The following is a 144,179-nucleotide window of genomic DNA, read 5'->3' as shown; positions in this document are numbered from 1 at the left end:
TGAAAGTGTCAAATGCAAAACTTCTTGAAGAAAATATTTGCATAAGGAAAGGAAAAGAGAAGCTCAATGAGGTTATTTCCATCAGCAAACCATTCGGTGATCGTCATGGGCTTGGATACAAACACGGTACTGGAAGCAATTAAACTATTTTTGCGACAGGTGGCTTATTGGAAGATTCAACCAATACATAATAGCAACAGATTCCCAACAGGCAAAGACAAAGAAATGGAATGCATGAGGTAGTTGGGAAGACGTACAGACAGCCTGTGAACTGCATGTATTGTGGAATCGATGGACACAAGGCTGATCAGTGTGGACGAGTCATTCATGACTTATTTAGAGGAACAAAGATTTTTTGGCTTTCAAATGAGATGAAAAATAGGATAAACATTAGATTCGAATGGAAGCCAAAAATTGTTTACAAATGCATGCAACGTTGCATTATCCTCCACTCGCATCGATGGATGAAAGACTTGGTATTTGAACAGTGGATGCTCGAGGCACATAACAAATCAAATAGATTTTTCTTTGATTTCCAGAAAGCTGACCGTGAACATGTGATTTATGGAGATGGAGTCAAGGGAAAGATTACTGGATATGGTGCTTTACAAGTTGATGGATTGCCCAACTTGTCAAAAGTTTTCTTGGTGGAAAATCTCAACACCAATCTTATTAGTATCAACCAGCTCTGTGATGAAGGTCTTAAGGTGAACTTTACAAAAAATTCTTGCAAAGTTTATGATGGAAATCGACAGATTATGGTTGGATCTCGGTCAAACGACAACTGCTACATCTTGAAAAGAAGGTGGCGAAGTTGCATTAATGACCATGAAGGAAGAGTTATATATTTGGCATTCGAGACTTGGGCATGTCAATGTGCAAAATCTTATTTGATTGAGCAAGAAGGGAGCTGCTTGAGGACTGCCTAAATTATTCAAAGAAGAAAAGCTATCTTGTGTAGACTGTTGCGTAGGAAAGAAAAATAGGGGATTTTATAGATTGACTGAACGACGTGCTACAGACAGATGCTTGGAACTCCTGCACATGGACTTGATAGGGCCAACAAAAGTAGAAAGCATTTATGGAAAGAAGTACATTCTTGTTGTTGTTGATGATTTATCTAGATTCACTTAGGTAAACTTTCTTAGAGAAAATAGTGACACCTTCGAAGCATTCGTTGGAGCTGTGCAACCAGATTTCAAATGAAATACAATTTGTGGTAGAAATGATAAGGAGCGATCATGGCAGGGAATTTGAGAATCAATTTTTTATGCTTATTGTAGAAAGTATGGGGTCTTTCACGAGTTATCAGCTCCAAAGACACCACGACAAAATGGTGTGGTGGAAAGGAAGAATAGAACACTCCAAGAGATGGCTAGAACTATGATGCATGCCAAATCTATCTTAAGAAACTTGTGGACCGAAGCTATGAATACAACCTGTTATATCATCAACTGAATCTACTTAAGGCCACACACTCATTCCACCCCCTTATGAGATATGTGAAGGAAGAAAGCCTACCATTCACTACTTTCACACTTTCGGATGCAAGTGCCACATCTTGAAGGACAGACAACCAGTTAGAAAATTTGCAGCAAAGGCAAAAGAATGCATCTTTATGGGCTATTCCATGAATAGAAAGGCTTATCGTGTTTCCAATTTAAAAATAAAAAAGGTGATGGAGTCCTCAAACGTTCAATTTGATGATGATCTGGAGGATTAAGAAGACAATGATTCTGATATTGAAGTACATGTTGAAAAGAAAGATCAAAAATCAAAAGAAACAACAGTTGAAACTGAGTGTGATCCAGGGGTTGATCAAACTTGCTAGAAATAACCATCCGACGATGAGGGTGAACCAACATTTGAAGTAAGAAGGAGACCATGAATTAGCAAGTATCATTCCACTGATGCTATTATTGAAGATTCTTAAAGAGACAGGATGACACGAGGAAGGACAATAAACTTTCGAGATGTTGTTGGAATGAATTGCTTCATTTAAAAAATAGAGCCCAGAAACATTGATGAGGCACTTGAAGATGTATACTGGATCTCAGCCATGCAGGAGAAAGTACTTCAGTTTGAAGAAAAAATGTAGGAGTTGGTTCGACCACCATCAAATGTTATTGTCATTGGTACCAAGTGGATCTTGCAAAATAAAACTAATGAGGTGGGTAATATCATGAGAAACAAGGTGAGGATGGTCGCTTAGGGGTACTCTCAGCTTGAAGGACTCGATTATGATGAGACTTTTGCCTCCGTTGCTCGAATTAAGGCGATGATCATGCAGCAAGCTGATTTCCTCACCAAGGCTTTTTATTTGGACCGGTTTGAAGCGTTGAAAAGAACTTTGGGTATATGTACTAATCACTAAAAGGTCCATAATCTTTCCACTCTCCATATCATGCATTGAATTAATTTGATGAATAGTATATGCATAAGATTTACTTGTTGATTTTTGGGGAAAAATATGGAGAGAAAAATCAAAGAAGAATGAAAAATATGAAAAGGAGAAAAATGATCATTTTTCTTTGGATAAATCTCTGTGCTACCGAAATACTTTGTGGATATCCAAATTGTTGATGAATATGCTGCCATGGAGACTAAGTAATCCGATGCCATTGCCTTTGTTGGAGAATGAGAAATTATTGTCTCTATTACTTATTCATAATCATCCCCTGTTGTTGTTGATCTTGATACTATTGTAACTGAAAGTACCCACAAGAATTATAAAAAGATTAATCCACATGGAGAAAATACGGATGATGATGGAAGAAACACCATTACTGATGATGGTATTAATGATGCTGATATTTTTCTTCCCAAATCCAAAGTGGAGAACCAAGATGAGCTAGTAGAAGAAAATTTATTTGATGGCCTAGAGAATTCATATGAGAACCCTGTCCTGCAGTGCAGTCTAGTGATGAACCGGATGACGATGTTATATTATTTGTCTTGAAGGATTGAAAACAAAAATGAGGCACTGATCCAATCCCTAAAATTGCATCGTTTAAACCTGGTGTGGATGACATTGAGGGTTGTGAAATTGATGTCGAGGCTGTTTAAGCCTCCAGAACTGATCGTGCATGAACTCAAACTTTTTGGCAGATGTCTCCCAAGGGGGAGAATGAGGAAGGAGCTGAAGGAGCCATGACGTGCTGTCTAGGAAGAGAAGCTTCATGACGTGTTGTCTTGGGGGAGAAACAGATGTCGAGGGAGACAATGAAAAATGAGCCATGATGTAGCAAACCTTTTCGGGTTTGTCTGTTGTTGGTCCATGCGGATCAACTTACATTTTCTTCATCTCGATGTGGGATACATCAACCCAAAAGGGGAAGATTGTTGGTTTTTGTTTGATGTATCGGGGATTCAAAAAATGTTCAGACAACCAATTAGTGCATATGTGACTGTTAAGCTGTCCACGCTGGCTGCTGATGTGAAATATTTTGCCACATATTTTCTGAGCTAAAAAAAGTCTTTTGGGGAGATAAAAAGACAATTCAGATTCTCCATTTTTTAAAGGCAAAAAGTACAAGAGAAATTGTGCTAGCATTGATTTGGAAAGTAAAAAAGAGATGAAGAAAAGAGAAGTGACACTCAGTCTCTTTTAGGATCCGCAGACCGATCAAACGATCAATCAGTTGTCTGCAAGATTCCAACCTTGCTCGAGTTCATGGTTCGAGGCCTGATGTTTTGGACATTAAAAGAGCTTCAAAATAAGACAAAATGTGTATATCATTGTCCTACTTTAACGAAAGACAAAATAAAAATTTCTCACGAGGTTGTATGCAATTAGGAAGTCAAATATGGATGAAGAAAAGTCTCTCACTCCCATTCCAAAAGAGGTATCTATTTGACTATCATCCCTTCCTAGGACATTTAGAAGGACAGAGACATGTCAAATTTCATCCTTTATCGTTAGATATATATCTTTGAATATTTACAAATTTATTTGACCTATTAGAAGCTTGTTGTGTTGATTTTTTATTGGCCAAAGGAAGGGCTGTATATTCTATATATACATATGTCCTAGGTTTGTTGTTTTTCAAGCTTTTCATCATTCATTGAGAGAGAAACTTAGAAGTGTGTTTTGTGAGCTTAGAACTAGAAACTTAGAGAATTTCTTCTCATTAGTATTTTCTTATGAAAGGCTAAAATCCCATGGTGTAATAGATAGAGTCATACTTCTTATTGAGGGGGTATATACTCCTTTATTTTGAGGGATTTTCATTGTGAGGTTAGGCTATGTTTTGAGTAAAAAACTTATGGGAAGATTTTATCTATCACTTGGGACTAAACCTAGTCGAAGTTGTTGGAGATTCGAAACAAAAAATCATATCGTGAAGGGATCACTGTTGTCTGTTGTGTCGACAAACTGCCGAGTGTTTGTTTGGTGCAAAGGAGATTCCAAGGAGAGTTGAATAAGGAAAGGATGAAGCTGCCTACACTCTCGTCCCATCTCGGAGCATAAGCCAACGGAGGTTGCGGTCTTGCACACTTACCTTTGAGAGGGAAGGTGCACTTGCATGCAGTACGGAAACCATTGCATTTTAGTTGAGTGTTTGTGGCTAGAGATTTTTGGAGTTTGTGTAAGGAGTTTCGTATCTTGTTCCTGCCTTAGTCATAGTGGAATCGCCCTAGGTTGGTACCCCCCAGATGTAGGCCGATTAAGGGCCGAACTAGGTCAATAAACGTTAGTGTGTTGTTTGTTTCGATTCACTAAGCACTGCACTTCTTGTCGCTTATTTTTTGTTCGAATCTCAAGCAGAGAATATCACTTTGAACACAACAAACATTTTCTGTTTGCATTCCATTCCGCTACATCGTTCAAGAATGATCAAGATTAGAGTTTAAGGTATAGAAAAACATCTTTTGGGACCCTTAGTTGATGTAATTAGAAAGAATATGTAAATTATAAGTACCATTTATTATGATATGTACAATAAGATAATTACATCTCGTATGGATAATGCAGAGATATGCAATGCACAACAAGAAACGATGAACGTCCATTTTCAACAAAGCCGGTTATGCCCCCCTATAAAAAGATTTTGAGCAGCATATAACGTTTGTTGTGGAGGCCATGTTACTTTTCCGAAAAATTATTACACAATCGCAACTCCAATATTGGGAGAATTTTCAATTCCATGTACCCATTGGAGGATAATAAATAACAATATAGTCAAGTCATAGAATAGTTGGATGAACTTAACAAGGTCAGTGTCTTTTTTCGAGATGCTTGATTTCATCTAAAAACAAATGATGTCTATGATAAACGAGCATCGTTATGGTTGTCTAGGACACAACCGACGAAGTTGCAATTAGGCTTTATTGTAGGTATTCTTGGGGTGTGTTTGTTTGGGGGTTTGGATTTTGAGTTAAGATTTGAATAGTAAAACTTTGAATTGTAATAGTTGTATAATGTGATATAAATAGTTCGTAGTGTGATGTTTTGAATGTAAAATTAATTTTTTGTATAGTATAAAAAATAAAAAATAAATGTTTGATTTGATTTTTTGGGAGGAAAAAAAAATTGATGAATAGTAAATTTGGATAAAATCTCCCAAACGAACACACCCTTGGTGTGTTTCTCGTGGCTGTAATTTCCTTGTTCTTTTGAAAGATTGCACATTGAATTTAGATCTGTGTACGAGATCATTATTGAATTATTTGAAGATTTGATGATATTCTCCCCTATATTATAGGGCATACACAACTATTATGTTGGGGTACGTATCAGTTTAAAATAATTATTCTAAAATAAAATGTAAGGGTATGTGAATTCATAAGAAAGTATGTTGCAAGTTATTGTAGTTACATAAAATATAATTAAGAGTAATAGTTATTAACAACAACAGTACATTATACAAGATATTTGCTTATTAAATTATACGTAATACTTGAGGTCCTTTATATCCCCTAAGTACTCATTGCGGTATAACATGACTCAAACAAAAAAATAAGATGTTAGAAGGTTTATGAAGTAAATGTTACGTATAAGCCATATTCGATTTTCCTACAATGTAAGAAACATGTTAATTATTGATGCGTACGTGTGAACTATAGTCATTGACTACATGACCTATAGAGTATTGCATTCCTTTACCTAAATTTATATTTAAAAAAATTACATTGATTAATACGAGTATTTAAACTTTTATATGGAGTTCTTACAATTATTTTAAGACTATGAAGTTATGTGCCTGAGGTATATTGAGTATAACAAAAGGTATACTTATTTTATAAACAGGCTTTATTTGCATATAGAAGTATTTATATTGCTATATGGATATCAATGTTATTAACATGGTATTTAAGTAATTAGGGAAAATATTTTATTGATTATGGCTAGATGAGACGGTTATGGTTTGAATAGATCATTGCTATTTTATCGAATATTGATGTTTATTAATCAAAACTACTGAAACAATCATTGAGATCATTTGTTCATTTATTTAATGATGGATAAGTATGTGATATAAGATAGATTTTGACATAACATATCATATTGTGAATCATGGTAAGAGATATTGATACGTTAGTGGATAACTTATGAGATATGTCTTGGTTCCCATATTCTTTATTGGTTTTGTCTATGTCAGTATTTTGTAAACTATGAAAAATATCCACAACAAACAAATGTATTAGAAACAAACAAATGTGTTACAAGATATGAGTAGTAAATATTATATACGAGACATATTAGGACTACCCACACTATAAGTAAGTATTTTTCATTGAGGTGTACATTGAACGTGTTTATCGGTGCTTTTGACAGGCGTTCGTCACACGATGCAAAATTTATATAAAATAAACTTATTTTTACAATAAAAGTAACATAGTATAGATGAAGTAGGGTCGTCTCCTCAGGGAATTAAAATTTTTTATTTTCGATTGTTTAATTTATGAATATAATAAAAGGGGGGATTTTTGAAATAGGAAATAAAAATAATAACAAACTAAAAAATCTACGACTAAAAGATAAATTTAATAAAAATAAGTTTCCAGTCTATGAATGAAATTGACAACTTGGGTAGTAGATTTGATCATCGATAAATAATTAATTTTATTGGTTTCTAAATAAATTAGTTATAGTTACCGACATGCACCTAATAACCAACTCTTTCTTAATTTCTCGACAGTCTAGGTACGCCCGTCAACTGCTTCCCTAGTTAGACTAGAACCCTAGTGACGCCACAAAGAATTTACTAGCCTAACCGCCTTGTGAAGTAGAAGAGCCTAATTCAATTTAACAATTACCTATGCGAAATTATTTAAAATTGATTCTGTGATTTCCTAATGGTGCCTACCACTAGTTGCTACTTGAACCAAATTAATACGCAATTACAGACGCTTAATTTAGTTTAGCAATTAATCTTTAATCCAATTTAAATACCTGGCCACAATACCCAACCAAATAAAAGATTATAACTCAAAGAAATCAGAAACCACAGAAATACTTAGGAACCAAAGAAATATCATAAATCAAAACAAGTCTAATATCCAAAATTCATACCAAGTTGTTTTTCATACCTAGACTAGAAAAACAAACTACTCGCTAATCATAGGAGGAAGAACAAATGAAGCAAAGAGAAACATCTCCTGAGAATGATGTTGGTAATGGTAGAACTCGAAATCTTCTTGGAAGAATTTTTTTCCTTCTTGCCCTTGCACGGTTTCTCCCTGGGACTCTTCTGCACGGTGTTCTCCTCGACAAGTGGCATAAGTCGCGCCCCCTTCTTTCTTTCCTTTATATTTGCCATAATTGTAACAATTGGGATTTGGGCCTTTTTTTTTTTTTTCTCTTTTCCATCTAATTCTATCATTTTTATTATTTTTCTCCTGCAAATCATAAATAAATAATATATACCTAAATCAGGTAGAATATAATCAAAATCAACCAAATATCGCAAATATTATTAATATTTAACGCATGCGATTTATGGCCATCAAATCTCCCCACACCTAGATCATGCTTGCCTTCGAGAATAAATTCGAAACAAGCTAAAAGAAATCGCATGCGATTCAATATGACAAGAAAATCTAACTCAACCAAATCAATCGGAAATTCAACATATCAAGCAAAGTCAACCTCACAGGATAAAGTGTATGCGCACATACTCTCTGAAAGAAAATAAGTGGTATAATCAGCTAACACTCAAGTAGTGCGACAAGAGATTATCCTATAGGCTTGAATGAAAATCAAATCTCCCTTGCTTAAGATACTCAAATCTAACATCAAGAATCAAAGGGACTTTTTTATAAAGGTTGTAACAGGGTTGATGGTTACGGTAGAAAAAAGATATGCGAAGGCTAGAATATGTCAGAAAAGAATACAATAAGAACACGATGCTAGCACGTGAAAAACAGTTCGGCATAAACAATGAAACCCTTACTTTATTCACTACCCAAAACTTCAATAACATAATCATATCAATAATACTTCATCAAGATGATTTTTTTTAAAAATTTTTTTAATTTTTTAATTTCTTTTTGGGGCCTTTTTCTGTTTTCTTTTCTTTTTTTTTTTTTTTTTGCCTTTTTTTTAAATATATATATATATACACGCCTTTCACTAACTGTTCTCATTAAAGAAAATACTTCTTAATGCATTATTTATTTATACTCAAACTTCGTTTCTGACTGGTGCCGACCAAATAAGGTGCATCACAACGTGAACTTAAGGTAATTCTTTCTAACATAGGGTTCAAATCGGAGAAGGCTTACGGTTTAATATAGAAGAAAAATAGGCTAAAAAGTCTCAAAGGGGCTAACTAGGGGAAATATATTGTGTTGGGTGATAAAGAAAGGCTTAATGCGCTACCTAATTCCCTTATCATTTTCAAAATGCAAGACTCAATAGTTGCAAGTTCAACATGCATAATCACTCAAGTTCTAGGTCTTCTAATTGAGCACTACAAATCACACAAGAAAGAATTTCCAAAATCTTGAGAATATGTAGTTTATTTTCTAATATAAGCTTTTCAAAATATATACTTGAATTTTCACAAGGTTCAAATGTCAACTTGGCTCAACATATTTCAAATCCAATGTCATCAATCATGTCAGACTAACCTATCACTCAAACCACCTTTGACTCACTTCAGACAAATCTCAAAAACATGTGAAATGACAACAAATCAAACATTGTCCTCAATGTAGAAAAAAGTAAAATAAGATAGGAACTTCCCTGGAGTCCATAGGATTGGTGTGAGTGCATATTTTTGCTTTGGATTACAATCTTCCTCAAGTTGATTGTGTGTCTCTTTTAGCCAATACCAAAATTGATGGCTCAGGGAGGAAGAAGAAGAAACGCGGAGGTTTTTTTTTTTTTCAAAATTCTCCAATAAGTTTCCTAAAAAAAATAAAGACTCCAACTCAAATAGGCAATGTTTAAAAATTTAAAAATAAAACAAAAACTAAAGAAAATAAAAGAAAATAAAAGAAATAAAGGTAGAAAACTTGGGTTGCCTCCCAAGAAGCGCCATTCTTTAACGTCTTTGGCTAGACGCAGTTACCATGTTAGCCATTAGGTAGTACTACTTCAGACCATCTTACCCACTTCTATTTTTGTCTTTTACTTCCATGTTTAAGACAATGATTACTCACAAAAAAATTGTTTGCAAGATTCACATTATCATTTAGGTTCAGGATAGATTTTTCATGCAATCTCAAGACTCCCTGCATACTTTTGTCAATAACATTCACACTGCACAACGCATTAGATTTTTCAAGTTATTTTTGGAATCAGAAATATTAAATTGCAGTTTCTGACCATCAAATTCCATAGAAAGTATACCTTATTTCACATCAATTTTAGTTTGTGCGGTGCACATAAATAGTCTACCTAGTAAAATCGGTGCAGCATTTGGAGAATTATTATCATGCATATCAAGCACATAAAAATCAACCGGAAAAATTAATTCATTAACTTGCACTAGGACATCTTCAATCATTCTTTCAAAGTAAGCATTTGTCCTATCGGCTAATTGCATAATAATTCCAGTTTCTTTTAAAGGCCCAATGTTCAAACACTTATAAATCGGCTTAGGCATCACATTAATTGCAGCTCTTAAATCTAACATTGTTCGTTTAATCTCCAACTTAGCTATCTTATAAGGAGCCGAGAACATACCTGGATCTCCACATTTAGGAGGAAGCTTACGTTGTAAAATGGCATATACGCTCTCGCCAGCAATAATGCATTCATCTCCACATAGTCTTTTCTTGTTCGCACAAAGATCCTTCAGAAATTTTGCATACTTCGGCACTTGCTTGATTGCATCTAGTATGGGTATGTTCAATTCCACCTTTCAAAACATCTCCATCATCTCCTTATTATTTTCGTCCTTCTTTGGTTTCGCCAACCTGCAAGAAAACAGTGCAAAATTAGTTTTATTATTAGTAGGTGTATCGAAAGTTACCTTGTTTGATGTTTCAGTGGTGGCTTGCTCTATTTCTTTCTTGTCTATTGGAACTCCAATCTTTGATACTTCTGAATCTTTTCCATTTTTTATAACAATCGAGCTCACATTCCTCGGATTGGCATCGGGTTGTGAGGGCAATCTGCATTTTTCTCTTGACTTCATCTCGCACATTTCATTTGCTATTTGATTTACTTGTTCTTCCAAGTTCGTTATGCTATTCCGAGTTTCCTCTTGAAATTGCAACATGTTAGATGCCATAGTTTTCATCATATTCTCTAAGGAATTACTCGGAACCGTTTGAGCGGATTGTGGTGGGTGGTTATGTGCTGGGAATCCTCTCGAATGATCTCCAAAGTTAGCTTGTAGATTCCCATACTTTAAGTTCGGCAGATCTTTCGATCCTGGATTGTAGGTATTCGACTAGTGGTTGTATGCTCTTGGGATGAATCCTGCAGCACTGACATCTACTTCTTGACTCAAGGTAGGACAAATATCCGTAGGATGTTCCAAACTTGTGCAGATTCCGCAAGCCTTAACTTGTGTCTTTCCTACAACAAATTGTTGAACAAATGAAGTCAGTTCAGTCAATTGTTGTTGAATAGAACTCACCTCACTTGCTTCTTTAACTGCTACTGCTTCTCTTGGTCCGAACTATTGTGACTTCATCGCCATATTGTTCAGTAAGTCCCATGCCTCTCTAAGAGTTTTATTCATCAAGGCCCCTCCACTTGTTGCGTCTATGATTCTCCTATCGATGGAAGTCAAACCTTCATAGAAATATTAAATCAGTAATTGCACGGGGATTTGATGATGGGAACATTGAATAATTAAAGCATTAAAGCGGTCCCAATATTAAAATAAAGACTCCCCTGTATGTTGTGTCATTCCGCATATCTCTTTCCTCATGATCGCAGCTCGTGAAGCGAGAAAATACTTTTCGAGAAACTTTCTCTTTATGTCAGTCCATGTAGTGACGCTTCCGGCAGGTAGATTGAATAGCCAATCTTTTGCAGCATCTTTCAGTGAGAAGGGAAAAGCACGAAGCTTGATTTGATCTTCTGTTACTCTTTGTGGCTTCATACTTGTGCAGAAGACATCAAATTCTTGATGATGCTTATGTGGCTTTTCCCCTGACAACCCATGAAAAGAAGGCAACAAGTGTATTAATCCTGATTTTAATTCAAAAGTACTGTTACCTTCTACCGTAGGGTATGCTATGCAGAGATGCTGCTGAGTTAAGTTAGGAGCTGCCAGCTCCCTTAGTGTCATTTGATCCATCTATTTTTCTAGCTCTACCTCGTCAAAACTCAAATTGCTAGATGATTCTAAAGCTAAATCTTTTTGGCAACGCACCCTAGTTTCTTTCATCAATCGACGCGCAGTCTTCTCAATTTCAGGATCAAAACTCAAGATTCCTATACAAAATTGTTTAAAATTGATTGCATGATTTCCTAATGGTGTCTGCCACTAGTTGCTACTTGAACCAAATTAAAACGCAATTACGGACGTCTAATTTAGTTTAGCAATTAATCCTTAATCCAATTGAAATACCTGGCCACAATACCCAACCAAATAAAAGATTATAACTTAAAGAAATCAGAAACCACAGAAATACTTAGGAACCAAAGAAATATCATAAATCAAAATAAGTCTAATATCCCAAATCCATACCAAGTTGTTTTTCATACCTAGACTAGAAAAGTAAACTACTCACTAATCATAGGAGGAAGAACAAAGGAAGCAAATAGAAACATCGCCTGAGAATAATGTTGATAGGGATAGAACTCGAAATGTTCTTGGAAGAATCTTTCTTCTTCTTGCCCTTGCACGGTTTCTCCCTGGGACTCTTTTGCACGGTGTTCTCTTCGGCAAGTGGCATAAGTCGCGCCTCCCTTTCTTTCTTTCCTTTATATTTGCCCTAATTGTAACAATTGGGCTTTGGGCTTTTTTTTCTCTTTTCCCTCTAATTTTATCAGTTTTATTACTTTTCCCCTGCAAATCATAAATAAATAATATATACCCAAATCAGGTAAAATCTAATCAAAATCAACTAAATATCGCAAATATTATGAAATTTAACGCATGCAATTTATGGCTATCAGCTTTCAAAATGGTATGATGAGTACACATCTTTTCACTACATGTCGAATACATATATAGTTACTTATAAAGCTTATTACTGAATACGATAGTATATACAACCATGTAAAAACTATGTAAATTAGTTAAATGAAGAACATGTGTCTTCATTGGAGGTATATTGTTTAAACTTAATGATTTCTCCACACCCAACCATGAAGTTTTGTGAATCGAAGTATTTTCTTAATTTTGTGTGTATGTATCTCTAATACCAAGGTTCAACTTATAGAGAACCGCATATCATATGTTAAATTAAAAAGTATAATGTTCCTTAAAATTTTTGGCAAAATATAGCATCAATGACTAACTATCCCGATTTGATAACCATCTGCTTTACCTTAATTTTTCTCAATTCATGCATAAAAATTAACATATAAATCCGATAAATGATAATCGGAAGCCCCTCTGGGGCCTCCTGATAAATCTTCATGATAATTTTTGCTCGATATATTTTGACATTGTCTAATTCGCTAATCCATCTGCTGGGCGGGTAAGTTTTATGTTACATAAAATGTAACTCTCAAGAAACATGCATACTAATGGCCTACAATCATGGCTTTCCCCATGGGCTTGACAATATTTGAAACAAAGACATAAGTCTACAAGAGTATATACAACACTGATTCACGTTTATGACATAACTATGTAAGCATGTAAGTTTCTTGTAAAGGAACATCAATTAAAAACGAGGGCACACATTATATACTATTTTTTGTAACAAAAAATATTTAGAGGCATTAATGCACAATCGTAAAAACAAATATATTTTTCAAAAATCGAAAAAATAAACACATGAACAACCAACAATGTGATAGAGATATCAACAAACATCTTAGTACATAAAAAAGTCACTCCACATGAGAAATCACATCGTACAATAGCATTCTCAGATACATACATGCCTTTGTAGTGTAATCCAAGAACTATGGAGAATTCTTCATCAGAAAAACTTATTTCAATTTCATCGCCAATTCTAAATGACTGAGACTCGATGTCAAACATATTCACAATCACCCACAATCGATGCCAATGTACTTTTTTTTAGGCAATCTATAAAATTTCCAAATGGCGTAAGTTGTAGAGTTTTCAGCTGTTTGTCGTCCATCTCAATTTTAAGTTTAGTCATGTTTGTTTAGAAAAAGGTATAGAGAATCTGAAGGTAAGTCATTTGTATTATTTATTGGGTATGTCATCATTTCAAAATAAAGACATGTCTTCATCAGTATATCTAACACAAACACAAATTTATGGCATAACTATGAAGGAAAGTAATCTTCTAATTGAGACATATAAATTAACAATTAAGGAACACCAAATACAATGTGAGACACTCGCAAACAATATAAAGAACAAACAAAATTTTTACTAATCGACAAAATAGATACATCTATAATCAACCCCATGACAGAGACATCGTCCAACACATTAGTACTTAAAAAATCACTTGACAAGAAACAAATTGCCTACGGTATTCGAAGAAAACAAAAAGCACTGCCCGCCTCACATCTCAATTATGTTACTATGAATGTAAACCTATAAAAATGTAAATGAAGGTACTTATATAGACAACAAGATTATTAATAATTTCAAACACATTAAAATAACTCACATTCGATCCGACTGTGCGATACGATTTCAAAGTAAAATGACCTACCATCGAGGCTTCTACAAACTCAATGAGGTACAAATATATTAGATCCAAGCTCAGAATGAACTTATAATTTCAATCCTCCAAAAAATATAAACTTTAACTTATTTTTCGAACTCCGCCTCAGAGATGAGGTCTTTTTCGACATCGTGAGCAGGAATGGAGCTCTGGGCAGTGAATGAAGACTTTTGACGGCGGCGAAAGTTCCAGCAGGGAGGCTCGACGATAATTACTTCGGTGGGGGGCTTCAACAGCGAGGGGCAGTGTGCGAGGAGAATGGTTTGGAAGAAATAAACCATCAACAAATTCTTACGGTAGGTTCTATAAGGATTTTGTTTTGTTTTTAAGTTTAAATTTCTATAATTGATTTTAGTACATAAATAAAAATTTTAGGCACATGACTCTGACACTTTCTTGGTACAGCAAAATAATTTTAGAGTAATAATATAGATTTATATAAAAAATAACAAAAGTACATACAATATTCGTTATATTCTATAATTACCATGAGTAAACTGAGTATTAGGGAGTCAAGTATAATTGAAAATGAAAAATAGAGAGTGCAGAGCAAGTACAAAATGAGGATCGGAGAAATTTAAATAAAGTTTCCCTTTATTTTTTAGTTTTTTTAAATTTATCATACAATAAATTTTTAATATTAAATCCTCGTTAAAAATATGTAACACTCCATGCTCACTTCTACATTTTCTTTGCAATGAGCTCTTTAATAACAATTTGATATTCAACAAATTATTTTTAAAAAAAAAATTATAAAGTACTATAATTTTTCTTTGTTCTAAAATAATTATTGGGATAAGAATAGAAATATTAATTGTCTTTAATGTTAACTATTAATTGAACTGTTTTATTATGACACTATATTTAAAATAATGATGTGTAATTAATTAATAATAATGATTTATGATATTATTTATTATTTTTATATAATTAATAATATTGATAGTTCTAAAATAAATGTATTATATATGGTTAAAAAAATTAGAATATGTATTTAGATATTTTAAAAATTATATGGCAACAAAAATATATACAATATATATTATTTTGTGGAGAATAATTTTTTTTATAATACAAATAAATAAAAAATATTTATTTATTTATAATTAATATAAACTAATTTTATAAAAGATGTAAGTTTCAAATGTAAATAAAAATATTTACTTTTTTAGAAGAGGAAAAGAAATAAAACGGTTATCAGTGGACCTATATTATGTATGATGTTATATAGGGAAAATTGCAATAAATATCCCACACATATACCTCATTATCACTTTTGTCCTCAATCTATCACCTTGGCAAAATATATCCCGAACTTTTACAAAACTCGCCATTTACATCCTCCCGCCGCACATGACAGTCACGTGACATGCATTTTCACGCGCACCTGGGATCCAGTAACACGTGGCACATTGTAAGTGGCTTGTGCTCAAAATTTTAAAAAATATTTAATTATTTAAATTTTATAAAATACAAATGGTTGGTTGATCCTTGAATATTTGCAATTTAACCCCGAAGAATTAAATTACAAATCTTATATATTCAATTTGAATCTCATTCATCGTCTTCAATCTAATCAAATTTCTTTCGATTTTTTTTTGTTCCACCTCAATTCCTCGAAGCCGACCAACATCGTCGTCTTCCTCAATTTCCGTCGCAGGGATACCAAGGGAAAATACGGCGATGTCTCAAACCACCACCGATATGTCCGATGTTACTGGATCTGTCGAATGCCACTAAGGGGTGAAGGCAAAACTGAGGTGTTTTTGGACCAATGATAACCCAGGTCATCGATTCCACTTATGTAGATATTATAAGATAATTCAAAATTTGTGTTTGTAAAAACAAAATTAAGCATATATGAACATTCGTAGATGATAATTAAAATCTCTATTTTTTAAAAAAAATTCAGAATGGTGGGGATGTGGTTACTTCCAGTGGGAAGACCCTCTAATTTGTCGACTGAGTAAGATTGTTCTTCCTGGTCTATTGAAAAAAATTAGATGCAAAAGAGAAGGAGATTGTGCTTCTCAGAAAGAAAAAAAAACAGGGGCCTCTGTGTTGCATATGCAGTTAGTATTGTTCTTGTTGGAATGGTATTAATCGTCTACCTACTGTGTAACAATAGTGCAAAAGGTTGTCCAGGCGTTTTGATGATCGAGTAATATGATTTGTGGATTGATTGATTAAAATTCTAGTTGATGGAAGGTAGAACGAAGAAGATGTATGTGTATTGAATCCCGAGAGTCGTTAATGTTCGAAGCATGTGGAAGTCTATTTTATTTTGTTGTATGTTGTGAACATATCTTTACGGAAGTGTATTTTTACAATATTTTGTGTTATGTGGAAGTCTATATAATTAAACGTCAATCATATTAATACAACTTGTGCATTGCTAAAATACAACATGTGCATTCCTACACACATTTGCATCACTAAAATACAACATGTGCTTTTCTACACACCCGTGCATTCCTTCACTAAAAAATAAATCATAATGTATGCATAACCTGTGCATTACAACGTATAATCGAAAATAGGTAGCACAATGTCATTCCACAAGCTGAAATTGTCCACCAATTCACAAAAGAAGGTGTGCTATCCTTAATATAATTCAAAACATGTAGCACAATGCAATGCAACAAAACGAGTTATGTCATCCAAAACATAGTTCAAAGACAAGCATTACAATGTAGAATTGTTGTCATTACTACAACTTCTATAGAAACGTTTGGACACAAGATGCTTCACATTTCTGTCTCTGTAGAAAATGACTGTACTGAGCTCCTCCACGCTCACAAACCGCTGCCCTTGAACCATAGTTTGCCCACATTACGATCGAGTTAATGGCTGTCTTGTGAACATTGGTTGTTTACCACGTTTTGGGACCCTATTGATACGTCGTCATCGTGGTGGTTCTGGTGCTAAGACAGTTGGAAGGATGCGGGTTGCTCCTGTGTTGTGCAGTTGCTCCCACATAGATGGTCCCTACACAATCATCAGATAATTAGCAATGTTAGAGTGTAAAAAATTCATTAATAAATGTATATACCTGCTAGCTTTGAGTCCCTGTTGCAGGCTCCAAGGATTTTTCCTTTCGTGGCCTGCCTTGACGTTTTGGTTGGGTCGTAATCATGGATTCTTGTGTGGGAATTACCTCAGGTTGACTAACTAGAACAATGGTGCTTAATATGGCGGCATTCCTTGCTGGAGCTTTTTGAATTCCCATCTACGAATAATGCAATATAGATTCCAACTTACTTCGTAAGAGAAATGATATATATTATGTATTGTGTTAAGTTGTACTTACAGACATCCATCGTGGCATATGTTCTACAGATGTTGTTGTGGGGTCTTGTCCAACCACTTATATGTACAAAGAAGAGTCAATGTATGATTGTATATCACAAATATAATACAACAACTACACACTGCTATAGGTCATGCCAGTGGTGATGATTCCTTAAGCCGATGGTTTTCAAGTGACTGTGAACACTTTCTATCATTGTGTCCAGAGTTTCCATATCCTCTGCAACGAACAGTCATTTGATTTTTCTTTAACATTAAAGTTCCTACCTTCTTTCTTGTTTTTCTTACAGGTTCATCCATTCTTTTCGCCTCGATGAGGTAGGTCTCCCAACCGATCTCATTTCCATTGGGGGTTTAGGTGGATTAAAATCCGTTACCTCCCAAAACATGTCACTGGTGACAACCATTATGGCTGGAGCATATACCTTATTATATGTCTCCACGGAGTAGTACTCATCGATGTAGTCTTGAATCTCTTCTCGTTGGTTAGAGATGGCATGTTTGCAAGAAATTCCACTTAGCTGCCATTGTCTGCATGTGCAAGTTCTTTCCCGAAGATTAATAGCATGTTGGCTCCCATCGAAGCAAGAAATCTCATAATGTATGTTATCAAACTTGACAGAAATGCATTCAGATACCCTCCGAACATTTCTCTCCAGCAGCTTCAATGCATTTGGACAGAACTGCAAATTTTTCCATTTACACGTAGTCATATCTCTGTTTGCTTGCTGCCTTTTCATAAGATATTGTCTTATTGACTCTAACATTGACAAAATCGGTTGCTCTCGTGCATCTAGATTGCACCATTAAAGCTTTCACACATATTGTTTAGCAACATGTCACACTTCGGATAAACTTTGAAATGACTCCGACTCCACTGCACTACAGGTTTATCATCGATCCATTTGTGTGCCTCACTGTCAAGATCTTTCAACTCATCCATTCGACGATGAAATTCCCCCGGCGTAAAAGCCAAAGCAGTACGCCAAACTACATTTTTCAATGCAGTTCCTCTAAACCCGGCATTAATAAAGTTTTTATGCATGTGTCTAAGACAAAATCTGTGATCACATTCTGGGAATACAACATCGAAGGCCTGTATCAGCCCTTTTTGCTTATCAGACATGAATGTAACCTATTTGTCACCCCCGGTCTTCATCAAAGTCAAGAACCATCTCCATGTTTCACCATTCTCTCTACTAACCATTGAAAAGGGAATTGGAAACAGGTTATTATTCAGATCAATTCCAACGGAGGTAAGTAAGAAACCCGCATAAATACCCTTCAAGTGGCATCTATCCGCACCAATTATAGGTCTGCAACCAGCACTAAATCCTTCTTTTAAAGCTCCAAAGTACACATAAATATGGTCAAAAATAGATTCTCCATCATCAGTCTCAACACCTAACACAACCGTAGTCCCTGGATTAGTCTTTCTTAACTCATGTGCGTAATCCCAAAGCCAACTATATTGGTAAATAGGATCTCCACTTATCTGTTCCAAAGCACGCCTTTTTGCTCTATAGGCCTGATCTTTTGACACAATCACGTCTAGCTCTCTCATTATCTTCTTCCTAAAACCTCGTACCTCGAGTTTCGGATCACATTTAAATTTATGAGCAAACTTTTCACTTAACCAAGAAGTCTTAACATTCGCAACATTAAAAGAAGGAAGACATGACTGAGAATGCTTAGGGTGCAATAGACTTACTTGGAAAGCACTGTCATCCTTCAGCTTCACTGCTTTGATTTTCCACTCACACTTTGGTTCATTGCACATCGTATACAACAGGCGCTTGTCAATCTTTGTAAAAGCTTCTCCTTTCTGCAATTGCATGAGACTGTATTGGTCTTTTCACCTCATCTCTCGTTGCAAATATCATCCCTATATCAAACCTCAGTGCGTACACATCGAGTGGATTGAACTTTGGAAAAGTCGTGCTCACTCCCCGCCTGCGCATAGTCCCCTCATCATCTGAGTCAACTAACTCCTCCCGCTCCTTATCACTTCCAACTACCAGATTTTCCTCCGTTGTATCATCTTCATCAATCTCAGCCCTTAATCCTTCATTCCTAACGTCAAATTCACAAGTGTTTTGCTTCCCGCTCCCTCCTACACTAACACCACTATCCGCTGCCTCTCCAACAACTACTTTATTAGCCATATCATGGCCTATATCGTAATCATCTAAACCTGGAAATTCATCTCCTTCACCCTCATCATCACAATACATATCTACAAACTCCTCAAATAAGTCATCATCATTACCGTGACTTCCACTGCCCATTGTAAAGTCACTATCATCACCATCATCATCTAAACCGGGGAATTCATCTCCTTCACCCTCAATAGTCATCCATCCCAAATTGCCAAGCTTGCCCTCTCCCAACACTGTCTCCCCAACTCAGGAACAGATTCATCCCCAAGATCATCACAATCCATATCCACAAACTCCTCAAATATGTCATCATTACTACCGTGACTTCCACTGCCCATTGTAAAGTCACTATTCTCACCATCTTCATTATCATCCAGACCAATCCTATTACCTACAAGATCTACGTAAATATTTAATTTTCTACTAATTAAAGATTCATAAGCTGCAACTTGGAACTCCTCATCACTCTCTAATAGCTTAAAATTGTTACCAATTAAAGTGTAATACTTACTATACTCTGAAACGTTAATCCCCGTATTTCTCCCAAACAACTCCGTCTAGTCCTTAGTAAGTGTTCCCGCTAGCACAAAATCAAAATTCTTGATGGATCCCCCAACGTACTTTACTATTGGAGTGTGGTACAAGACTCCATCGAAATGTAAACACACTGTCAAATGTGTGCTTTCGGGTTCTGCATAACAAAAAATCAGCATGAAAACTTTCATATGACAATGGAGAGGGGGACCAAGTTTGTATCAAATTAACGGAATCAAGGAATGGGGGACCAAAATAGGACCATAAAATATTGCAAATGTAGGACCATGGTTCAAATCGAAACATTTGGAGTTTTCCAACAACGGTACCCCACAAGAAGAATATTACATGAAATTAAAGCGAAAAATACTTACCATATAAAGGATGTGCCCCAAAGTCGATTCTTTTTCCTTCAATCTTACCTTTGCCCTTATCCTCGGCGTCACTCATATCATCAAGAACAAAAAAAAGCACAAGAATGAAGCTACGTTTGTTCCTTAGACAACAAAAGTCTCAAATTCAGACCTTTTTGGAAGATTGACGAGCAAGATAAACTCCCCAGTTGAATGCGATCGATTTTGGATGAACTTTCTCCACCTAAATGCGATCGATTTTCTGAAGTCCACCGTCAATGAGTTAGGGCTTTTGTAGTGATTTTTCGATTTGATTTAAATATATACTTTAATATCTTAATTTAATCACCCAATCAAACGATGCCGCGTGATTTCGTACACGAGAGCGCGTGGTTCAACTGCCACGTGACAATGACGCACGGCGGGAGGACGTAAATGGCGAGTTTTGTAAAGATGTGGGATATATTTTTCCAAGGTGATAGATTTAGGACAAAAGTGATAATGTGGTATAGGTCTGGGATATTTATTGCAATTTACCCGATGTTATATGTTCTATAGTTAATTAAATTGATTTATATTTGTTAAGTATGTTTTGATTTAGTAAGTTTTATCCAAAATAAAAAAATTTCAATTGTTATGGGACGGACAAAAATGAAAAACATATCAATTAAAATGGAACGGGTGGAGTATATATGTATAAATATTAGGGATGTAAAATTAGACCTGACCCGAAAATCAAACCCATTCAACCTAAAAATTTTCAGGTTCGGATTTGGGTGTTTCAGGTTTGCAAAAAAATAGGTCGACCCAAATCCAAAATGAAAAAAAAAAATCTTGTCATGCTCGAATTGGGTTTCGGATTGTTCTGATAACCCAAAATATAAAAATCAAGTCAGGTTTCGGGTTTCGGGTTGACCTGAAATTATTTATTATTATTATTATTTTAATTTATAATATTTATATTATATTAAATATAAAATAATAAATAATTAAATTAAAAATAGAATTTTTTAGGTAAATTTTAATTTTTGTAAGTTTTCGAGTCTGTTTCGTATTAGATTCGTGTGGGGTTTGTTCATTTTCGGGTGACCTAAACCGGACCCGAAAAAATCTTGTCGTGTTCGGGTCTAAGATTTTTGGGTCAAATTTCGGGTTCGGATTGACAATTTTTTGTTACACCTATAATTCAACCCGATATGAATATTACCCGAAAATACGAATTGACACCCCTAAAAAATATACGGACAATTGGAATAAAATACATATCCCTATTTTGATATTTATATTAAGTCCCTACCCAACTTTAGTGCAGTATGCACTCCCCCCTTTTAAAAAATACTTATCATTAACTCCCCACTATTTTTTCATTTCCAATTTTGCCCCTATCTCAACCCAAAATCCATTTTATCAATTTCAGTTTGTTCTTTCTTTTTGTTAGGTTTTTTTCACGCAAGATGGTGCCCCGCCTTTGGTTTCATTCTTGTGAAGGAAAAAGATTGTCTACAACGTTTGATTTCGTTCGCACGGAGGAGTCTATTATCGATGATGAATTTGTGATGGATTCCGAATCCGAATCTCAAGTTTTAGGTTTTTTTCGCACAAGAGAGAAACGGGTAAGACAAAGATTCAATTCCTCAGCGTGCGATATTCTTTTGGTGTGATAATTTTGTTGATTAATTACGATGGTGTTGTTAGGGCCTGCAACCGGTTTTGTTGATTAATACCCAGGTTTTGTTGGTATATACTATGATTACTCATCTATAAACCTTGGTATTTATTTTATATTCTTGTATTTGATAATGTTAAAATCTTGTAGCTATGCAGCGGTATCAGCCGAAAATGATGAAAATTTAAAATGATTTTGCTGGAGGTTAAGGTATGTTATTCACGTTGATGGTCGATAATTAGAAAGAACACATTTTTTCGAATAGACACTCGGAACCTCTAAAGTTTATTCCTGCCGTATTTCCTGAAGTCCACCACGCATATTGTTTTCGGCACCTAATGGGTAATTTCTGCACTCGGATATGTGTAAAATATATGTGTCATTTATTATGATATATACAACAAGGTAATACATTTTATATATGTAATGCGGAGATATCTGATGCACAAAAAGAAACGATGAACGTCCATTTTCAAAAAAACCGGCTATGCCCCCCTACAGAAGGATTTTGAGCAGCATATAACATATATTGTGGAGGTCATGACACTTGTGTGAACCTTTAGCATAATGATAGTGCTAGTATTGGACGAATTATCTATTCTAAGATACTCATTGGGGGATAATAAATAACAATATACCCGAGTCGTTCAATATTTGAGTGCCGCAGCAAGGTTATTACTTTTTGTCGGGATGTTTGATTCCATCATTAAACATGTGATATATATATTCGATGATATTCCTTGTATATTACTGGGAGTACACAACTATTATGATGAGGTACATTCAATCAAAAATAATTCTTCCAAAGTAGAAAACAAGGGTACGTGAATTCATAACGACAACAACAAGAATTATATAACAAGAATTCATAACAACAAGGGTATGTTACAGGTTATTGTAATTATATAATATATGATCAGAAGTAATAGTTTTTAACAACAACAATACATTACACAACAATTTTCTTATTAAATTCTATGTAATACTTGAGGTCTTTTATGTCCCTTAAGTACTCGGTATGGTATAACATGGCTCATAGTGTTACGCATGAGACATATTGAACCCTCTCATCCTATAAGGAACGTATTAGTCATTAATGTGTACATAAAATATGCTCATTATTGCTTTCAGAATATTTGGTGAATACATATTTTCTAAAAATATGTCAAACATAAATAAAAGTACTTATAAGGCATATTTATTAATACAAGTATATTCAATCAATTCAAAAGTATATAACTTAGTGAAATAAAGGAACAAATATCATCATTGGGGGTATGCAGCTTCCACTTAGGGGTCTCTCAACAACCAACGATGATTGTGACTAGTTTTGATGGCTATGGGTTGAATAAGATCATTGCAATTTCGTTGAATGTTGGTGTCTATCAACCAATACTATTAAAACGATCATTGAGCCAATTATTCATGTTTTTAATAGTGTATGAGAATGTCATAAGATAGGTTTGACGTAACATATGATATTGTGAATCATGGTAAGACATATAAATGAGTTAGTGGATAACTGATGAGATATGTCTCAGTCTTTATACTCTTTATTGGTTTGTCAATGTTAGCATTTTTTAGACTAGAAAAAATATCCCAACGAACAAATTTGTTAAAAGGTATGCAAATTAAATATTATGCATGAGACATATTAGAACTATCCACACTATAGGTAAGTATTTGTCATTGAAATGTACATTGAATATGTCCATCGGTGCTTTCAGGCAGTATGGTGAGTACAAATTTTTTTACTACATGTCAAATATGTATATAGTTACTTATAAAACTTATTCTTCAATAAAAGCACATACAATTGTGTCAGAAGTATGTAAGTAAATTAAATGAGGAAAACATGTCTTTGTTGGGCGTATATTGTTCAAATTTAGAGATTTCTCTACATTCAACCATGAAATTTTGTGTTTTTTAATTCATTTTATACGTACCTCTAATTAAAGGTTCATACTTAGAGAGAACCACACATGTTATATGTTAAATTAGAAACTATAATGATTCTTAAAGTTTTGACAAAATATAATATCAATGACTAACGACTCCAATTTGACAATCATATGCTTCAAACCTCAATTGTTCTCAATTTTACATATCAATTAACATACAAACCCGATAAATGATACTAGATAATCCCTTCAGGGTCTATTGATAAAATTTTCACAATACATTTTGCTCAACATGTTTTGAATCATCAAATTTGATAGCTTGTCTGCTCGGGGGATAAGTTTTTTTGTTGCATAAACATAACTCTCAGGGAACATACATACTAGTGGCCTACAATTATGGCTCTCACCTTCGGTTTGACAACATTTAAAACACATATATAAGCCTGCAAGAGTATATACAACACATATTCAAGGCACACATTATATATCATTTGTTGTAACTAAAATTATTTGGATGCATTAACGCACAATATAAAATTAATTATTTGTTTTATAAATCGGCAAAATAAATACATGAACAACCAACAATGTGATAGAGAAATCAATAAATATATTCAATAGTTAAAAAAGTCATTCCACATGAGGAATCGGTCACAATCGATGCCAAGGTAGATTCTTTTTCGGACAATTTAGAAAATATCCAAACGGTACGAGTTGTAGAGCTTTCAGTTGTTTATCGTTCATCACAATTTTAAGTTTAGCCATTTTTGTATAGAAGAAATGTATAAAGAATTTGAAGTTAAGCCATTTGTATTGTTTTTTGGGCCTGCCATCATTTCAAAACAAAGACATGTCTTCATGAGTATACCCAAAAAAATACAAGTTTATGGCATAACTACGAAGGTAAGTAATATTTTATTTGAGGCATATAAATTAACAACCAAGGCACAACAAAGGCACTGGATTACAATCTCAAACAATATAAAGAACAAACAAAATTTTTCACTAATCGGCAAAATAGATACATCTATAACCGACACCATAACAGAGACATTGTCCAACACCTTAATACTTAAAAAAACACCCGACAAAGGCACAAGACAAAGAGATCGAAACATATCACGAATAAAAAAAATGCAAAACTAAAATATCGATTTTAGCAAAAACAAAAAACTTAACTTACTCTGTGAAACTCCGTTTCAGAAAGGAAACTTTTTCGACATTCTCGAGTAGGCAGTGTATTTTTGTTTTATCTTCTCTTTTTATCTTTGATGCGAACAAATTCACAGGCGGTATTGATGGGGTATTTGAGGTAACGTTCAATGGCAATGGGCTGAAAGTAGCAAGGGAATGGATTTTGAAGGAACAACGTTATTGGGATCGTGAGATCGTTGGTGTTTTTCGATTTATTTTTTTTATGTTATTTCTGTAACCGATAGAAGTACATAAATAAAAAAATAAAAAAAAAACTCAAGTAAATTACTTCGAAACTTTATTTTTACAACGAGATAATTTTAGAGTATGTAAATAGAAAACGTAAGTTTATATAAAATCAACCGAGTATATAAAAATTTTGTTACACTAACTCATTATTTTAAGGGCAAATTGGATAGTAGAGAGTGGAATGCAAGTATTATGCAAAAGTAGGGATTGCAGTGTCCTCTATTAATCTGTACGGACTGAACTTAAATTTTTATTACTTGACATAGATTTAAGTCAAAGTCATCCATAAATATAATGTATGAAAATATAATATATAGATATAGGCGGCGGTTACATTGCTGATGCATTTTTTGTCAGTACTATACTGATTTAATATAAATCATTATATTTAAAAGTTATCAAATCTGACCGGTGAACTTTCAATATGGATAAAATTGTAATTTTATTATATTTAAATAATTGAATATGTTGCTCTAATGCATATCAAAGTGTTTGTGTACTTTTATATTTGATAAAATAGGAAGCTTGTGTGCTGCTTTTATGATATATGTGATTTAATTTTTTTTATTTGTAATATATGCTATTTATCTATTTATATTAAATATAATATTATTATTTTAATAAAATTATTGAATAATTATAAAAATATATTGATTTTCTTTTACTAAAAGTAGTTTGTCATCATATTAATTTTAGGTATTATATATTTTTATTATATATATATATATTAAATATATGTTCAATTCTTTTATTTTCGTGATTTTTTACTTATTATGAGTTGTTTAGTTTAGATAAGTGTATTTAAAAATTTAAGTGAAAGTTTGTGTATGTGCTTTTATTTTATTATATATGTGTTTTTTTTTTTAATTTATAAAATGTGCTATTTATTCATTTTTATTAAATACTCCTATGATAATTATTTTAATAAAATTATTAAATAATTATAAAAAATATACTAATAACTTTCTTTCACTTACACACATTAAAAAGGCCGTGCAACCATCAAATTACTTTAAGAGTTTATATTCTTTTATAATATATATTTATTATATTTGTTGTACTTTTTTGTTTTCACGAGTATGTTTTTTTATCCATGTTGTTGTTTTGTTTATAATAGTGTATTTTTATATTTAAATTAGGAGTTTGTGTGTGCTATTATTTCGTTATATATGTAATTTTTTTTATTTGTAATATATGCTATTTATATTACATATGATATTATTACTTTAATAAATTTATTAAATAATTAAAAAAATAATAGTCCTATGGTTTATTTTTATTAACACACGTTAAAGGGGTAATACAACCACAAATTATTTTTATGGTTTATAGAGTTTATATTTTATTGTTATATACTTCATTCGTCCCACGAAATTGGTCAAATTACCTAATATAGTAATAATTAGTAAATATTAATTATAATTACAAATTTAATTATATTTTATTAAATTACTAATATCTCTAACTTTTATTGTTTGTTTGATTGTAATTTCAAAAGTATGGCTAAAAGTTTGAATAATAAAAATTGAAATAAATATTTAATATGATATAAATAAGTGTTTACGTGATATTTATAATTTTAAATTAATTTTTATATAATATTAAAAAAAAAATTGATTGGATATTTTACAATGGAAAATTAGTTAATAATTAGATTTGATTTTGAATTTTATATATGTTTATTTCACAAAAATAAAAAAATTTAATAAAATTCATTTATCTCTATCAACAAGTAAGAGTGAAAAATATCAATTTGCTCAAGTAATGTATGTATCGTATGAAAAATTATTAAAAATATCAAAATTATTGTATATTATAAATTTTTATATGGTAACCTTACCGAATTTTTCTAATATGGTAATTGCATATGCTTTAGCATTGTTGGTATTATATATCGAAAATATTGTATACAATTTGATATTTTAATATTCGATATATCGGTATATATCAATAATTTATTATATTGATGTTGAAATAATTATTTTTTTAATATAAAAGAAAATTATAAATTTATTTTTAATTTCGATATTTCAGTGTAAAAATGATTTGATACGGTATACCAATAATATCGGACCATATTGTATACCGTACCAAATTTTTTGGTATATTAAAAAAATATATCGGTGTCATACCAAAAAAGTTCGGTATACCAAAATTTGGCATTTTCGGTATTTTTTTGGTATAGTATATGCTATTTCAGTAATTCAGTATTTTCGATATACCAAATTATGATTAGTACAATATCTTTATACACAATAAGATATGTATTATAAATTTTGGTACGTAATATCGAACTATCCTTACCAATCATCAAATTTGATAAATATGATATATTGTTTATATTAAAAATTTTGTTATTACGCGGTTAATGGGTATTTAAATTATTAAAATTATTTTTATTTATTTTTTAAAATCTAACATTCAAATTCCATCACATTGAAAAAAATATAACAATTTTTAAACATAAAATACTTTAATAATTTAAATATTAAATATTAAAAAAATTAAAATAAAAAAATATTTTAATTTTTATTTCAATATTACATCAAATAAAAAATAGTTAAAATAACATTTTATTACAAATATTACATTTAATCAAACTAATTAACTATATAAATCAAATTTTTTTAAACTGATAATATTATTAACATATTTGTTGTGCTTTTTTAATTTTATGTACGTGATTTTCTACCGATCTAAGTATTTTTGTTTTATTTTAGATTAGTTTATTTTATATTTAAATAGGAAGTTTGTGTGCTATTACTACGTTATATAAGTGATGTTTGATTACGTGATATTTGCTATTTAAAATACGACTACACTATTAGTTTAATAAAATAATTAAATATTACTAATATATTATTTTAAATATAATCATTACTTTTTTACTTAGTATGCGTTGCTATTTTATTTAGATAAGTGTATGAATATATGCTTTTATTTTATTATAGGATAAACTGTTTTTTTAGTCTTGTAATTGGACCAATTTATCATTTTAATCCCGTAAGTGAAGCCTGTCGCGAACTAGTCTCATAAGTGAAAAAATTTTGCTGTTTTAGTCCTCCGGCGCCGGAGACGCCCGCGTGGCTCGCCGGAAGTAACGTGTCCGTCAGGTGTCCCGCCTGATCAGCAAAACCTGGCGGACACGTGGATTTTTTTTTCATTTTTTTAATTGGACCAAATAAAAAAATTTAAAATAAATTAAAAAAAATTAAAAATAAGTTTTAAAAAATGAAAAAAAAATGAAAAAAAAATAAAAAAATCCACGCGACACCTGGCGGACACGTCACCTCCGCCGAGCAACGCGGGCGTCTCCGGCGCCGAAGGACTAAAACAGCGAAAATTTTTCACTTATGGGACTAGTTTGCGACAGGCTCCACTTACGGGACTAAAATGATAAGGGGGTCCAATTACGGAAGTAAAAAAACAGTTTACCCTTTATTATATATGTGTCTTTATATTTATAATATGTGCTATTTATCCATTTTTATTAAATATAATATTTATTTTAATAAAATTATTAAATAATTATAAAAGATATATTAATAATTTTCTTTTACTTACACACGTTAAAAGCGCGACCATCATATTACTTTCAGAGTTTATATTTTTATAATATATATTTATTATATTTGTTGTGTCTTTTTGTTTTCGTAAGTGTATTTTTTTATCCATTAAACGTTGGTTTGTTTATAATAGTATATTTTTACATTTAAATTAGGAGCTTATGTGTGTTATTATTAAAAAGGTGATACGATCACAAATTATTTTTTATAGTTTATAGAGTTTATATTTTATTGTTATATATATTTTCTACATATTTATTGTGTTTTTTATTTTTATGTATGTGGTTTTCTAAGGATCAAGTATTCCTATTTTATTTTACATTAGTTTATTTTATATTTAAATAGGAAGTTTGTGTGTTATTCTTATGTTTTATATATGTGATGTTTGGTTATGTAATATTTGCTATTTAAAATACTATTATATTAATAGTTTAATAAAATTATTAAATAATACTAATATATTATTTTAGAATATAATCATTATATTTTATTGATACACCCAACAAAAGCAATACTTGTATGGTTATGTTTAAGTATATAATTATTATTTTTTATTATATACATATTATTATATTTGTTGTACTTTTTAATTTTCAGGTGTATGTTATTTTACCAATTAAGTGTTGTTGTTTTGTTTAGATGAGCGTATTTGAAGGTTTAAATAGAAGCTTGTTTATGTGCTTTTATTTCATTATATATGTTATTTTTTTATTTGTAATATGTGCTATTTATATTAAATGTGATATTATTGTTTTAATAACAATATTAAATAATTATAAAACTGTAATGATTTTCTTTTATTGACACACTTTTAAAAAAATACAGTGTGGTCATCCAATTTCTTTTAGAGTTTATAGAGTTTATAAATTTTTTATTATATATATATTACATTTGTTGTATTTTTTTTGTTTTTATGTGTGTTCTTTTACCTATTAAACGTTGTTGTTTTTGTTTAAATTATTGTATTTTTATATATATTATCTGTGTGTTATTATTATATTATATATATATGATTTTTTATTTGTAATGTATGTTATTTATCTATTATATTAATTATAATATTATTACTTTAACAAATATATTAAATAATTTTTAAAACAATATGATTTGTTTTTAGTAACACGCATTAATAAAGTACAACTACAAATTATTTTTATGATTTTTATTTTTCTTTTATTATTTTTATGATTTTTATTTTTCTTTTTTTGTTATGTGTATATATAATAAGATATTTGTTGTGCTTTTTATTTTTATGTGTGTGCTTTTTTACCGGTTAAGCGTTCTTACTTTTTTTAGATTAGAATATTTTATGTTTAAATAGAAAGTCTAATGTGTGCTTTATTATATTATATAGGGTAAATTATATATCATTTTCATGTATTTTAGTAAAAATGCACAAAATACCGTCTTATTTATTGCGTGAAACCCTCTTGTGTTAATGTAAAGTTTGCACGAAACACCCTCTTTGTCCAAAACTGATGTTTAGTTCTAAATAAAGACCTAAATTACGCAAATTTTATACAATAAAAAAATAAAATATCTTTGTTGAGTGGGAAAAACCCATGTGTAGGGTTTTTGAGAATGAGCCTATAAATTAGACTGATGTATAGTTCAATGGGCCTGACAATGGTAGTAGGGTCTTAAATGGGTTCGGATCGAGAGAAATTGTGAATTAGGTGAGCGGTGGATACAGAGGTCGGACAAGGAGAAGACAGATGAAGAAGACAGTAGACGTTTAGGTCGGTTGGCATGGAGGTCGGACAAGATGAAGTCAGGCGAAGAAAGATGAGACGGCCGATACGGAGGTCGGACAAGTGGAAGGCAGGTAAGAGGACATGTAGCAGTAGATGTGCAGGTCGGACGAAAAGCAGTTCTAAGACGGTTGAGAGAAGTTACAACCGGCGAACGGATATGAAGGCACGACCTGGTTGTGGGGGTTGACATAGGTTTTAAATAGGTCTTTTCACGACCTAAAAAAACCATCTTCAATCGACATCAAAATCAGTGAATTTCTTTTGGGGATCATCCTTTTACTTCTACAGTCTGTAGTATTTCTTTTTCTATTTTTCTAATGCATTGTACGGTGTCTAGGGATTCTTAATCTCAGGCATTTATTTTGTCAAATTCGAAGTATTTTCGGATTTTACTTTTATTGTTGAGAAATCGACATCAACAATTTGGCGACCACGGTGGGAGAAAGGCAAGATTGCTGATCCTACGTCGAGAAAAAATTTCATACGACTAAGATCCGGCCGAATTATCGGAAGGATCCATATGGCAGGTTCACAGCCCCAAGTTTCTTCAACAACGGCGGGAGAAACCATTTCACCACCAGCCATTCCAAATTCAGGGGAAGTGCCCCAAGCACCCGCCGATTGGGTGTCTTATGTTCAACATTTGAACAATCAGCAAACTTTGGCTATGCAGAACATGTTGCGTGAGCAACAAAATCTCATGCAGAATATGTTAGATCAGGCTCTAGCAAGGGTTACTCTTCAACCCACCCAGTCACCTTCAGGGATGTCACCATCCAGGTTACAAGCAAATTTTGCGGGGCCTTCTTATTTAGACAACACCCTTCCAAGTGTCGCTACTAGGATTGATAGAGGAAAGACTCCTCTAACATACCCAAATAATGTCCCACTGGGTGCCAGAGCCGAGCCAACCATCCCCAGAGAAGAGAGAATGGGGGGACATGCGCATAATCCCATTCCTATTTTCGATCCTATTCCACACAGGGTGGATCCAGAGGACATCGCTCAAGTTCTACGGGTGCATTTCGGAATGAATCCTCAACCAGTGAACAGACCGGCATATCAGAGGCCATTTCCAGAAAGAATCATCAATGAGCATCCTCTCCCGAGGAATTATAGGACACCTGATTTCCACTCCTTCTCGGGAGAAGATGGATCTTCGACTATTGAGCATGTAGGACATTTCACGGCTCAATTGGGGGAAGTGGGCAATAATCCTTTTCACAAATTACAGTTGTTCGGGTTGTCTCTCACAAGAACAGTTTTTTCCCGGTTTGCCAATCTTCCGCCAGGACAGTTGCAGACCTGGGAAGGTTTGGAAACGGTTTTTCATGCAAGGTTTTTTAATCCTCTTCCAACAGTCTCACTTACCGACCTTCTGGAGATTAGGCAGATGCCGGAGGAGACCGCCTACCAGTTCATAGAGTGGATACGACTAATGAAAGGGTGTTGTCCAACAGTCATTGAGGAGAGCGAAATGACTAATTTGGTGGTCAGGAATATGCATACGCGGCTGCGAGAGGCTTTGACAGCCCATGATGTCGGAGATTTGGCTAGTTTAGCATCCAAAGCAGGGAGACTGGAGTCCCTCTTTAGAGAGAAAGACCTCAACTTCCGGCGGAACAAGGTCCAGCAGATGACTAGTGTTGATATAGAGATGTATACACCTGATGATGAACAAGGGAAAGGTGTTGAAGAAATGGCGACAGAGATTGTGAATGGCAAGCCGTATGTATGTTCCAAACGAAATCCCTCCCAGGGGCGGAAGAGCGGGAGCAACCAACGTTTGACGCATCCAAAGAAGACGAGATCTTCTACATTCTGCTGGCGGATGGTCAAATTCGCATTCCTAAAGGACAACGGTTGGCGACAAAGGAAAAAACAAAAGGAAGGCCGTACTGCAAATGGCATAACTCCTTTACGCATTACACTAACCAGTGTATGCACTTCCGAAAGGAAATTCAGAGGGCTATCAAAGCTTGAAGGTTCAAATACGTGACGATGGGAGTAGAACAACAACCCTTCCCGAAAGTAACTACTGCAGTAATCTCTGTGCATTCTTCACAAGACACACAAAGAGATGATGAAAGAGACACCAAGAGAAATGAGCGTAAGCCAAAGGAGTGGGAGCTTGATCAGGAGGACAAGTTCAAGATCTGCGAAACCAGGGTGGCAGAGAAATGGGACAAAAAGGATGGTTCCTTCAAGGTGGAATTGAAGGACAAAGTGGTGGTGCGAGATCGACCAACGCGCAAGCCACAACCAGTCCATGACAAATGGAGTCGGAACAGAAAGCCTTTGCCCGTAGATATAGATCCCCGATTTCCAGGTATGAATCGTACGTAAATCCGTAATGCTAAACGCAGGTATGCAGCTTGACACGGGAGGCGAGCAGACAAAGGGAAGGAGAAGAGGAAGGTGTCACCCAAAAGGAAAAACTCGAGCGACCGATTACATGAGCATGGGGAGATCGAAAGGTCTATCAAGAAGGCATGTTTCCGGTGTCAATGCTGTAGACAGATCAACATCGATCCCGAAATAGAAACTGCCGAAGAAGAGGCTCCTGAGATAATCTTTGGGACGTTTGCTCCAGAGGAAACGAGGGCTTTGCGCAGCAAGATAGTGAAGACCGATAAAGCCGGGTTCGAAGACAGGATGACTAGTATGCGGTGGTTCGAGGAAGAAGATGAGCCCATCTGGGCAAGACTGGAGGAAGAGGAACCAGAATGGGCGGCAATGGCTGGCAATCCCGGACATACATACGGCAGTCCCCCACCTATGGTTTTTCCACCTATACCAGAAGGAGCAATCCCACACTTGAAACCATTATACGTTAACGCTCACATATGTGGTATGCCGATTAACAAGGTTTTCATAGATAACGGAGCTATCTTCAACATTATGCCTCTCAAAACTCTGAAGAAGTTGGGAAAAGGACTTGGTGATTTATCTCCAGTTGATATCGAGATGACAAGCTTCACGGGGCAACCGACGAAACCAAAAAGGATGATGGTAGCCCCTATTGAGGTCGGACCTAAGGTGATTTCAACTGTTTTGTTTGTGGTAGATGCCAACACCACTTACTTGGTTTTTTTGGGGCGAGATTGGATTCACGCCTCCAAGTGCGTGCCCTCTTCTCTCCATCAGTAGATTATGTTCTGGGAAGGGGATCAGGTGTTCAGAATGGATGCCAGCACTAATCCATTCGGCTCCATGGAGATTGTGGAAGAATCTGTACTTTATTCTGAATACGTACCTCCTAACTCGCAAACAACAGTGATAGATGATTATCCCTGGAAAAGCTGTAAGCTCACTGCGCAGGGGTATGTGTTTCATTAGAAACATTTTCTTTTCTCTATTATAGCTCTGTTGTCAGCCAAAAAACTTTAAATTTATTAAGGTTTAACCATGGAAGAAATAGGTGAGTGTGATGAGCTGATTAGGCAGTTTTATTTAAACCAATTAATAGTTATACTACATGGTAAGGAAGGTTCCAACAATAATGTTGATGAGGGAGAAGATTTCCGCTGGCCTGACCTCCTGGAAAAGACAGAACCTCAGGATCCGCTCATTGAGTACAATGTAGGAACCGAACCGATACCCAAGATGGTCAGGGTTAGTGGTTTGTTGTCTAAAAACCAGCAAGAACAGATGGTGACGGTAATTCGGGATCATATGGGATGTTTGGCATGGGATTACTCAGAAATGCCTGGATTGGCACGCGATTTAATAGAGAATATGTTGCCTATTAAGAAGGGGTTCAAGCCATATAAGCAACCACCAAGAAGGGTTAGCCCAGAACTGCTTCCACAGATCAAAGAAGAGATTGAGAAATTATTGAAAGTAAGGTTCATTCGACCCTGTCGATATGCAGAATGGTTAGCCAACATCGTCCCGGTTACCAAGAAGAATGGAAAGATTCGGATCTGCATTGACTTCAGAGATCTCAATCTAGCTACTCCTAAAGATGAGTATGTGATGCCCATAGCCGATTTGTTGATCGATTCGGCGGCAAGACACCGAATATTAAGCCTGATGGACGGTTATGCGGGATATAATCAGATTTCACTAGCAAAGGAAGATATACCAAAAACCGCGTTCAGGTGCCGAGGAGCCTTGGGGATCTATGAATGGACGGTTATGCCGTTCGGTTTAAAGAATGCTAGAGCAACCTATAACGGGCAATGAATACTATCTTTCATGATTTGATTGGGCAGTCCATGGAGGCATATATTGATGATGTAATCATTAAGTCTACTGACTTTTATACACATCTGGTCGACTTGAAAAATGCTTTTCTACGGATGAAGCAGTACAACCTGAAGATGAACCCAACTAAATGTGTCTTTGGAGTTTCGGTAGGAAATTTCCTAGGTTTTCTGGTGCATGAAAAGGGAATAGAGGTTGATACGAACAAAACTAAAGCTGTTCTGACGACGCAACCCCCTCAGACGATAAAAGAGGTTCAAAGCTTGTTGGGTAAAGTAAATTACCTGAGGAGGTTCATATCAAATGCCGCAGGAAAATTAAAACCCATCACAAAGTTGCTAAAGAATAAAGCGACCGATTTTTCTTGGGGTCCGGAGCAGCAAGAGGCATTAGAAGAAATTAAGCAGGCATTAACAAAACCACCCGTGTTGGTTCCCCCAAAAGGGGATCGCCCTCTTAGACTGTATGTGGCAAACAGTTTCGATGTGGTAAGCAGTCTGCTAGCGCAAGAATGGAAAGACGGTAAGGAAAGGGCTATTTATTACTTAAGCAAAACTCTGACGGGGCCGGAGCTAAATTATTTCATGCCCGAAAAAATGTGTTATTCTTTAGTCTTCGCATGTACTCGATTAGAGCATTACGTTCTGCCAAGAGAAACTGAAGTGGTTTCCAAAGTGGATCTGATCAGATTAATTATGCACAGACCAACCATGTATGGAAGGTTAATGAATTGGGCAATCAGATTGGCTCTCTTTGCGTTACGACATCGACCTATCAAGGCAATGAAAGGGCAGGTAGTGGCCGATTTACTGGCTGAATTCACGAACAACGAACCGACAAAAAATAAAATGGTATCATATATAGGTACTAGTCCCTAGAAAATATTTTTTGACGGTTCTCGCTCAAAAGGGAGGTCAAGAGCAGGAGTTATATTAGAAGGACCCGGAGCCCGGAAAATCAATCTGCAACTTAAAATGGAAGAAGTGACTCATAACTCTGTAGAATACGAAGCGCTAATTTTGGGTCTGGAGGTACTCGTAGCTAAAGGAACGCAGGCGGTTATGATTTGTGGAGATTCTCAATTGGTCATCAATCAGGTGTTAAAACGGTATGCTTGTAATTATCATCATCTGCGTCAATATCGAGATTTGGTATATCGCCTATTATACGGAATTATGGAGGTAGTTATTGAACATGTACCGAGAATTGAGAATCGACAAGCAGATCATTTGGCTCAGAATGCATATCAACAAATAATTTTTGGTAACATTAATACGAATACCGATTGGAGAACATAAATTATGGTCTATTTAGAAGCACCAAACTTTTTGACTCCTGTGGACGTTCGATTGAAAGCATTATGCTTTCAACTTATTCGAAGGAGTATTATTAAGGTGTTTGGGACCAGAAGAATCCATCAAAGTAATGGAATAAGTTCATGGTGGAATTTGTGGAGCACACAGAGTAGGATTGAACATGCGATGGGCTATTCATCGTATGGGGTTCTATTGGCCAAAAATATTCGACGATTGTATCAAATTTGCTAAAGGATGTCAGGAGTGCCAGAGGCATGGCCCGTTAAACCATTTGCCAACAGTGGAACTCCAGATGATGATTAAGTTGTGGCCATTCAAGGCCTGGGCGTTGGATGTAATAGGGAAAATTCATCCGGCTTCTTCAAAGCAACACTCATTCATCCTGGTGGCAACTGATTACTTCACCAAATGGGTAGAGGCAGTCCCTTTGAAGAATACGACGCAGAAAGAAGTGATTGAGTTCGTACTTAATCACATTATTTATAGATTTAGGATTCCCCACACCCTTACAACTGATCAGGGTTTGATGTTTACCGGGGAAAAATTTATTGAATTTTTGGCCGAATTCAACATCAAATTGCATCATTCTTCGCCTTATTACCCACAAGCTAATGGGTTGGCCGAAGCGGCAATTAAAATCGTCATCGGCATCATCCGAAAAATGGTGGAGGAAAATCCAAGGAAATGGCACACAGTGCTGCCTCAGGCATTATGGGCCCACCGAAATAGTAGGAATACTTCTACTGGATTCTCCCCTTACCAATTAACGTTCGGGCAAGATGTTGTACTTCCTGACGAGTTTGTTGTGTCTTCACCCAGAGTGACTAATACAACAGTGAATAATGACGAGGCATATATACAAGGAATGTGGCAACGATTTGAGGAAGTAGACACTGATCGATTGAATGCTCTGGATCGAGTGGTTAGACAAAATGAGATTATAGCAAAATATTATGGAAAAAGAGTGTCCCCAAAAATCTTTGCAGAAGGAGATTTGGTGTGGAAAACAATTCTGCCTACGTATAAGAAGGTGGATCAGTTAGGGAAATGGTCCCCCAATTGGGAAGATCCTTTCATCATTCACAAAGTAATTGGTAACGGAGATTTTATTATTGTGAATCAGGAAGGTAAGTTGGTACATGAGAATATTAATGCTAAGTATTTGAAAAGGTATTTTCCTGTCTTTTCAAAACATCATCATTAATTCTTATTACAAGAGATCTAGGAACCTTTCAAGGGTTCGAACCCATAGGAAGGGGTTTTTATTCATCATCCGAAAGGGTGACACAAACGTGGTTGTCTTTTGGTTAAGAGGTTTTATCCAAACTCTCATAAACCATTTCAGGTTCCTCGTCCAAGAGATCGTCCAGATTGAGACGATAACGATCCCATTGGTCTTGCATTTTTTTAAGGTCTTGTTCAGTGCGACTTTTCATATCCTGTAAAGATTGGCTTTCCCGTTTGACAAGTACGCGCAGCCTGGAAAGTGTTGATCTTTGCTGGTGAAAAATATTGTTCCAACTGAGGTCAGGAAGAATGGCCAGAACATGATGGTTTATCATATCGAGATTATGATCAAGATCAAATATGCGAGTGTGAATATCAGTAAAGGGTTCATAACTGGTGGATACACGTTCCATTAGATAGATCGTACGATGTATGGTTTTTCTACCTCCACCAGAGAATTTGAATTTAAAGTCTAGTTTTTTTAGCACCTGTATCATGTCCTCAACATGATGACCTATGGGGTGTTTACCCACAAGGAAAGGTTTCAGAGAACCTTTCCAGTTGGAAGAAACCATTTTGAGTGTAATGTGGTGCATGCTGATGATATTTGCAGTGAGAGATATAGAGTATATATATGTGTTGTGGTGTTTAATTCCTGACTTAGTAAGAGTGCAAAAAACATGGTTCTGTGTTCTGAAAAGTAGGATGCATATATAGACTAAGTCCAGAAGTTATAAACATATTACATCAAGTTAAAGAGAAAGCAGGGCCTTAAGGGCGGTTCGGAGGTCGGTCCATTTCAGCTCCGACCGAGTGGCCTGCCGACGCTGGTAGGCCTCTTGGTGCCCCCTAACGAGTCTCATTCATATGCTTGTTTGGAGTTAATCGCAGAGACTCATTTGGGTTTGGCAATGTTCCTCCACCATGCGACTCCCTTCATGGATGCTATTATTCAGGGACTCCAATTGTTCTTGAAGGTTTCTGAGCTCTTCTGTCTTTTGGGAGATCTCAGCTGCCAGTGTTTGTCGCGCTTGTTGGAGTTCGTCCAGCGTAGTATTGGCAAGATCAAGGTCTTCATTGACCTTCTTTAGAGATGCTTCGAGGCTAGCTAGTTCAGTGATTGGTTGAGATGACGTGGCCTCGGAGGATGGAGGTCGGATCAGAGGCAGTTCGGCTTGAAGTTCTGTGATCCTTGCCATCATCAGATCAAGGACGGGGGGAGCTTTCGACTCCAGTGAGGGCTGTACCAACAAGTCTATCGCGACTTGAATCAAAGCCTCGAGGTCGGGTGGACTCAAGTCGGCAAAAGACAGGATGGCGCAGCGTGCTATGATAAGTTGCGCGGGAGTCGGAAGATTGACTCGGGCCAGGACGTTCATCTCATGGGCAGCCTGAAACGAAGGTGTTAGAGTACAGAGGAACCAACTGAACTAGTCAAGATAAATACAGGGTTAAAACTTACCTAATTGAGAACGGTCGTCGCCTCAGAAGGGGCCATCATCCGAAACGCCATGGGAATACCATGACGAGTCGTCAGGCCAGCGACCGACTCGTCTGCTGGTTGCAGATGGTGGGCTACGGCCAGCTCCATACCCTGAAAAGAGAATATTAAGCAAGGGAGAAGGGATAAAAGTCAAAAAGTAAATGAGAAAGAATACTAACCGAACCCCTTGGGGCAAAATTTACTGATGCTTCGCCAGACTTCGAGGAAGAGATCTCCTCTATGTCATGGGGCGGAGGGATCGGTTGGACTGGTTGAGGAGCAGCAGGAGGTCCCTCGCCCACAGGCTGGGCGGCTGGCTGTAAGGGCAGCGCAGCGGCATGGTCGGGCGGTGCCACCACTGGGTTGGGTAGTTCTGCGACCTGGTCAGGTAAGGCAACAATTTGATCAGGCACCGCCACGACCGCACCAAGTTCCTAGTTGAAAGTCATACATGAGTTAGAAATTTATAAAAGAGTTATGTGGAAATATATTGGCAGTTACCTGCGATGGTTGAAGAGCAGGTGAAGGCGAAATTGGAGGAGAAGTCTGCCTCCCCATCGACTCCTCCGACCGACGGATCATTGGCAGTTCCCCCTTTGCAACGATGGGGATCGGCTGAGGAGCAACTGATGAAGGACTTGAGTTCACCTTTAGAAAGAATGATTAAAATTAGTGGTAAAGTTGAATAAGTATTCCCTTAGAAGGTGTTAGGAAATATTTTACCTCGACCTGCAGAAGGATCGGTTGGGTGGTGGTCGGTCGCCCAGTGGTCGGGAGGTTTGCTGGGGGACCGACCGGTTGAGTGGGCAGTCGTTCGATGGGTATGTCGGGTGACGCAGCGGTCGGTTGGTTTGCGGTCGGGACCGCGGTTGGCTGAGAAGAAGTCAGAGTAATGGACGGTTGAGCCGCGGTCGGTTGAGGGTCGGTCAGTTGAGTAGCGGTCGGCTGAGGGTCGGTCGGCTGGGCTGCAGTCGGTTGAGAAATGGTCGGAGCAGTAGTTAGTGGTGGCGAAGGGGTCTCTGAAATAGAAATGATTCAAGTGAAAAAAGGACACATATTTAGAAAAGGAAACACTTGAAAAGCTAAGAATTTACCAAATTGCTCTCTCAAGTATTTTGGCAGCCCACTTGTGTCTACTGGCAGAGACGTCAGGTACTCTTCGATTGCCTGCCTGTTGATGGCGGGGGCGACCTTCTGTTTTTTCTTTTTCACTCCAAATCCGCCTTCGGCAGGCGCCAATCTTTTCCTTCTAGGAGCAGAGACTAGTCGGGGAGAACCCAGCGCTAATGCTGGGGGCGGGAGGAGTTTTCCGACCAATTGGTCGGTTAGAGGAGCAATTAGAGACCAAGTAGTTGACCACCAGGTCGGGAAGGCCTCAGCCGACGAAGTTTTAAGGCGGAAAGGTAAGTAAGAGTTGGAGGTAATGTAGTCGGTGAGTTGGGAAAGGTAAGTTGGGATAAGCTCGGGGATCACCAGCCCTTCTGGGCTTTGAGGTATAAGGTGAGGTCGGGCCAGTGGTCCCGGCAGACCCTGACAGCAACCGAACTGTCGGGCCAAGAATTGGGGTTGATAGTTATAAGTATAAAAGGATCTATGATTTTTCTTGTCCGACCTCTTGCTGGAAAATAGAGATCGGGGTTTCAAAGCAGAATCCCATGAGAAAGGATAGGTCGGATGGGGAAGAGGATCAGGATAATAGTGGGGATACGAAGTGTTAGGATAGAGCCAAAAAAGGTCGGTGGCATATTGGGCAAGAATTTTGTAAATGTAATGACGGGAGTTGCTTTGGTCCTCGGTCAAAATTTGGGTGATGACAGAGTCAGATGGATGAAGATTAGAGGAACTAGGGGTTAATTGGGCTAAGGCAAAACCTATTGACCTCTGAGGGTTCGGGCTAATAGGAAGTCGGCCAAAAAATATGTTCGGGAAATATAGGCGAAGCCACAGCTCCAGGAACCAAAATGGTCCCGAAGCAACTGTGTCCGCCTTCTTGGTATCGGTCAGGCGGGTGCTTACTTGGGATAAACCCTCAAAAAGGTTAGCCAAAAATAAGGTTCCTAAAGAGAAAAATGGCCGCTGGCCAGATGAATAGCCAAATCGACCTGGGAAGAAAGAACGAGTTTGGAAGGGGAAAGAATTATATATCTGTGAAAAAAGAAGAAATTCAACTACATGTATGACTATTGAGTCTACATGAAAAGTATAAGGAAAGAAAATGTACCTGGATAGCCAAAAAAAGAGAAACGCTGTGTGTTCCAGCTCAGACACGGGGGTGCCCTCCTCACCCGAGAATTTGGTGACAAAGCTGGTACAGCTTCTCTCCTTTTCAGCAAGCTTTGAGGGGACCCAACCAGCGTGGTCGGGTGAGGGCTCCCGACCCTCAAAATAAACCAGAACGGGGTCGTCACCCACTATGGGCAAATGGGCGACGATGGCCACGTCCATGAGGATCGGGCCAATGGGGCCAGAAAGGAGAAATAAGACTCCCATCTAGGAATGCCAGAAGGCCGCCATTGCTAACAGGGCCTTGTCATGGAGATGGGGTGGCTGAGTCGAAAGGAGAATGGCCTTGTCAATACCTTGCCTCTTCCATTGTTCTTTGAAGTGGGGAAGGAGCCTCTTGTGCCATTTGCGATAGGCGTCTTTGGGATTAGTAAGGTGAGTCCTAATGCTGTCCAAGAGCCTTTCTGGTTTGAAAGCGGCATCGTTTATAGCCATCAGAGAAACTTGAGATATTACAGATCTCATACGATCGGCATCTTCGTTGGTGGTACAATAAGGGCGAACGGTGGGGGTGAGAACCTTCGAAGCTACGAAGGGGACCGATGGGTTAGTCCCATCGAAAGAAAGAGCATGAACATATTGATTGGCCATTTGCGAAGGATATGCAGAGAACGAAGGAGAATAGATTTTGGAGGAGGATATTTGCTGGAGAGGAAAAGAAGGGCTTCAGGATTTTTGAGTGCGTGAATATGGAAGGGTGAGAGAAGGGTTTTACATAAACCCCACGATGTGACATAAAATAGTGTGATGATAGCACTGTGCTACAAACCCCTAAATGTCACATCTCACACAGTCCGAGAAGTGACGCTTATGAGTCGGGCGGGAGGAGGCAAGTTGTTGAGTGGGAAAAACCCATGTGTAGGGTTTTTTAGAATGGGCCTATAAATTGGACTGATGTATAGTCCAATGGGCCTGACAATCGTAGTAGGGTCTTAAATGGGTTCGAATCGGGAGATATTGTGAATTAGGTGACCGGTGGATACAGAGGTCGGACAAGGAGAAGACAGATGAAGACAACAGTAAACGTTTAGGTCGGTTGGCATGGAGGTCGGACAAGATAAAGTCGGGCGAAGAAAGATGAGACGGCCGATACGGAGGTCGGACAAGTGGAAGGCGGGCAAGAGGAGACGTAGCAGCAAATGTGCAGGTCGGACGAAAAGCAGTTCTAAGGCGGTTGAAAGAAGTTACAACCGGCGAGCGGATATGAAGGCACGACCTGGTTGTGGCAGTTGACATAGGTTTTAAATAGGTCTATTCACGACCTAAAGAAACCATCTTCAATCGACTTCAAAATCAGTGAATTTCTTTTTGAGATCACCCTTTTACTTCTACAGTCTGTAGTATTTCTTTTTCTATTTTTCTTATGCATTGTACGGTGTCTAAGGATTTTTAATCTCAGACATTTATTTTGTCAAATTCGAAGTATTTTCGAATTTTACTTTTATTGTTGAAAAATCGACATCAACAATCTTAAATAATTTTTTGAATAAAATAAATAAATAAATAAATAATCAATTATTTAGGTCTTTTAATGAAAAACAAAGATTAATTCACATACAACTTACACAAGAAACACTATCAAATTGCCCTCAATTAGATCAAAAAATTATTGACCAAATCAACCACAGAGGATGAGTAACATTGACCGAAAACGGTTTTGCTCATAGTTTGTTTCGGTTCGTTTTTTTCTTCAGAATTGTCAATCGACCTTTTGAATATTCAGTTTTGGTTCTAACCGGCGCTTTCTCCTTTAAATATATACTTTTTAAAAAAAATATTTGTAGACAAAAAAAAATTGTGTTATATTTTTATAATTGTATAGATTACATTTAATTTAAACATATGCGAGTCTTATTCTCTATTTGGATCCTTTGATTCTCTTCCCAGGTCGATTCATTTTTCAACTTGGATTTGAATGGCTCCTTTGATCCGAAGGGATTTGGTCTTCGGTTTGGCTTTGCCGGCTTTTAGAGGGCTTTGGTCTACGTGTTACCGATTTTGATCATCGACTTTGGATTAATGTCTCATTTGGATTATCTGGAGGAATTTGATCTTTGAGAAGGTAGATTTGGTGCTTCATAACGCTTTTGGCGGCGTGTCCCTTTGACTTTTGGATCGAAGAGGGCCGAGTAGATGCTTTTGATGAAGAACGCGACGAACATCTTGAAACTTTGGAAGGAACTTTGGAGGCTCTTCTTTGGCTTTGATGGATTCCTCAATGGCTTTGGGAGCTTTAATCCTTCATCCGACTTGAGCATACGACAAAGAACGTTAACTCCATCGATTCGTCAACCAATATTGGATCATTTGTCCAAATCAATACTTTTCAACAAAGAACGCTTCGAAGGACACGAATAACAATGAAGAACATTGCAGAGAGTTTAGAGAGACTTACCTTTGCGCGAGTCTTCAAATGAACTTCGGTGTGTAATGAATGGGCCAAGTCTCCTATATATAGGGGAGGGGTGGCCTTGATTTTCTTTGCGGATGGTGCCACGTGGTGCGTCTTGATTGGTTAACAAAATTTTTTTATAATCCTTCATTTTTCATCGGATGTTCTTTTTTATTCTTGAATGATTTGCTTGTGCCCCTTCTTTTTCGTCAAGATTTTTATATCATTTTTTTTTCAAAAGATATTAATTTAAATATTTCCTTTATTGACGAGATTAATTTATTTTTCTGTCAAATTTATTATGGCTCTATTTATACACATAATATTTATACGATATCTTCCATTTTAAGTAGATTTTTGCATTAGTGATTGATACTTATTGTACAAAAATTAACATATGTGCATAATTAAATATCACACATTTATTACATCAATATTTTATTTTATTTTAATATATATGATATTTAATTTAATTTAATTGAACGATCTTCTATATTTATTATGTATATTATTCATTTGATATTGACTAGTGTGAATGATTGGATGGCTCCAGAAGTTTATTGTCCAACTCTCTCATATTTATTTTTTTTAATCCAAAACCAAGTATTGATTCTTCGATAAGCCTAGAAATAATAAAAGATTTATAAACATTATTGTACAATGACATTACAGAATACAATCAAGAAGAAAGGATAAAAAAACAATACTACAAGTTTAATTCTCATTAGACACAATAGGGATAGGGATAGGGCTAAGGAGAAGGAGAAAATAGAGAATGAATGAAAGAAAGAAATACTGGGGAGAAAAAAGAAAGAGAGTGAGAGGAAGAACCTGATGCAATGTACTGTGGATGTCTCATATTTATTCTAGATTTAATTTATAGTGGACTAAATTAATCAATTTCATCTCACTGTTTCTTGTTAATCTTTCTTTTTCATTATTATTTTTAATAATGTTGAAATATAAATAATATATACATAAAAAAATAATTTTAGGTTGCTATGTAATCAACCAATTCAAAAACTCTTCTATTTTTTCATTTTAATAAGAAAATATATTTTTACTCTCAATTTTTTCAAAATCTGAAAATTTTGTATTATAAAAAAAATATACAAAATTATATGCATATAGATATATTTTTGGTATTTATAATTTACTTTTTAAAATAAAAATATATGAATAAAAAAGAAAAGTATAATACATATAACAAAATAAAGAGAGAATTATATAAATATATTTTGAAGAAGAAAAATGAAAAGGAAGTGTTAGACTCAAAAGAAAGATGATGTATTATATAAATATATTTTTTTTGGTAACTATGCAATCTATCACTTACAAAAATTTACTCCTTCGGCCACAAAAATTAGAATATTTGGGTCCGACACAGATATTAAAAAAAAATATATTAAAAAAATAGTTGAAGATATCTTTGAAAAGTAAATTAAAAATTTAAAAAATAAGGAGTGAGAATGTAATAAAGATAATGAAATTTGTTGTAAATAATATTAAATTGAAAATAATAGTTAAATATTGATGTATTGATTTTACCAAAATTAGTAATGAGGTAAATTTAGCAAAGAGTATAAAAAGAAAAGTGAGTAAATTTTGCTGACGAAGAGAATATTTTTTTTTTAAATATTTTTTTATATTATATTTATTTTAAAAAGATTTTATTGCTATATTATTAAAAATTCCATTCCTTACAAAATGATATCATGATATATTTCTTATATTTGTAATATACTTTTAAAAGAAAAGTATACAATATAAAAGAAGAACAATATTAAAATAAAAATTGGATGTTTGAGGAACCATTCGGTCAAACGGACTAAGCACAAAAATAATTCGGTCAACGGTAGCACAACTAAATCGGACAAAAACTTTAATCTGTGAAAAAGACAATTGACCATGTAAATTACAATTTTGAACAAAGATGAAGTATGAATTACACAATTGGACAAATAAAAACAAAGAAATTTGATAGGGTGAGAAGCACACTCATAAAATCAGGTAATAAGCTATTCTTGAGAGATATATATATATATATATATATGCTGTTTCATAATTTTAAAGCCCTGCAAAGTGAAAATATTGTAGACCCTTTTCATTTCTCACCACACAAAGATCATTTGCAAAACCAGGTAGCTAGCTAGCTAGCTAGCTATATATACGAATATGATGTAATATCTACTAATGGATGGATGTCTGATTTTAAGCCTGAGGAAAGTATAAATCATTCAACTTATCTTTTCTACAACTATGAATGACATAACTATTAGAGTGGCAACAAAGCTGACCTTTTGGAAACTTAGCTGCTGCTGCTGCTGCTCCAGCTCCAGTCACAATATCTGTGCCAACACTTGCAATTGTCTGTTCTGCTGTTGTACAAATGTGGACTCGTCAGCGGATAAAGCATCCACAAGAACCCTACCGTCCCCATTATGGATGCCACATTTACCATCCCTGAAATCGGATAGATGAACAGGAAGATTTTGTATGTGAAGCTAAATCCTCAAGTTCATGCTGCTAATACTAGTGCAGCTCGATATTGACAGTCTAAAACTAATCTAATGATCTCAGCGTGCCCGAGTGCATTTTGCATGCAGTAGTCAATAGACACCAATTTTCGGGTTCATTCATCGATTAAATTTGATTCGTTAAAATGGGAATGCAGTGGATGCACTATAGATATGCTCCTGCTAGATGCAACTCAATACGACTACTTGACACGAGATCCGGCATTCAAGTCTACGATATAAACTAATAATTACAGCTACTGAAAAATACTCCAGCTTACATCTATCTACTTCATTAATACATCCAGAATTAATCATGCAGCTAAGTTTTTTTTTACATGAGATATAGAGATGTAATGTTATATTTATAAAAGCTAATATGTCTTTCTCCCATACTACACTTTTCCATTTATGTTTTTGGTTGAGTGAGGGGTGCATCAATGTTTGCCCAACGAAAAGATCAATTAACATACCAGATCGATGGGAAAATATTGCAGGCAAGCCCATGAAATTGCAGAATATATGAGCTATCAGCGGTGATGCTAGGTGACCTGAAATTAACAATCCTCAAACGTACTAATGTAAAAAAAAAAAAAAAAAAAAAAAAAAAAAAAAAAAGTAGAATTGAAAGACAATAATAAAACCAAAAAATAGAAAAAAATAAAAAAATGCTTATGTTTGAATTACATGAAATTTTCACGGGTAAAGATTACTGACCAGTACGAATGAAAAGGAATGATGCAAATGCCCCAAAGATGACTGTGTATCCTAGCTGGAAGCCTGAAGAGTGAAGACCATTAAGATATTAAGAATTTTGCATCCATAGTTGATCCTAGTGGCACAAGGAGCAAAGTGGATTTGTGGAGTAGAGTGTTATTGCAAGCCACGGAAGATGGACAAACTAATTTCATACCAAGTGAACCCTCAAAGATAACAGTTCAAAACAAGACTTTATAAAATTATATTAATGAAGAACACTAGAAAAATGAATAGATTACAAAATCAAACAGTTTCATAAGGGGGGGGAATTGCAAGAAGAATTGTGCCATTAGAAGGAATATATATATATATATATATATCTAGAAGAAAGAAGAAAAATTATGAGAAAAAGAGCCTGAAAGTCAAAACAGAAAGAGACTATTGAAGAATATAATAGAGAATAACAGCACAAATAAGAAATAGAACAGTTTCTACTTAAGGGTGTGTTTGTTTGGGGGGGGGGGGGGGTGTTTGGATTTTGAGTTGGATTTGAATAGTAAAAATTTTGAATTTGAATAGTTGTATAATGTGATATAAATAGGTGTTGATGTGATGTTTTGAGTGTAAAATTGATTTTTAGTATAATATATAAAATGAAAAATATGTGTTTAATTTGATGTTTTTGGGAGAAAAAATTAGATGAATAGTGTATTTAAAATCCAATCCCCCAAACAAACACACCCTTAAGTATTATGAATGAGGTAGCTGTTGTGTAAAAATGGTTATTTATCCCATGCCTTAAGAGCCTCGAGTCATCTAGAAACATTGTTAGCAGTTTAAGACACTGGGGTCACTAGTAGACTAACTCAGATGGAGGGTAAGACCAGTCGCACAATAGCAATCGGATGAGGTTTGTACATAAGTACTATGAGAGAAGCACCCAAAGGTAACCCAGGTGAAAGGTAGACACTGAATGCCATTAGCATGCCAAGCACATCCCAGGCATACAGTAATGCCCACACAATAAGAAAAGGCACATGCATGAAACTAAGATGTGCAGGTCAGCTACCGAGTGACTCGACCATGAAAACCATGCTTGTAATTACACACACAAAACAACAAAAATATACAAAAATAAGAAAATCATTAGTCATCCAGAGGACCCAAATTACTGAAAATTGAAATCGAATTGTCCTACCTATTTAAAATGATCCCACTTGTGCGAAACTTTGGGCTATTACTTAAGATCACATTATGTATTAACTGAAACTATTGCGATTGAGCATACAAACAAAACCTAGAAGTAATGAGAAGTTGAACCATAACTTTATAGCAATTTCTCCATTGTGAAAAGAAGGTACATGTACCTACCAATAATTGCACAAGCTTTAAGAAGGTTGCCTTTTTGCTGGAGATAGACCTCAAAGAAGTGATTCAAATGAGCTGCAGCAAAATAAACCAAGCATCGCTATCTCATTAACTTCAGCAAACAAATGAAAACATTCTTATTCCAGTCATCAGATACCAATGATGGGAGAGAGAGAAATTGGATTAGGGGCAGGAGATGGATAGTGAAATTGAATAAATGGTAGGAATGATATAAGGCAAGATAATGAACTCAAATAATAAAATGTCTAAGCTTCTGCTAAGAGCAATGTTCTACATTAGAAAGAACCAATCTAGATATTCACATATGTCTGTATAGACTGGATTCTAAATATTAAAATACAGGAGCTCATATAAGATACATACCTAAACTGAAAAATATAGGACAAAGAAGTATAACAGTATAGGCACTGAATCCTCCACAGAGAAGCAAAGGTATCATACAAGCCCTGAATACCAGCTCTTCAGTAAGTGGAGCCTGTTCAAAATGCCGAGAAACATGGTATAGATACTTCTGAAAACCCTTTTACAACCAAAATAGAGAAGTGGTTTACAAATAAACATCAATGGCCCTGAAACATCCGAAAAAAATTGAAGCCTATAAATATATGCAACGGCTGTATATCAGTTTAATAAAGAGAAGAAAGAAGAAAACCATCTAAATGACTCACCACAACATAGTTTCGCCAAGCCGACACACTTGAAGATACTGAAACTAACCACTCAATGAAATCCATGAAAGTGTTCTTTACATATACAAGATATAAACTCCCATCATCATTCAAGCATTCGGTGCTTTCTTGGATAATTGACAAAAGTCTCAGGACAAAGGAACCAGCATACATCAACGACGTCAATGAAAGAGGATAGACCATTGCTTCCCACTATTAATAAAATTTAAATACACAGAAAACATTAGGAAATATATTGTACAGTGTAAAAGATCATGTAGTGCCTCAGATAGTGCACTCACAATGTGATCTATTCGGACACCGTAAACTCCAAAGAGATCTAATGCTTCTGCTCTGTTCATCTGAAAAAAAAAAAAAGTAACAGAATTCAAGGAAACTCCCCCATGGTTAGACATGACCAATCATAAAAAATTGAGATGTGAATTGTCCATTGAGGCTTGAGCTCGCTACACGCATTAAGCCTTTACTAAGCAGGTGTAGTAAACAGTAGCTAGCTTCCTTAATAGAAAAGTTAATATATTCATTGATTATTAACTAGCCATGAGAATACAAGTGTAGTATTCATCCGAAACTTGTTCAATCAACCATTACCCTGTTTTAGCCGCCAGAAAAGTTTTGAAATTCATTAATCAAGCAATTAACAAGAAACACTATATCTGAGACAGTGCCCAAAGGATAATGCTTCAGCATGCAATCTGGCCGTTCAAAGAAGTACATCGCGTCGCACTCATGGAAAAATCGTGGGGTAACTAAAGAACTACTGCCACATAATAGGATTTGAGATCACAGAGAATAAAGAAAGCTGCTGGTTGATCATTTTGAATACAACGCCCAGCCTTATTACATAATAGCTACTTCAATTTAATCACCATTCAGTTCGGTTTCATTTTGAATGTATCAAGTCAAGTCAGTTTCCAGCACAATCACACAACTCATTACCTAATTCAACAAATACGATCTCTATCATATTTACAAGAAATCGAACTTACAAACATAGAGCTTAAGCACCACGTCGAAGCTTTCACAAAACTTGAGGTGCAAATTTAAAAAAAAAAGAATCGAACAAAATAGAAAACGTACAACGATATTCCGAACTTACGGGAAGGATGAGGGAGCAAAACAGAAGGGAGACGACGGAGGATATGGCGGCGCAGGCGAAACGTCGCATCATGAACGATTTGAATGAATCCGGCGGCGGCAGTCGAAGTATCAGTGTGGGAGCATACAGGATTCCAACATAAAGCACTGCCATCGCGATGCACGAAGCAACCGCTGCCAACTTCGTGAGGCCGCCGCCGCCATCCTCTTGCAGCAGCTCCATTAGCGTGGGATCGCCGAGAATCTGTCGACTTGGCTGGCACGAACTGGAAGAGCGCCTCCCAGTCAATGCTGCCTTGTTGGGCCGTATTGGGCTCGATACTTTCAATTGGTTGTATTTGGTTCGACGACTTTTTGAAGATTTTTAAAATGTGTTCTTTTTATATGAAAAAAGCCCAACCTATTTTCCTAAACAAATTGTAAAAAATTATATATATTTATTATTTTTATATTATTTAAAAAAATTTCTATAAACTATATATAAAATTTTTCTTTCAAACCATAATATAAAATATTTTTTATATAAAAAAAAATATTAATTTAAAATATTATACTACCTCCGTCTTAATAAGTATTCATTTATTTTTAGAGCAAAACTCAAATCCAGTCCTATTCAATTGCCATTTTTTCATTTTTAGTTCCATCCAAAAAAATTTATCAAAACTAATCCTACTTAAAAATTTATTCAGCATTTTTTATTCCACTAACATAACACACTGATGTGTCGTAACAGAAGAATCCAACACCGTCGTTTGTGATATAAACACACCCGTTTTTATTCCTTCATGTCCAAACCGCCAACAAAGTTTCGATCGGAAACGATATTATCCACGACCCGATTCCTCTGTTACTCAATGAGCCAACCTCCAGCTAATGTGTGGTGGGTAGATATAGTTGAACTGCTCCAGCGTGCAGCATCCGATCATTGGCCCCAAGAAGTTTATGGATATTCCAGTTTTAGGGCGTTCTCATGCTAGTAGTATCCACACCGAAGGAGCATTGGACATTGCCATTCCTTTGGAGGCGGGAGCCCTGTAATACATCTCTGCCTTGTGCTGCTGGAAATACGTCGTCACCTCATCGAACTTCTCTTGCATATGAAACTCTATATTCAACTGCTGCTCGCACCACTGGCACTGGACCATACCACGGATGATGATTATCTCCTTCGTAACCAAATAACTCAAGTTGTGGAATGTCGTCCATTCGCATGGCGGGCTGATGTTCGGGCTCTCCTTGCCGGCGCTCCGCGCTGATTTCCGCTGTGCGATAGGAGGACGAACAGCCACCAACGCGTCCGGAGGGGGCATCTGTGGTGAGTAACAGAAGAAGGATAGAGAAAGGTGAGCATATGGTTATCTTGATCGGCAGTGGGGATGAAATAGCTGACGGCGATGGGCAAATATGATACGTTGAAATCAGACGGTGGCGAAGGAGCCGCGAAGGCAGAAATCAAACTCCAATTGCCAGAGATCAGCCTGATGAAATAATTCTAATTTTTGGATATTATTAGTGTGGCCCAAAGAAATTCAATTTGGTGATTAATGGTGGGAGTAATTGAGACATAATTGGTACATTTGAATATTTAACCATTTCTAGCAGTTTCAGGATTGTGAATTTAGTTTTCATTTGTTTTTATCTATTGTATTTTATTCATTCGTAAGACGAGTGTGAATTCTAGAAAACACAACAACAGAGTGTGATGTTCTGTCCTATTCTTCTTTCTAGAATTTGCCTCGATTTTTCTGGTGTGATTCTTAATTCCAATATAGTAGATTACCAACACTTGGTATCATAGCGTTGTGTCGTGTTATGCCCAAATATCTACGATTGGAAGACATGGCTTTAGTAACTCAAGGAAAAGACCGTGGTGGTGTGTCGTACCAGTGTCTCATACTAACGTTTTTGAATTACACCACTTGGTGATATGGGTGGAAGCTATTTTGGACGCACAAGGGTTGTGGGAGTCTGTTGAACTACCGGATAACAAGGAGTTTGATGTGAAGAAAAGTAAATCGGCAAGAGCTTTCATTTTAAAAGGGTTACCGGAGGATATTCTACTACAAGTGGCCAAGAAGAAGATGGAAAGAGAAGTATGAGATTCATTAAAGTTGTGTTACCTTGGGGCTGATCGAGTGTAGAGGACGCGATTACACACGCTAAAAAGTGAGTTTAAGGCTCTTCGGATGAAGGATGGGGAAACAGTTGATGAATTCAGCGGAAAATTGAGTGGGATGATGTCCAAATATAACATCCTTGTGGTGACGCTTGAGGATAGTGTTCTGGTGCAAAAATTGTTCGATTCAGTCCCCGACAAGTACCTACAATTGGTAGCTTCGATTGAGAAATATTAAGATATTGACTTCATGTCGTTCGATGAGGTTGTCGGTAGATTGAAGGCATATGAAGATAGATTACAACTTTGAAGTGGTAATGGGAGTGCTGAAACCAACCCGCTGCTTACCAAAACTGAAAACCACCAAGTTAACAAAATTGCAGGAGGATCGTCTGGAGGACGAGGACGCGATTTGAACGACAGAGGAGGTCGTGGAGGCCGTGGTAGAGCTGGTCGAGGTAGACCCAATTGGCAATGAAATACTGGTAACAACAATTACAAGCCAAGAGATAAGAAACACATTAAGTGTTTCAATTTTGAAAAATACAGTCATTATGCATCCGAATGCAAAGCGCCAAAAGAGAAAATGGACGAAACAAATTTGGTTGAAACGCAATAGGAAGAACCACCTTTGTTGCTTAGCATCTATGGAAAGAGAAAAAATACGTTGTATCTATTGAATAAGAAAAATGTATGTCCTAGTACATTCGAAGGGACTGACGAGGCTAGAGAAGATGTTTGGTACCTTGATAATGGTGCGAGCAATCATATGACTGGAACACAAAGTTTATTTGCAGAGTTTGATGAAAAAGTCACTGGCGAGGTTCGTCTTGGGGGCGGTTCTAAGGTTTAGATTGCAGGCAAAGGGTCAATCTTATTGAAGTGCAAAAATGGAGAACAACAACTCATCTCGGAGGTATATTTTATCCCGGCTTTACATAGTAATATTTTGAGTCTTCGACAGATGATTGAATTGGGATACAAATTTGAGATGATAGATGATTTCTTAAAGATTCATGATGATGTTTGTCGTTTAATTATGAGGGTGGAACGATCGAGAAATCGATTGTATAAGATTGCACTTGAGACTACTCAACCCGTTTGCCTAATGGCGAATCTTAATAACAAAGCATGGATGTGGCATGCTCGATTGGGTCACGTGAATTTTTGTACAATCGAGTGGATGGGTTGAAATGAATTGGTTCATGGAGTTCCCATTGTACAACATCCTACGCAAGTTTGTGAGGGATGTATGGTTGTAAAACAATCGAGACATTTGTTCCCAAAAGAAGCTCAATGGCGGGCAAGTCAACCTCTTGAATTGGTTCATGCGGATCTATGTGGTCCGATATCTCCCTCAACAGTGTCAGGTAACCGTTACTTCATGTTAATAGTTGATGATTTCAGTCATTACATGTGAGTTTATATGTTAAAATCGAAGGATGAAGCCTTTGCCAATTTTGCAAAATTCAAAGTAAAATTTGAGAAAGAGACATCGATGAAGTTGAAAGGATTGTGGAGTGATCGTTGGGGGAAAATTCACCTCTAAAAAATCTAATAAGTTTTGTGAGCAGAAAGAAATTCAGAGGCAACTTACAACCTCTTACTCCCCTCAACAAAATGGTGTGGCGGAGCGTCATAATAGAAGCATTCTTGAGGTTACGAGGTCATTATTACGAATGATTAATGTGCCTGATGTAATGTGGGGTGAAGCTATTAGACATGTTGTCTACATACTCAACAGTATTTCGACTAAAGGAGTGAAAGGGATGACGTCATATAAAGGTCTAAAAGGATTTAAACCAACACTTGAGCACCTAAAAGTGTTTGGGTGCATTAGGTATATGAAGAAGCTGGTTGATTAGGTTTCGAAGCTTAGAAATTGCAACACTCCAATGGTTTATTTGGGAGTTGAATCGGGTTCTAAAGCCTACCGAATGTTGAACCCAATTGAGCTGAAGGTTATGGTTGCTCGTGACGTCGTTTTCGATGAAAATAAAAAATGAAGTTGGGCTCAATTACACATGGAAGAGGCTGATGTAAGTAAATTGTGGGTTAATGATTTTTTCAATCATATCCCGGAAGAAGTACTAGCCAATACCAATGGCGAACATCAGCTTGCTGAGATGTTGATGGAAATTCTGCAGCAGCTCCGACTGCAGCTCCTTCGAGCAAAAATTGTGCAGCAAATGTGGACCCCTCGACGAATGAACACACTCCTATTAAAGGCTTTCGAAGTCTCACCAGATATCTACAATGAGACGGAGCATATGGAAAAGGATCCGATGAATTGATGTTTGTTGGTGATGAACCTACAACATTTACAGATGTTGTTAGTGTTCCTTTATGGCAGGAAACAATGAAAGCGGAATTGTGTTCTATTCAAAATAATCGTACTTGTTAGCTTACAACTCTTCCACCTGGGCACAAACCAATCGGACTGAAATGGGTGTTTGAAGTTAAGAAAGATGCTGATGAAAATATTGTCAAACAAAAAGCTCGATTGGTTGCAAAAGGATACATTCAACAAAAAGGGATCGATTTTGATGAAGTTTTTGCACCAGTGGCCCGATTGGAAACTATAAGGCTGCTATTGGCTATAGTTGCTATGAAAGGATGGTTGGTCCATCAACTTGATTTAAAGTCGGCGTTCTTAAATGGAGAATTGCAAGAAGAAGTATGCGTGTCTCAACCCGATGGTTTTGTTTCTAAAGGGAAGAAGCATATGGTATACCGTTTATACAAGGCCCTCTATGGCTTACATCGCCCCGAGCATGGAACATACGTCTTGACAAGGCATTCAAAGATTTGGGCTTTACAAGGTGTTTACAACAGCAAGCGGTGTATAAGCTTCATGGTTTCAATACAATTTTGATAGTTGGTATATATGTGGATGATTTAATTGTCATCGGATCAAATGAAGACCAAGTAATTCGGTTCAAAGTTAAAATGCAACAGGTGTTCGAGATGAGTTACTTGTGGCTGTTGACATACTACATGGGAATAGAAGTGCGGCAAAGTGAGAAAGGCATCGAGATAAGTCAAAGCGGGTATGCAAAGTGGATTATACAAGCAACTGGAATGTGGGACTGTAATCCAACAAAGTGGCCGATGGATGCAAAGTTTAGCTTATTGAAGGATAAGGAAGACACCTGTAAATGCAACATATTATCGCCAACTCATTGGTCATCTTAGATACTTAACTCATACAAGACTAGACCTTGTGTAGGAACACGCCGGTGAGGGCTGTTCATTCCCACGGATCGTTGTTGGATGCCAACGCGTACATACATGGTATTAAACGATCCTAAGCATGCTCCTATAAGAATGAACTAGAGATGTACCCTTTTTGGAACCACCAACAGCAATCACGAACAGGTTGATTCCGCTAGAGACCTTCCAGACTGTTCCCGAACCCCGCTCGAACACCGGATGGGCGGCGATCTATCAAACGGAGGGAGACGAATTTTGCTCTTCGTGAAACCCTAGAGCTGACGGCTTGCACCTGTGGTTTTCGCCTCTTTTTAAAAAAAAACGTCACTAGGGTTTGACAAAGACCGCATATTAATAAGTCTCCCAACAGGTAATTGGGCCAGACCGGGGATCTTTAGAAGGTGTTGGGCTCGGGCTCCCTTATAGATCCAAATCTCTATATTCAGCCCTGAATATAATTCGAATCATAAAATATTAATTCATTCCATTAAAGAATTAATATTGCACTCCCAGCCCAACCCAAATTGAATCTGGGCTTCTATTAAACTTAATTAATTCCCCATGTTTAAGATGTTCCACATCCATTAATTAATTAAATCTTCTGACAATTTAATTAATTAATATCTTTTAATTCCTTAAGTAATACCACTCAAAACTTATTATTGTACGGATTAAATCCACCTGCAGGGTTTATACAATAATCCTTATTGAGTTCCTTAAGGGGATGTCATCAACCTGGATGTCCAGGACATGGTGCCTTAATGATAATAAATTAATTACTATGCGAATAATGTAGTTGCCCAAAATACGAAGCATATTGAATCACTAAGGATTCTCACTTATGGTAAATTAAAGCAACGAACATTTATTCCATATATTTAATTTATTTCATCTAAGGTTAAGAATTAACAGAGTTACCGAGATCTTGGTTCTTCAATGTCAGAATAGAAGAACATATCTCAACTGTGATCCTTTCAATGTGACGCAGCACATTAGTGTAAACTAATAGTCAAGACAAACTAATTCCAAGTTTACACTACAACTTAAACCGATGGTTTTGTCCATAACCATCTCAGTTGTGAAACCCATTTATATTTAATAAAGAACTGACAACAAGATCTTCTGTGTGATCTCCACACACCATGTTGTCTACAATATTAAATAAGTGGACATGCTAATATATATAAAACATAAATAAAAGCAACACAATGTGAAATAACAATTTATTTATTCCAGTTAATAAGGAAATTGAATAATACAAAAGCGTACTAAAAGTTTGCTTTACAGTATAATCCAACAATCTCCCACTTATACTAAAGCTAAACTTTTAGTATACAATGCAAAAACATGCTCTCCCACTTATATTAAAGTCTAGCTGCAATGTATCGTAAACCAAGGCCGTCTACGTGTTTCTCGAAAACCTTAATGGGTAAAGTCTTCGTGAAGGGATCTGCCAAGTTGTCCAACGATGCAATCTTAGTGACAGCTATGTCTCCTCGCTTTACGATGTCTCGTATGATGTGGTACTTCCTTTCTATGTGTTTACTTGCTTTATGAGCTCTAGGTTCTTTTGAGTTTGCCACTGCACCAGCGTTATCACAATAAATGATTACACGCTCAGGCAAACTCTCAGACACCCCTAAGTCATACAAGAAGCTCCTGAGCCATACAGCCTCTTTTGCTGCTTCAGAAGCAGCAACATACTCGGCTTCCATGGTAGAATCTGCGATGCATTTCTGCTTTACGCTTCTCCATGAAATAGCTCCGCCTCCCAAGGTAAACGCATAACCCGAGGTTGACTTTCTCTCATCTCGATCACCTTGAAAATCTGAATCAGTGTAACCCAAAGGAACTAGATTGTCAGACTGGTAAACCAAACTATAATCTCGAGTTCTTTTCAGATACTTGAGAATATGTTTTACCGCAATCCAGTGTCCTTGACCAGGTTTGGACTGATACCTAGCTACCATGCCAACAGCATAGCAGATATCAGGCCTCGTGCACAGCATGGCATACATGAGACTTCCTACAGCCGAAGCATAAGGAATGTTAGCCATCTCATCTATCTCCTTTTGTGTTTTAGGACACATATCCTGAGATAGAGCAACTCCTTGTCTGAAAGGTAAGAATCCTTTCTTGGAGTTCTGCATGCTGAAACGGGCAAGCACAGTATCAATGTAGGCGGCTTGAGATAAGCACAACATTCTTTTCTTCCGATCACGAGTGACCTTCATACCAAGAATGTACGATGCATCTCCCATGTCCTTCATTTGAAACTGTTCAGAAAGCCATACCTTTACGTCTAATAATATCTTGACATTGTTTCCAATGAGAAGAAACGTATAGTATCAAGAATACCACTACGTTTCCGTTGCACCTCTTGTACACACAACTTTCACTTGGACATTGCTCAAATCCAAAGGATTTGATCACCTCATCAAAGCGAATATTCCAAGATCTGGAAGCTTGTTTAAGTCCATAAAGAGACTTCTTTAGCTTCCAGACTTGATGCTCTTGGCCTTTCTTCACATAACCCTCAAGTTGCTGCATATAGATGTCCTTATCCAGATTCCCGTTAAGGAATGCTGTCTTGACATCCATTTGCCAAACCTCATAGTCCATGTGACTTGCTATGGATAAGAGTATCCGGATTGACTTTAGCATGGCTACTGGTGAAAAGGTTTCATCATAATCGATGCCCTCTTTCTGGGTAAAACCTTTTGCAACCAACCGTGCCTTGAAGGTAGTAACCTTCCCGTCAGGTCCTCTCTTACGCCTAAAGACCCATTTGCTCCCAATGGCTTTCTTGCCTTTGGGAAGGTCTTTGAGGTCATAGACCTCCATAGCATGCATGGATTCTATTTCTGAATCCATGGCCTTATGCCAAGAATCTGCATCAACATCTTGGATTGCCTCTTTATAGGTACAGGGATCAGGTTCTTGTTCATCACTGGGGACTGAATCCGAGGACTCTCCCACTAACAAGAAACGACTGGGTAATCGAGTTACCCTCCCACTACGCCGAGGCAATTCATGTGTGGTGACATAAGGGTCAACACGCTGTGCAGTTTGTTGTGGTATATCTTCTTGTACACTTGGTACTTGATTGTCTCCCCTTAATTCGTAAAGAATAATTTCACTTGGGGTCTTATGCTCATGCATATAGTCTTCTTCTAAAAACCTGGCATTGGTGCTCACCACTACCTTCTGGTCTTTAGGACTATAAAAACAACCCCCTCATGTTCCTTTAGGGTATCCTACAAATAGCCGTACTTCCGTCCTAGATGCCAACTTATCAGCTTCCTTGTCCAACACGTGTGCTGGACAGCCCCAAATCCGAATGTGGTTCATGCTGGGCTTTCGCCCGGACCACAATTCTATTGGGGTTTTAGGAACTGATTTGGAAGGCACATAATTCAGGATGTACGCCGCTGTTTCCAAGGCATATCCCCAAAACGAGATGGGTAGAGAAGCATAACTCATCATTGACCTCACCATTTCTAAAAGAGTCCTATTCCTCCTCTCTGCCACGCCATTCTGTTGCGGAGTACCAGGCGCAGTCAACTGGGATGTAATCCCATTCTCTAACAAATATTGCCTAAATTCAGCGCTAAGGTATTCGCCACCACGATCAGACCGTAATGACTTGATACTTTTACCTTGACGGTTCTCCGCTTCTGCCTTGAATTCTCTGAACTTGTCAAAGCATTCAGACTTGCGGCGCATCAAGTAAATGTATCCATATTTTGAGTAGTCATCTGTGAAAGTCACAAAATACTCAAAACCACCCCTAGCTTGAATTGACATAGGCCCACATACATCAGAGTGAATCAATTCTAACACTTCATTAGCCCTATTTCCCTTGGCCTTAAAAGGCCTGGAGGTCATCTTGCCTTCCAAGCAGGACTCGCAGACTGAGAATGGTTCCACTTGGAGAGAGTCCAAGAAACCACTGCTCACTAGTCTTTGGATCCTCCTAAGGTTGACATGACCCAATCTAAGGTGCCAAAGATATGTTTGATTCGATTTAGAAGATTGTTTTCTTTTTAATGATGAAGATGCATGAACTTGAGTATTGGTTTCAGTTTGATGCGCACTAGTAATAGTATAAAGATTGTTTTCCAATGTGCCAGAACAGATAACAACTTTGTTTCTCATAATAAAAACGCTTTTATTAAAAACAACTGAATATCCATCCACAAAAAGTTTCGAAACTGAAATTAAATTCTTTCTAAAACTTGGCACATACAAAACGTTCTTTAAAACTAAAACTGAATCAGAAAAAGATAAATGCACATCTCCCACTGCAACCGCTGCCACTCTGGTTGCATCTCCCAAGCTTATGATAATCTCGCCCTCACTCAGCTGCCTTGGTGGCAGGAACCCCTGCATTGTACAACAAACATGATCAGTGGCTCCTGTATCTACTACCCAAATACTGGTAGAACTAGCCGCGAAACATGTTTCAACAAGCAAAGTAGAAGACGTACCATCTTTGCCCTTCAGAAGGGGACAATCAGCTTTCCAATGTCCTGTCTTGCTGCATTTAAAGCACTTCCCCTTTGGCTTCTTCACGCCACCAGAAGGCGCGACCGACTTGCTCCCACTATTTGCAGCACCCTTTTTCTTGGCAGGCTTTTTCTTCTTCCCGCCTTTCGACGAAGAAGGTCCAGACTGCGCAGAAAACAGCGCCTGTGGAGTCCTACCCATGAGTCCCTCCGCTGCAACCAAATCCACAAGAAGCTCGGCTAAAGTATAGTCCTTCTTGGTCAGGATTGTGTTGAGACGGAAATTCTCGTAGGACTTAGGGAGTGAGTGCAGGATCATATCGATCTTGGTGTCAGCATCGATTTGACCCCCGAGCAGCTCTATCTCATTCAGATTTTCCATCATCTTGAGAACATGCTCACGCACAGAAGTTCCCTCTGGCATGAAGGAAGTCATAATCTTCCTCATTGCCTCAAATCGAGCAGCCCTATCTGACTCACCAAAGAGCTCCTTGAGGCTCAACATCATGTCAGTAGCAGTAGGCAACTTTTCAACCTGCAATTGCAACATATTGGTTAATGACGCCAATATGTAGCAACGGCTCATTTGATCAGCCCTATGCCACTTCCGATGAGCCTCCCTTTCCTCTTCAGTGGATTCCTCAGTTAAGTCTGCTGGAGCAGGGGTGCTTAGGACGAATTTATAGTCATCCGCAGCAAGGACAATGTCCAGATTTCGTTTCCAGTCCAAATAATTCGGACCAACGAGTTTGTTTTGATTGAGAACAGTCATAAGTGGATTGAACGACATTTTGATAACTGAAATAAACAAACAGAAACATGCAAACACGTAAGCAGTAATTCACATTAACACATAAGCATAAAATCATGGGAAAACCTCAAAAACCACGAGATTATACATATCACGACAGCTCAGTAAATCGCACATGCAAGCCATGTTATGACGGACGTTTACACATGCATTCACCAAACAGGCAGCTAGCCTATAATTTCATTATCTCATCAACTTATCCTTATGACGAATGAAATTAATTGCCGATACTTTAGAACTGGCCATGTGAATTAAAACAGGGACCCCGTTGGGGGGTTATATTTAAAATCCACATCTAAGTAATGACCATAATTTAACGCCAAGGACAACTATTTACAGTTAATATGCAACCGAAGGGCAGTCATATTTAATGCAAATAATCTCCTACAGTTATCACGAATTAATTTATCTAGTAAACTTATGAGTGACATATCTGTTAGGGAGGAGACCCCATGGATCCCACGTATGCCACACACTTTACTTAAAATTAAATCACTTTAATTGAAATCTTATCTAGTAAACTTGTGCATGTTAATATCCGTTAGGGAGGAGACCCCATGGATCCCGCGTATAACAAACACTTTACTTAAAGATCAATTATGGAGGCCCATGAATTAATAATAATTCAACTTAAATACTTAGTCATTTAAACTTTAAGGTTTTGACAGCATGCATAGAATAATTAAATTCCTAGCATGCTCCTAACATGCTTGTAAATTTAAATCATGCCTGTCACATAATCATGCATATCACATAATACTTTGGCAAGCATTAATTTAAATACATCCACAAAGCAATAAAAGGCAGAAAATTAAAAGCACACTCACGCAGCCCTTAAAACCCTAACCAATAGCCTAAGACAACCATTACAGGATTAAAAGGGGCGCGGACAGATGCTAGACATCGGCCTCTCACGCGATGGAAAAACTGGAACCGGGCCGCCTCGGGAAGAAGTCGCGAAAACTTCGTGAAGACGATCGAATTTGGCTGCGGCATTCGCCGTTACGGCGAAGCCGTAATTCGTGTAGATCTCGTCCTCCCGTTTCCGAAAAGGTATCATGGGCTGAAAACGGACAACCGAGGCAAAAGTTATGGCCAAAACAGTTTCAGCCGACGGAAACCCTAGATTTTCGGCCCAAAAGCCGAAAACCTAATTTCCATCACCAAAAATTGTTTCTTGGCCGTCACTACAAGCCTCATGTCCGCCCTTACCTCCAGCGCCACCTCTGCTTCGCTGCCCCACTGCGTTCGTGGCTGTTCTGCTTATGCGAACTGCTTCCAAATCGCCTCCCTTTTTCATGTCTTTTTCAGAATTACGCAGTATAACTCAAAACAACATGAAAAGCCCTACATACATGGATCTATATACAAAACCGCCTATCTACCCACACTTATTATCTGGTGGGAAAAACGATTACAACAAAACCAAAAGGGCTGCGAAGGGAAACAACATACACGCACAAAAAAAATATTCATTCCATACATTACATGCGAAAACGTTAAAGACAATACCAACTACACGTTTTCTGGCAGAGCCAACAATCCACGAAACCTTGCTCTGATACCAATTGTAGGAACACGCCGGTGAGGGCTGTTCATTCCCACGGATCGTTGTTGGATGCCAACGCGTACATACATGGTATTAAACGATCCTAAGCATGCTCCTACAAGAATGAACTAGAGATGTACCCTTTTTGGAACCACCAACAGCAATCACGAACAGGTTGATTCCGCTAGAGACCTTCCAGACTGTTCCCGAACCCCGCTCGAACACCGGATGGGCGGCGATCTATCAAACGGAGGGAGACGAATTTTGCTCTTCGTGAAACCCTAGAGCTGACGGCTTGCACCTGTGGTTTTCGCCTCTTTTTAAAAAAAAACGTCACTAGGGTTTGACAAAGACCGCATATTAATAAGTCTCCCAACAGGTAATTGGGCCAGACCGGGGATCTTTAGAAGGTGTTGGGCTCGGGCTCCCTTATAGATCCAAATCTCTATATTCAGCCCTGAATATAATTCGAATCATAAAATATTAATTCATTCCATTAAAGAATTAATATTGCACTCCCAGCCCAACCCAAATTGAATCTGGGCTTCTATTAAACTTAATTAATTCCCCATGTTTAAGATGTTCCACATCCATTAATTAATTAAATCTTCTGACAATTTAATTAATTAATATCTTTTAATTCCTTAAGTAATACCACTCAAAACTTATTATTGTACGGATTAAATCCACCTGCAGGGTTTATACAATAATCCTTATTGAGTTCCTTAAGGGGATGTCATCAACCTGGATGTCCAGGACATGGTGCCTTAATGATAATAAATTAATTACTATGCGAATAATGTAGTTGCCCAAAATACGAAGCATATTGAATCACTAAGGATTCTCACTTATGGTAAATTAAAGCAACGAACATTTATTCCATATATTTAATTTATTTCATCTAAGGTTAAGAATTAACAGAGTTACCGAGATCTTGGTTCTTCAATGTCAGAATAGAAGAACATATCTCAACTGTGATCCTTTCAATGTGACGCAGCACATTAGTGTAAACTAATAGTCAAGACAAACTAATTCCAAGTTTACACTACAACTTAAACCGATGGTTTTGTCCATAACCATCTCAGTTGTGAAACCCATTTATATTTAATAAAGAACTGACAACAAGATCTTCTGTGTGATCTCCACACACCATGTTGTCTACAATATTAAATAAGTGGACATGCTAATATATATAAAACATAAATAAAAGCAACACAATGTGAAATAACAATTTATTTATTCCAGTTAATAAGGAAATTGAATAATACAAAAGCGTACTAAAAGTTTGCTTTACAGTATAATCCAACACCTTGCTTATTCTGTTGGGGTCGCTAGTCGATATATGAGCAGTCCAAAAGAAAGCCATCTGAAGGTAGTGAAACAAATACTTCAATACTTGAAAGGTACGTTGCATTATGGTTTGGCATACACAAAAGGAAGTGATGGAAAGTTAGTAGGCTACAATGACAGCAGCTGCGCAATGGATTTGGATGATCGAAAGGGTACCACCGGGACAATGTTTTACTTCTCGAATAATCCAATTACGTGGTTATCTCAGAAGCAACAAACTGTGGCTCTCACTTCTTGTGAAACATAGTTCATGGCAGCAACAGCGGCTGCTTGTCAAGCCGTATGGTTAAGGAAATTTTTGAAGGACTTAACTGGATGGAAAAGCTCGAAAGTGAGGTTGTTCGTTGATAATAAATTAGCAATAGCGCTAATGAAAAATCTAGTGTTTCATGGTCGCAGCAAATACATAGATACGAGGTATCATTTTATACGTGAATGTGTTGAAAAAAAGATCATTAGCGTGGAGAGTGTTAATGGAGAAGAGCAACAAACTGACATATTGACCAAAACATTACCACGAGTCAAGTATATCGAGATGAGAAGTCTATTGGGGTTGAAAAATTTTGATGACAAAAATCAGAATTAATGGGGGAAAAATGATAAAATAATTCTGATATTTTGATATTATTAGTGTGGTCAAAAGAAATTCAATTTTGTGATTAATAGTAGGAGTAATTGAGACATAATTGGTACATTTGAATATTTAACCATTTATAGCAGTTTCAGGATTGTGAATTTAGTTTTCATTTGCTTTCATCTATTGTATTTTATTCATTCGTAAGGCAAGAGTGTGAATTCTATAAAACACAACAACAGAGTGTGTTGTTCTATCATGTTCTTCTTTCTAGAATTTGCCTCGATTTTTCTGGTGTGATTATTAATTCCAATATAGTAGATTACCAACACAACCAGTGTTGAGGAGGTGGCGTTGCGTGGGATGGCTAGAGCCGGCAATCAGCAATGGGTCGATTCGTGTCGGGTTCGTATCGGGTTGAATACTTTAAACGGGTTAAATTAATCAACTATAACCCGATACGTTTATTATCGTGTCGGGTTAGTGTTAACCCCTTTATTATCGTGTCGGGTTCAAGTTGACTCGTGTTGACCCGTATACATAGTTAAATCTAATTTCTTGATTTAAATTAAATTATTTTTTGTATTGTTGTCGTGTTAGGTTAGTTTTTATTGGTTTGAGCGTTAATTAGGTTGAATTATTTAAAATTGAACTTAGTTTAAATTAATTTATGAAAAAATATTAAATTATGATTATTAGATATATAATAAATATATTAATCAATATTAATAATATTATAATCGGGTTGTCGTGTCGAGTTCCAGTTGAGAGCTGATAACAAAATTTGGTTATTGCAATTTGCATACAAATTTACAGGAAATTTTATTCGAAAATTAATGAGTAGGATTTTATAAGAAAATGATCAGATATAGCAATTGTGTGGTTGTAGACCCTGAGTAGTTATCACAATTATTTATACTCTTTTTACTGGTGAGTTTCCAGGTCGAACACAAGGATTTTAAGTCATGAATTTCAAAGGTGAAAATCTTGAAGAAAGCGACAAAAAATGCAAGAAAGGATCCGCTTGCAGCGGGTCCGAAATTTAACTACTGAAAGCGGTAAATAAAGCAATAAAAATGAGGTGAACGGAAACGAGCGAAGCGAAAGCGAGAGGTGGAGCGCCAGTGGTAACCAAATGATCGGGACATGAGCGCCAGTGGTAACCGAATGATGTAAGTGTGTTATCGGAAGAGTATATGTATATTATGGAAATGATGGGAGAAAAGTGTTGTAATTATATAAACTAAATTGTAAAGAACTCATCACACTGGAATTTTGGCCTGGGGGGATTTACAACAAGACTTCAATGACACCCAGAATTAAGACATTATAAGAAAGAGGGTAACTCTTTTTTTAGTCCCGTAACTGGACCCCCTTATCATTTTAGTCCCGTAAGTGGAGCCTGTCGCAAACTAGTCCCATAAGTGAAAAAATTTCACTGTTTTAGTCCTCCGGCGCCGGAGATGCCCGCGTGGCTCGCCGGAGGTGACGTGTCCGCCAGGTGTCGCTGACCTGGCGGACACGTGGGTTTTTTTTAATTTTTTTTCATTTTTTTAAATTTTTTTAAAAACTTATTTTTAATTTTATTTGTATTTTTTTTTATTTGGTCCAATTAAAAAAATTTTAAAAAATTTAAAAAAAATAAAAAAATAATAAATCCACGTGTCCGCCAGGTGTCGCTGACCTGGCGGGACACCTGGCGGACACGTCACCTCCGGCGAGCCACGCGGGCGTCTCCGGCACCGGAGCACTAAAATAGCGAAAATTTTTCACTTATGGGACTAGTTTGCGATAGGCTTCACTCACGGGACTAAAATGATAAAGGGGTCTAATTACGGGACTAAAAAAACAGTTTACCCTAAGAAAGAAACCCTACTGTAACTAGGAATTTCTGCGACCTAATAGACCCCCGTCTATGTCCCGTTAATTTTCCCAATTTCTGCCTCATTAGTGGCTTTACCCCCTGATGTTACTACTATTTAATCAAAATCGAATTTAGCACAGCAGTTAAGCAGGTCGACAAGGCTCCCGCGTACTTAACTACATTGAACTAACTTGAGACCGCTTTTGGCGCATAACAAGGCTTAGATAATCAATTCTTCTCTCGTTCTATACCAGTGAAATGAGATTCTCTAAACTTGATTTATATAAGTGTGGAAAAGTGTGAAAGAATTTAGTTTGAAAAAATGAATGATATTTCTTTATATACTACGAAAGCGTGAAAGATTAGAACTACAAAGCTGTAAACGAAAGCAGTAATCTAATCTAAGAAAGCAGTAAAGACGTGAGCAAGGGAGAGGGAAGACCCCTACTCCCTTGGCCATTCAAGTGGAGAACTCCCTTACAGGGTTGGAGCTCTTTGAAACAGGAAGACGACGAATGCTAAAGTATGCAGAAATCACCTAAAATTCGATCATTTTACATAAAGATATCTGGCCCTATTTATAGCAGATGTAAAGAGACGGTTGCAAGTAGTTGTTAGGCAGTTCCAACCGCTGAGCAGTTAGGCGGTTGCTGGTAGTTATTCTATTGAAGCAGTTGCTGGCCATAACTCCCAGGGTGCCCGCTTCGCTTGCGTTGAAGGTTAAGGACCCAGATCTTCCTCGCTTGCTGGAGAGCTGAAGGGCATCAGCGCAGCTCGGCTCGCTTGTGCTTCCTGGAATTGGAATGGTTGTACCGCTGCAGTTGAAGTACTTAGTTGAAATCTGGTGATAGTCGGCAGCGGTGGGTATCTGGACTGTCTCTTGCAAGCGGGAGAGGCTATCGCTTGCGGGCTGTGAAGGTGGCTGCTTGCCTCTCATGCCTTAGTCTTTTCAAAGTGTGTTCTGGGCGCTTGCGAACGAAGGCGGTTGTAGCTTGCGGCGTCTGCCTTAGCTTTTCTAGTTCCAGATTACCGCTTAAGATGGCAAAAATCGTTAATAATCTCAACAACGAACTCTGGATCATGCTTAGTGATATAAATCAATATTGTATGCCGATTACGAATTATTTTGATGGTTCTTATGCAGAAATTCGAGTAATACACATTTTTGTCAAGCTAAGAATATACTCACATTTGGAGTCATCAACAGCCTCAACCCTAATCCGACCCGTTTATTATTGTGTCGGATTCGTGTCAACTCGTATACATAATCGGGTTGAAATCTTTAACCCAAACCCAATTATTTTGTGTCGGATTATCGTGTCGAGTCAGTTTTTGCTGGCTCTAGGGATGGCCTCCTTGCTTTGCAGCGTGGAGGCGAATTGGAAAATTCTGGATTGGTACATTCTGGTACGACTTCCACACCTCCGCGCAAAAGCTGTAGTCGGTGGAGTTGCAGAGGATTGGAACAGACGGGGGGTCCGAATTGGCGTTGAACAATTGGGCAGAGAAGGAATCGCAGGTTTGAATAATTAACAATGGAATTGATCAATTGAATCAGGTTGAAACTAAAAACGGCCAGATGGATCCTTCTGTTACGAGATCAGTATATTCCATTAGTGGGGCAAAAAATGTTGAATAAATTTTTAAGTGTGATTAGTTTTGATAAATTTTTTTGAATGAGATTAGAAATAAAAAATAGAATTTGAATAGTACAAATAAAGAAAAAAAAATAAAAATATTTATGGTAGTATTATACTTCATTCGTCCTTTAATAATATATTGATTTTTCTATTTTGATTTGTCTCGTAACAAAATATCAATTTCATTTTTTATACTATCTACTTAACATTACAAATACCCTTTCAATTTACAATATATTACACAAATGTCATCACCTTTGTATCATACAATACTAATAAGGGTACTTTAATCTTTTTACCTTTATTTCTACTGTATCTCAATATAATAGTAAGATTTTTAATGGATATATAGATATGAGACAAATGGAGTATAATACAAATGTAAATATAATATTTTTAATATTTAGGTGTGTTTGACAATTAGCTGATAGTTGTTAGCCGTTAGCTGATTCGATTAACGATTAGTTGTTAGCTGATTCAATTAGGGTAAAATAGCAGCGTGATATTAGTTGTTGATGCGTAAAATGACAATTAAAGATATTTTGTATTTTATTTTTAAAATATTTAGTTGCGTATTTTTTTATAATTTTTATTATTACTTGTTGAAAATTATAAAAATTTTATCAAAATATTTATTTTTGTTATTTTTAGAAAAAGTGTTTTTCAAACACTCTTTTATATTCCAATCACATAATTATTATAATTTTTTCCAATCTAGAGAGGCAAGGCATGACCAATTTATAATTATAAAACACTAGTATAAATATTTTTTTATAGTTTTTTCTTAATTTGTATTATATTTTACGTTTCAATATAATAATTAATATTAAAAAATCAACAAATAAAAAAATAAATGAGACCTTAATATATACATATATTAATTTTTAAAATTCAAACATAATTTTGTTGATGCAGAAAATTTAATATCCTAAATAACTATATTTGTCAGTTTTATTTCAAATTTAAATTCAAAATCAAGCCCCAAATAAAACACCCTTAAAAGACAAATCCCCAGTCAAACACGTCCGTATGACTGCTAACTGGCCCAACCCAGTAAAAGCTGTACGCCACTCGTGAACCCAAAAAAGGGAACGACGCACGTGATCAACCTCGGTTTGTGCACTGATGCGGTCGGATTCAGGCAATAGAATATTTGCACTCGGTGTCACGAAATTCGTGATTTTGCTTGGCGGAATTGGTTTCGTCGCTGGTGGGAGAAAAATGGCGGCTGGACAGACGCGGCGAATAACGGCAGCATCGGCGAGGGCGCATACGCGGAAACCGAAGCCAAAGGCTACTTCTTCAGCCACTTCAGGTTTAATTTATTGCAATTTTCGTTAGTCGTATGTAGATTTTGGTGGAAAATGTGTTTGAATTTCTTCATTTACTTGGTAGACTGCTATAAACATGGACGAGAATTGATGTAGGCATAAGGTTTACGTCGACAGGTTTGGTTAAGACTTAAGAATGTGCTTGCTCGTTTTTTTTATTTTTTATTTTTTGTTTTTGGCCTCAGCATTCAGTGCAATCTAGTCTATAATTTAACATTGTTTTGTGTCATTCTCCTGACCTATTCTTTGAGCAAATAATAGTTATTGATGTTGTAAACCGAATTAAAAAGCAACTGTGAAAAGAAAGGACCCAGATTTACTAGGTTCGACCAAAATCTTGCCTACATCCTAGGATGTTTTCTACTAATTTCTTATTCGCATAAATGAACAATTATGATGCTTTACATCTGACTTACCTTGATGATATTTCACCATTACACAACAACTAAGAATTCATCAAGCTACATAATTGATGCGAACTTGAATATCCTCTAAGCAGTTTTGTATGGATCTTTTGTACTGATCCATGCCTTTGTGAAGGAAAATGGTCATTTGTAGTTTGGGCAGTTTAAACTTGTTGAAATGATAATACAATGAATTGGATTGTTGTTATTTGTTTTTAATGATCATACTACATTTGGGCATATTAGGTTCAATCTTGAAATACTTTCAGCAGGATGGTTCACGAAAATGCTGCTGATTGGGTTTGTCGGGTTATCTGCTTGGGCTTATCAGGCGACAAAGCCGCCACCTCCAAAGATATGTGGCTCCGCAGGTGGACCTCCGGTTACAGCTTCCAGAATACGGCTTGACGATGGGAGGCACTTGGCTTATGAAGAATTTGGTGTCCCAAAGGATATTGCAAAGCACAAAATAGTGTTTATCCATGGCTTTGATTCTTGCAGGCATGATGTTTCTGCAATAACGGCAAATCTCTCCCCGGTAAGGTTATCTCCTTTTTCTGGTTATTCTTTGTCTGTAGATCAAACTTCATTGTTCAAGCTCGTCTGCAGGATTTAGTTCAAAGTAAAGGAATCTACATAGTTTCGTTTGATAGACCGGGTTATGGAGAGAGTGATCCTCACCCTACCCGCACGGTTAAGAGCTTGGCTTTTGACATTGAGGCGCTTGCTGATAAATTGGAATTGGGATCCAAATTCTATATCGTTGGATTTTCGATGGGCGGGCAAATTTCCTGGGCGTGTCTCAAACATATTCCTCACAGGTTCTTCGTGGGCGTTAGGCTTTAATGCCACAGCTACTTTTGCAGCATCATTATTTCTAATTATAAAATAATACAACAATTTTTATGTTAACAGATTGGCGGGAGCAGCTCTTGTTGCGCCAGCTGTGAATTTCTGGTGGCGAGGCATTCCTTCAAACGTTTCCCAACAAGGATTTGAACTGCAGCCTGCAGCAGATCGATGGGTTGCTCGCGTAGCTCACTATGTGCCATGGCTTACCTACTGGTGGAACACCCAAAAGTTATTCGCCAGTTCTAGCGTAATTGCTCGGAGCGCAAGCATACTCTCCAATCAAGACAAAGAGCTTCTTCCGAGGATACTGGAGATCAGAAAGGAGTATCTGGTAATTGTATTTTGTTTGTTTAGTACAAAATAACAGATGGTGTAGAGTTGTTGATCATCGGATTATGATGTTGATATGTAGAAAAATTTATTTAAAGCTTATAGAATCTGTTGAAAGTATATATAAGAAATCCATGGGGATCATTTGTTCTCCTTTATAAATGTGGTTTTCATTAGCTTGTGTTTGTAATCCCGACAGGGATTGCCAAGGCAACAAGGCGAGTTCGAGTCCCTTCACCGTGACGCTATAGTTGCATTTGGAAAGTGGGAATTCAGCCCGGTGGATCTCGAGAATCCATTTGCAGAGAGTGAAGGGTCGGGCTCAGTTCAGTTGTGGCAGGGAGAGGAAGATGTTATAGTTCCGGTTACCTTGCAGCGATACATTGCCAGCCAGCTGCCGTGGATCCGATACCACGAGGTGCCCGGAGCTGGCCATCTGCTGCCATTTGCCGATGGAATGGCAGATACAATCATAAAATCACTTGTAGCTTAAGGATCGGACGTGACAAAAAACTTATGAAACATCCATACTGAATACTTCAACTGTTTACAACTCTATGAATGTGCTGGCAACAGGGGAGAGGTGATTATAATGCATGCATCAAAATACAAACAAATTTTCGCATATACTTGGTTAGAATATAATTAATTGAATTGCACTGTCTTTCTTACTTTCTGTATCTTAGTAGGTGGGCTAACGTTAACAATTACACCAATAGAGATATAGTTAGTCTAATTTAATTTCTCTTTCCTAATTCAAATCAAAATCACACTCAGCATCTATTGTTTTAATGTAATATACATATTATTGTATTTTTCAATGATCAATAATTTTCACCCTTTATTAAAAATATTTAACATTTTTATGTTATATCTTCTAGCCTACAAAAATTATAAATTTGGCTTTTTTTCTTTTATTTATTGTAATTTATATATAGAATATTTTTGGTGTAGAAATTCCGAATCTTCTATCTTTTAAATAAAAAAATCACTTTATATCATTATTTAATACTATAATATTTACTTAAGTTTATTCTATTATACGAATATTGAAGAACAACAATGAATAAACAATTTAGAAAACAATATTTAAAGGTAAATTAGTAACAAAAGAAAATGGACACTTGGATTTAAATACTTCTTAGCTAAAATACATTTAGATTCAGTTCATTCTCGTTACCAAAGAACACTGCACTCCTACTTTTTGTTTTAGTTTATACTTGACTTATGTACTCTCGTTATTTTGATATAAACCTAAGTTATTTAATTATATACCTCAAAATTATCCCGTTGTACAAAAAAAATGTTAGAACAATGTGCCTAAAATTTGTATTTATATACTGAAATTAGTTACAGAAATTTAAACCCAAAAATAAAATAAAATTCTAATAAAACCCACCATCCCACGTTTTTTATAGATTTATTTCTTCAAAACACTTTCCCTCCCACTCTACCTTTCGCTATCGAAGTACCAGATGAAATAATCGCCGTCGAGCCTCCCCGAAGAAATATTTGCCATTGCCGGAAGTCTCCCTTACTTCTGAGAGCTCTGATCCCGTTCGAAATGTCGAAAAAGACTTCACCCCCAAAGCAACGTTAAAAAAAGTAAGTTAAAGTTTATATTTTTATAGAATTGATTTTTAGAGTTTGTGATGTGTTCGAATCCATTTTATGTGTGCCTAGGCTGAGTTTGTACAAGTTTCGGTGCCAGATCATTTTACTTTGCTATGTATCGCACCATCGGGTCGATTATGAGTTATTTTGATGTATTTGAAATTGTAAATAATCTTTGTGTCTATAAAAGTGTCTTAATTTGTATTTTGTAGGTTTATATTTGTAATAAAATGATTAAAATATGAGGGGGAGTAGGAAGACAAGGGAAAGACAAGAATAAGAAAGATAAACAACTGCAAATTGCATTTTACTCACGAAAATTATTCATGGAATTAATTTCGTGAGTAATTACGGATGAGTACTCACGGAATTACTCACGAAATCGATTATGTGTGTAATTATTCACAGAATACCTACAAAATTACTCATAGAATTAATATCATAAGTAATTATTCAAAAAATTGAAATTTACTCACAAAATTCATTTCAAAATTAAATTCCGTGAGCAATTCCTCAAAAAATTAAAATTTACTCACAAAATTACTCATGAAATTAAATTATGTGATAAATTCGAAAATTAAAACCACAAATTTCAGTTTGAACCGTCAATTTATATATATTCATTTTTAATATTTTTTTATTTTTTCTAAATTTGAATTTTATTTAAAAAAATTAATTTTAATTTTAATTTTATTGAGATATATTTATTTATTATGTGTCTAGTAAATGAGAATTAGTGGCATACTTAATAATATTACTCCCCTAATTTATTTTGTAATTCCATTTCTACATCCTCTCTCTCTCCAAAACCTTAACACCAGTTCATTTTGTCATTTCGTAAATTATTTTTAATTATTTTTTATTTTAAAAAAAATAGATTTCAACCCCTATCTAATATTGCAAATTGATTTACCATATCAAAAAATACCAAATATAACAAAATATTTTTGGTACAATTTTAGTAAACTACATTCTTTTTCTTATTAGAGTTCAATATATTCATTTAAAACTTTAAATATTTTTATCTTATATTTACTGATCATATTTTATAAATAATTTATTTATTAAAAATAAATAATTAAAATTGTTTTTTTTTTAATTTTATTTTAAACAAAACTAAAGTTACCAACCCTAAATCTTAATAGCAACCCTCTTCACAACAAACACGCGTTCTCATATCATCACTTCGATTTCAATCCTCTGAGATTGTAGCTAGCCACGCTTCTTCATCAATATGTCGACAAATGCCCTCCCCCACCTACCTCTCGACTGCGACCGCCGCTAGTTATAAATGGGAGCTGACGGTAAGAAGCCATGGATTGTGGGAAGCTCTGGCCGAGAGTGTCCGGACTGAAGGTTTGGATCCACTCCAGATGCTTGGGTGGATGAAAACTGGTAAAAAAATGATTTCGATTCGATTTTTTCAAATTCTTCAATCGATTTTTGCACTGTCTCAAATACGCTAATGGAACGGTGATACAAATTTGGTGTGCTTTTCATGCAACCATTGTGCTTTAGGGTGTTCTGTAATTTGGATTCATCAATGATTTGGAGATTTTATTCACTAAAATTCGATGCTTAAATTGTTGTTTTGTATAGTCCACTTTGTTTATGAATCTTATAGGATTCTCTGAGATTCCAAAGGTGTTGCATAACATTGGCGTATACCTTTCATTAGGAAGATTCTTCGTTGAATTCTCTATTTGTGACTGCTTCGATACCACTTGTTCATGACAAATTCGATATGAAAGTAAACAGGGATAATATAAATCTGCAAACTCTATGAGAACACCCCTCAAGTGTTTTATATCTTTACAACTAATGGTAGATAGAGACCAATAGTCGAATCCAATTGAAATTTACTTTGAAAAAACTTCGGATTTTAACTAAGACTCGTAAAACCTTTTAACATGAAGCATGTTGGTTGGTAAAACTTCAGAGGATTGTGCTGTGCTGATTTCAAGAAGACGGGGTATAAGCTAGTAGAGTTTGGTGTGAGTACAATTTATTTAAATTGTGATGATTTGCTAGCCGAAGAACCTGCTCTTAAGCTTGGAGATGCATACACCATTGTTGTTGTTCCCGGTGACTGTCAAATAGATGCAAAGCGCGCTGTTGCATATATAAAGAAGGTTTGATTATCTCCCTGCCAATGCATTACTTCAAAATATGTGTGATTTTTTTCGCTAATTCTTTCTTTTACATGATTATGGAATACTAGTTAACTTGGTAGTTAATGTTGTTGTTTACTTTGCCAAAAAGCTCCTAATTTGAGTTAGTTGTTTAACGCTCAAATAATTATAATGTTATTTGCAAGAGAAAATAAGATTGTTGGCATCTCATTGTTTCTAGATATGGAGAATTTTACAGTATTTTTGTTTATCTTCATCTAATTTTGCTACATTATGGTGGCGGTCAGCCATTCAAAACAATTATTATGCATCTTTATGTTTGAAAGTAGTATATATAAACATAGGTGGATCTTGGCATATATACATAAATTAATTCCACCATTTCGTAAGAAAGCAGTTAGTTTTACTATTAGTTTTATACTTTTTTTTATTACAATAAACATATTAGTTTGTAAGTGTGTGTACATATAAATTAATGTACATTGAACATGTGTGATAAAATTTAATCGTAGCCATAGCTGTAAGACTTACATAAAGTTAGAGCAGATTGCCTGAAACATGAGATAAAAGTTTAATATTTCAGTTGTTGTATATGGATAATTTGGGGAAGGAATTTTAAATGAGCATTATATCGATCTTTTTTTTTTCTATCTTTATCTTGTTATTACATCTTATTTTATTTCTATCACATCAATTATTAGAAGTAAACTAGAATGCAATAAGTAATTATAGGTTCTTTTTGTCTAGATATATTATGTATGGTATTTATTTATATAAAACCTAATATTAGAACTTATCATTTTTGTCTTGAAGTTAATAATGTAATTAGTTCGATATTGTTGTTTTAATGATTTAGCATAGAAACTTTCTTTGGTGGGATTGATTCCATTCAGTTGCTCGCAATGATTGGAGAGCAATTTCATCATGGAGATTAGATATGCAGAGCCGTTGTCAATGTACAAAATAGGCAAGATAAAATTTCACTTGTCTGAGGAATGACTTGAACAATTCACTATCCACATTTTATAGCCTCTCAGATATGCAGAGCCGTTGTCAATGTACGAAATAGGCAAGATAAAATTTCACTTGTCTGAGGAATGACTTGAACAATTCACTATCCACATTTTATAGCCTCTCAGATATGCAGAGCCGTTGTCAATGTACGAAATAGGCAAGATAAAATTTCACTTGTCTGAGGAATGACTTGAACAATTCACTATCCACATTTTATAGCCTCACACTATGTCAATTCATGTTATTATGAAATCAACATTTTTAGGTGAGCATTGGAAAACAATGGAAAGAGTTACTGAATTACAATGACAATATCGGTTTAATATTCCATGTAAGTTTCTTGTCAATCATGTTTAGTACCTCTTTCATTCTACATATTTTCCTAAGAGATAATTTACCTACTCTTCTAGCACAAGAGGATGCGAAGAAGCTTGACAGGGGTGCCAAGAACCGTTACAATGTGTAACTTCTTCATCTGCCGAATGCTGTAGAGGTCTTGTTAGCTTCACATATATCTGTGATATGTCCATCACAATTAACCAACTAAATTTCCTTTCTTGAATCCAACTAACTTGTGATTACCACCATCCCTGCTTTATGATCTTCAGACAGCTCGACGTAGTTGAATTGAATATTAAAATTTTGTTTTGCAGTCGTGGCATAATTTTAGGCTAGTACCAAGTCTCTTCAAACTTTTCAGTATCTAATTCTGCCTTAGTCTTGCATACATTAAAAGTTGAGATTGGGTTATTAGAGCAGTATTTCATAATTCATAAACACATGCTTCTTCTTGTTCATGTCTTAGGTCGAACACATCATATTACTTCAACATATGAGCATAGGGGCAGAAGTTCCTATCGTCCGGGTCTTACATCGAGCAATGTCTCAGGAAAGTTATATGTTGTAATTACAGTCTCAAAAACAACGGATGATGTATTTTATATATCAATTCTAGAGTTGGTGCAAACTTGATTTTTCATGAATAGATATCAATAATTTAAAAGTAATTGTTCTTTACTGTAGGGCTGACAAATGGAATGGCAACATATTGGCATGCGAAGAGACTCTAAAAGTTGTTAATAAAGGGGAAAAATGCATTATTTGGTTAAAGGATACGGCAAATGGTGCTTTAGTGACACTAGAGTTCATCTCAGCTCACCTTAATGATTTGTGTTAATTTAAAAATTGTCTTCTATCTGTAAATAGGTGAAGTCTATACTCGGGCGTTTCTTAAAGAGGGAGAGCCACATCCAGTGGAACCCGTGATCGATAGCAACAGGTTGGAATGTCCATTGTGAATTGATATATCTTGTTTCTTTTTTATATATACCTTAAGATCCAAACACATATATGTACACACACATGCATATATTTACGTCAGTATTATCACATGCTTTATCCACATTTAATTCTTTTTCGAATTTGTTACCATAATTGTCAAGATTTATACTATTGGCAGTAAGTTTGTAAATAAATGGTATTCTATTTGCCCATAATTGTCAAGATTTATACTATTGGCTGCATTACATTTTTTTACAGTCGAACCTGCATTTAAGCAATTTAAGTATTTAATAATTATATTCCGTTTCTCTGCCAGGTCAAACAAGAGACCAATATATCTTATATCTGCTCCAGCTATTACAGAGCTCCTGAGCTGATTTTCGCAGCCACATAATATACTACTAGCATCGGGATTTGGTGGGTTGGATGTGTGTTTGCTGAGTTACTTTCCGAACAGGTAGTTAATGTTATTGTTGTAGGTTTTTTTTGCCATTTTCAGAGTATTACACCTTTGCACATAAAGCTATACAGACTTTATATTGCTTATATATGTTTTCATTCCGTTAGCCTTTGTCTTTGCCTTTGCAGCCTTTGTACGGTTATGTTTCTATTTTTTGTGATATCTATCGATTATGGAACTATGCTCATAAATATCATGTGATTCGCTCGTATTTTGTTTATTAGATATTTGGCTTGGTGGAATTTACTTTTTAGTTTGGATTTTTGTTGTCGTAATATATGGTTTGAGACAGGTATAGATAAATCGAAATATAAATTATTTTGGGGGTCGGGAAAATTATTCACGGAAATTAGTCCATTTCAAACATCATGTTGACATGTTGCAAGGGAAAATTATGTGAGTAATTCTGTGAGTAAATTATTCACGGAATTACTTATGGAATCATTCCATCGCAAATAAAAAAGTTTGTTAATTTTTACTCACGGAATTACTCACATAATTTGTTATGTGAGTAAATTTACTTACGGACAAAGTTCGTAAGTAATTATGTGAGTAAATTACTCATGGACAGAATTTCGTGAGTAATTACGTGAGCAAATTACTCACGAACAGAATTTCGTGAATAATGTCGTGAGTAAGTTATTTACAGAATTGTTCATGGATTTTTCTTGTGAGAAATTACTTACGAGGTATTTACTAGCAGAATACTCACAGACAAAATTTCATGAGTAATTCCGTGAGTAATAAATTTACTAACGGATTTTTCATGATTACTCACAACACAATAACAACACAGTGAAATATTTTGGAAATTCCACAAATGAACGCACCCTAAAATATTTTAGAAGTTATTTTAAACATATATAATATTCACAACCTTTTAAATTTTCATAAAAAGATATTAATAAGTTTATAATATTAATGAAAAATAGTGTGATACCCCCGCCCACAAGGCACAAAAAGCCGGGCGTATCGGGATGTCGTAGACTGGCCCCACATATCAACACGAGTCATTCCAGCGCGCTTCTGTTCTTACTCACGCACACCCTGGGAGACTTCTTAGGGGATCACCCCTCATCCTCAAATTACTCTAGAGTAAACACGCTTAACTCTAGAGTTCTTTCAGTAGAGCTCCCAAAAAGGAATGTGCATATTGTTGACATGAGTAGTCTTTCAATCCATTTAACCTATATTCAACCTTGGATGGCCTGACATTGGCTCATCCACGGAAGTTGGCATAGCACCGGCTCAACTCCGGGGGTATTACAAATAGTTTATTTGGTATGCATGGTAAAATTTATGTGCGTAATATTTTGATATATTTTTATAATAATATTGATGGAAATTTTAGAAAATTATGTTATAAATATAAAAAAATTCAAATAAAAAAAAAACTATATTTAATCAAATTGAAACTAAAAACTAACAGGAAACCAAACACTATGCTGGAAATCGAAGGGCTGATCAAATAAGAGGTCCAAAGCCTCCGAGTAATTTGCACAACAGAATTGTGAAACGTTCGATGTAAACACAACTTTACAACGTAGTTGTCTCGTGGTTATAATGGCAATGTCTGTTTGTGCACAGATTGATGGCTAAACAAGTGCAGAAAGAAAAACAATACACAAAGTTTGATTATCCAATTCGGTTTTTCAACCTACGTTTAGGGGATTCCAATCCAGAAGTCTTAACTAAACCAAATCCTTCGTTTACACTTTATAAGACAAACTCGAACAACCCAATCTATATTCTACCCAAGCTCAATTTATTTTTTGAAAACTCTTATAGATTGGTTGTTACTGCACCGTAACGACTCCAACCAGACCACCGGCCAAGCTAAAAAATAAGTTGTATATTGGATGATTATCTTCTTCGGTTTCAATTTTAAGAATCTTTTTTCTAATCTTCAAACCTCCATGGATGAGTCTCTCAACACATTAAAAGGTGGAGGGAAAACCCACTCTCAGTTTTGGTTACTCATCCACGAAAACAAACATACATGCAAACAAAACACAAACTTGCACACAAGAGAAAAAGTTGACTGTGTATCAACTTTGGGGCAGCTTGTAAAGGGCAATAAATTCCATGCAGTACGAGAGGACACTTCATTTGACTTCTCCTGCAATTCTTCTATCCAACACATATACATTTGTCATGTTCCATCGAGTGTGGGACACGTTGAATTCATTCAAAACCAACTCGGTCAACTTTCTGCCACTGTGCAGATTTTCAGAAATGGTGTCAATAGACTGTTGCAACAACAACCTGCACACTTGCTCATATATCAAAAGTATAAACAAAAAGGGTTTTGGCTTTTTGTCTATGACAACAATCTCTCCCTTTTTGTCATATGCAACAAAGCATAATTAAGGAGCAAATAGAAACACCATTCACACATGCACACCACAATCATAGTCCAATTCAAAGTTATTACTGGCCATCAATTCGAATAAGCCAAAAACGCCTTTAACAACCAAATGTTCTAACAACAAACATACATCGGCAGATTATCAAAAACAGCCAGAAAACATAATCAACAAATGGCAGATGGTAAATGGAAATACCTACTCCACCTCAAGAGCACACACTCCCCCTAGCTTGTTGCATTCTCCCCTTTGCGTTGCAGTAGAGGCCAAAAATGAGGTAGTCAAGGGTCGGCTTCCTTCGCACCATCACCAACTTCATCATCATCATCAACATCCTCATCAATGGCTCCAGGGTGGCGAGGAAACAGCCTCAGGGCCTATGCCACTTTCCGTATCTGAACAATGAGAACAACAGACATAGCAGATTGATCATTCATCACCTCATTCAGTAACTCCTTACGTTTCTCCACTCTGGCACCGACATCCAGCGGGGCACCAAGGAGAAAGTCGCTGTGGAGCTTTTTGAGGTTGGACTTGGCAAGAAATGATCTAATGGGAAACACCTCCCCATCAGGTTTTGGATGAATTCCCTTGGAACTTAAGAACAAACAAATTAAACCAGGATAAGGCAATCGTGTTCAATCAACTTTTGAATCTGAATAAAATTCAATCATCTTCACTCGTATTGTTGACTGTTGGGAAAATGTTGCACCCATAAAGTTGAAAGAGACATTGATATTTTATCGTCAATATTGTGCCCGTCACTCCAGAGCGTCTAAATGTCAAAACATTTCCAACATATATGGTTCGGGAAATATCTTTTGTTGATTCGTCAATCAGTTTGGATGGCATCTTGTTTTCATCATTTTCTGACAGTTGTAACCACTCATTGATCACTGCAGTACTTAGTTCAAAAATCTTGCCACACATATATATCTTATGGTACTAGAGAGTGTTTGGATTGAGTACCTTGCTACTCAAATTGGCATAGAACTTCTTGACAAGGCAGGGACAGTAACGTTCCAATCTTGTTGCCCAAAACAACAAATGTTTCTCCTCAAGGAATGCACAGAATCCAACATCGGTATACGCTCTCCAAACAAACTGAGCTTCTGAAATTACAATTCTTCCAGCAAGAACATCCTGAGCATAGTGACCGCCAGAAGCATAATAATAAGCCTCCTTCAACGCTTTATCTTCATGAAAAAAGGAAGATCCTACTCTTTTGGACATTCAAGCCTTTGCCTTAGTCATTTTGAAAGTCTTTTTAGCAGGTGCTGGGGCATTGCGAGATGAACTTCCGAACTTTATTTTTAGGAGTCTGTCCAAAGCAGAGGACAGACGAAGAGAGTCCAACTCACCTTATTCTTCATCGATTTCGGGGGGTTCCACAGGAACAACTTCTCCTTCCTCAGCCATATTCTCAGGAATGTTCTCTTCAGCATCATTCGCTCTAGTATTTGTATCCTCAGGTTGGGGCACTTCTGTTCCAACTCCTTCAGTGCCTTCAGTAGGTACCTCGTCATTCACAGCTTCACTTTTAGGTTCCCAATAGTAGGAACCTCAACTGTGGTTGCAACAACATTTGTATCACCACTAGCAAGAGCTTCATCTCCTTGAACATCATCAGGGTTCTCCTCTATATTTTCTTCCTGTGCACCAACAACTTCTTCATCAGCGACTTCATCGATTGTTTAATCAAGCTCTCTGGAACATTTTCATTTGTAGGTTTCTATGGGTGCAACTTCGTTTATATTGATTTCAACTACAACAGCATGTTCCTCAGCATGCCTTCAAGTCCTTCAGATATAGGACAATCTTCAGTAGTTGGGACAACGGTTTCCGCATCATGGGCAACAACAGTTGCTTGAACTTCAACATCACTAACGCAGGAGCGGGAGAAGAAACTGAAAAGTTGGTGCGCATTTACGCAGCAAGAGATCACCAACAGTCAATCAACTTCAATAATTAAACTACTTTGATTGGGAAGGAGTTATGGTGCATATTGTATATGGTTGGAAAGCTCTTCGAGTCTAGTTTTCAAAAACAATTATGGATCTAAAAAATAATATTCCTACTAAATGTTACGGCCGTTTCACTGAAGCATGACAGACTACAAAGAGTCACCTGATCAACTTTTATTTTGCTGATTTTGATGATTCAACTCCTCATTATAAACTCTGGTTTCATCATATTCATAGTATTTATCCATCTTTATTTAAGTTTACATTTATTTGGAGTTTAACTTGTCCTATATGGTGGATTCATGGCCTATATTTCGATGCAGGTACGTGTTTCGCATAATATTCCCATACTCTATGGTATACCGAAATATGTTGCGTACATGGGACGGCTGGTCTAGGCCTCTGAGCTGGTGTGGCCTAGGCGCCGGGCGTGTCAGATTCCGGACATGTTACACATCAAATTAAAAAAAAAAATTAAAAAAATTTCAATTTGCTAGTGAAAAATCTAAAAAAGTTGGAACAAGAAAAAACTGATTAAAACTCTAGATCAAAATTTTCTTCCAATTAACATCAAACTAACGTTATAATGTGTAGTGAGTTCACATTGTAGTTTCTGCCACACGGAAAGTGATGACCTTGTGTCTCGAATGCTCGGAACTCTCTGGTTGTGTTTGTGAATTTGCTAGGAAAGCTGAAAGATACCATGGTGCATCAAAAGACATGGAACTTTTGGCACAAATTTTACTCAAATATAATTAATTTCATTGTGATTTTCTTTTCATTTTGCTTCTTTAGCTCGATAATTTAAACTCATTCATGCATTTGAAAATACATAAATAATCTCATGCCAAAATGCAATTTTAGTAAATGAAATTTAGTTTCTCCTAAAGAATAAAATTAACTATATGAAAGTTATATCCTAATTACAACATAGCGTACAACACTTCCTAGTGTGAGATGTTGTTACCTTGAATAAACTAATGTGTTAAAGCAAGTTTATAACAGTTTGTTGATTTAATTTGAGAGTGAAAATTGAAAAAAAAAAATTAGAAAGCAAAGAAAAGAATATTTGAAACTATACTATTATCAACCATGTAAATAAATTTATTGTTAAGTAAAAAAGTTAGTTCGGATTAAGATAAAAGATTGTCTTTCAACCTTGACAAAACTCTTTATCGAAATCATTCAGAAAAAACATTGCAGTTTTGATTCTAAAATTTGTTCACATATACAGGCGATTCTATCTGTAAGAGTAATAAGATGAACAAGTGATGAGTTGTGCCTAGACTGCTCGGAACTATACGAGTGAAGTAAATTAAAATTATATTTGTGTTTTCCAACATGAGTTTCATCTCAACTCTAGAACTCTGCGATTCACTTCAACTGTTTAGAATTCTACAATTCACTTCAACTGATGAGAACACATTATTCTTGAGCTCATTATGCTTAATAAATATATATATATATATATATATTTTGGTCTGAACATGGTATGAGAAAAATGTAAGCACTGAAAGAATCAACATGGTAATCAGTGACAAAAAAAATAAAAATTATAATAGCTATTTATACTAGTCTCTCTTGAAAAATATTGCTTAATTCAATTCAATGGTAGAGATTAATTCATTATGATTCACTGGGATTTTACTTCATTCTCCAAAAAATAATAAAATATTCTAAAATTTATTTTAAATATATTATAGAATATTCAAAAAATTTAAATTTCCATAAAAAGATATTAATAAGTGTATAATATTAATTAAAAATAGCTTCTTTTGGTATGCATGGTAAAACTTATGTGTTTAATATTTTGACATATTTTTATAATAATATTGATGAAAATTTTAGAAAATTACACTACAAAAAAAAAAAAAAATGGCTATTTGTAGCGAAATCGTAGTGGCTACAAATTTTTTGTTACAAAAGCTATTTTTTGTTCTGGATATTACCGTAACAAATGGTATTTTCGATTTGGTCAACATCTTTTCTTTTGTTGTGGTAGTTTTTTGTTACAACTACAATAATTTTATTTTAAATTTCAAATTGAATATAAAATAATGTATCATATTTACATATATATGATGTCATATATAATAGATACATAATACTTATATATTAATGTATACAAATTAGAATTAGAATAATTATTTATTTAAAAATAAAAGTATTATATACAATTAAAAAATAATAAAATTCTCAACCTATTACACATAACCCTAATCAATCGCGCAACCCCCCTCCACTTTCCTTTTTCTTTCTCACTTTGTTCGTCTTGTATTTTTTCTTCTTCTTTTTCTTTTGTCTTCTTCTTCCTTCGTCTTCTGGTTCGTCATCTTCTTCTTCGTCGTCTTCTTCTTAGTGTTCTTCTTTACCGGCCGGCTGTCCTCCGGCCTACACCCCTGAACCACGCACCACCTCACCATCTTTGACCGTCGATTGCGCTCAACCGTTGTCTGTGGACGTCCTCAAACGCGAACCCTAGCTTTTCCCGTAAGTTTGGATTTTATTTATTTTTGTATTTTTTTACTAGTTAGGCTTTTCTTTTTAAAATTTTTGTTCATAATGTTAGATTTAGGGCTTATAATTGTTACATAGATGATGACTGATTTTGTAATTAAATGGTTCATCTTAACACTACTTAATACTTAGATCCATTCCTCTTGTGTCTTACTTTATGTCTGACAAATAGCCTTTTCCGGAAAGAAATTATTCAGACATTTTTACAAACAGAGTATAACTCATTACTAGGCAACTAGATGTAATATTTTTAGTTCTAACATAAGTTTTAAGTGGGAAGTTTGTTCATGGCATGTCAAATTGTTCCTGAAGCACGTGATTAGCATAAATTTTATTTTTAGAGGTAAAAATTATAGTTGGTGGAGGCAGAGCACATTTATAAGTTCATATATATATATATATATTGAATAGGTGTGTGATACCCGCCATTGATGGACAACATACTTTTGTGCAGAATTCTAAGCGGCGATCCAAGCTTGTTGCATAATAGTAAGTTATTCATGCATCCATAGTATATCACATTACTTGTATAGTTTATATGATATGAACATTTGAATTATAGTGCTGATATCCTATTTTTAGTTCAATACTACTATTATCGGTTTTTATATAGGCCGAGAGCAAGTTAGTATTAAGAACCAACCTGAAATAAATTATGTTGGGATTTGAAAATTATTTACATGGCACAATATTATATTGATACTATATCTTGATCCACATGACAACATGTTGTGTTTACTTTAGTGCATACAATTTATGTTAATGGGATTATCAAAATTCTTCAAACTTTGTCTTTCTTAGATGGACAGGAGTTGGATTGACGAATCAAACCATACTTCGTCTATTTATTTGGATGGCGTGATACAATTATTAAGCTATGCTTTTCGTGGGAGGGACATAGACTCGGTTGTATATTGCCCATGTATGACTTGTTTGAACCGTGCCACTAATACTCGTAGGGAGATATTGCTTCATTGTATTAGGTACGGGTTTGACCCGTCTTATAGGGTGTGGACTAGCCATGGTGAAGTTATGGGTGAAACATCAACTAGCACGGATGACAGGCTTAGGTCAGCACTGTGGGAACTGTAATTGGGTGGTTGTTTGCTCTATATTGAATTCCTAGAGCAAAAGAATCCATCGAATCATGCGGGTCTTTGTCTCCTTCTTCTCCATCACGTATTTGATAGTTGCATGGTCAATATGGATATGGTCTTGCTACCAATCAGATATTGTCTGAACTTCTACAAAGTGAAGACAATGGCTAGCAAATCTTTCTCAGTGGTGGTGTAATTCCTTCGAGCAGAGTTTAGAGTCCTGCTGGCATAGTAAATCACATTTAGCTTCGACTAAAACTTTTGTCCTAAAACAGCGCCGACGGTATAATCACTTGCATCCGTCATCAACTCGAATGGCTCGTCCACACTAGTGCGGAAATGATGGGAACAACGATGAGCTTTTCCTTCAGAATCCGGAATGCCTCCTAACACTGTCTCGTCCACTCGAATTTAGCTTCCTCACACAGCAACCCGGTTAACAGTTGTGTGATTTTGTTGAAGTCCTTGATAGACCTTCTGTAGAAACCAGTGTGGGTAAGGAAATTTCGCACAACCTTCTCATTCTTGGGCCCTGTCATCTTCTCAATAACTTTAGATCTGTCCATCTCTATTTCGGCGAACGAGATCTTATGGCCAAGAATAATTCCTTCATATACTATTAAGTTGCACTTCTCCCAATTCAACACGAGATCAGTCTCAATGCAGCGGAACAACACTCTGTCCAAGTTATTCAAACATCTAGAAAAGGCCTTGCCATAAACTGAGAAATGCACGAATCTTGGAGATCGCTGAAAATGTGGTACATACATCGGTAGAAGGTGGCTAGGGCATTGGAAAACCCAAAAGACATCCTTCTGTGAGCGAAAGTACCATATGAACAAGTAAAAGTAGTTTTCTCACAGTCCTTGAGCTTGATGGGAATCTGATGGTAGCCTGAGTAGCCATCCAGGAAGCAGTAATACTCGTGGCCAGCTAACTTCTAAAGGCATTAATCAAGGAACAACAGTAGAAAATGATCCTTCTGGGTCGCTGCATTCTCACCTTTCGAATTACAATCAAGAAACCAAGAAACTAAGAAGCTACACGATTACTCTCTCTCGCACACACTCTCTCTCACTCTCTCTCTCTTGGTGTGAATATGTTAAAATGACAAAGAAAACATTTTATTTATGAGCGGGGAGGAGGTTGAAGGCGGGAACCTCTGATATTTTAAAGAATGATTAATTAATTTATTAGTTAATTGTGTATAATGACATAAAAATATTTTGTCAAATAATTTTGGTAGTGTTTTATTGTTAAAAAAATAGAATAAATACATTTTGGATCATTTTTATTCAGTAATATGTCAATTCTAGTCCCAATCTTGATCTCTTATTTATTAAATTAATTCAATTCTATTACTTAATCATTGTTTCAATAAAAATTAATAAATATAATTATTACTATCTATGCTGCGTAAAAATATAAAATATTCATTTTAAATAAATATCGTAAGTGAAAAAAAGTACACACAATATTAAAGCTCATCCTCAAAAGTTATGAGCTTATTTTTTTATGACGGATGTAATGCATAATTTTCATACAAAAAGTAAACACAATATTAAAGCTCATCCTCAAAAGTTATGAGCCTATTTTTTTATAACGGATGTAATGTATAATTTTCATACAAAAAGTATACATAATATTAAAGCTCATCCTCAAAAGTTATGAGCCTATTTTTTTATAACGGATGTAATGTATAATTTTCATACAAAAAGTATACACAAATATTTTCTTTCAAACAAGTCTTTTCAAAATAAATTTAAACACTCCATTCGAAAATCATTCGTCTAAAATAATATACACTACAAGAAAAAATTATTTTTGTAACAAAATTTTTTTATCTCTAAATCTATTTTTTCCGTTACTAATGACATTAGAGACGGAATTGAGAATGGAATTACGTTAGCTACGTGAACTTTAGGGACGGAATTCCGTTACAAATATATATTTTTTTGTAGTGACAATTGTTAGCTAGTTGTTTGTCTTAATTAAATTGTTCGCATAAAAAAACGAAATATATATATATATTTTTGGATAGGAGCATGATTTTAAAGATAGTGGCATATACATCCTTGTTAATAAACATTATAAAGAGAATAATTTTTGTAAACTATTTTGTAAGGATAGTCCATTTGTATGACAATGTATATTACTAGTATATTTATTAATTTTTTGAGAAAATGATAATTAAGGACTAAATATGAAGAATATTAATTGATAAGGGATAAATTTTCATTTTTTTTTTAAAAAATTTGAAGGACTAAAATCAATCCAAATATGAACAAAAGAGATCAAAATCATCGTTTTAATAATATAGAAACTAAATTGACACACACATATATATATATATAAATAAAGAGAACCAAAATTGTATTGTACCCAAATAAATATAATTCAATTAAATGAAGTGTTGTCCAAGTAATCTTATTTCAAACCAATCATAATGAAGAATTAATTTACAGCTGATAATTTTACGTAGCAATGCACTTATACACGTGCAGAAAATATTGAGTGAAACTCATATTGAGTGATAGGTGACCGCACCCAATATACTCTTAAAGCATTCGACATGGTTGCATACATGGTCATTAAAATCAACGGTCTTCACCATCTACACAATGCGACCGGATTAACCAACATTAATCAATCGCCTGGAATTGTGTAAGGTTCACAAGACTCCAAAATTGGTGATCATAGGAAAGATCTGCGATAGAGTACTAACTGGTTCTATTCGACGGACTGACTTATCTTGTGACAACCCTAATGTATGTCCTAGCTAGAGAATATCCCATATTTGGTGGAATCGATTCCGGAAAGATTTTGGAATATTTTACAAGAAAACAAAATACTTCAAAAAGATTTGAGAATACATTCAAATTTGTTCGGCGGCTAATATACATATACAAATGCAGAAAACAAAAGAAAATGGAAAGATCAATACACACCTTCTGAATTCAAGCCAAACTCCAAGAAACAAGATGATCGACCTGTGGAGAAGTTTAAATCACAATTTAATTATGAGATAGATATTTTGTATTATTGGAAGAAATTAAATACTTGGAAGAATTTCTATGTTGATTTTTGGGTTTAAATTTGTGGAGCATCTAATCACGGTACTTAAATTTGCAGAAGATTTTATTGGTGCCAAATACAATATTCCACCCAATAGTAACTAACATTACTCAGTGGCAGTATATCTTAATTTCATAGTATCTCATGTTTCAAAATTTTTATAACAGACATTTATTGTGTTCCGAATAAATAAATAAATGTTGTCTTAAATTAATCTTTTATATTTTATATATTTTGAAGAGAAACAATTATCAGGTATTTTGGGGTTTTGTAGCTCAATCCAACTTAATTCTTAATTATAAATAGTAAAAAAGTTAGCTCACTTCCAGGCAATACACCAACCGGAAGAGAAGCTGCCGGTGTTGCTTACCAACAGAACACTCGAACTCGGGTCTATTGGCAATAGGATACTTAAGTCCTCTCTCATATACATTCTAAAAATTCAAAAAATAATAATAATAATAATAATAATAATAATAATAATAATTATTCCGCACTCGAAGCAAATATATATATATAATGCTAATGTATGTACTTACCATTGCCTCTCGGGAGAGTCATCGTCATCGTCGTCGTCTTCAGTTTTGTTGTTTTTGTTTTCTTCTTTGTTGTTGCATTTCGCAGCTCGGTTCCGGTAGTTTTCATCGATTAAATAATAAATCGATTTTTCAATATTTCATTGTGGTCTTCTATAGTTGTTTGCATTCGGCTTCTGTCTCTCAATTATTTTATAATTTTTTTCTTCTACAATTTTTGTCTCTCAATTATTTTATAATTTTTTCTTCTACAATTTTTTTTTGGAGTATTGTAAGTTCAATTCTTATTTATTTTTTTTTGCTATTTTCAGTTTTTTTTTTTCTTTTTAAATACAGACAAATGATATTTGAGGAGTATAAATTGCTTTATTAGTTCATTGGTTTAAGATATTTATTATTTAAAATTTAGGATATAATTATACTTTAAACATATACAGAAATATTTATAATTTTAATATATTTTTTATGTGCTAAAAAATATGTACATTGGTTCCCAAATAATTCCTTTGCGAATATAAAATAAATAAATGATCAATTAAATTTTTTTCTTGAGCTTGCAAATCCCGCATCGTCTTGTTTTCTGTGTTGAGCTAGTTTGGTCCAATTTTAGAATTGCGTTGGATTGGTTCATTCTAATTTTATATTCTACTCTAAGCACAGTCCAATTTAAAACTTGATGCATTTTTTAGAAGTTTCAAATTTCAATTTTACGATGGTTTTATCAATTAAATCTTGTTTCAAGCATACAACAACAATGGAATATTACTAAAATGGCCTCCAAAACATACAGTGGTACACACGTGTCCGAGTCATCGGTCCAAATCCTTCAATTTTAGATCTACAGCCGCACAATGGTTACTTTTACCAAAGATCTAAAATCTTTCACCCATTTGCAGAAATTTCCTCCGTCGGAGAATTTGATTCCGGTGCCAATATAGGTCTTGTAGTTGGGAGATTTGATTTATAGTATCTACTGTTTGCTCTTTCCTAGATTTTATTTTCTTTTTGGAGCATATACAACAATACATAAATAGAGATCATCAATTAGTAATAGAGACTTTTATTTCCTAGAAAATCCCACAGTAATCAATATGTAGAAGCCAAAAATTGGTAGCAGGAGAAGCTGTTGATGTAATTTTTCAACAAAAATAAAGTAAAATTCAAAGATATAGAAAATATCCTTAAATTTGATTAATTAGTGCCTGAGATTAGGAATCTCTAAACACTGTATGGTACAGAAAATAAACTGGAAAATAAAAGACTGAAATTTAAAGTGGTGATCCCCAAATCTGACTTTGCTTTGTTGAAGTTGATTGAAGATGCCTTTTCAGAATAAATCTGAATCCTTAAATAGCCTTTGAAGAAAACGGTTTGAACCGCCGTCTGGTCGGTTACAGCAACCGCTGTCAACCGACCATCAAATTCTCCTCAATTGACACGTGTTACAACTTCCTTCAACCTCCCCAAACCTCTCACACCTTAAACCGTCCCAGAAATGCCATTTGCCCGACCTAAGTGCTACCCGACCAATCCAGAGACTAACTGGTCGCCGGACCGAACGATTTATTGGTCGCCCCATCAAGCGACCAACATCTGATTTCCCCATACGATTCAATGGTCGCCCCAACCAGGCGACCGCCATCGGGTCTCTTGCCCGACCACGTATAGTCCGTCTCATTCTTCTTCGCCTGACATCATTTGGGCCGACCTCCGCATCAGCCGCCCTCCGTCTTTGACCGACTTTAATTGGTCCGACCATGGACCAACCAAATGTGGTCCTGACCACGGACCAACCGACCGGCTCTATTTGCCTTATCTCTTTAGAAGGACAGACTGTCCTCTGGACAGACCTCCACATCTGTCCGTACCTCTTCCTTGCCCGACCTTTCTCTTGACAAACCTTCGCGTCTGCCCAACTTCGTCTTTCACCCGATCTACGGTTTACCCGACTTGGGTACACCTTTTTTCAGACTCCGCCCGACCTTTCTTCCTTCCCGATCCTTGCATCTGTCCGATTGCACCCGACTTCTGGGTCATTTAACTTATATCCAGACCCGTCCAGAATCCCACTGCCATTATTTATTATTATTATTTTTTTTGTGCGTAACAACATGCCTCCTCCTCAAGGCTCCTAAGCGTCACTTCCAGTGATGTTTAGGAGTTAGTAGGCCGTCATCCGAGGCCACATCAACCTCGGATCCGACCTTCATCTTTCAATGCTACGTTGGACCCGACCTCCATTTATTGCAGTCTGGCGGTTGCCTGCGCGTCGGTCGATTTTGGACTACCATCTCTTCAGCATCTCCCCCCTGACGGAAGTCATGATTATTTTCTGTAAAAAAGGATTCTAACCTTCTTGCCGTGGATGCTAAACTGGCCAGATCTTGAAAGTCGTGGGCTGTCAGGGCCTCGCGAAGTCTGGTATGCATGTTCCTGACCACCAAATTGGTCATTTCGCTTTCATTGATCATCGTAGGACATCGTCCCTTCATCAATCGCATCCTCTCTATGAATTGGTAGCCGGTCTCTTCTGGCATCTGCGTGATCTCCAGAAGGTCTGTCAGTGAGACTGTCGGCAGAGGATTAAAGAACCTTGCATGAAAATCTGCCTCTAAATCTTCCCAAGTTTGCAACTGTCCAGGCGGCAGACTGGCATACCAAGAAAAAGCTGTTCTTGTGAGCGACAACCCAAACAATTGTAACTTGTGAAACGGATTGTTGCCTACTTCTCCCAATTGAGCCGTGAAGCGACCCACATGCTCAATGGTAGAGGCTCCATCTTCTCCCGAAAAAGAATAGAAGTCTGGTGGCCTATAATTTCTCGGGAGAGGATGATCGTTAATGATCCTTTCTGGAAATGGCCTCTGGTAAACCGGCCTGTTCACCGTTTGCGGATTCATTCCGAAATGCACCCGCAGAACTTGAGCAATATCCTCCGGATCTACTCTGGGTGGAATATGGTCGAACACTGGAATGTGATCGTGAGTCTGACCTCCCAATCTTTCTTCTCTGGAGAAGGCTGGTTCGGCTGGGATGGGATTATGAGTCTGTCCCCCCAACCTATCTTCCCTTACGATATTCGGCTGCACATTTTCAACCATTGGTCCCAAAGGAACATTATCAGGGAACATTAGAGGAGTCTTCCCCCTATCTGTTCGGTTGACAGTTGTGGCACTTGGAAATGTACTATCAACATATGATGGTTCTGCAAACGTTGATCCTGAGAAAGTCGCCTGAAAACGAGAAGGTAACACGGCTGGAAGCATGTTTGGATACAGGGTGAATCTGGAGAATGCCTGATCCAACATGTTTTGCATTAGATTTTGTTGTTCACGCAACATGTTCTGCATAAACACAGTTTGCTGATTGTTCATTTGTTGAACATAAGACAACCAATCGGTAGGTGGTGGGGGAATCTCCCTTGGATTTGGCATGACTGGTGGTGAAATATTCTCTCCCACTGGTGCTGATGATGATTGAGGTTGTGTGCCTGCCATATTGACCCTTCCGATGATACGGCCGGATCTAAGACGTATGAAATTATCGCCGGAATTGGAATGAGCAATTTTGTCTTGCTCCCACTGTGGTCGCCAATTTGTTGATGTAATTTTTCAACAAAAATAAAGTAAAATTCAAAGATATAGAAAATATCCTTAAACTTGATTAATTAGTGCCTGAGATTAGGAATCTCTACACTGTATGGTACAGAAAATAAACTGGAAAATAAAAGACTGAAATTTAAAGTGGTGATCCCCAAATCTGACTTTGCTTTGTTGAAGTTGATTGAAGATGCATTTTCAGAATAAATCTGAATCCTTAAATAGCCTTTGAAGAAAACGGTTTGAACCGCCGTCTGGTCGGTTACAGCAACCGCTGTCAACCGACCATCAAATTCTCCTCAATTGACACGTGTTACAACTTCCTTCAACCTCCCCAAACCTCTCACGCCTTAAACCGTCCCAGAAATGCCATTTGCCCGACCTAAGTGCTACCCGACCAATCCAGAGACTAACTGGTCGCCGGACCGAACGATTTATTGGTCGCCCCATCAAGCGACCAACATCTGATTTCCCCATACGATTCAATGGTCGCCCCAACCAGGCGACCGCCATCGGGTCTCTTGCCCGACCACGTATAGTCCGTCTCATTCTTCTTCGCCCGACATCATTTGGGCCGACCTCCGCATCAGCCGCCCTCCGTCTTTGACCGACTTTAATTGGTCCGACCATGGACCAACCAAATGTGGTCCCGACCACGGACCAACCGACCGGCTCTATTTGCCTTATCTCTTTAGAAGGACAGACTGTCCTCTGGACAGACCTCCGCATCTGTCCGTACCTCTTCTTTGCCCGACCTTTCTCTTGACAAACCTTCGCGTCTGCCCGACTTCGTCTTTCACCCGATCTACGGTTTACCCGACTTGGGTACACCTTTTTTCAGACTCCGCCCGACCTTTCTTCCTTCCCGATCCTTGCATCTGTCCGATTGCACCCGACTCCTGGGTCATTTAACTTATATCCAGACCCGTCCAGAATCCCGCTGCCATTATTTATTATTATTATTTTTTTGTGCGTAACAGAAGCCATTCTCATCTCAGGGTGTGAGTGGTAGGTGACACTTTGCAAAACCTAAAGAATATATTGATTTCCTTTCAACAACTGTGCACTCGACGATGACGATGGTTGGCCGGCGGACAATATAAAAAAAATTATATTTCACAGGAAAATAGTTTGGGAGAGAAGGGAAAGAGAAAAAGAAAACCCATTGCCTTGAAATTTATTCAGAAAGTACCTTCCAAATCTGTCTTCTTGTGCAAATTAATTTTCTGACTCGGGGGAACCAGCCTCGATGCAGAAGGACAAGCTCCCTAAATTTGCTTAAGTTCCGCAGGTGAGCTGGGAAGGACGGCAGCAGTGGGGAGGTGGCAGTGTATTTTTTATATTTATATTTCATATCATTATAGATATATAAAATAACAATAATAAAAAGTAAATTTAATTATAAAATGGTGCTCATAAGTGACAACAGGTAGGAAATTGCATGTTGGAAAAGTCAGTACCAAACTAGGGTATATAAATTAATTAACTATGTGTTTTTTCAATAATTAAAATTTTTTTCTGACATGTTTATCAATTAAAATTATAATAAATTACAATATTTAAATATTTTCACATACAATATATAATATATAAATTCTATTCATTTTTTTTTTTTTTTTAAATCAACAATCGCACACCATATATATATAAATTCATTAATAAATTTTAAAATTATTCTTTTTTACTAAAAATTTTAGTAAATTGGTCCAAGTCAACATGTCGGTATCATTACAAGTGCAGGCCGACATAATTTTTTCAGTCATTCCAGCACAAGTCGGTCTATAATTTTTTTCAAGCTTTATATATATATATATATATATATTTTTTTTTATGTATAGTAAAATTTATGTGCGTTTCATTTTGTTATGTTTTGATAGTAATATTGGTGGGCATTTCGATTATTACTTTGTGATTAATATAAGATATAAATCCAAAAAACCAAAACTATATTTAATCATATTTAAAATGAAAACGAAGAATAGAAAGGTAGTCACTAAAAATGAAACAATAAGATAATGCCAAGTACTCCATCAGTCACACATAATTTGTCCCTATTTTCTATTTTCGTTCGTCGTCTTTTCTATTTTTGGAAATATAATTATGCACTTTAATCGCATTTTTAATTTTAAATTTTATAATTTTTTTAATTTTAATTAAACTATTTATTTATCTTAATCTTAATGTATAATTATTTTTACTAATACACTTCTTAATTACTTACTAATTATACTTTACGTAAATAAATTTTCGTATCTACGATAATACACTCATATTATATGGGACAAAGGGAGTACTATTTTGTAATTGCACGGCTGAGAATCTGTTGTAAAATTGCAGAGCCGAGACGACAGATTACGAATTGAAGACTATCCCTCCAGCGATGATCAGATCTGGTCGTATTAATTGTATTGTCTGATAGCTCATAAATCGACAACGGTTGTCTTCTGGCTGTGATCTCCTTTGGAACAGCTCTGTCACCTCCTACCTTCTTCAGAGAAGGCCGCGGTAGTGTCTACTTTTTGTTTTGTGTTTATTTTATAGGATGTGATAATAATGCTACTTCCGTCCCCGGCTCTAAAGGTTCAATTTACTTTTACTTGCGTATTAATTTTTTAATATTAATTATTATATAAAAATATAGTACAAATTAAAAAAAATTACAAAAATATTTCTAAGATATCAATAGAAACATATTTGTAAAAAAAAAATTATACAAATATAAAGATATTTTTAACGTTAAGTACAATGTGTGACCCTGCAGACCGAGGGAGTATATAATATTATTTTAATATATTATTGTTACGCACAAATAATAATAATAATAATAAAAAAAATAAGGATAGCAGGATTTTAAAGGAAGTTAGACACGAAGTCAGGTCGAAAAGAAGAAAAATTTGCGCTCAGGTCGGTTGGTCCTCGGTCGGTTGGTCTGGTCGGTTGGTCATTGGTCGGATCGGCAGGTCGGAAGGTCTGCGGTCGGATAGGTAGGTCAGTTGGTCCTCGGTCGGATAGACAAGTCGGAAGGTCTGCGGTCGGATAGGCAGGTCGGTAAGTCCTCGGTCGGATAGGCAGGTCGGAAGGTCTGCGGTCGGATAGGCAAGTCGGTAGGTCCTCGGTCGGATAGGCAGGTCGGAAGGTCTGCGGTCGGATAGTCAGGTCGGTTGGTTAGCGGGTCAGATGGTCCATAGGTCAGAAAGTCTGCGGTCCGATAGTCAAGTCGGTTGGTTAGGGGGTCGGATGGTCCATAGGTCGGAAGGTCTGCGGTCGGATAGTCAGGTCGGTTGGTTAGCGGATCGGATGGTCCATAGGTCGGAAAGTCTACAAGTCGGTTGCTACGGAGGTCTGGCGAAGTAAGGTCGGGTAATTGATTGCCCACTTAAGTGAACAGTAGTTTGGTCGCTTGGTGGGGGCGGCCAAAGAGTCTTTTGGTCCAGCGATTAGTTAGTCGCTGGATTAGTCGGTTGGGTTATGCAGTTGGCGAGACGGTCGCTGTAACTGACCAGACGACGTTTCAAAACGTTTCTTTTAGGCGGTTGCTGTAACCGACCGGGCGACGGTTCCAAGCGTTTTCTTCAAGGAATATTTAAGGGTTTGGATTTTTCTGGAGAAGGCATCTTCAATTTACTTCGACAAAAGCAAAGTCAGATTCGGGGATCACCACTTTAAATTTCCAGCATTTTAATTTTCCAGTTAATTTTCTTATGTACCGTACAGTGTTTAGCGATTCCTAATCTCAGGCACTAATTAATCAAATTTAAGGATATTTCTATATCTTTGAAATTTTACTTTTTGTTTGTTGAAAAAATACATCAACAAATTGGCAATCACAGTGGGAGAAAGGCAAGATTGCTGATCCTACATCATCAGAAAATGTCATACAACTGAGGTCTGGCCGAATCATCAGAAAGATCACTATGGCAGGCTCACAACCTCAATCATCATCAGTACCGGTGGGAGAAAATATTTCACCACCTGGCATGTCAAATCCAGGGGAGATTCCCCAACCATCTACCGATTGGTTGTCTTATGTTCAACAATTGAACAATCAGCAAACTTTGGCTATGCAGAATATGTTGCGCGAGCAACAGAACATGTTTCGTGGACAACAAAACCTAATGCAGAACATGTTGGATCAGACGTTCTCCAGATTCACCCGTATCTAAACATGCTTCCAGCCGTGTCACCTTCTCGTTTTCAGGCGACTTTTCCAGGATCGACGTTTGCAGGGCCAATGTACGTTGACAGTACATTTCCAAGCGTCACAACTTTCAACCGAACAGATATGGGGAAGACTCCTCTAAATTTCCCAGATAATGCTCCTTTAGGACCAAGAGTTGATAATACTCAGCCGAATATCGTAAGGAAAGAGAGTTTGGGAGGACAGGCTCATAATCCCATCCTAGACGAACCAACCGTCCCCAGAGAAGAAAGATTGGGAGATCAGATTCATAATCCAATTCCAGCCGAGCCAGCCTTCACTAGGGAAGATTCTGTTCCACCCAGGATAGATCCAGAGGATATCGCTCAAGTTTTGCGGGTGCATTTCGGAATAAACCAGCAAATGGTGAACCGACCAGTGTATCAAAGGCCATTTCCAGAAAGAATCATCAATGAGTATCCTCTCCCGAGGAATTATCGACCGCCAGACTTTCATGTTTTCTCGGGAGAAGACGGATCCTCCACCATAGAGCATGTTGGTCGGTTCACAGCACAGTTAGGAGAGATCGGTAACAACCCTTTTTACAAATTACAACTGTTTGGATTGTCTCTTACCAGAACAGCTTTTTCGTGGTTTGACGATCTACCACCTGGAAAAATACAAACCTGGGAAGGTTTGGAAGCGGCCTTTCATGCAAGGTTCTTTATTCCTCTTCCAACAGTCTCACTCACAGACCTTTGTGAGATTGAGCAGATGCCGGAGGAGACCGCCTCCCAGTTCATAGAACGGATGCGATTAATGAAGGGACGTTGCCTAACAATCATTGAAGAAAGCGACATGACCACTTTGGTGGTCAGGAAAATGCACACCAATCTTCGGGAGGCTTTTACAGCCCACGATGTTCGAGATCTGGCTAGTTTAGCATCCAAGGTAGGAAGGTTAGAATCATTTTTTAAAGAGAATGATCGTGGCTTCGGTCAGGGGGAGGTGTTGAAGACATGGTAGTGCAAGGTTGATCAACGTGCAGGCCACCGCCAATCTACGATTAATGGAGGTCGGGACCAACGTAGCCTCGAGAGAAGGAGGTCGGATCTGAGGCTGATGTGGCCTCGGATGACGGCCTGTAAACTCTTAAAACATCACTGAAAGTGATGCTTAGGAGTCTTGAGGATGAGGCTTATTGGTACGCACAAAAAATAATAATAATAATAAAAATAAGGATAGCAAGATCTTAAAGGAAGTTAGACACGAAGTCAGGTGGAAAAGAAGAAAAATTTGCGCTCAGGTCGGTTGGTCCTCGGTCGGTTGATTTGGTCGGTTGGTCCTCGGTCGGATCGGCAGGTCGGAAGGTCTGCGGTCAGATAGGTAGGTCGGTTGGTCCTCGGTTAGATAGACAGGTCGGAAGGTCTGCGGTCGGATAGGTAGGTCGGTAGGTCCTCGGTCGGATAGGCAGGTCGGAAGGTCTGCGGTCGGATAGGCAGGTCGGTAGGTCCTCGGTCGGATAGGCAGGTCGGAAGGTCTGCGGTCGGATAGTCAGGTCGGTTGGTTAGCGGGTCGGATGGTCCATAGGTCGGAAGGTCTGCGGTCGGTTGGTTAGGGGGTCGGATGGTCCATTGGTCGGAAGGTCTGCGGTCGGATAGTCAGGTCGGTTGGTTAGCGGGTCGGATGGTCTATAGGTCGGAAAGTCTGCAAGTCGGCTGCTACGGAGGTTGGGCGAAGTAAGGTCTGGTAATTGATTGCCCACTTAAGTGAACAGTAGTTTGGTCGCTTGGTAGGGGCGGCCAAGGAGTCTTTTGGTCAAGCAATTAGTTAGTCGCTTGATTAGTGGGTTGGGTTATGCAGTTGGCGAGACGGTCGCTGTAACTGACCAGGCGACGTTTCAAAACGTTTCTTTTGGGCGGTTGACGGCAGTTGCTGTAACCGACCAGGCGACGGTTCCAAGCGTTTTCTTCAAAGAATATTTAAGGATTTGGATTTTTCTGGAGAAGACATCTTCAATCAACTTCGACAAAAGCAAAGTCAGATTCGGGGATCACCACTTTAAATTTCCAGTTAATTTTCTTATGTACCATATAGTGTTTAGAGATTCCTAATCTTAGGAACTAATTAATCAAATTTAAGGATATTTCCATATCTTTTGAATTTTACTTTTTGTTTGTTGAAAAAATACATCAACAATTATATATTCATATGATAAATAATTCAATATTTACTTTAATTGATTATTATGCCATTTTTTTTTTCTAAAATATGATTGATTATATGGTAAAATCTATATTAAGTTAGCTATTAAGCAAAATAATATTTTAAAACCAATACTTTTTTTAATCTTATTTAATTCTACCAACATAGGAAGGATTAATAATCCTGAATTAATCACTATTATACCAAATTTTATTTTATTTCGAATTATATTAATGCATGTGGTAAAAGATAAATAAAATAATATTATTCATTCTAATCCTTCAAAATAAATATAATTTTAGTGTATGACCAGGGTAACCACCTCTCAAGTGGATCAACGGTCGTGTTACGCCTCGACACCAAAGGTTTGGGGACAAAAAAAAATAGGGTCCATAAATATATAAATAGTCTCTTCTTACTTCTCTTTTCCCTTTTTTTTTCTTTTTTTTTTTTTTTTTTTTTTTTTATCTATAATGAAATATATATAATTAAATAAAATAATTTTTTTTAACATTTTTAGAGGAAAATTAATACTCTTTCCTTCCCATCCAATTATGTCATATTTATTCCTCCCTTCGTCCTAAACATCGTGCAATATTTGTGTTTGGCACGGGAATTTAGGTGGGGAGTATTAAGTATATTTATTTGAAATAATTTGGATATTAAGTGATGTGATTGGAGAGAGAAATGATTATTTATTTTTTTTATTTGAGTGATGTGATGAGATAAAGTGAAATGTATATTAATATATGTATAAAAATATTATTAATTATTTCTAAATTTGAAAATGTTGCAGTGAGTTTGAGACAAAGAAAAAAGAAAATGTTGTAGGTGTTTGGGACGGAGGGAGTATTTTAGTTGTCTCATTCAATTAGGCTACTTTCCAATAAACTAAAAATTAACAAATTTTAATTACAATTAAATCTTACCTAATTCAAACAATCTATTTAGTTTTTTAACCACAATTATTTTTAAAATTTTGTTTTTAATTACGCTTAATTAGAACTGATAAAAATAAATATGATCCAAAGATCTAAAATCTCGACTCGGATTTGATATGAAAATCGGGCTGAGGCCGGACTTAGCTAAAACTTTTGAAAAAAAATAAAAATAATTCAAAGTTAAATATATATTTTTAATAATATTCATAATTAATAAATTTTAACGATCTATTTGATTTTAAATTTGAATTTTGGTTTTAGCGTCAATAATAACCAAAATTAATTCAAATATTTTTTTTGGTTTAATATAAATATATATTAATACTATATTTTAAATGTGAAATAAAATATTTTATATAATATAAAAGTGATAAAAGACTTTAATTTAAATATTTTTAGAGGAAAAATAAAAGTAAATAGACTCTAGCATAGAGCTGTCAAAACGGGTTGGCGGACGATTTAGCACACAACCCACCATAATCCGCAAATAAGCGAGTTATTTGCGAGCTAACCTGCAACGGGATAGGCTAAGATTTTCACGGCCCAACCCAACCCACCGGCGGTGGTGGTGGGCCAACCTACCAACTTTTAAAAAATATAAAAAATATTTTTTATTTTTATATATTTAATATAAAATATAATTATGTGTTAGAGTTATAAATATGTAAACTAAATTAATTCAAAATTTTAAATATCATTGGTCGTTAGTTTTTTTAAAAAAGAATTACTAATCGAAAATATTTAAACAATAAATAGGTATTATCCTTATGGATCTTTCAATATATTTTAGAAGAAAAAAATTAAAAGACATGAAAAATAAACAAAACAAACGGAAAAAAAATTTAAATATAGAAAATTACGACATCGTCAAAATAATTGTAAAAGAGAATAACATCGCAAATAATATATATATTGGTTAATAGTTTAACATTATATGAAAGTTTTTGATAAATTAATTACTTGATATAATTTAATATAAAATATTTTTAAAAACTATCGTAAAATATAATATTTCATCAATCCTATAAGTATATAGATTGTTTACTTCTTTTATTAAAATTTCTAAACATTAATATTAAACAATGATGATGATTTTTTGGTAATAATATTTAAGTTGTAAAATTTTTCTAAAATGATGTAGTAAGTACAATTACTAAAAATAAAATAAATAAGTTAATTTTAGACAGACTAAAATAACAAAGTAAGTAGATTAATTTGAAATATTAAAGATATAATATATAATTATAATTATATTTATTTGGCTCACGAGCTAACCAATGTGGACTGGCTCATTTAGGCCCACATTTTAATGGGCCAAAAGAATTAAAACTCAATCCTCTTTAAAAGTGAGGTAGTGGACCAATTCGACGAGCTCAACCCATTTTGACAGCTCTACTCTAGCGGGTGTGTTTGGTTAGAGTTTGGATTTTGAATAAAAAGTTAAAATTTGAATAAGTTGTTTGATAAAAATATAAATATACATTGGAATATATTTTCAACTTAAAATTAATTTTTAATATAATATAAAACTAAAAGAAAATAAGCGTTTGATTTAATATTTTGAAAGGAAAAAATCGAAGAATAGAATCAAATAGTGTATTATATTGAAGGTTTAAATTTTAGATTTGGAGTTTGATTAGTAAGCTTTTTATAATTTAAATATTTTTTTTGTTATATAAATATCTATTGAAATGATATTTTGTGTATAAAATTAATTTTTAGTAGTATAATATAAAAAAATAAAAACTAATAATTTGATTTGATATTTTTGAAGAAAATATTCTTTGGTTGGGATTTGGATTTGAGTATTGATAGTACAAATTTTCAATTTGACTCATTATTAGATGTTAAATGAATATGTATTAATGTGATATTTTGATATAAAAATAATTTTTAATATAATATAAAAAAAAAAAGTTTTATCTAACGACATGTTTGATTGGATGTTTAAAGTTTGGATATTTAACTTTTTTTAGTTTGAATAATTATTTGATAATATATAAATATGTATGATGTGATAACTTTAATGTAAATTATTTTTTAATATAATATAAAAATGAGACTTTTATTGATATTTTTTAAAAAAACAATAGTTAATAATATATATTTTGGGTAAATCCAATAAACACAATTATTTTTTTTTTTAAAAAATATATTTTAAATAAATAATTTCTTATAAGTAACTTAACTTTTTTTTTTTTTTTTTTTTAAATGTAATATCATTACAAATAATTGCATAAATTATTTGTTCAAATACAAAAATTATTTATACCAAATTATTTAATACTCCTACTGTTTATTTCACTCAAAATATTAAATAAATAATATATATTACTCTATTACAAATATTTTATCAGCTAAATTAAACATAATTAACTTTTCTAATACATATACTCATCTAAGTTTATATTTACTTTATTTTTCATCTGTCCTTTTCAACTGTTTCTTAAAAAAAATTTTTCCTCAAATACCCTTAACTTTTACAATAATATTGGTATCCTTTTGTACTTACATAAAAATCTAAAAATTATCTTATATATTTTTACTGATTAATAAAATATAAATTATTTTCATATTATTTAATATATATATAATTCACTAAAAAAATAAAAAAATTATTTTTCACTATTTCCATATAAACATATTATATTATAATATTATCAATCATAGAATAATTTATAATAATAATTACTTCATCTTCCATGGATAAATGGTCCGGTTACTGTTGATCATAAATTATGTAAAATATAATTAATAATTAATTAAAAAATATATTAAAATTAATTATTGTATAATAAAAATAATTATAAAATAAAATTATGATAACAAAATAATTTAATTAAGACTAGGAAAATTACGTATGATAAAATTAAAATGTGATTAAAATATATAATTGTATTTTTAAAAAAATAAAAATGATGTGAAAAAGAAAAAAAATAGAAAAATATGAACAATTAATATAAAAAATTTTAAATAAAAATCAACCCGCTATTTAAATAGGAAAATAGGCAGTCATTTATTATTTATTCTTACGTGAGTCCCCCACCTCAATCTGCAATTATTTTTGTACACTCCAAAATTTATCCGGGCTGACCTAAGCGGGAGCCCAGTCCTGGGGGATATGGTCCATAAGAAGGCCCAGATCAGTAAACTACGTGGTCAACGGAGAAACGAATAACACACAATTTGAAAGTAAAAAGAGGTTGGGGAGGTTGGAGAAAAATGAGAGATAAGAGCCTTATCCGAACAAGATTAGGGGAATAAAGGAAAAGGAGGTGGGAAGACGCCATGGATCATCAATTATCTTTTTCTGCATTAATTTTTTCTCTGCAATTTTACTTTCCTACATTTTTTTCAGACTTCTAAAGTTTTTTCCTGTTAATTCTAATTTAATTTATTCAGCATTCATTCCAATTTTGCCTACTTTCTTCGTTAATTTTTCCGGTTATCGCGAGATAGCCCAGATCCTTTCTGGAGGAGGTTGGGGAACCCTACGATTAAATCAATTCCGACAGGCTTTTTCGATTAAGCCGTCGGTGGTGATTTTTTGACGATAACAGATTGGCACGCCTAGTGGGACACCGACGTCTCGCGACTTTTTGCATGCAATGTCGAAAAAGGAAACTGACGCCGCCGACAGTTATAGAGATGTCAAAGAATAAGGAAACAGTTGGCGATTCGTCATCCCATCCCGCGCAGGAGGCAGCCCCACGGGATGCAACCTCCGCCACGGTCGGAGGACCTGATCCTATCATCAGCCTCCCGCCAGTGTGCTCCGTGAACAAATTCGCGGGAAAATTCAATCTTCTTTCCATGAATCTGCTTTGGAGATGTCCAGATATGTTACAGATGTGCTCAAGCCTGCCATATGAACGGAATTCGCGGTGCTCCGGGAAGAGGAATTTTGAAAAGGCAAGGCTCCAATGATCGTTTCCAATCCGCCCGAGTCTTGGCCAAATCCTGTCCTCTCGACTAATTTTGGGACAACGTCTCAGGCGCTCAGTTACGGTCATTTCACGATCTTTGGTAAGAACGGGTCTGGAGAACCTCCGGCTACTGTCTGAAGGCTCGGAGAATCTAGCACAGTGACAGGGCAGACTCTGGTAGGGCCGTCCCAGGCAGGGGGGTTTGGCATGACTTTCGGGTCAGTACCGTCTGCCCCGAGTTGGCACCCGGGTTTTTCGACAACAGGGGCATTGTCGAACGTACCACCTCCCGCTCCAACCCCTCAGGGATATTAAACGGCTGGACAGAGAACCAACAACTCTTAGGGGGCAGGGCCGTCTACAACCCCAACACCTTCGTTCGCCTCGGCCTCTTCAGGGATAGCTTAGGGATTATGAGGTACTGCCTCGGCTGCACCCCATGGCGCTGGGGGGCAGGCTAACACCGCAGAAGGGCCATTCGCTGCCTGTTTCGGACCGCAGCAAAATTTTGAATTTGCTGCCCAAGCAAACCCCGGCAATTTCCCGGCACAGCATACACCAACAGTAAGGGAAAACGCGGAAGCCCCTAGATTTCGCCTACCACCACGGGAACCAATCCTCCAGGCTCCTCCGCAGCCGGTCATTCAAAATCCTCCGTCCATCCAAGCACCTCCGGAACAGCCCGGGGGGTAGGTGGAAGTGATGCCACCGCTCCTGAATCCTCAGGCAATCGAAGATGCTATTCGAAGGATTTATAGAAACCCTATACGCTTACCGGCCAGGCCTCATTACCAGCACTCTTTTCCAGGATAAATCCCTTTAGATCATCCTTTACCCCGCAACGCTCGAATCCTCGAGTTCGTATTATTCTTGGGGGAAGATGCCCGCTCTACGATCGAGCACATTAGCTGATTTATGGCTTAATGCGGAGGAGAGTACGGAAATAACGACTGGTACAAACTCCAACTCTTCTCTTTATCATTTACAGGACTAGCCTTTTCCTGGTATACTTTGTTACCTCCAAATTCTATTCGCATTTGGGCGGATATGGAAAATGCCTTCCACGAGCGATTTTACAGTCCACTCCCAGAAGTAACCGTCTCGGACTTGACCAACTTACGACAACAGGGAGACGAATCCGTTGAACAGTTTCTGGAGCGCTTCAGAAGGTTGGAAACTAGGTGCCAAGCCCGTATACCAGAGAATCAGGTGGTAAATATGGCTATTGATAACATGACTCATCAATTACGGGATAAACTCGCTCTCCAGGAGTATCATGATTTCCGGCAGTTGACTTCCAAGGCCGTAAAGGCTGAACAACTCGTAAAGAGGCCCAGGCGGTTCAAAATAAGAAGTTTCGAGGCGCGAATCATTATGTTTTCACTCAAGAAGAGGCAGTCGAAGAGGACGAAGAAGGAGATGAGACCTTCCTAGCCGAGATAACATAAGGAAAGGCATACGTATGTCTAGCCCTTAAGCCGCCTCGACGGAAAGATACCAACCTGAAGGTATCGTACTCTTTCGATATCATAAAAACCGAATAGATCTTCGAACATTTGCTAAAAGATAACCAGCTTCGCCTTAAGGAGGGACACAAGATGCCTTCCGAAAAGGAATTGAGTGGGAAATCATTTTGCAAGTGGCACGGGGTGTATGGTCACCGGATTGACAACTGTATTGCTTTCTGAAATGCGGTTCTGAAGGCAATCAAAGAAGGCCGCCTTAAGCTGGCCGAAAAGCCTGACATGAAAATAGACACAGAGCCGTTTCCCACACCGATAAACGTTGTCGGAATATGTCCAGCCAGGTCCAGAAAGACTAGATAAGGGTTTGGAACAGGCGGTAGGGGAACAAGTCCTGAAAAACCAATGTTTGAAAGGCTTGGAAGGGCGATCAAACCTCCGAGAAGAAGTTCGGTGTGGGACAGACTTTCCCCCACAAATACCGTCGCAGAGGTAAGTTTCAAAAAATGAGGGGAAATTTGGCGAGTAATGTATGTGGATCAAGTAGTAATTACACCCCGCCAAACTCGACACCCTGGAAAGGCTCTAGATGACGGAAGTTGGGAAAGAAATAAGAAGAAACGGTCAAACCAACTCCCTACCAAGACTCAAAAACAAAGGGCACAATGACAACGCCTGTCCGCTCGCCTTGAACAGTAGGCTGGGGGGCAACAAGTTGCTTATCACGCAAGTGAAGCTAACCAGCAGCAGCACCAAAAATTTGGAGGGGGTAACACCAAAAGATTGAATCCTGACCATCAGGACTTGCGCCATCACATCCAGGCTCGGAGGGAATGGAGACCGAGAGAAGTTTTCTCAAGGGTCGAATTTCCCAAGGAGACGAATTTCACAGTGACGCTCGGGGAGAATCAGATTCATGAAGATGAACCCAAGATTGACGCCCTCATATACGACGAGGCCTCAGAGATCACTTTAGATATTATCGCCGATGATGAAGACCTTGAACAGTATGAGGGTAATCTCGAGGTTAGGACAGTGGGCGTATTACCTCGGGAAGTTGAAGTGCCTTCATCCCAGCCTAATTTTCTCCAGGGGGATGTCTTACTGGAAGAGACCGGCCCGTTGTATTGGACAGAACAAGAGCTGAACATTCTGGAAAGAATCCCAGACCAGTGATTTTCCATAAATTATCCGACGAGAATACACGTCACCTTAAGCCGCTATTCCTTACTGTTCATCTTGACGGAAAAATAGTCAAAAAGTCCTGGTCGATGGGGGAGCATCAGTCAACATCATGACCCTGTCCACTTTGAGGAAAATAGGAAAAAATAGAAATGATCTAGTCCCAACATCCTTGTGGACGACTGACTTCACTGGGAACGCACATACAGCTTTAGGCTTTTTAGTGGCAAAAGTGACGGTCGTAACTAGGACGGATCAGATGGCCTTCTTTGTCATCGAAGGAAGGCCAACCTACTCGGCTATTCTTGGGAGGGATTGGATCCATACCACTCAATGCGTGCCGTCGACCCTCCACCAGAAGGTTATGTTGTGGAATGGGAATCAAGTCGAGACGGTAGAAGCCGAAACCGATCCTATCATGGAAGTACATTCCGCGGAAGCCGTATATTATTCTCTTGAAGTTTACCCGCTGTCTATGATGGTGGAGGATGCAGGGATATGAAATGAGTGTAACTTAACCATAAAAGAGTTTGAAATCATAATAGAGGCCGACGAATGGCCTGACGGTGCAGACAGTCGTCATGTCTGACGACCTAATTGTACGAGATTGAGAGGCAAGGGCAGGCAGGTCGGGTTGTCCATTCATACAAGAAGGCGACCTTGCCGCCCCATTACCCGATGAACAGGCAGGAACGGCTCCCAGACCGCCTGGACATGATCGGAATGAAGAAGACGTTCAACTGCCAATCCAGAGAGCTGCTCCACCTTTTGAAGCTCAAGATCCTCTAGAAGAGGTTAACCCGGGGAGCGATTCAGCGCCTCGGATGACGCGGATCAGCGCTCTACTAGACGGCGACGCAAAAGAACGAATGGTTACTCTGATCCGCGAATTCAGAGACTGCTTCGCATGGGACTACCATGAGATGCCAGGGTTATCAAAAGGTCTGGTGGAGCACCGACTGCCCATTAAAGCTTCGTACCGACCGCATAAGCAGGCCCCTAGGCGTTTCAACCCAGAATTACTACCGAAGGTAAAAGAGGAGGTCGAAAAGCTTCTTAAGGATAATTTTATTCGAACGTGCAGGTATCCAGAGTGGATCTCCAATATCTTTCCCATACCGAAGAAGAATAGGAAGATCCGCATTTGCATCGACTTCCGGAATCTCAACCTAGCGACTCCAAAAGACGAATACGTGATGCCAATCGCGGACATGCTCGTAGATTCCATGGCGGGATACGAAATCCTATCCTTCATGGACGGTTACTCAGGATACAATCAAATATATCTGGCCGAAGAGGATACCCATAAAATGACCTTTCGTTGCCCCGGAGCAATCGGAATCTTCGAATGGGTTGTTATGCCTTTCGACTTGAAGAATGCTGGAGCGACCTACAAGAGAGCGATGAACGCAATTTTTAACAATCTAATCAACGCTAGCATGGAAGTATACATAGACGACGTGGTCGTGAAATCCCGAGCCTTCGACCGGAACCTATTAAACCTTTCCAAAGCATTCACACAGATGAGGCAACACCTCCTACCGGCTGACCTATGGACACGATGCCGTACTCCAATTGGAAATTACGGTATTATCGCTCCGGACTTTGTAGATGAACGGACTCTCGATGGAAGAAAATGACCAAGCACTGGTGCAGGAGCTTGATGCGTTACCCCGAGAGAGGTTGCAAGCACTCGAACATACACGAGATCAAAAGAAAAAAATATAAAGGGCTTTCCAAAAGCACGTTAGACCTCACATATTCCAGGAAGGTAATATAGTTTGGAAGGTCATTCTTCCGGTCGGGCCGAAAGATCCGAAATTCGGAAAATGGTCACCCTCATGGGAGGGACCATTCATTATATCTGCCAAGACAACCGGCGGTGCATACAGATTAATGGAACCCGAAGGAAAAGAGTCGAACACGTTCATCAATGGAAAATACCTCAAGCGATTCTATCCGTCTATTTGGGATTTAGAATAGGAGATGACTCCATGGTTAGTTCACGAACAAAACGACTCCCTCCGTCACTTATAGACCATCACAAAAGGAACCAAAAACAAAAAGAGAGGGGAAGATTCAAGTCAAAGTTACACATACATGGAATAAGTTAATGGTTCACAGGAGAGTCACTCGAACTTGCATCATGTGTGACATGAACATCTACGAGCCCAATACTAACGGCGGACGTACCCGAGACCGGTGGGTTAGGCGCCATCCTGGCAGCGTACGGATCCCTAGCCACAGCAACTAGCATGGGAGCAAGACGACCGGCAAAATCTGAAGTCCTAGGGCGCGAAGAAGCCCGTAAGGCCGTCACACTAAGCCATGCCAGACGCAGCTCCTCTAGCCCCCGCTTAGCCTGTTGGAGATTCTTCTCGAAAACAAGTTTTTTTCCGTTGAGTCCAGACAGGGGTTCATCCAAGGCCCTCACGCGATCGTACATTTCCATCCTTCGAGCAGTCCTGGAGGCAAGACTCGTGGCTACTCGTGCCAATTCAGGTGGGATCTCTCTCAGACGCTCCTCGATCTTACTCAATTCGGCACGTAAAGCTTTTTCTTCGGCATGGAGACCCTCTATATATGTTGTTTCATCCTCAGCGCGCTGTTTCTCGTCCAGAAAGCTCCGAGCACAAGCCCTTTTTTTTCCGTTTCCAGGGCCACCAATTCTTTGAGTTTGCTGTCATTCATATCGCGAACACCCTGTAGCATCTTCAGGCGTCCGGAAATTTCGCCCAAGTCATATGCAAGTTCCTCCAGCTGCTTGCGATGAGGCAGGCCCAGTGACAAAGAAGCAGCCGCAGTAAGAACAGATGCCTGCAGGGTGTCCAGAACGACCGAATCCTCCGGCAGGGCAGATTGATACCCATTAAAGGGATCCAGACCTAGATCTTCGAAACTGGCTGGGGCAGAGGCGTCGGCAACAAGGCTTTGGGCAAAGTATGCTTCCACGTCAGCAGGGACAACTTTCGGAGCTAAAGGAACAGGTGGAGAAGGCGTCCTGATGGGCTCAAGTCTGGCTGAGACAGGGGAACAAACCCGGGCTGAATAAACCGATCCTCCCGGAGTTGTAGTTCTATGTGAAACTTGCGTGCATTTACCAAGTTAGAAGCCGATTCCAGGAGCTAATCATAATCAGTTGTTAGACTTTTACCTGGAAAGACAGTGGAGGGAAGGCAGATCGTTTAGCTGACTTAGCGACGGTCTCAGAGCCTGTTCCCGCACGGAGAACCTGCCAAGGAGGGTCATCAGAATGCCTTCCCTACATAAATATGAAAGGAAGGAAGAATGAAGCATACTTGAGCCGGAGACGTCCAGGAAGGTGAGTCTGCAGTTGGAGCAACAAAGGACACGGACGTAGCTTTCTTGGGAGGAATATGCGAAAGACCAACAATCATAAGGCCTTTGTTTCCTCGAAAAGGAAACTCATTGTTCAAAATACCTAAAAGGGTGGTGACCGAGCTGGCTGTTTGGCAGGGGGATTTGGCCGCAACTTGGGCATGGCTGGCTTTGATATCAGCCTTCGGGAACGGCGAGTGGCTGAAGGTGGCGCGGATGGGGCACCCGTCACAAGAGGAGTACCTGTGATTGAAAGAAAAAGGATCGGTCACGACCCGTCTTCGGGCTATGCAATAGCGAATAAGTAAAATACCTATGGCCGAAGATATGAATACTTTCTCCACCTCCAGGGAAACAGCGGCATGCGACTCTTTACCACCTGAATGCTTATCATCCGGACTGATCAGGGACCGCCGAAGAGCTGCCACATTCGAGTGAACCAAAAACTCGGCCCACCAGTCATTGAAAGAGGGCAACGTGCTTGGATTAAAAGCATAGGATGAATGTGGAAGTTCCTCTATATCACGGATATAAGCATGTCAATCATTGAAAAGGGACGATCCCAAAGTCTAACCCGTGGTAAGGGGGTGGTAGAAGGTAACCAAACAGAAGGATCTCTTGAACCAAACCGAATTGGCGCGCACAGTACTGAGGCTGGTAAACTTCCCCTAGCAAGAGATTGTATCGAGAGGCTACAGATATTCCCCCGACTAAAATGCGAGCAGTAAGACTCTTGTTCCAACATATGGAGCTAGAAAAGTCGGTGGTGACAGCGATAGAAGCATCACGAGACGTAAAGAAACCAGACAAAGGGCTGAAGTCGGCCGAAAGATCGATTGGTCTCGTGTATGAGGGAGTAGGTGATCGAATGGAGATTGCCTTGAAAAGAGGGATATGATGCCAAATGAGGACCAAAAGCTATGAACGGCTGGGAGGGGAGTTCACAGCGCGGGCTGATTAAATTCGGAAAATATAGTCGCGCCCATAACTCAAGAAACCATAGAGGGCCTGCTCCGACCGGTTCGCGGGAAGAGGAGACAGCGAGCTTCCCTAGGAATTCGTTTACGCCATGGCATAACAAACCCAAGAAGTACGAGGCTAAATCTATCTCCGCACCAGACATAAGGACGTGCACAATCGGGTCCACCTCCCGGACAAATCCTTTCGACGCACAACAAACGAAATACTTGCTAAACCAAAACATAAGGAAGGCATTGTGTTCCAAAGACTCAATGGGGCCGGAAAGCATATTTGACGCAATAAAATGACTCACGGTGGTGTTGCTATCATAGGCGATTGGAATCGGTAATCGTTCGGGTTTACATGATGGGGATAAAGAAGGTTCTACCCTTTCCGAATGAAGGCCTAAAATCGCGACCACATCTAACACGGTTGGGGCCAGGATCCCAAAGGTAAACACAAATGCATTTATACTGGGGCTCCAAAAACACAAAAGGGATTTGATCATAAGATTATCGCGAGGGGTAAAATCAGTACACACAGACAACATATCCCGAATGTCCCAAGTTTGCCATTGCGCCCCATATAAAGGATCTAGTCTATCTTTCCAAGACTTGAACTCCGAAATACTACTAGGGAGCTGAAAAATACGGGAAGGAAATCAACAAGATTGAACCAAGATTGGGCTAGCAAGAGCTTACCCCCGCCGAAGGCGTCGAAGGAACCCTCTGGCAACTCGTCTCGATCTTTCGCGAAGGGCGCGAGCCCAAACCGAGTACCGCCGGACGACGAGGGGGCCCTCCCGGAGCACGTCGGAGGAGGATGGCCGACCTGAGCGCCCGGCTTCGACCTAGACATTGGAGCTCCCCCCGTGGCGAAAAAAAAAAATGTGGGTAACCCTCGACAGTGTCCCTCCGCCGGCCGGTCGCCGGAATCGCTGAGAACGCCGCCTGGTTGTTTCGTCGGAATGGACCCAAGGGCCACCGCATCCTGTCTCCAGAACAGAGAAAATGAGTTTACCGGCAAAGAGATGGAGCTGTAGGGAAGAGCGATGAGGGCAAGGGTTTCTTTCGCGAGTGGAAAGGGAGAGAGTAAGTGAGGAGTGAAGTTTTTGGGGAAACACAAAGAAGACGGGAAAAGTGCCAGCTCGCGAATCCAGATTAAGAAGATTACAAAACTATCCGGGTATCAAATGAATTTTACCCGAAATAATTTTATAGGGGGCATTTGTACACTCTAAAATTAAACCGGGCCCCGCCCAAGTGGGAGCCCAGTCCTGGGGATATGGTCCATAAGAAGGCCCAGATCAGTAAAATACGTGGTCAACGGAGAAACAGATAAAACATAATTTGAAAGTAAGAAGAGGTTGGGGAGGTTGGAGAAAAATGAGGGATAAGAGCCTTATCCGAACAAGATTAGGGGAATAAAGGAAAAAGGAGGTGGAAAGACGCCATGGATCATCAATTCATCTTCTTCTACATTAATTTTTTCTCTGCAATTTTAATTTGCTGCATTTTTTTCAGATTTCTACAGTTTTTTCCCGTTAATTCCAATTTAATTTTTTCAGCATTCATTCCAATTTTGTCTACTTTCTTCGTTAATTTTTCGATTATCGCGAGATAGCCCGGATCCTTTCTGGAGGAGGCTGGGGAACCCTACGATTAAATCAATTCCGACAGGTTTTTTTGATTAAGCCGTCGGTGGCGATTTTTTGACGACAACAACTTTCTTTGTTATCTTTTCGGTTTTTATTATAACGAGATGTGTTATATTTATTAGAAAATACAGTCATATGTTATCTTAATCAAGAACTCATTACCTCTACAAAAATAATAAATAAATAATTGTTTAATTAGTTATAACTAAAAATTAAAAATATAAAATTTTAAAATTTAAAATTTATCAATAATTTATCTATACATATACAAACTCAAATTTATTTCAAGATCACAATTCACCTTCATATTTTTCAATATATTTTTTATATATCTAATTTCAATATTTAAAGTTTTTAAAATTTTCATATTCAATTTCTTTTCATCTAGCTTTTTAATAAAACTATCGAAAACAAAACAATATTATGATAATATATTAATATGAGTTTATTTCAATTATTCATATTTTTAAATATCACTAATTTTATAAATTTGAATAATTTTAAAATTTCATAGTATAAAATAATATTATTATAGTTTATATAAATTAATATTTTAAAATTTGAATATAATATTATATAATAAATATGATTTATATATTATTAGATAATAAAAATATGTAAAAAATAAATAATTATTATGAATTTTATAAAATTGTAGAGATAATGATGGGGTGCGATGTTTTAACTTTTGTCTTTATTCAAAAAATAATACATATATAATTATTAAAACTTGAATATTAATTTTAAAATCGGGCTGGCCAATTCCATAACATCTATTAAGCTTAAAAGAAGAATTCTGGTATGCCATTCTTGTTGTTGCATTCAGCCCGTCGATTAGTAAAAAGAGTAGCCACTTCGAAGATATCACACGGCTGGATCCCAAAGTCAGATAGTAGTACCAAGGAAAAGTAGAAGTAGCATACATACTTTCTTCAGTAAAAAACTGAAGATACATATAATTAATTAATTGATTTGATGTACCTTCAACAACTGTGGAAGCAGTGGTTGTCGAATGTTGAGATCAACCACTTTCTATGCGTATATATCGAAAGTATAAAATATGGTTTTTTAGCAACACTTTATGTTTAAGAATAATACGACGAAGCTTGTTTTCTTATCATTATTGTGTCTCTGTGCTGGTCCTAGTTTCGCAGAGTACTTGTTGCCACCTGAAATACCGAAAGAAGTATTGTGCACTGCGTACTAAAAAATTTGAAAACAAAAAATAATCATTTCGCACTCGAAACAAAGATATAATATCATGTTAATATATGTACGTACCTTTGCCTTTCCGGAGAGTGGTCGTCGTCATCTTTGTTTTCGTCCTTGTTGCATTCAATTGGTCGATTAGTGACTCTCTAGGCGCTATAAATGAAATGTCTGTCCAAAGTCACCATCGTCAAAGCAATCATACTAAGGCATTCAACATGGTTGTATGGTCATAACATCAACAGTTTTCACAATCTACACAATATGGATTAGGCAACATTAATCAATCGCCTAGAATTGTGGAAGGTTCTCAAGATTCTAAAGTTGGTGATGGTGGGAAAGAGCTAGCTTAGTTCTTCATGAGCGAAATAGTACTAGTGGGTTCTATTCGATGGACTGAGTTATCTTGTGACAACCATATGCTATCCAAGAGAATATTCCATATTACATGGAATCGATTCTGGAAAATTTTTGGGATATTTTTCAAAAAACCAAAACACTTCAAAAACATCTGAGAACACATTAAAATTTGTTCAGGTAGCTAATATATATATACAAATGCAGAAAACAAAGGAAAATGGAAAGATCAATACAAACTTTCTGAATATCAGCCAAGACTCTAGGAAACAAGACGATCACTCGGTCTCACTCTCTCTCTGTGCAGTTGTATAAATGACAATTTAATTATGAAATGGGGGGAGAAAAAGGGAGCTTTGGTTTTTTGTATTATTGGAAGAAATTAAATATTTAGAAAAGTGTTTATGTTGATATTTGGGTTTAAATTTGTGGAGCATCTAATTACGATACTTTAATTTGATTAAGATTTTATTGGCGCCAAACCCCTTATTCCATCCAATAGTAACTAACATTCCTCAGTAGTGTGCCTTCCTTTAAATATATATATGTATATATGTATATATTGTTGGGTGTGTGTGAAAGAGGAGAGAAGATAAGGGAAATGAAAAGTTTTGTGTTCCACATGGGGAACATAAACTTACTCACCCATATATTAACTTATCACTCCATTAAGTAATGAATGACAAAATTGGATTGGGTTTGGGTTTTATGGCTTTGGCTTAGACTTGTGTTTGAGTCTATGCTTAAGATATATATAATATATCTATATATCAAAGATGAGCCTTGGGTCGAGGGGCTCGTGGGCTACGTGGGCCAAATCCAATTTTACAATTTCGAAATTTAATTTTGAATTTTGAATTTGAATGATAATTGACTAATTCAAGTCAATTATTGGATAAATGGAGTTTGTTAATACATGTGTTAATGGGGTATAACAACCTTCCTCATTGCAACGGAAAGTCACATCATCAACAAAATCCTACATTAATTCTATAAAAACTGAACTTTTTCTTTTAAGCAAAAACCCTCCTTGAAAATTTTTTTCTCTCGTAGGAGTTCCAGATACCAAAAAATTTTCTTTGCAATCAAAATATCCTCCGAAAAATTTTTCTGTTTCTTAATTCGGTTCGCAGAATCTGCATTTCCGTTCAATTCATTCTATCATGGGAGGCGATCGGTGGTGGCCGAATTCGCTTCAAGGAAATTGCGTCTCACGCGAGGCTCGGATTTATCTGAATTTGATATTCGAAATCGTTATCAGAATTGGTGATTTGATTTTGTCACCACATCTCAGATTCATTATTAATATTCCAACATTCTTGAATCGAATTCACGTTGGTGGAATCTGCAATGGCTGACGAAATTCCCTTTATCCACAATCAAATCGTAGTTGCCCAGGTCGTACCTAAAGATGAAGCGATGATCAGCACGATGAGCGATCCTAACAGAAATCTGAACGATCTGAATGATGACATTCAGAATGGTGCTGACGGAGACGAGAATGGAGAGGTGAATTCCAGCGAGTCACACACTCCCGCTCCTATTGTTCCGTTATCTCAACCACCCCGCACAACCGGTGAAGTTGTTGAAATTGCTGCTGCCAGGCGTGAAGCGTGCGAGGCGGCCAGGAGGGCTGCTACAAAACATACTGCGTAGGCCAGCATACGAACAGGCCTTCAAGGCCTCAATGGAGGGGGCGCAGCCTGCTGTTGCAACCACCAACCAGCTTGTTGCTGGACTACAGAAACGGCATCCTGTTGATGCCCGACTAAAACAACCTGCTGTTGTTATGTCTCGTCCGCAACGTATGGCTGTAGGACTTGCGCAGGGTCTTGTTATGTCTATTGGACAACAACTAGACGATTTGGAGGGTATATAGCCTATTTCTGTAATGGACGATGCAATGCAGCCTGTTGCTGCAACTTTTAGGCAGTCTGTTGCTGCAGCAGCCGATAAGCTAGAAAAATTCAACGGGCACAATTTTAAAACGTGACAGCATAAGATGTTGTTTTATCTGACCACGTTGAATCTAGCTGATTGGCTGACGGAGGATGCACCTGTTGTGCCTGAAGGATCCTCAGAAGAACAGAAAGCATAAATTCTGAAGGTCTGGAACCGTTCAGACTTTATGTGCAAAAATTATTTACTGAACGGCCTGAGCGACTCCCTGTAGGTGTCTACCGGCATACGTTAACGGCTAAGCAGCTGTGGGAGATGCTGGAGAAAAAGTACATAACCGAGGATGCTGGTGCAAAGAAATTTATCGTCGGTTGGTTTTTGGATTTCAAAATGGTCGATGGAAAAAATGTTACGAAATAGCTTGATGCGTTTCAACTGATTTTTCATGAGATCTAGGCTGAGGGGAAGGAGCTAAGTGAAGCTTTTTAAGTGGCGATGATAATTGAAAAAACCACCTATCTGGAGTGATTTCAAAATTTCCTTGAAATACAAACAAAAGGAAATAAATATGGCGAGACTGATTAATCGTCTTCAAACTGAAGAGGAGCATAGATTGAACCTGGCAAGTAGGGGACATCTGATACTCGGCAGCAAGGCCAATGTAGTCGAGCACAAAAAACAAGGCTCTCGTTTCAAGACAGCTCCGAGGAACAATGAGCAGCCAAGAAAGAACTGGAAGCTAACGGACAAGGGAAAAGAGAAACCGAAGCCATATAACGGTGTTGAAAAGGCAAGGAGTTCCTTCAAATGTCCTGTTTTAATTGCAGAAAGGTGGGACACCATTCGATAAACTGCAAGGCACCAAAAAGAAAGAAAGAGACGAATCAGGCACACGTCGTTACTAAAGATAAAGAACCACTCGACCTGACATGTGTTGTCTCTAAGGTAAATCTGGTGGGATCAAACAAAAAACGATAGTCGCTCGACATGGGAGCAACTGGCCATATCTGCATGGACATCAATCAGTTCTCTTCATTCAAGCGTGTTGAAGGAGAAACAATGTACATGGGAATGTTGCTCCTGCGGAAGTCAAGCGAAGAGGAAATGTGCTTCTGAAGATGACGTTCGGAAAATTTGTGACGCTGACCAATGTCTTCTATGTGCCAGCGATGGCGAAGAACCTAGTCTTGGAGATGCTCCTGATGAAACACGGCTTTAATATTAATATGAATGGTGATAATTTTGTTTTGCGTAAATCTGGAGTGTATATGGGCAAAGGATATGTAGAGAATGGATTTTTGAAATTTTGTATTTGACAGTTATTGAAAATAATAATAATAAGTTTGCTGCTTATATTGTTGTATCCTCTACTTTATAGCATAGTCGATTGGGTCATGTTAATTATGATTCAATTCGTCGATTAATTAACTTGAACCACATTCCAAATTTGAATTAAATAAACATAAATGTGAAATTTGTGTTGAAGCAAAAAAAACTCGATCGTCTTTCCACGATTCACCGTGAAACTGAACCACTCGAATTAATTCACGGTGACGTATGTGATTTAAAATTTGTACAAACACGAGGTGGTAATAAATACGTTATCACATTTATTGACGATTGTACAAAATACCGTTTTGTTTACTTACTTAAGAGCAAAGACGAGGCATTAAGTAAATTCATTTTGTACAAAAATGAAATGGAAAACCAACTTAACAAACGAATTAAACGAATTCGAAGTGACAGAGGTAGAGAATATGAAACTTCGACCGGTGATTTTTGTGCACAAAATGGAGTGATTCACGAAGTTACTCCACCTTACTCACCTCAATCAAATGGCGTTGATGAACGCAAAAATCGCACATTAAAAGATATGATGAATGCAATGTTGTTAAGTTGTGGACTACCCTAAAACATGTTGGGGGAGGCAATTTAAAGCAGTAATTATCAACTTAACTTAATACCTCGGAAAAAGATGGAGAAGACTCCTTGTGAGCTTTGGAAAGGTCGAAAACCATCTTATAAACACCTTCGAGTGTGGGGGTGTCTAGCTAAGGAATCTCTTCAAAGCTTGGTAAACCCTCTTACATTATTCTCATCTAAGTTGTGTATCCATCAAGTAAATAAACGAGACTATATATACTAAATGACAAATTAATCTAAGCCACACATCTTAAGTGGCAAGCTAATCTAAATCACATATTTTGATTAAGAAGATCAAAGGATCACAACCTCCAAGCAAACAAGTAGCTTCAACCGTGTCCGGGTTGCAATCGGTCCATCTAAGGTCGGGTTCGGGTGATCCGGAGCCATGTCACTAAGGTAGTGGTGCCACCTCCCAAACATGTGAGAATCGGTCCAAAGACAGTGGACTGCATTTTCATAGGATATGCACATAAGAGTACTGCCTATCAATTCTTAGTATTCAATTAAAAAAATTTGAATATCCCAAAGAATACGATAATGGAATCAAAGAATGTATCATTATTTGAAAATGTGTTCCCTGCAAAGGCAGGCGCTGAACTTAGTTCGGTCAACTGAGAACACGAAACTGTGGACCAAGACCAAGATCGAATAGAAATGTTTGAAACTAAATCTGAACCAGGTCAGAAACTTGAGCTCAGAAGAAGCAAACGAGCATAAATTGAAAAGTCGTTTGAAAATGAATAATTTACTTATCTCCTTGAAAACGAGCCTCAAACATATGCTGAGGCTATGAGGTTTGCTGAAGCGTCTTTCTGGAAAGAAGTTGTAAAAAGTGAAATTGATTCTATTATTCAGAATCACACTTGGGAACTTGTGGATCTCCTACCTGGTTTGAAACCTCTTGGATCAAAGTGGATATTCAAGAGAAAATTAAAACCAGACGGTAGAATAGACAAATACAAGGCTAAACATGTAATCAAAGGCTACAGGCAACAAGAAGGCCTAGATTACTTTGACACATATTCTTCTGTCACGAGAATAGCATCCATTAGGATGATCCTTGCGATAGCTGCTCTGCGGAATCTTGAGGTGCATCAAATAGATGTAAAAACGGTCTTCTTAAATGAAGATCTTGACAAAGAGATCTACATGGAACAACTGGAAGGCTTTCAGTTTCAGAAAAGGAAAAGAAAGTTTGCAGACTTGTGAAATCATTGTATGGACTTAAACAAGCTCTAAAGAAATGGCATGAGAAATTTGATTATACCATGATAGATAGTGGTTTCATAATCAATGAATGTGACAAATTTATATATGTAAAGACCATTGAGTCAGGTTACGTGATAATATGCCTTTACGTAGACGATATACTTATTGTTGGTAGCAACGAATATATTTGTTAAGATCAAGAGAACCACAAATGATTTAATTTTAAGTCAAACTCATTATGTAGAAAAAATCCTCAAATAATTCAGTAAGGATGATATAGGAATAGCGAGAACTCCGCTGGACACACGTATGCATTTATCCAAGAATCCTGGAGAGGGTGTATTCCAAATCGAATACGCTCGGATAATTGAAAGCTTAATGTACGTGATGAGTTGTACTAGACCCGACATAGCTTATGTTATAAACAAGTTGAGTACGTATACAAATAATCCTAGTCGCGAGCATTGGAAAGTCATCGTTCGTGCACTCAGGTACTTACGGTACATGCGAGATTACGGGCTGCATTATAGCAGACATCCAGCTGTAGTAGAAGGCTATTCAGACGCCAATTGGATATATGACAATCTCAATTCGAGATCAACTAGTGGATATGTGTTTACACTAGCGGGTGCAACAATATCTTAGAAATCCTCAAAAACAAACAATTATTGTCAAATCCACAATGGAATTTGAGTTCATTGCATTGGATAAAGCTAGAGAAGAGCGTAATGGATTCGCCACTTTCTCGAGGACATTCCAGAGTGGGACAAACCTGTCTCTTCCATAACCCTTTAATGCAATAGTAAATATGCTATTGGCAGAGCAGAGAGTATAATGTACAATAGAAAGAGTCGACACATTCGTTGTCGACATAATTCAATAAGACAACTGATCATAACTAAGGTTATTTCGATAGACCATGTTGCGTCAAAAGATAACCTACCGGATCCGCTAACCAAAGGGTTAAACCGTTATGCAATTTACAAACTAACTAGAAGAATGTGACTCAAGCGTGCTGAAATATAAGTCTTATAAAGAAAAACCCAACCTAGAAAGATTAGAGATCCCAAGAACTACGTTCAATAGGACAACCTCCCTATAAGACTTATGTGCGTCACTGTGGCGGCTAATAGCCTCAACTCATTCCTGTCAACAAAAGGTGACAGCGTAAGGAGGATAGTAAATGATTGCTTTAATAATCACTAAAAAAAATTGTATTACTCGAAAACTTAGAAAGATCACCTATGTGAGAAAGAAGTGGAGCCGCTTCAAAGGAGAACTGCTCAGACTCAGTTCTTTAGAAACTCTTGCAGAACCAGGACGGACTCCATGGCTAAAACGGACCAAACTATGAGAACCAAACTAGGTACATGAATTTTGTATCAATATATAACCCACTTACTAAAATACTGAACAGTTCAAGGACAACGTGTCCACTGGACAGTTGGTAAACACTACGTACTGATCACAGGAAAGTTCAAAAGGAAACCTACTTATCCTATGCAGAATTCATTTATTTCTTTGAGTCATTGTCATTTCCTCTTTCATGTGGGGGATTGTTGGGCGTGTGTGTGAAAGAGGAGAGAAGATAAGGGAAATGAAGAGTTTTGTGTCCCACATGGGGAACACAAACAAACTCACCCAACTATATTAACTTATCACTCCATTAAGTAATAAATGACAAAATTGGATTGGGTTTGGGCTCTATGGCTTGGGCTTAGGCTTGTGCTTGGACCTATGCCTGAGATATATAATATAATATATCTATATATCAAAGATGGGTCTTGGGCCTTGGGGCCGGGGGCTCGTGGGCCAAGCCCAATAATTTAAATCCAATTTTACAATTTCAAATTTTAATTTTGAATTTTGAATTATAATGATAATTGACTAATTCAAGTCAATTATTTGATAAATGGAATTTGTTCATACGTGCATTAGTGGGGGTGTAACAACCTTCCTCCTTACAACGGAAATTTACACCATCAACAAAATCCTACATTGATTCTATAAAAACTAACATTTTTCTTTTAAGCAAAAACCCTCTTTGATTTTTTTTTTTTCTCTCGTAGGATTTCCAGAAACCAAAAAGTTTTCTCTACAATCAAAATATCCTTCGGAAAATCTCTCTGTTACTTAATTTGGCTCACGGAATCTGCAATTCCGTTCAATTCGTTCTATCTTGGGAGGCGATCGGTGGCGGCTGAATTCGCTTCAAGAAAATCGCGTTCCCACGCGAGATTCGGATTTATCTGAATCTGATATTCGAAATCGTTATCAGATTTGGTGATTTAATTTTGTGGACACATCTCGGATTCGGTATTAATATTCCAACATAAATACATATATATCTTAATTGGATATATAATATCTCATATTTGAAATTTTATCTAACAAACGTTTATACTGTTCCATATAAATAAATGTTGTCCTAACTTAAAATTTTTATATTTTGTGTATTTTGAAGATAAATAATTGTGTGGTACTTTGGGGTTTTGTTTCCCACTCCAACTTAATCCTCGATTATAAATAATAAAAAAGTTAGCCCACTTGGAGCCAATCCACCAACTGGAAGGAACAGCCGGACGAGGCCTTTATTTTCCGGAGGAGAAGCCGTTCGCTATCCGCCAGAGGAAGACAATGCCCAGAGCTGCTGGACGCCAGAGGCTGCTGCTGGAGGAAAAATTCTCCCAAAAATCCTCGAAATGATCACCTCGTTAAAACATTTCGCGAGGGAATTTGTAACATTTTGCGTCCCTTGCTACATGTGTGGGCTGTATATTATATATATACGATCGTAATCATAATAACATAGTTTTGTTATTTTATTTCTATATGATTAACTTAATTTGTTAACTTGAGAAGTAGATTTAAAAGAGAAAAGTTAGAAGGTACTTGTTCATTTTTTAATATACATATATTATATTCATTGTTGTATTTGTTTTCAATATATTTCTTTTAGAATTTTTTTATGATTAATTGGATCAATCAATAGAAAAAAGATTGAAGTAAAATGAAAAATTACATCCATCAGCAACAAAATATATACTCTTATATAAATACATAAATACGACACTCAATTAAATTAATTATGTATGTGTATTGACTATGTCAGCCTGTCTCATTGTGTAGACGACGATGACTATTGATTTTGTTGATCATACATTCAACTAGGTTGAATACATTTTTTTTATGATATGGGAATCCACAATCACTATCCGAAAGTGAGCATTGGGTAAACTTCCGGCCGAACCTACCCTGCAAACTAGGTTGAATTTATTTGAGTCTATAGGATGTGATCACATATATTGCTCTTGTGAGCCTTATGTCAACATATAGGTTGAATTTGATTGATCTGATTTGAAATTTTAGACACAGAGAAATGATAGAAAATTAACAAAAATATAGAATAATAGAGGAAAATAAACTTTATTTCGCGATTCTTTCCCACTACAAAACTATTACAATATACATAAATATATATTGTGGATAAATACAAATATCACTAATTTATTATCCAATATTTACTCAATCATATATTATTATATAATTTATTACCTAATATTCACTAAATCAATATATATCAAACTTTATTATATAATCACCAAATTAATATAATATTATTCTCCATTAATATCATAATTAAGTTTTAATACCCTCCCTTAATTATGATATTCCGCCGAAGTCATCCCAAACATTTTTCTCAACTTTACAAATGATTCATGCTTCAATGGCTTTGTAAAAATATCGGCAACTTGATTTTCAGACTTACAAAACCTCAATTCAATCTTCTCTTTCATTCACGGCTTTTCTCAAGAAATGGTAACGAATGTCTATGTGTTTGCTTCTCCCATGCGCTATAGGATTCTTGGCCAAATTAATTGCCGAAACATTATTGACTTGCAACTGTATAGGACCTTCAACCGGAAAGCCAATTTGATCGAACACATTTCTCAACCAAATAGCTTAACAAGCACTCATGGGCGCAACAACATACTCATCTTCACAAGTTGATAGTGCTACAATAGATTTCTTTTTCGAAGACCAGGAAATAACAGTAGAACCATAAAAATAATAATAATAATTTCCAGTAGTACTCTTTCGATCCTCAATATTTCCTCCACAATCGCTATCGGAAAATCCAACAAGAAAGTTGCTAGACAATGAATAAAAAAGACCATAATAATGAGTGCCCTTTAAATACCTCAAAATCCTTTTAGCATCTTGAAGATGCGATTGGCATGGAGATTCCATGAACCTGCTAATTAGCCAACACCATAAGTAATATCCGGCCTCGAACATGTGAGATATCGTAAGCTTCCAACAATTTATTTGAAATATGTCGGATCGACGACAGGCTCATCTTCACTTTTCATCAACCTCGTACCAACTTCACTGGAGTTCGTGCAACATTGCAATCTTGCATGTTTAAACCTTTATAATATTTCAGAAAGGTATTTCTGTTGTACAACAAAGAACCCACTATTTCTTTGAGTAATTTCGATGCCAAGAAAGTATAACATCAAGTCCATGTCGGTCATATCAAACTCGTGCTTCATGGATAATTTAAAATCATCGATCATGCGAGGATTGTTCCCCGCAAAAATAAGATCGTCAACGTATATACACAACACCAACTTATCGCCAGTAGGAGTGACTTTGACATATAGAGCATGTTCACTTGGATATCTTTGATATCCAATTTTGGAGAAGAATGAATCAATCCGCATATTCCATGCTCGTGGGGCTTGCTTGACTCCATACAAGGCCTTCTTCAATTTATACACCTTGTGCTCACTTCCATGCGTTTGAAATCCTGGAGGCTGCTTCACATAAACCTCCTCTTGAAGTGGGTCGTGCAAAAATGCAGATTTTACATCCATTTGATGTATATTCCAACAATTTTGCGCAGCTAAGGCTATCAACAACCTTATCATCTCCATTTGAGCTACAGACACAAATACTTCTTGAAAGTCGAATCCGGACCTTTGTTCATAGCCTTTCGCCACAAGCCTCGTCTTATACCTTTCTACTTTTCCATTTGCCTTCAACTTTCTTTTAAAAACCCATTTGGCATCAATGGGTTTGCAACCATATGGAGCATCCACAAGCTCCCAAGTATGATTTTTTTCGATGGAACTCAATTCCTTCTCCATAGCTTTCACCCATTTAGTATTTTTCATTGCATCGTCAACCGAGGTAGGTTCGCAATCTGCATACATAGTCATATGCACAATTTCTCCATCATTAGAAATGACATCATCAGAATTTACCTCATAGTCACGTAGTGTGACTGGAAGTTGTCGCTGAAACCTTGGCCTTTCATCGGAAGCAATGGCTTGTGTTGGCCTTTCATTGGAAATATTGGCTTATGTAGTTTCTTCAACCATACTATGAATTCCACCTTGAGAAGAACCTTCAAATAATTCAACAGGCCGCCTTTGAGCGACTTGAGGTAAACTCCAACTCCATGTTTCATCCTCCACATAAATGACATCTCTACTGATGATGACTTTATTTGTTGTTGGGTTAAAAAACTTTGTATCCTTCATGCACATAACCCACAAAGATGGCATTTTCTCCACGATCATCAAGCTTTGTTCGAGTGGCCGCCGGAATATGTACATAGACCACGGAACCAAATACTCTCAAATGTTGAACTTTAGGTTTGATTTCGCACCATGCTTCTACCGACGTCAAGTCACGAATAGCTTTGTTGGAGAACGATTCAACAAATACACCGAACAAGAGACAGTATCTCCCCAAAAAAAAATTGGCAACCCTTTGGCTTTCAACATGCTTCTTAATATATCCAAAACAGTTCTATTCTTCCGTTCTGCAACTCCATTATCTGATGCTCGATTCCATGATCCTCTAGGAAACTCTTGAACTCGAAAGAGATACATTCACCGCCACCATCCGTTCGCAACCTTTTTATAGAAAGACCACTTTGTTTTTCTACATGAGTTTTAAATTTAATAAAGCTTTTGAACATTGTAGATTTTTTAAGTAGCAAATAAACCTAGATCTTTTGAGAAAAATCGTCAATAAATGTCAAGAAGTACCTGTTGTTGGCATAAGATTCAACACTTATCGGGTCACAAACATCAGAGTTTAGAAGACCCAATAAGTGATTCACCCGCCAATTATTTTCAGCTTTGAATGGTCGCCTACTTTGCTTTCCTAAAATGCATGCTTTACACACTTAATTGGGGTGATCGATCTTTGGAAATCCTTTCACCATATTTCTTTGAGCAAGCATTTTCAAGCTTTGAAAATTCAAGTGACCAAGGCGATGATGCCATAACCAAAACTCATCTTTCACCATTGCATTAAGACATGTGTACACATCGCCAAGAATATCAACATAAAACATACGATTCTTTGTTAAAGTGGTCTTCAAAATAAGTGTACCTTTTATGTCGAGAATAAAAAAATCACACCCTTTAGAATGCATTTCATATCCTTTCTCCAACAATTGGCCCATGCTTAGGAAATTAATTTTCATAGCAGACACATAGAAGACCTCCGATATGAAACTGTGATCTCCATTCCTTAGCTTAATAAAGGTGCATACTTTCCCCAGAACCGGCACTGTGCTATCGTCGGCAAACTCTACTTGGGATCGAACTAATTCTTCGAGTTCAACAAAAAGCCCGCGTCTACCGCGCATGTGATTTCTACACCCGGTATTTAGAAACCATGTATGAGACTTTGACACTTCATTGGTGAAAGTGACCATCAAAAGAGCATGGCCATGATCATCTTGATCGTCATCTACTTGTGCATAATGCGGCTTTTGGTCAATTCCTTTGTATCTGCATTCATTAGAATAATGACCGAATTTATGACAAGTGTAACATTCAACATTTGACTTGTCAAACCTTCCTTTGTTCCGACCGCGCCCTTGACCACGATCTCTGTAATTTTGACCTCTTTGATGGCTTTGATTAGAATGATCAAAATTATTCCATGTTGCCCCAACTTTTTAGTGTCGATATTGTATGTTCCAACTTTTTCGTGTCAATATTGTATGTTTCGGCGACCACCACGGCCACGTCCTCTTCCATGTGAATTTCCACAACATGCTTTGTTTGGTATTAGGCGGCACCGAACCTTGGAAAGCTTGCTCAATTGGCTTCTCCATTTGTTTTTCATTCATACGCTGTTCATGGGCTTGTAATGTGTCCGATACTTCATCAATGGTCATTGTGGATAAATCGTGAGCCTCTTCAATGGCTACGAAAATATGCTCGAACTTTGCCGTTAAAGTTCGCAATATTTTTTCTACCTTGGCTTGTTCACTAAAATCATCTCCACATGTCTTCATTTAATTTGTTAAAGTCAAAAGACGACTTACATACTCTGCCACCGACTCTGATGGTCCTATCTCTAGAAGCTCATATTGTCGTTCAATGTTTGCAATCGCACTTTTGTAACCTTCACATCACCTCTATATGTCGTCATCAATGTATCCCATGCTTGCTTTGATGTGGTGGCTCCAACAATTTTCTTGAACACTTCATCGGTAACACCTTAATGAATAAGATATATAATTTTTTAATATTTTTTCTTATTCTCTCGATTGGTTGTCTGTTGTACAGCAGTTGCACCCTTCGGCAATGCTGGAACACCTTCTTCAACAATATTCAGTAATTCATGAAAATCAAAAAGCACCCTCATTTGGACAGTCCATCGATTAAAAGTTTTTCCATCGAGAACGGGTACGGGTAAAGGGATTGGCTCGTTCATGGCTTTGGCTCTGATACCACCGATAGAAAATTAACAAAATACAGAACAATAGAGGAGGAAAATAAACTTTATTTTTTGATTATTTTCCACTACAAAACTATTACAATAAATATAAATATATATGATGGATAAACACAAATATCATTAATTTATTATCCAATATTCACTTAATCATATATTATTATATAATTTATTACTCAATATTCACTAAATTAATATATATCAAACTTTATTATATAATCACCAAACTAATATAAAATTATTCTCCATTAATATTATAATTAAGTTCTAACAAGAAATTCAATTGATGTGACATATGTAAGATAATTATGTTTGAAACAAAAACAAAAATATTAATTATAAAATATAATATTAATACATTAACTATAAATAATTTTTTTATAATAAACAACCGCCCCTTCCCCCCGTACTCTTCTACCCCTTTCTTCTTCTTCTTGTTCATTTCTACTCTCCTCCTTTTTATTTCTCGTTTATTCTTCTTCTTCCTTGTCTCTTTATTATTATTTTTTATTATTTTATTTCTTCCTTTTCCTATTGTCATTCCTTTCTTCCTTCTCCTTCTTTTTGTTTAAAAATTATTATATCATGATAATATAAAATAATTATCCAAAAATAAAATTCGATATCAAAATAATTTATCGAAATAAATTCAATAATCAATTTATCAAAATCAATTCAATAATCACGTCGAGTCGAGGTATAACCTCTCTCTGTAAAAACGAATACGCCCCGGTAGTGCCTCCGCTTCGTGGCGCAATGTTCTTAAAGATAAAACAACGTTCGTCTCCAAATTAGGTGGCACACCAATATTTCGGAGCTCCGGTTAACTAAAATAAGGTGAATTCGAGCTATGTCGGGAGGCTTGAACATAAGTGCAAATGACCGGAATATTGACCGGAAACTCGCCTGAAATATTGACGGAAACTTAGAGAGGAAGAGGGGGAGAGAAAATAATTCTCTCTTGGTTCTGTTCTAGAAATTGGTCTGAGGGCCTTTTATAGGCACCTCCACCCTCCGGGCAATTAATGCTTGAGCCGAAACCGCCGTAACCGATGACAATTAAATTTCTGTAACGTCCGGTCATAAATACCAAACTTAATTCTGGTCATAAATGTATTATTTGAATTTTTGAATTTCAAATAATTATTTATTATACATGAATGTAATTATAAATTTTTTATAGGGGCAAATGGTACGCACGTCTGTGACTTACTGACATTTATATGTGTAACCACACTATTAATAACCACCATAATACCCGTATGCATTTCAACTCACCAAATAATCGATTTAAAAAATTAAGCTTTTAATTCAAAATTAAATTCTATCGATTAAATAATTAACCAATTTTCCAACAATCTCCCACATGAGTGAAAATGTCCATTAATTAGGACAATACATAGCTCAGTTCTAGAGACACCGACACGTCGGGATAGGTAGCTTGTGACTTTGCACCTTCCTTACTCAATATTATTGTATGTATCGATGGCCTAGTTGGCACGATGCATTGAACTATTTCACCTCTATGTACATTTTAGTCAATAATATTATTGACATGTCGTTATCTCAACCTCATTTTGTTCTCACATTTTGCTCCGTTTCGGCTATGGATCGCATCTTTGGATTCATAAATATTTTATTTGAGGCGACCCTCACTTCACACATATATGGGTAATCCTATCTTAAAGTATTCAACTATACTTTTAGAATTATTAAGAGTCAGTGACTCAACCTCAACACTTTGTACTTCATCACACTCGTAGCTTTTCAAGAAATGGTAGTCGAGTGTTCGTGCCGAACTATTACAGCTTAGTTTTCCTATTGAACCAAATCTTGAGCTCTAACTGATTTGGTTCGGTTACCACTGTAGTTGTCTCTTAATTTGTGGATTTCAAATCTATTCGCTTTAATAGTTTATACATTTGATTACCATGTAACCTTTTGATTAGCGGATCCGCAAAGTTTTAACATTCATAACTCCACTAGCGATTAATTGTCACACAAAGTTGTGTCTGTGTCGGATATGTTGAAATTTACAAAAGTAAATTTAATTTTTAGCATTTTCTATTACAAGTTGGTTATCACAATATATTATTACCGAAGGTACTAATTTTTTCATAAATAGATAGAGCTATACAAGTTTGTTTTGTGGACTTCCATAAAGTTGCTCTACCTCCATGTATAAAGACATATCCGCTAGTAGACAATGAATATTTTATGTCAGATATTCCGTTAGCATTACAATACCCTTCAAGTACTGGATGATATTTCGTGTAGTGTATACCAAAAGTCGAGAGTATATTTTAAATACATCAAGACTCTTAATAACTTTACACGGCCTACCGTTTTCTCCGCGATTTTCTTGGGAGACGGTACTTACATTTTAACCAAGCACACCCCACACTTCAAATATTTGTATGAAGATTTATTGATTTTTCACAATTTATAAAGAGTTTTATCTTTACAATTTGAGTGGAATTTTATTCAGAATATAATTTAAAGTTAGAACTGCCCCAAATTTTTGGGTAATTTTGAATAAATCAACAAGTCATTTATGTTGATTCGCCGTCTTATTATTATATTTTTAAGGCGTTATTGATTTTCTATTTTCCTTTAACATATAAAGGTAGCAATATATCATTCAATCGTTTACAAAGGTTATAAAGACATTTTTTTTTTCAACTCAAATTTGCATGTTTTTTTCAAAAAAAAAAATAGACACGAAAGTGTGAAGTAAATCCAATGGCTTTGTAATTTTTTTTTGAATAAAACAGTAATCTAGCTATTTTTGCCTCCATACAGACTTCTCATTTAGTTTGAGTGTTTACTTTTTTTCATATTTAGTAAATTGAAATTTACTAATCATTTTATAGCATTTAGAATAATATTCTCCAATCTACAATGCCATATTATTTTGTTCTGTCTAACCGGCATTTGTCGACACAGTAGAAACATCGACACCGGATGTGCCTACACTCGAATTTCCGGCAACATCCATGATGCTGGCAGTTTGATCGAGCGACGATATTATCGCAATATATCAAATTATATTTGTTGCTACGATTGTTTGAAAATTATTATATGGCGAGAATATCAAATAATTATCGAAAAATAAAATTCAATATCAAAATAATTTATCGAAATAAATTCGATAATCTACAATAATTTATCGAAATAATTTTGATATTAAATTTATCAAAATAAATTCGATAATCACAATAATTTATCAAAATAAATTCGATAATCACGTCGAGTCGAGGTATAACTTCTCTCCGTAAAAACGAATACGATCCGGTAGTGCCTCTGGTTCGTGGCACAATATTCTCAAAGATAAAACGACGTTCGTTTTCGAATTAGGTGGCACCCCAATATTTCCAACTCTGGCGAACTAAAATGAGGTGAAATCAAGCTACGTTGAAAGGCTTGAACATAAGTGCAAGTGTCAGGAATATTAACCGGAAACTCGTCTGAAATATTACCAAAAACTTAGAGAGGAAGAGGGGGAGAGAAGAAAATTCTCTCTTGTTTGGTGTGTTCTAGAAATGAGTTTGATTTTATAGGCACCTTCACCCTTGGGGCAATTAATGCTTGAGCCGAAACCTCTGTAATCGATGACAATTAAATTTTGGTAACGTTTGACCATGAGCACCAAACTTAATTCTAATTATAAATATAATCTGTAATCGATGACAATTAAATTTTGGTAACGTTTGACCAGGAGCACCAAACTTAATTCTGGTTATAAATATATTATTTGAACTTTTAAATTTCAATAATTATTTATTATACATGTATATAATTATAATTTATGGATTCGGACATATACGTGTGTCTGGCTTACTATCCAACTATACTATTAATAACCACCTTACTATCCATGTGTATTTCAACTCACCGAAAAATCGGCTCTAAAAAATTATGAATTAAATTTTAATCAATTAAATATTTAACTGATTTATCCTCGGCCGCCAGCAACAGTCTGCTCCTAAAAACTGTTTTCCTTCTATTTCTTTTTTTTTTTTTTTCTTTTTGCTCTTTCTTTACTTCGGCGCTTCCACGGTGGATACAGTCATTTTTTGCCCAAACTCCGGTAAATTCGTTTTCTTTCTTCCCCTCTTACTTCTTTCCCTTCTTAATCACTCACTGCTTCCACCACAGCCAAGAAAATGGAGTTTCTTCTTCTTCTTTTTTTTTAAAAAAAAAATCTGTTTTCTCATTTTCTTCTTTCTTTTTTTATTTATTTATTTATTTTTTTATTTTTTTCAACAGCTACTAGTCCGGTGGTTGTCTTCGCTATCTCGTCGTCTCACGACGAGCAGAATATTTATTAGCTGTCGATATTTCCAGTTGAAAAAAATAAAATAAATCATCAGGGATGATGGGAAAGTACAAACCGAGTCATAGAGATTTAGGTAGAAAGATTTGGTGTGTCTACTCGTGAAATTTAGTTTTCGATTTTACTATTTTTATTTTATTATTTTTTAAAATATCAAATCAAACACTTATTGTTTTTATTTATTTTATTACATTAAAATATAATTTACATTCAAAATATCATATCAAACAATTATTTCAATTCATAATTTTACTATTTAAAATTAAAATTCAAAATCAAAATCACACAAGTAAATACAAGTAGACGGACAGTAAAACTAGAAAAAATCTTAAAAACAAACACAGCCTCCGGTCACGGTTATTAAGGAATTGTGAATTAGATGGTTAATTATTTTGAATTTAGCTCAATTCATTGGTTGTAAAAGAAAGAAATATATTTATATATTTGATGTTTTATAGATAAAATAGATATTAATTAATTTTGGCATAAATAATTTTGTATTTATACAAATTATTGGTGTAATTATTTATAATAAAAACTAAAAATTTAAATTTAAATTAGTTGTAACAATTTATTAGGGTTTTATACAATATAAATTAAAGGTTTTGTGTATGGTCTGATTTTCCAAAAAAAAAAAAATCACTTTTTCACAATTTTTTTCTTGAAAATATCAAATTAAATTTTTATTTTTTATTTTTTATATTATATTAAAAATTAAATTTACATTTAAAATATTACATCAATATCGATTTATATTATATCAATTACCTATTCAAAATAAAAAATTAATTTTTATTAATCATAGTAATTCAAAAATCAAATCCAAAATTTGAAATCCCAACCAAAAATACACCGCTAATTAGCTTTTATTAATTATAGAATATATTGTCTAAAATATTAAAATCAACATTATTTTTATATTTAAAAATATTCAACTCGGTCCGTGCAAGTCTGTCGCTCAGCTGCGAAAGAAATGTTAATTCCTACGTCACAGAAATATGCAAAATGCAATAGTTTTGTGAATAGAATCGTCTCCACGAGAAATAGTAACAATATTGACAATTCGGTTATTTATAATTATATTATATATATTTATATATAAATGAGGGGATTTTGATTATCACACAGAATGAGGGAAAAAAATAAATTCCTCAATTAAACAAAATAAAACTAAAATGCAAGACGATTAATTTACCAAATATGATTAAAGTCTAGCATAGACATGAATTTTATGTTTGGGATATAAAATTTGTTCATCGACTAAATATTAAGTTCATTGACTAGTTGGATAAATTGGTTATAGTTTATCTACACGCGTTCACAACCAATCTTTATTTACTTTGTCGATGGCTAAGGTATGACTGTTAGTTGTTTTCCTAATCGAGTGAGAATCCTAGGTATAACCGTAGTTTTACTGACTCGACAACATTAAGGACTATAAAGGCCTAATTCAATTTAATAAAATTCCTACATGGATTCAATTGATTTTAATTCTTCCCTAAAATATTCTTCATCTAGGTTGCTACACAAATTAGAAGATTACACAATTACGGATGTCAATCTCCAATATAACTATAAAATCTCAAATTAATACTTACACAATAATCAATTTAAGATCTCTAAACTTGTAAATTGAAAGAATTAAAAATAACCAACATCGATGAACACCAAATTGGACAAAACCAAGTCTCACAAATTCAGTCTCAAACATCAATTCACACCCACGCTATAAATGAAATTACTCGTGATTCATAGAAACTGAAAATATAAAACAAGTCAATGAGTTCATCATGCGTTCAATTTTTAGAAATATAAAAGGAAGAACAATACTTAGAATAGAAGAAGAATGCCCGGAAAGTCGTTTGCGCTCCTCACCAAATGATGTCGGGGTAGAACGTGGTAATTCGCTTCTTCCCCCTCTTCTTCAATTGTAAATCGTGCTTCTTAATTCTCATCCCATAATCCCCTTTGTAATTAGATCCCCTTTGCAATTAAATTTCCTAAGTCGCTCAACTGCCAATTAACCACGAAGGACTCTTTTGTAATTTCCACATTTCCCACATTGTGCTACGTGATCATGCCCAAGGCCTTTGCGCATTCTGTTTTTTTCTCTCAAATATGCCCAAAATTTTTCAACTCCATGTAATCTATTACATAATAAAAAACACACCATGAGGAGCATACATACAAAATTTTGTATCCATAAGTTGCGCAAAATATAACAAAATATTATCATATATAACACATATCAATTCTCCTATACCTATTTCATGATTGTCCTCAAGCATATATCCAAACCAAAAATTAAGATACTCACTAGCGCAAAAGTCACTTAGCTGATGAACTATGTCACATTCAAAGCATACAAGAACTAACTAACTTCACCAAATGCGTAATGTATACAACGCAAAGCTCTCGCCATCAAGTGTTTAGGCTATATTAACTCAAAGCATATGAAGTGAACAACGAATCCCATAGGCTTGCAAGCAAATCAAATCAACTTTACAATTCATCAAGAAATTAAAGTTCATAATCAAAGGTTTTACTTAAAGGTTGTAATTGGGCTATGGTTGGGATAAGAAAGAGGATATAGCGGCTAATGGGACCGATGAATTAATCTATCAATTCATCACATCACAATGAGCGCAAGTCGCATATATGAATGAACAAGAATCAAACAACACTGCACAAATGATGATCAATGCAATACAAAAATATTATTTCTTTCTTTTTCACGAGTCCTTTTTTTTTTTTCAGGATTCGGAATATTTATTCTTTATTTTTAACCCCTTTTTATTCATTTAATATTTTTCTTATTTTAAAGGGGCTAGATATAAGATACTTTTGGCAAAAATATATATGAATACTTTCAACTGTAACTCCGGAATAATATCGTATAATGAATGCAGCTCTAAATAATCTAATGTAATGAATTAAAGAACAATCCCTCAAGTTCCCATGGGTTCAAGTAAGCGTTTGGCTTAATCCAATAAAAAGGCTTATCGGCTTGGAGTTAAATATGAACCAAGAACAATATGATAGTCACATAAAATCAAACTTGGGCCACTAGGGGATAATATAGGTAAATGTATGAAATTAAGCCCAACATAGGTAATCCTAGTGCCTTATCATTGTAATCGCATCAATTCTCAATAAACGTGGAGTCAATAAGCATAAGCAAACAAGTTCTAGGTAGTCAAATACAACATATGTTCTCACAATCCAAAAATAAAATAAAATTTAGCATAAATGATATGTATGTAATGAATTTCCCTAAATAAGGCTCAAAACAACTCATTAAGGGTTCTTTGTTAGAAGACTAAGCACATTCGTCATCTAACTTCATCAACAAACATGACAATATCGTAATGTATTAAGTAAGCACAACAACCTCAGCTTAAAATACATAAGAGGACATGCAGGGAAGTGCATCAAAATAAATTATTATATAACATCAATAGTTCTAATCTCTCCACATCTAAATTATGCAATGCCACTATTGCAAAATAAAGGTGAAACAAAAGAGATGGAGAAAAGAAATTTCCCTAAAATAGGTGGGGCGACCGACGTTGCTTAGGGCCGACAGACACATGCTCAGTAATTTCTCAATAGGAATCTTGAAGAGCAATAACAATCTTGGAGTAGACTTGATCCGACGCCCGCACTTTGACCATGGTGCCTATACGAAAGTGAATTAAACAACCAAATTACAATTCCTCAATCAACTCCAAAAAGCATTCGCATTAGTAATTATGCTTCAATGCCAAGAACACTCTAAAAAAAAAAAGCATTCAAATTGTAATCGACAATCTCAATCACCAAAAATATCTCCCACAATCATCTATATGCATCCATTTGGCAATTTTTCAGAAAATAGTCTCCAAGATAATCGTCCAAGGTCAATTTTTCACCATCAACTAATCTTATAAATTATTTAGGCAAAATAATCCATAGGAGTTAATCAAAAGAATGCAAAAGTAATTGTAGATGGCTTCCCTGAAAATCGAAGGGGCTGCGAAGAGATAGAACAGAGCAACGGCGGTGCGGTTCAAACGGAAGTGGTTGGGTGGCTCGACGGCGGAGCAACAAGCGGGGCTGTGATGAACAGAAGAAATTGAGGCAGTGCTGTTTGAGAGGGGGATAAAGAAAAGAGATATTATGGTTTAATTCTTATATAATAATTATAATTATAGAAAAATAATAATAAATATAATAATAATATTAATAAATATAATAATTTCCCTAAATAAATCCTCTTTTGTGCAACTTGTCAGAATGTTAGGCTTCATTAGGCGTGATCACGCTTAAGGAAGTTTTACGTTCTTATTTCTCTAAAAAAAACTTTCTCTCTCATCAATCACAACACACTGCATGTGTGGCCACGCTTAAGAATCGTGTCTATCCTGCCCCATCCAACCATGAATACTATACTTGCATCAAAACACCAAAAATAAGGCATGCGACTATACTTTCTTTCTCCAACTTCAAAGACTTTTTGCACATTTTAATCAAGGACATCTACACAATACAAAGCATGAGGTTCCACGGGATCATTCGATTCATAAAAGATATTGATATGAACTTTTGCACCTTCGAATTCCATGGTAAGTGTCCCTGTTCTAACATCAATTTTTGTGTGTGCAGTACACATAAAAAGGCGTTCAAGCAGAATAGGCGAAGGATTAGGCGAATTATCATCATGCATATCTAAAATATAGAAATCAACAGGGAATATTAACTCATTCACTTGCAAAAGAACATCCTCAATTATCCCTTCGGGGTAAGCATTAGTTCTATCAGCTAGTTGAATTATTATCCTCATTTCCTTCAAAGGTCCAATGTTCAAAGAGTTAGAAATAGACTTCGGCATAACATTTATGGTTTGCACCTAAATCTAGCATAGCTCTTTTAATTTCCGTCTTACCTATTTTGCACAGGACTACAAACATACCAGGATCTTCGTATTTTTGTGGCTATTTCCTATGCAGCACAGCGGACACAGTCTCTCCAGCTAGCACCTTTTCATCCCCTCTCAACTTATGTTTCTTAGTACACAGCTACTTCAAAAATTTTGTATAACAGGGACTTGCTTAATTGCATCGAGCAGAGGAATCGTTAGCTCCACCTTCTTAAATATCTCCACGATCTCCTTGTTCTTTTCTCTTTTAGCTGGCTTCGCTAACCTATGAGAAAATGGAGCAATATTAGAATTGGATTGAATAAGAGGCTTAGACATCACCTGATTAGTAGACTTGTTCGCTTCTTGCTCGATCTCTTTCTCAATTTCCTCTTCGGCTTTCTTCTTTTTTGCAACAACCTTCGGATGTTCCAGCTCTTTACCACTTTGCAAAATCATTGAACTAATATATTTTGGGTTCACGTAGGTTCGAGCGGGTAGCTTGTCGTTCTCCATTTCTTTCATGTCCTGCGCCTCTTTCACAAGTTGAGACATTTGATCTTTCAAGTTTCTAATACTCGTTCTCGTCTCTTGTTGAAATTGCAAAAAATTATATGCAATTAATTTCACCATATCGTGCAAGGAGTTACCAGGAATAGGAGCTTAGGGTATGGTCCTTTGTGGTTGTTGCTGTGTATGTGGTAGAAAACCCGATGGTTGCTACTGTGTATGTGGTTGGAAACCCGGTGGTTGTTGTTGTCCAAAGAATTGCTTATTCGGATTCCCATATCGAAAATTAGGGTGGTCTCGCCATCCTGGACTGTATGTATTTGATTAGGGATCATAAGCTCTTATTGGTGCAAAACCTGCAATATTCACTTCCACCTCTTCCGTCAATGTAGGACAAATATCCGTAAGATGCGTAACACTTGTACAAATTCCACATGGCTTCACTTGAGCGTTCCTACAACAATTTTTCTCACAAAAGCAGTTAATTCATTCAATTGTTGTTGTATAGGAGAACTTACATCGGCAGCTTCCTTAACTCCCACGACATCTCTTGGCCCAAATTGTTGAAAGTTCATGGCCATGTCGTTTAGAAATTTCCAAGCTTCTATCGAAGTCTTTTTCATGAGAGCTCCTCCACTTGAAGCATCGATTATCTTCATGTCAATAGAAGTTAGTCCTTCATAGAAATATTGGATTAGAAGTTGCTCAGAAATTTGATATTACGGACATCTAGCAATTAATTTATTGAATCTATCTCAATATTCATATAATAACTCCCCTGATGCTTTCTTAATGCCAAAAATCTCTTTTCATAAATCTGTTGCCCGGGATGCGGGAAAGAACTTCTCTAAGAATTTGCGTTTCATATCCATTCATATGGTCACGCTCCCGGCAAGCAAGTTGAACAATCAATCCTTGGTTGCATCTTTCAAGGAGAATGGAAAAGCTCGGAGCTTTAACTGCTCTTTAGTGATTCCCGGTGGTTTCATATTCGTACACACCATATCGAACTCCTACAAGTGCTTGTGTGGTTCTTCCCCTGCCAAGCCATGAAAAGAACGTAATAAATATATTAGTCCATATTTAAACTCAAATGTCGTATTATCGGTTATAACAGGAAAAGTAATACATAAGGGATGTTAAATTAAATCGGGAGCAGCTAGCTCCCTTAGAGTTCTTTTTCGTTCCATTGGATGTATCAAAACTTCTTCAACTTCCTTGGCTTTTTCACTCTCGTTGGAATTAGAAGTGCCAACCAGTTGGATAGCTAAGTTAAGTTCCGGCGACTCAACTTCTTTTTCAACCCTCTTTCGCTCTCTAGCTTCTTCCCTTAAACTTTGTGCAGTTCTTTCAATCTCCAAATCAAAGAGTAATTGACCTCCAAATCAAAGAGTAATTGACCTCAAAGAGGCATAAACTATTAAGCGAGAAATATAGTTAGATAAAAACAACCAAATACCAAATTCTTATGTTGATCTCCAACAACGGCACCAAAATTACAAGTCTCTTGCACAGCTGTGAATAAATGTTAATTCTTACGTCACATAAATATGCAAAATACAATAGTTTGGTGAGTAGGGTCGTCTCCACATAGAACAATAACAATATTGACTATTCGGTCATTTATAATTATACTATATATATAAATCACACGAAATAAGGGAAAAAATAAATTCCTCAATTAAACAAAATAAAACTAAAATGCAAGACGATTGATTTACTAAATATGATTAAACTCTAGTATAGACATGAATTTTATGTTCGTGATATAAAATTTGTTCATCGACTAGAAATCAAGTTCATTGACTAGTTTGATAAATTAGTTATAGTTGATCTACACGCGTTCAAAACCAACATTTTCTTACTTTATCGATAGTTAAGGTACGACCGTTAGTTATTTTCCTAATCGAGTGAGAATCCTAGGTACGGCCGTAGTTCACTTACTCGACAGCATTAAGGACTAGAAAAACCCAATTCAATTTAACAAAATTCCTACGCGAATTTTTTCAAAATTGATTTTAATTATTCCCTAGAGTATTCTTCCTCTAGGTTGCTACACAAATTGGAAGATTACACAATTACGAGTGTCAATCTACATCTAGCTATAAAATCTCAAATCAATACGTGTGCAATAATCAATTTAAAATTTCTAAACTCATAAATTATAAGAATTAAAAATACCCAAAATCAATGAACACCAAATTAAACAAAACTAAGTATCGAAAATTCAATCTCAAACATCAATTCAAACCTACGCTACAAATAAAATTACTCGTAATTGAGAAGATAATTGGACAAAACATTCAAGGCAGTCGAATCCTGTCTGCAACTAGGACTTTCACTGGGTAAGAAATACAATAATCCGTACTCATATTTTGTATTTCAGGTCTTGGTGAAAAACAAATTCAAGTCTTACACGAAAGAGAGTTATATATTAATTAGGATGCAATCTTATTGTTATTTTTTTAAAATTAATTGATAAAATAATATTGAATTAGTTATTATCGCATGTGCACGGATGGAGATGGGTAATAATAATAATAATAATAATAATAATAATAATAATAATAATAATAATAATAATAATAATTATGTAGTTTTGAAAATAAATTACTATTGGAGTAGATTCAATGACGATACTATTTTTTAAAGTGATTATGATGTTATCTAAGGTTAGACTAATAAAATTGATCAAATAAGTTGTAACAAGTCTCAGAAGATGTCTATCGGAAGATAAGCAGTTCGGCGGACGATTGAATCCGGAAGCATCGCATCACATCGTCTACTTAATTTCTAGAATTGAGATTCAAACTGTATTTCCAACCATGAACACAACTACACACACTACTAAAAAAATATTTTCTACTACGGCCGAAAAATCGTAACAACAAGCCATTTTTCGTGCAATTTCTGTATTTGCTACACCTTTGTTACGACTTTTTTCCATAATGTGTACTCGCGTAACGAATGTTTTTTGCCACGCAGTTTTTCGTAACTATTACTGTCGGTCAACGCTCCGTAATGCTGGGTTTTTGTTATGCTGTTTGTTACGAATTTTCTCTTGTAACCAAAGGTCGATCCTTCCACGCGTGTGTCAGAGCTTTTTGTTACGATATTTGTTACGAAAGGTCGGCGCATTACAAAAACATTCCAGTGATCGCTTGTCATATTTGGTTTTTGTTACGAATATTTGTAACGACATTGAACCCGTAATAAAAAATATACTTTTCATTAGTCACGGAACAACCTAAAACAACAAACATCCAATGACCACTTTTTGTCACGGTATTTCATCCTTTTGTTACGCAGAAATATCATGGTACGAAAAATAGGTGATACACGGCAGTTGAAATTGTGCGTAACAAAAAGACCTGATGTGATCTCCCCAATACCGAAAGAAATTCCGTTTACACATAATGCTATAAACATCATCATTGGCAATACTTGCAAACATTAATTCATAGTATGCATAAGAATCCCAACATTAAGGGACATGGACACCACAGTTTTTACTCGACAATCTCCATACCTAACAACGAAGTAAAGCAACCCATAAAACAAGCCTAGCACGCACTACACAACAACAACCTGTTCCGGAAAACGGGCTTAACAGTTCAAACACCAAACCTAACAATAAGCAAGTACGGATATCCATCAATCGATAACCACATCGTTCACCACACGAATTAAAACTCCAATGGTCTATGCATCCATTCCACATATCGTTCACACAGCCTCAACACAATCCAGCGAAAAACAGGTACGACATACATTCCATAAGACAAACGGGGCAACTAACACAGGTGAATCGGTAGATACGCTTCAAGGGCGGCGCATGAGCTGCAATGGCCAACACAACGATTAGTTTAAGTCGTATCTCTTATAAAATTCGGAAGGCAATAGAAGAAAGGTATGAAAGTAGATCCGTTCGTCCTTGTAGTTCCACTCAATAGGATCTTCACCAACGACATCGCGAAGGGTAGTCGCCCCAGCAATGGTCGGCAAAATAAGGGGTGTGTCCGGGACTGAGGCGGATGTCACGAAGACCTTGACCAGGGAAAGTGTGTCACCTACAGCATACACAAGTGCAATTTTTGAGTATATTGAGCCATAGATATCAACAGACATTCAAACTGTATGTATAACATGCCACAACACAGACATTAGAAGTGTAAAGCTTTGCAACTAGAACAGTACGAGTATGTATATTCAGACATGTCGTACAATACATGGTAGAATATCCATGAATTAGGTACCAAAGTACATTATATCCTAATTTCCTATGTTATTGCAGCTCGATCTATAAACCAATAATCCTCTTATAAACAAATGTAAACCAGCAATATCATGTACAATATCCAAATAAAAACTTAGTATTTCGAATTTCTATATCCATATGGCAACCCCCAAATGGGAGGGCTCCATGTATGTTTCGTAGTACTATGCCTCAATGAGAATAACTACCATTTATACACTACATACGAGCAGACATCCGCAGATGCAGTTCCAAGTTTAGAGTACCGACCACTGATATATCAAATTTTATGTACCAAACTCATCACTAACAAGAGGTACACCTTGGCAGCAAGGGACTACATAGGATTTCAATAATAAAGTCAACTTTCAACATCTTTGGGGAAAGTCATAGTGTACCCAAATAGTGTAATAGCAGCGTAGCCATAAACAATGTGATGTAAAAGATAAAAAAGACCAGACCAGCACAAGAGTCGGCTTAATACCACTGAGTTTACTGCCCCTATAAAAATAGTGTACATAACACAAGCAAATCCACATATCGTAACATTATATATGTCTAGGCTCAAGAAAACCATGATCATTAGCAATATGAGGCCCGAACGGTCATAAAACCTACGATCCCTCACCGAGGCATAATAAAAGTTCCCAAGAAAACCTTAAAGACAATGGCACAAACCTGGCGCAAGGGGGCAGAGCAGAAGTCCCTTCGCTACAACTTTTTTCTCACCGGTGCGGGATAATAGAAGAACACGCGTGCCGACCTACAACAAAACATTACAGATGAGTTGGAAACGTAGTAGACTATCAAGAGTAGCCTAAATTAGGCACTGGACTGATTACTAAGAAACTTCAAGGTTTGACGGAATCATACCGTCAGACCTGGCTCGGACACAGGCCTGGGAAGCTCAGATACTGAATCAATACGAGATGTGCCCTGTCATTTATGCGCATATCATGGTAAATTCCCATATTAGCCATCCCAATCTCATGGGATACTCATACGAAATGTACAGATATTATGAATACTTACTGCCTGGCCAGTAACAGGTCCGGAGTTTTTGTGCATGAATGCGTACACATCAGACTTGATAATTTTGAACTCAACCATCATTGCCTTCAACTCTGCAAGTCCATTCTGTATTTGTTCCCACCTTTGCCCGAATGCTACACTATCTGTTAAACTAGTTGCTTCGCTGCGGGGATGGGCTGAACTTGCCGCACTATCGACCTTCGACCGCTTCTTAATCTTTCCCCCAAGGGCCCGTCGGTACAGAGTCTCCCGAATAGAGGGAGTCCGCCCTTCAGAGGGAATCTTGTTTAGCTCATTCTGTAAATATGTCTACGAGAAAAGATTTAAGTGAGGCCGAACTCTCTTTTATTGTCAAAGAGGTACATAATGTCTGAATTGTCACTTAATTGGTACAATAATTTATTATACCAAAATCTCCTCGGTTTCTTGGTCGTCCTTCCCCTTGCCTTGTGTCCGACTGGATATCCAAATCTCCAAATTGTCGGGGTCCTTCCCTTTTCGCTTTGATCTGCAGCAACACAAGGCCTTATGTCATTGCAAAACACAAGCAACTATGTTTTGAGGAATGTAGGGATGGAGCATAGCATGACTAATTACTTAAACATAATGAAAGGTACCTCCTCGGCGAGAGTAGTGAAGGACTTTCGCCCCATACGATGCGGAAAGCTTCTTTTCTGTACATTTGATGCATTTTTCTTGGATTGAAGCTACATAGGAATCAAATTATTTAGTTCTCACCATACGCCTGTGCAAATATAATGTATAGTAATTTGGTTGTTCCCTATTGCATACCTTCACCTTTTCGTCACGCCATTACTCAACCAACTTTGGCCACTGATCGGGCACGATCCTGCTTGAGGGAACCTTCTTCAATGCTTCCTCGTCGTCCTCGATCGGATTAAAGTAGGTTGATTTGATGCTGTATTTCCAATGCCTCCAAACTTCCCTTAGGTCAGCCATGACCACTTTCTCTGTTGAGTCTGGTAATCCGCTATTACTCTGCAAAGACATTTGACATGGTTATCGCCCAGTACAAACAAGATAGTAGGACCACGTATACAACAATAATGAAATTAAAGAAATTTCATTTTATATGAACATTGCATCACCTGAACCTCCATCCATGCACCCTGTCTCTTTGTCTCCGGTATTTCAGTAAACGTGGGGTAATTTAGAGGAAGTCGAACTCCGTTGCGTGCAATGACCCCAATAGCTGTCTTGTACTCATTTAGGTCGGGTCCAACAATACTTTTACCATCAGGCGATGTGAAAACAAGCATCATATGATCTTTTCCCCATCCACGCAGCATTCTTGCCGCCCCTCTCCCCTGTTTTTTCTTGGACGAACCAGTTGGTACAAATAAGAGTTACATGTTATTGTAGATGCGCGTTTGTAGAAAATTTGAAATCAAAATAAATGCGAGACATAATCTTAGAAGGATAATTTCCAAACCGCCATCCGATGTTATCTCATCCAATCGTGCCATATCGCCCACTTCCGTTCTTGTCATCAGAGCCGGGTCGGAACCTAGTTCTTCCCCCAATAATGGCATATCACTCTCTGCAGTCTCCATGTCCTGCGTCGGTGGAAGTGTCTCGTCATCTGCTTCTGTAGGGGGGATTGTATCATCCTTGTCCTGTGTCGGGGCCGTCTGTTCAAGCACTGATGGGATATCCCTCTCATCGTGTTCTTGTTGGGGTTAATAGCGTCAACCTATAGCAGTGTTGTACTAATAGTTCAAATAGGGACCAGCTTCCGTAAAGAAGCCACATTACCTCCAAAATCCCCTCCGAATCCTGAAGCACTGCCCGTCGAGTGGAAGATGTTGTTTTGTTGCTTTGAGTACGGGCATCACGCTCTTTCTCCCACTCTGATGTGATGGAGCGAAGTCGCTGGAGCAATGGTGATACCCGAGATCCCTTCCATTTCGTTGCTTTCTTCGTGGTTTTGCGGATATGTAATGGATTTCTACTAGCCGGATTAGTTGCCTCTACGGGGCTGTTACGTGTATATGCCCGAGTAAACCGTCTTACGGAAGAGGCAGCCGGATCCTGTGACCCTCCTACGGCACCACGTTGAGATTTTCCCATAATCTGCAAGGCACAAGCGTCAGAAATCTGTATGGAACACCATATTAGGAAGAAGTCACAACATAGATACCGCAATTTATGCATGTAAAGTGATTCAGCATACGGAAATCGAAAATAGAGCTTGTGAAAAGACATGCGTGTCAGAAAAAGGTTACCTATTACGTACTTCAATTGTAGACGCCCTTAACAAAAATGACCATTTGTTGAGATGTGTAATTTATTCGGAACCGTGAAATCCAAAAGGTTGTGTGGTTGCCAAACCATCAAAATCGGGGCGTTCATTAAGCTATATTAATATACTATCAAAAATGCCCGCTCTCCTCATTCTGCCCTAAGCACCATCATCTTCGGAGGATTCCTCCGGATCCCGAGCTGAAGCCTCGGCGTGGTCTATCGGTGTTGTTCCTTCTACTACCTGCCCCTCGACATCTTCCCTTAGCCAGTAGTCGGCTGCTTTTCTTA

The 144,179-nt window shown here is 36.5% G+C and overlaps 4 protein-coding genes, 1 long non-coding RNA gene and 1 other non-coding gene across 13 annotated transcripts; 4 read left to right on the top strand and 2 right to left on the bottom strand.

Moving 5' to 3' along the window:
- The first annotated feature begins 11,229 nt into the window (after nucleotides 1-11,229).
- LOC127251169 (small nucleolar RNA R71) lies at nucleotides 11,230-11,336 on the top strand. The gene has a single exon (XR_007838843.1). It is a non-coding gene; the product is annotated as a small nucleolar RNA R71 (small nucleolar RNA).
- Nucleotides 11,337-38,361: 27,025 nt separating this feature from the next.
- LOC127251071 (actin-binding protein wsp1-like) lies at nucleotides 38,362-39,732 on the bottom strand. Its single transcript, XM_051274631.1, has 4 exons — nucleotides 39,654-39,732; nucleotides 39,332-39,586; nucleotides 39,132-39,263; nucleotides 38,362-39,060 (listed from the first exon to the last, which is right to left on the bottom strand). The coding sequence occupies exons 1-3, from the start codon at nucleotides 39,708-39,710 to the stop codon at nucleotides 39,132-39,134; spliced, it is 444 nt and encodes a 147-aa protein (XP_051130588.1). The 5' UTR covers nucleotides 39,711-39,732; the 3' UTR covers nucleotides 38,362-39,060.
- Nucleotides 39,733-45,855: 6,123 nt separating this feature from the next.
- Nucleotides 45,856-50,497, bottom strand: LOC127251128 (CAAX prenyl protease 2). Of its 2 annotated transcripts, none has more exons than XM_051274723.1 (8): nucleotides 50,220-50,497; nucleotides 49,402-49,461; nucleotides 49,100-49,312; nucleotides 48,795-48,906; nucleotides 48,410-48,485; nucleotides 47,061-47,123; nucleotides 46,817-46,894; nucleotides 45,856-46,290 (listed from the first exon to the last, which is right to left on the bottom strand). In XM_051274723.1, exons 1-8 carry the CDS (start codon nucleotides 50,439-50,441, stop codon nucleotides 46,167-46,169), a joined length of 948 nt encoding a protein of 315 aa, XP_051130680.1. In that variant the 5' UTR covers nucleotides 50,442-50,497; the 3' UTR covers nucleotides 45,856-46,166. The 2 variants fall into 2 exon arrangements, with proteins under 2 accessions (XP_051130680.1, XP_051130679.1); XM_051274722.1 differs by having other exon boundaries at nucleotides 46,817-46,919; nucleotides 48,414-48,485.
- An 18,427-nt stretch (nucleotides 50,498-68,924) lies between these two features.
- LOC127250958 (uncharacterized) lies at nucleotides 68,925-71,431 on the top strand. Of its 6 annotated transcripts, none has more exons than XM_051274463.1 (5): nucleotides 68,925-69,158; nucleotides 69,851-70,116; nucleotides 70,188-70,399; nucleotides 70,494-70,761; nucleotides 70,960-71,431. In XM_051274463.1, the coding sequence occupies exons 1-5, from the start codon at nucleotides 68,969-68,971 to the stop codon at nucleotides 71,251-71,253; spliced, it is 1,230 nt and encodes a 409-aa protein (XP_051130420.1). In that variant the 5' UTR covers nucleotides 68,925-68,968; the 3' UTR covers nucleotides 71,254-71,431. The 6 variants fall into 6 exon arrangements, with proteins under 6 accessions (XP_051130420.1, XP_051130419.1, XP_051130421.1 ...); XM_051274462.1 differs by having other exon boundaries at nucleotides 69,848-70,116; XM_051274464.1 differs by having other exon boundaries at nucleotides 69,043-69,158; nucleotides 69,825-70,116.
- Nucleotides 71,432-73,546: 2,115 nt separating this feature from the next.
- On the top strand, nucleotides 73,547-77,481 carry LOC127250960 (uncharacterized). Of its 2 annotated transcripts, XM_051274469.1 has the most exons (7): nucleotides 73,547-73,769; nucleotides 74,406-74,506; nucleotides 75,786-75,851; nucleotides 75,931-75,982; nucleotides 76,326-76,644; nucleotides 76,727-76,799; nucleotides 77,118-77,481. In XM_051274469.1, exons 1-5 carry the CDS (start codon nucleotides 73,619-73,621, stop codon nucleotides 76,490-76,492), a joined length of 537 nt encoding a protein of 178 aa, XP_051130426.1. In that variant the 5' UTR covers nucleotides 73,547-73,618; the 3' UTR covers nucleotides 76,493-76,644; nucleotides 76,727-76,799; nucleotides 77,118-77,481. The 2 variants fall into 2 exon arrangements, 1 of the variants encoding a protein (XP_051130426.1); XR_007838807.1 differs by lacking the exons at nucleotides 75,786-75,851; nucleotides 75,931-75,982 and having other exon boundaries at nucleotides 74,291-74,506.
- Nucleotides 77,482-95,541: 18,060 nt separating this feature from the next.
- On the top strand, nucleotides 95,542-98,303 carry LOC127250961 (uncharacterized). The gene is made up of 4 exons (XR_007838808.1): nucleotides 95,542-95,603; nucleotides 95,664-95,723; nucleotides 98,084-98,151; nucleotides 98,199-98,303. It is a non-coding gene; the product is annotated as an uncharacterized LOC127250961 (long non-coding RNA).
- The last annotated feature ends 45,876 nt before the right edge of the window (nucleotides 98,304-144,179 follow it).

Source organism: Andrographis paniculata, unplaced genomic scaffold, assembly GCF_009805555.1.
Source record: "Andrographis paniculata isolate CXL003 unplaced genomic scaffold, ASM980555v1 Contig38END, whole genome shotgun sequence".
Taxonomy (NCBI): domain Eukaryota; kingdom Viridiplantae; phylum Streptophyta; class Magnoliopsida; order Lamiales; family Acanthaceae; genus Andrographis; species Andrographis paniculata.
Note: the sequence above shows the minus strand (reverse complement) of the source record. Positions and strands in the feature narration are given on the sequence as shown.

Coding starts and splice junctions, on each gene's coding strand:
- LOC127250960 (XM_051274469.1), top strand. CDS start 73,619: ATGCCCTCCCCCACCTACCTCTCGACTGCGACCGCCGCTAGTTATAAA. Junction 74,507..75,785: donor CTGTTGCATATATAAAGAAG/GTTTGATTATCT, acceptor CAACATTTTTAG/GTGAGCATTGGAAAACAATG. Junction 75,983..76,325: donor GCCAAGAACCGTTACAATGT/GTAACTTCTTCA, acceptor TTCATGTCTTAG/GTCGAACACATCATATTACT.
- LOC127251071 (XM_051274631.1), bottom strand. CDS start 39,710: ATGGGGAGGCAGACTTCTCCTCCAATTTCGCCTTCACCTGCTCTTCAA. Junction 39,587..39,653: donor CTGCTCTTCAACCATCGCAG/GTAACTGCCAAT, acceptor ACTTTCAACTAG/GAACTTGGTGCGGTCGTGGC. Junction 39,264..39,331: donor ATTTTGCCCCAAGGGGTTCG/GTTAGTATTCTT, acceptor TTCTCTTTTCAG/GGTATGGAGCTGGCCGTAGC.
- LOC127251128 (XM_051274722.1), bottom strand. CDS start 50,441: ATGGAGCTGCTGCAAGAGGATGGCGGCGGCGGCCTCACGAAGTTGGCA. Junction 48,907..49,099: donor CTTGGCGAAACTATGTTGTG/GTGAGTCATTTA, acceptor CATTTTGAACAG/GCTCCACTTACTGAAGAGCT. Junction 48,486..48,794: donor TCCTATATTTTTCAGTTTAG/GTATGTATCTTA, acceptor ATTTTGCTGCAG/CTCATTTGAATCACTTCTTT.
- LOC127250958 (XM_051274462.1), top strand. CDS start 68,969: ATGCGGTCGGATTCAGGCAATAGAATATTTGCACTCGGTGTCACGAAA. Junction 70,117..70,187: donor TAACGGCAAATCTCTCCCCG/GTAAGGTTATCT, acceptor GCTCGTCTGCAG/GATTTAGTTCAAAGTAAAGG. Junction 70,400..70,493: donor CTCAAACATATTCCTCACAG/GTTCTTCGTGGG, acceptor TTATGTTAACAG/ATTGGCGGGAGCAGCTCTTG.